Source organism: Symphalangus syndactylus, chromosome 2, assembly GCF_028878055.3.
Source record: "Symphalangus syndactylus isolate Jambi chromosome 2, NHGRI_mSymSyn1-v2.1_pri, whole genome shotgun sequence".
NCBI lineage: Eukaryota > Metazoa > Chordata > Mammalia > Primates > Hylobatidae > Symphalangus > Symphalangus syndactylus.
The window spans coordinates 141577094-141721272 of NC_072424.2; the positions used below are offsets into that span (position 1 = coordinate 141577094).

A 144179-nucleotide genomic window follows, 5' to 3' on the forward strand; every position below is an offset into this window, starting at 1 on the left:
GAAAGTTTAGAACTCTCAGATGCAATAAAACTGTTAAATGCAATTAGCAAAGTGTTAAACACTATGGAAAATGAGGGAGTTATACAACTAAATGTGAAACTAGTCAATGTATTTTTCACTGTGTGGTGATAACATTGTAAATAAAGGATGACTGGCTCTACATGCTAACCAAGAATGTGTTGCCATCATGGGGTGCGGTTGTTACAGCCTCGCAGAGGAAATCTTCATCATGACTTATGGCTTTGCCCTTATCTTTACTGTTGTTTAGTAAGAACAGCAAGATACCTGGCCCAGTGTACAACGAGTGATTTTAATTGTATTTCTTCCACTCTTAAGATACTGCAAAAAATTCTAGGCGAGACCAAATGTACCAAGAGGTTCGATTTAAAATTTTGTTAGTTTTACTTCAAATAAAATAGGAAATAAAAAGAATGTAAACATCTTTATGTTAATGTAAATATGACTTTATATTGCTTATTATCTGAAATCAAAATATACCCAGGTTATTTAATCTCAGAGGCTATTCCTGTATTTTTTTTTAAAATGTATTATGTGTGTACGTAATATCTACTTTTAGTATGTATTAAGTGTGTAGTGTAACAAGTAGTGCTTAGTAGTATAGGTGGGAAAAGGTGAATGTGGCACAATCCCACCCTCAAGGAGCTTACACTCTAGCAGGGCAGTAGACACATAAACCTAACTGTAATACAAAGATATGCATATGTGTATTTAAGGTCATTGATGATGCACAAAGGCAGCCATGGCTAATGTGGAACAATGGGGCGTGGCTGTGTTCCCATAACGTTTTATTTACAAACTGGATTTGGCCTGTGGGCTACCATTTACTGATCCTTTTTCTAGCTTGTTACCACACCAATTGGTACAAGTTTCAATCTAAGTAACCTTCAGGCGGGGAGGCAGCATCATTGTCAGTTAAAAAGAAATTGGGTTTGGATTCACACATTTGGATCTAATTTTAGTTCCTATTCTAGCTCCTATCTCATGGGAAAATAAATATGATAATGTATGTCAAAGCAGCATACATGTAGCAGGTATTCAGATAATGTACGATGTTTTCCCTTCATTCAGTGCCGTCAAGTTCACTTCTTTTTTAAAAAACAAGGTAAAAACAGTATTTTCTTCTTTCTCAGGAATATATAATGAGTCCTTGCTTACAGAATCAATTTTGTGTATTCAAAATCACGTTCAAGTGCCTTCACATTCAGGTTACCTCACTGGTTTTGTTTCCCTCTGTGGTCCATTTGCAACTTTAAGCCATCAGGCTGGGGTGTTCTTTGTCTTAATGACACTACACCTGTTAATAAAAACAACAGCAGTGGCAACAATAATAATGACTACTGATGGATTATTATGATCAGACATTGTGCTGAATTGTCCCTAAATCATCTGTGATATGGTTTGGGTCTGTGTCCCCAGCAAATCTCAGGTGTTCCTATAATCCCTAATGTTGGAGGTGGGGCTGGGTGGGAGGGGATTGGACCAGGGGCCCGGTTTCAGTTTCTGATGGATTAACACCCTCCGTCTTGGTATAATGACTGAATTCTCATGAGATCTTATTGTTTAAAAGCATTTAGCTCCTCCCCCTCCCTCTTGGTTCTGCTTTTGCCAGGTAAGACACCTGCTCCCACTTTACATTCCACCTTGAGTAAAAGCTCCCCGAGGCCCCATGCTTCCCATGAGTAGAAGCCGCCATGCTTCCCATACAGCCTGAGGAACCAGGAGCCAATGAAACCTCTTGTCTTTTTTTTTTTTTTTTTATACTTTAAGTTTTAGGGTACATGTGCACAACGTGCGGGTTTGTTACATATGTATACATGTGCCATGTTGGTGTGCTGCACCCATTAACTCGTCATTTAACATTAGGTATATCTCCTAATGCTATCCCTCCACCCTCCCCCCACCCCACAACAGTCCCCAGAGTGTGATGTTCCCCTTCCTGTGTCCATGAGTTCTCACTGTTCAATTCCCACCTATGAGCGAGAACATGCGGTGTTTGGTTTTTTGTCCTTGCAGTAGTTTGCTGAGAATGATGGTTTCCAGCTTCATCCGTGTCCTTACAAATGACATGAACTCATCATTTTTTATGGCTGCATAGCATTCCATGGTGTATATGTGCCACATTTTCTTAATCCAGTCTATCATTGTTGGACATTTGGGTTAGTTCCAAGTCTTTGCTATTGTGAATATTGCCACAATAAACATAAGTGTGCATGTGTCTTTATAGCAGCATGGTTTATAATCCTTTGGGTATATACCCAGTAATGGGATGGCTGGGTCAAATGGTATTTCTAGTTCTAGATCCCTGAGGAATTGCCACACTGACTTCCATAATGGTTGAACTAGTTTACAGTCCCACCAACAGTGTAAAAGTGTTCCTTTTTCTCCACATCCTCTCCAGCACCTGTTGTTTCCTGACTTTTTAATGATGGCCATTCTAACTGGTGTGAGATGGTATCTCATTGTGGTTTTGATTTGCATTTCTCTGATGGCCAGTGATGATGAGCATTTTTTCATGTGTCTTTTGGCTGCATAAATGTCTTCTTTTGAGAAGCGTCTGTTCATATCCTTCGCCCACTTGTTGATGGGGTTGTTTGTTTTTTTCTTGTAAATTCATTTGAGTTCATTGTAGATTCTGGATATTAGCTCTTTGTCAGATGAGTAGGTTGCAAAACTTTTCTCCCATTTTGTAGGTTGCCTGTTCACTCTGATGGTAGTTTCTTTTGCTGTGCAGAAGCTCTTGAGTTTAATTAGATCCCATTTGTCAATTTTGGCTTTTGTTGCCATTGCTTTTGGTGTTTTAGACATGAAGTCCTTGCCCATGCCTATGTCCTGAATGGTATTGCCTAGGTTTTCTTCTAGGGTTTTTATGGGTTTAGGTCTAACATTTAAGTCTTTAATCCATCTCGAGTTAATTTTTGTATAAGGTGTAAGGAAGGGATCCAGTTTCAGCTTTCTACATATGGCTAGCCAGTTTTCCCAGCACCATTTATTAAATAGGGAATCCTTTCCCCATTTCTTGTTTTTGTCAGGTTTGTCAAAGATCAGATAGTTGTAGATATGCAGCATTATTTCTGAGGGCCCTGTTCTGTTCCATTGGTCTATAACACTGATTTGGTACCAGTACCATGCTGTTTTGGTTACTGTAGCCTTGTAGTATAGTTTGAAGTCAGGTAGCGTTTTGCCTCCAGCTTTGTTCTTTTGGCTTAGGATTGACTTGGCGATGCGGGCTCTTTTTTGGTTCCATATGAACTTTAAAGTAGTTTTTTCCAATTCTGTGAAGAAAGTCATTGGTAGCTTGATGGGGATGGCATTGAATCTATAAATTACCTTGGGCAGTATGGCCATTTTCACGATATTGATTCTTCCAACCCATGAGCATGGAATGTTCTTCCATTTGTTTGTATCCTCTTTTATTTCATTGAGCAGTGGTTTGTAGTTCTCGTTGAAGAGGTCTTTCACGTCCCGTTTAAGTTGGATTCCTAGGTATTTTATTCTCCTTGAAGCAATTGTGAATGGGAGTTCACTCATGATTTGGCTCTCTGTTTGTCTGTGATTGGTGTACAAGAATGCTTGTGATTTTTGTACATTGATTTTGTATCCTGAGACTTTGCTGAAGTTGCTTATCAGCTTAAGGAGATTGTGGGCTGAGACAATGGGGTTTTCTAGATATACAATCATGTCATCTGCAAACAGGGGCAATTTGACTTCCTCTTTTCCTAATTGAATACCCTTTATGTCCTTCTCCTGCCTAATTGCCCTGGCCAGAACTTCCAACACTATGTTGAATAGGAGTGGTGAGAGAGGGCATCCCTGTCTTGTGCCAGTTTTCAAAGGGAATGCTTCCAGTTTTTGACCATTCCGTATGATACTGGCTGTGGGTTTGTCATAGATAGCTCTTATTATTTTGAGATACATCCCATCAATACCTAATTTATTGAGAGTTTTTAGCATGAAGCGTTGTTGAATTTTGTCAAAGGCCTTTTCTACATCTATTGAGATAATCATGTGGTTTTTGTTGTTAGTTCTGTTTATATGCTGATTACATTTATTGATTTGCGTATGTTGGACCAGCCTTGCATCCCAGGGATGAAGCCCACTTGATCATGGTGGATAAGCTTTTTGATGTGCTGCTGGATTCCGTTTTCTTTATAAATTACCTAGTCTCAAGTATTTCTTTATAGCAATATGAGAATAGACCAATATAATCTTATTAACTATTTGAAACTCCCCACAATAGAAGCATTGTTGTTTTTATTCAAGAGACAATGGAAACAAGGATAACAGAAGTTAGGTTTCCAAAGATAGATATCAAGTGAGCTGCAGAACTAGTTTTTAAACTCTTTTTGCTTCTCTGTAGCTTTTTAATTTCTGTTCCCTTGGTTTCCCTTATCTCCTTTTCACTCATCCAAATATGATCTAATGATCTTAAATCTATACTTAAAAAAACCATTCTAGAATTCTTCAGCTCCCTTTGATTTTCCCTTTCTCTGACAGCTTACATGATTTGGAGTTATCACTGTATCAATCTCTGTTTCTGGCATGAAAATGAGCATTTTCATCCTCATGGTAGATGGCTCATATAACCCCTCTTTGTGTGTCCTGCTGTTTGATGGACATTATGGTCATGCTCATTCCAAAGTTATTACTGTGCACGTGCCAGATGCCACATGATATCAACAAGGAGAAACCAGAAGAGATGAGTTTAAAATGAGAGTGAGAGTAGATTTCTTGGGCATCTAAAGGAGCATAAATCAAACTAGGAAAGAGTGAACTTAATCTCTTTTGGGAGCCGAGAAAAATGATTCCAGACTAAGAAGTAACCCAGATCCTTCAGAGATCCATGCTAAAGGCAAGAAGGAACCAATAGGGATTGTCCTCAAAGTCTAGACTCTTTTTCTTTTTTTTCTTCCTTCCTTCCTTCCTTCCTTCCTTCCTTCCTTCCTTCCTTCCTTCCTTCCTTCCTTCTCTCTCTCTTTCTTTTTATTTTTGAGACAGGATCTCACTGTGTTGCTCAGGCTGGAGGTCAGTGGTGCAATAACAGGTCACTGCAGCCTTGACCTCCCAGGTTCAGGAGATCCTCCCACATCAGCATCCCAGTATAGGGACTACAGATGTGCACCACCCTGTCCAGATAATAGCTAATTTTTAAAATTTTTTTGCAGAGATGGGGGAGCGGGGTCTTACTATATTGCCCAGGCTGGTCTTGAACTTCTGGTCTCAAGCTATCCTCCTGCCTCAGCCTCCCAAAGTGCTGGGTTGCTAAGTGTGAGCTACTAGGCCAGCTGGTTGTTCTTTATATAGGTCTAGTGTATGCAGGTCTAGTTACTTTAGGTAGGTCTAGTTTTTGAAATTGTAGCATGCTTACTCCTCCCCGAGCACAGCAACATAGTGGTAAAAAATAAGAATACTTATGGCCTGGAGCTCTGTTATGATGATTTACTGCACTTATGAGAATGGCCAGAAGAATTAAGGGCCAGGCCTAGAAAGGTGAGCTGGACTCCCAAAGCCACAGTGGTCAGGGTCAGGCATCTTCATCCCTCCACTTGCCCTGTGAGGAGCATTTTGTAATTACTTAGAACGCTGTGTGAGAACATGTAAGATACAAGTTCTTTTCATGTCATCAAAGGTGCCACTATTTTAGAGGTTACCAGGTATCCAAAAATATAGGGTGCACTTAATGCAATCTTTCCGTATGATGTAATCAGGGAGTCTGAGGAGTGTCTTGCTCTATTAAAGAACAATCAAGGGTGGTTCAAGACAGTCAAGCTGTTTTACTGCATCTAACTGTTCAGACTTCAGGAGGCCTTGGGAAACTGTGGTTGGATTTCATGAGTCACAGGTTTTATTACCTGTTCAACAGGTATTTTAAATAGCACTTGTTTTCCCTTTCATGTCAAACAGAAAATGAAATAAGCACCTTTGAAAATGGTTACTTGGAGAGACAAAGGGAAGAGTCATGATGTCATCCTTTAAATTGGCTCAAAGAGGTGCTGAGGACAAACAGAGCCACTTCTGGGAGTCACAGAGGAGCAATAGAGATGAGGCTGTCACACGAATGCTATCCCTTGTAGGACAGAATTCAGATTACAGGGCAAGTACTAGATAGGCTAAGTAGACTGCCATTCGATATCAGGCAGCTAAGCTCTGTGCTTTAACACACTGCCTCTTTTAATGGGGTCCCTGGAGAATGTCTTCATAGCTGACCAAAAGCTAGAGGTAGCACACACTCTCTGGAGGCCTTATTTAATCTCCCTGTGTGATGTAGAGAAATTCATAGGCATTGCCAAGGAAACTAAGATATTTGCAAGTTTCTACCAGACAGCAAGATGTCAGAGGAAACTATTATAATTGGCATTTCTGAATAATGCTGGGGAAGAGAACAATCACCAGGAATGTGGTGAATTTGTCAACGACTCCTATGATATCAAGGCCTGCAGAAAGCTGAGATTTCATTTTTAGTATTGATTAAAACCTCTACCCAGGCATTATTAAAAGGAAAGGAAATTCTGAGGGAAATCTCCATTTCTCATTGAGAAGTGTTTTAGGATACAGTATTAACATGAAAATGATGATGAGGACAGTAGTAATAATAACAGCTAGAGAATTTATATATATTCTTTCTTCAAAATTTGATTATGGAAACCACAGACAGGAAGTTGAATTCCTTTCTGGTAAGAATATATCAAATATATGTCAAATAGATTTGATGCCGATTACAACAAAAAAGGAGGGGAATGCATATTAATTAAGCACTTACTGTGTGCTCGGTGCAGACAGATGTTTGACCTGTGTTAATGTATTTGATCTCTTTCCTGAATTTGGGATTGTAAAGGGGTTGTGAGAGAGACAGTTATTAGTTAAGATGGACCTCAACATTGAAATATGCTTTTGCCTTTGTGGCTACCCCGGAACCAGTGAAAACAATGCATGTGTCTTCCCTAGCATTGGGTCAAATTCAGCTATTGCTTCTCATGCACCGGGCAGGATGCCATGTAGCCTTCTGGTCTACCTCCTTTGAGACCACCGAGCATGAGACAAGACTCAAAGGCAAGCAGAGGCCCGATCTGCAGGAAGGAAACCGCTGGTATTACAATAACCCCCTTCTGACCATGAACTGGCTTTTGATGAGTGTCGTTAGCCTTTGCTCGAAGGAAAAAAAAAAAAGGTTTTTTTTTTTTTTTTTTTTTTTTTTTTTTTTTAAAACATGGACAGAAACATTTTACAGAAGTCCACTTTTGGTAAATGATGTCCTGGATCAGCAAGTAATCTTGACATCTTTCATATCATTTGTATACAAGATAAAGCTGTTTGAAGAGTTTAAGATGAAAATTGGGTGAAGTTCTGCGTTAAGCTTAGTAATGACATATCCAGAGCCACTGCAGTCCCTAGATAATGAGGAAATAATAGGAGTGTGGAGGCAGTAAAGGATTCTAAGATTTGTTTCTTGTGTTCTAGAAAAGACTGAGAGCCTTTTAGGGAGATGGATCAGAGCTCACTGTGGGCTTATGGGCTGGCAGCAGCTGAGCCCTCAGAGGGAAGCAGCCTGGACTCCCTCCATGTGTGAACACAGAGACAGGCTTATTAGCACCAGGGCAGGTGGGTGCCACTGGAAGTTTATTTTTTAAATGAAACAGATTAAAATGTTTTCCCAGAAGAACAGACTTCTGACCTAGGTTTATGGGGAGTGGCTCTGGGTACAGCCAAAGGGGTTACAGACCCCCTTCCCCTGCCCACCACCATGTGTGCCAGGCTGGTTTCGGGGCTCTGGCTCCCAGGTAGAGGAGCTTCTATCGGTGGTTGCAGGCCTGGGAGAGGTGGGCAGGGATGGGCCTAAAGGTCTAAAGTGGAGGTGTAGAGAAAACCCTGGAAGGGGGGTCTGAAATGTTCTACTGGTGACCATGGACAGGCGGAGATCAGTGGAGCAGTGGGAGGACAGAGATGGGGGCCAGACTTACCTCCATTTCTGGAGAGGTATTCCAAGCATTGAAATTCCTTCCTAATGAAGCCGGTACACCATTACTGACGAGATACTTTATTTTTGGGGGGATAAATGGGGATCAAAAGAGCTCAACTAATATTAAGAAATTCAAAAAGCAAATTTCTTGGTCAAGTGGTGAGACCTCATCTCTACTAAAAATACAAAAATTAGTCGGGCGTGGTGGCAGGTGCCTGTAATCCCAGCCACTCGGGAGGCTGAGGGGAATTGCTTGAACCCTGGAGGTGGAGGTTGCACTGTGCTGAAATCGCGCCATCACACTCCAGCCTGGGTGACAGAGCGAGACTCCATCTAAAAAAAAAAAAGCAAATTTCTGTGGTAGGTCCAGCTATGTAAATTGTGGGGCCCAATAAAAAAACGAAAATACAGGGCTTGCCTGTTGTTCAAAAAGCAGAAGTAAAGTACCATTACAGGTACTAAAATATGCATTTTTCTGTTTAAAATATTTTATTACTTATAAACATAATAGTAACAGTGACACATGAGTAACAGCATGAACTTACAAATTGTGAAAAAAATACTTTTGTTTCATAGTTTTACAGAGCATGATAAGTAACAATACTTTGTTAATGTGCTGTTTTGATTGATCATATGATTTTTCTTGCTCTATTTTCTGGAACCTAATATTAGATCATTGAAATTTATACTTTTAGTAACCTCGTTTTCATTACATATGATTGAGAATGTTATCATTTGCTCTTGGAAAATGCAAGATCACACATAATTTTTTATTTTAATTTTGAGAAGGATCTTTCTGCTGATGCAATTATTATAGTAGCCGTTAAGAATATTTAGTAAGCTTTAACTCCATTGAGATAAATTTTTTGATAAATCATCCCAAAATACAAATTTTAGCATAGAGTTGATGACTATCTTTGAACAATTTTTCTAAAAAGATTTAACTCTTCATACAGATCAGGTTTTTGCAAATCTGAATTTAAGTGTAAATTTGTAAAATAACCATTTTAATGTCATTCTTCTGATATTTTCTGTAATTGGTGGCAGTTGTTTGAGAAATGGATAGTGGCTTCATGACTTGGATATAATTTAAAATGCCTGTTTGCAGTGGCTCACGCCTGTAATCCCAGCACTTTGGGAGGCTGAGGCGGGTGGATCATGAGGTCAGGAGATCGAGACCATCCTGGCTAACACGGTGAAAGCCCACCTCTACTAAAAAATAGAAAACATTTGCCAGGCGTGGTGGCGGGCGCCTGTATCCCAGCTACTCGGGAGGCTGAGGCAGGAGAATGGTGTGAACCTGGGAGGCGGAGCTTGCAGTGAGCCAAGATCGCGCCACTGCACTCCAGCCTGGGCGACAGAGCGAGACTCTGTCTCAAAATAAATAAATAAATAAAAATAAAGAAGAAAATATTTGTCTTCCTTATTCGTAACTGGTTTATCTGAAGCTGTATAGGAAAACAGTGTTCTTTTCCATCAAATGTAAACATATTTAAATTTAGTTTCTAAGAAAGATTATTCGTGCTGTATATCTGTAGACATTTGTTTTGTAATGTTGTGCCAGCTTTCAAAACCAGAGATTCAAGACTCTTTAAAGAGTTTTCAAGCTTCATGGTGATGCCCACGCATGCACTTTTACTTTGTAATAATCCACTGACAGGTCTTGCTGGCTGCGTGCTGGTAGTTCCCGTGGCGGAGCTCAGGCTGGAAAGCCAGTGGCAGAGGCTTTGCAAGGCCTTGCCAGGGAGTGATGGCAACCAGCCCCCTCCATGTGTCCTGGCTCTGCCCTCGCGCACAGCACCTCTCCTCTCCTGTGGCTGTGGCTGCCGCTATGGCTGCCATCTCTGCCACCAGCCCGGGTGCAGGTCACAGCTCCTCCGCCCGGTGGAGGCCCCGCAACACCCAGGCAGCACCAAGGATTGGGTTCTGCTGTCTGCGCATGCGCCTTCACAGGGCTGGTGGGCTTGATCCTGCGCACGCGCAGGCCTCTGCTAGGCTACGGCCACCTGGGTGCTTCCCAACACGTCTTGCAGGCGCCCAGCTCAGTTCTCCTTCACTTGCAAAATTCAAGTTAAAAGATAAGACTAGTTAAAGACAAGGCAGCAGAGCATTCAGCCAAGCATGGGGGCCTGCGCCACTGCGTTGATTGCACACCCAAGAAGCCAGCCCTATCAGGCAGGCAAGATCACCTGGGTGTCTGGAAGAATTTCCCTTTTTGGAGAAACATATTCTTTAAGATGCAGGTGGAAAGCATGGACAAGGACATCTGTGGAGGGCTTCCGAGTGGGGAATTATAAAAAGAGCGTCAGAGAGTAACTGAAATGAAGAGACTATGTTCAGATACATGGCCCAGAGCCACTGATTAGAGTTACACTTTTTTTTTTCCATAAACCACAATCACAATGCATTATCAACACTTTCTACTTTGAGTTTCTTAAAAGAGGAGTTAGAAGTTAAAGATATTTCTAATGCCTTAAAGAAATTGAGCTTTTCCTTCCCTAATATTTCATACTTGCCTTTTCCTTACCTTATTTTAAAGCGACTATTTTTAGTGACTCAGCTTTGTAGTAATTTCTAGAACAATCAATTTGGTTTCTGGTGAGTTGGTTAAATGGAAATTGGTTAAGAAAGATTCCTCCACTGTCTACAATGGGGGGGACACATATTTATCTCCCAATGTCTTTTTATGAAGGTCTGTGCCCAATAACATTCACAGATGATTATTTTTACTAAACTTAAAAGATGAACAATTGAGTTAAATAGTCCTCTTGTTCTATCTTTGATGATTCAGACATCTTTCCTCTTTCATTCTTTCTCATCCTACTTCGTTAACTTCCCGAATACTTAGAAGCTCATCTATGGGAGAGTGAGCTGCATATGAAACTGCTTTTCTATTGGAAGACTGCTCCACTAAGCCTGTGACATCATCCTGTGTGTGTTCCTGATCTGAGGACTTTATGTTAAAAGAATTTAGTTTGGTGATGGTATTACCTGGCATTTGTTTGAGCTGAGAGGATTACAGGCTCTTATTCTTCTAGCTAGTTTAAATTTTATTCTTGAACCAAACCAGCAGGTGAGTATTTAGATTGCATTGTTTTAGTTCATAGTTGACTTGTTCCTATCAAATGGTGCTTTGGTGTCATGTCATTGGTATAAATTGACTGACCTCAAAAGAAATACTAGCAAACTATTTTTGCATTTATTATAGAGATTTTTTGGGACATCGTTCAATAAATTCTAAGGTCTTTTTTATGAGGGTCCAAAATTTAAATCTCTTTATCATCCTAGTGTTAGAAAAAAAGCTGTATTTATTTCAAGCAACTATTTCTTTGTATCTTGTCTGCTAGGATACTCAGAGTCACATCTTCTACCATCTTCTTGTTTTTTGAGATGGAGTCTCACTCTGTTGCCCAGGCTGGAGTGCAGGGGCATGGTCTCGGCTCACTCCAACCTTCGCCTCCAAGGGTTAATCAATTCTTCTGCCTCAGCCTCTGAGTAGCTGGGATTACAGGCATGTGCCACCATGCCTGGTGAAGTCTACCGTCTTATAATGACTGCATAGAAATACAAGGAATGAATACATTGACTTCATTTCTTTTTTTCCCTACTTGCGTTTTTTCTTTACTCTGGTTTATGTTCATTTTTACAAACCTTGCTATTACTTGTGTAATGATAAAAATCAAGTCAAACCATTGTTGTAATAGAGTGGAATTGAAACACATGAGCACAAACCCTCTGAAGAACTCATAAACCCTTTCATCTACTTACTTCATCTTCATGTGCTTAGTTGGATGATCAAGCATTCCTAAGGAGAGAGGCCTGTTTCCCTGATGTTGGCAACTACAATTTCTTACAGCCAGATGGTACACATCTCAAAACATGGCCTTTCAAACATTCTTGTCATGAAGCTGAGGGAGAGGAAAGGAAAATTTATTGAGAGAGTCATAGCTTCAACCCACAGAGACAAGAGTATTGGCGTCATCAGATGCTGCACAGCCTACAACTCTCTGAGGGCCCACGAGTCTGGCCTGGTGCCACAATAAGCCAACCGTTATCGTAGGGGAAATTAAGTGTGTCTGACAACATTTCCCACTCTAGTTTATGTGCTCATGGTGTTATTGGGACGGCCATCCAGGCCTCAAGCCAAAATGAAGTTTCCCTACTGTGGCCACATCTCTTGATAGAATTCAGAGGTTCTGATAAGGTGCATATCTTCAGTCTGCAGACGTCCTCCCTGTGTCACTGTGGTCATGCAAAGTGCTATCAATGTATTATGGTTAACATTTTGTGAAGAAAACTTTTTTGGATCACCTGCTATTACAGGCCCAGCTAAGGCCTGGGCCCAATGGCTTTGTATTTCAGCATAGCCAGCTTGCTTTAATGCTCTATTTCCCAGCAGTTTCAAACTCATAAAGATGGCCAACAGTGGCAGATGGGACCTGACACTTGAACTTGGGGAGCTTTCCTCCAACAGGAGGAATCCATGGAAGATACCAGGCACATTCTCAAAAGAACAGATGTTTAGCCAGTGGAAATGAGAGTAGAGTGGATGTAAGTTAAAATTGTTGATAAGTAAGTACCCTGATTGGGTATTCCTGTCAGGTGCTGCTGTAAAAAATCTCTTAAAACACTCAGTGAAGTGGATAAATGGATTCCATTTAACAGAGCATTTACTGGGGTCTATTAGCTATTACCTTAATGATTATATTATAGGCAGCAATGGGGCTGTCATCATAAAAGGTGAAAATGATCAAGGAGAAAGAAGTATGAGCTCAGAAGAGGATGCAGCAATGTGATCAGACACTGTGCCTGTTGGCCTCCTTCAGTGAGAAGGCTGCATCTGAAATTATCACTGAAGCAGGAAAAACGGTGTCCTTACCCTTTTTGTTTATTCAAAAATGCAATAGTGCACTGATGTATATGGAACCTGGAGCTATGAGAATTGTCAAAATTGACCTGGGATAGTTGTGTTGGGTTATCAAACAGAATGCTGGTATTGGGAGAATCCTGGGACACATGGAGGTGTTAGATCAACTGGGGACTGTGGACTTCTTGTTTCCAGGTGAACCTTCTGAGGTGGGTGTGAGGGGTTGGTAAAACTTGAACTTGACCTTCCAGTAAGTCCAAATGGCTTTGACAAACGTGATGGACAAGGCCTAAGAACAGAGAGTGAAAAACTGGGGAGCCCCAGTGAAGCGGGAGAGTTAGACGTGCTCATGTCTTGGAAAGTAAGACATCAAGGAGGCTCTAAGCAGGTGGTCCATGGTCTCATGTGGCCAGAGACTCAGAGCAGGGGATGGCATCTTGAAGGAGCAGAGAAAAGCTGAATGGGTCACAGAGACACTGGCAGACACTGTGGATGTGCAAAGTTGCCAACACATGGTGATATGGTTTGTCTCTGTGTCCCCAACCAAATCTCATCATGTAGCTCCCACAATTCCCACATGTTGGGGGAGGGACCTGGTGGGAGATGATTGAATTATTAGGGTGGGTCTTTCCTGGGTTGTTTTTGTGATAGTGAATGGGTCTCACGAGATCTGATGGTTTTAAAAATGGGAGTTTCCCTGTACAAGCTTCTTCTCTCTTGCTGCCGCCATGTAAGAAGTGCCTTTCACCTTACAATGTTTTTGAGACAGAGTCTCACTCTGTTACCCAGACTATAGTGCAGTGGCACAATCATAGCTCACTGCAGCCTCAACCTCCTAGGCTCAAGTGATCCTCCCACCTTAGCCTCCCAAGTAGTTAGGACTACAGGTACAGCCACCACACCTGGCTAATTATTTTATTTTTTAGTTTTTTGTAGATGGGGTTCTCACTATGTTTGTAATGTTGTTCAGTTCATCCCTGAATGAAATCTTACAGATTGCCTTCTCTCTCTTTTTTTTTTTTGCTTTCCTAGAGACTTATACCTGTTTTTTACCAACCAAATTTTATAATTTTATGTTATAATAATTTTTATCTTTTCACTTGAATTCATTTGTAAAGAAAAAAGACTTGAAGGAAATACACTATACTGTGTTATTAGTGATTATCCCTGAAGGGTTAGCATGATGGTGGCCTCTCCAGTCTTCTATATTGTTTAAATTGTCACCATAGAACACTTACTACTTTTATGATCAGATCTAATTGATGAATGCTATTTTTAAATTTTGTCTAAAAGTGACTATTCCTCTAATATCTTTTTTAAAACCATTGAACTTTCAGCTTCCTTCGACACATGTACATACCCTTGTTGAAAAAAAAAAGCTACAAAAAATTAAAAGCCTTCAGAGATTTGTCATTTATCTATACATGGCATTAGTGTCCACATTATACCAGAGATCACATACTCTCAGAATCATTCTGTACAGTGCCTAGTTGACTACCTATATTCAAATACCAAGGAACAAAGTAAAATAAATTTCTATTCCTTTTTCGTTTCTGTTTTCCATAGACAGTTTTATAAAGGTATAAGCAGCTAAGAATATATGTATATTATGCAAATATATAACGTTTTTAGGATATGTTTTTGTGTAGTCACCTTACAAGTCTTTAAAGTATTTTTTTCCAGCAATCCTGAATCAATTCCATATGAGAACAAAAAGGAAGGAAAAATTTAGGTAAACTGCTTTAACTCTTCATATAGTGATGCCTGTAGCTCTGGCCTATTCTATAATCAGGCTGTGTACTACATGTATCTTAGATAGGACTATGGTGTTCCATTGTTGGGGTACAGTTGGCAATTTCAGCAGCTGTTCAAATGTCTTCATATTAGAAGCATCTCACATGGAGCTCATGAAGGTGGTCCTTTGCCTGGTGTATTAGTCCCTTCTCACATTGCTATAACAAACTATCTGAGACTGGGTAATTTATAAAGAATAGAGGTTTAACTGACTCACAGTTCCTCAGGCTGTACAGGAAGCATGGCTGGGGAGGCCTCAGGAAACTTACAATAGTGGAAGGCGGAGAGGAAGCAGGCATGTGCTACATCACTTGAGCAGGAGGAAGAAAGAGCGAAGGGGGAGGTGCTACACATTTTTGAACAACCAGATCTTGTGTGATCTCACTCACTATCATGAGAACAGCAAAGGGGAAATCCTCCCCATGATCCAGTCACATCCCACCAGGCCCCTCCTCCAACACTGGGGATTCCAATTCCACCTGAGATCTGGGCGAGGACACACATTCAAACCATATCACCTGGTAAGTAGGAAATATGCTGGTGTTTGACAGTGTGACTATAGTGTGCAGAGGGACTTTCAGTCATTAAAATCATGAAGGAGTCTATACCAGAAAGTGTAATTTAAATTTTTTATAATTTGCATTTTAAGAAATTAAATGCCTGGAGAAGAAAAAAAGCAGTTTTCTTCAATATATTAGAGTGATAGTATACTGGAGGTGAAGGGAAGTTAGTTAATATTTAGTCAAATCTCCTTATTTTATGATTTTAAGGAAAAGGTTGAGAGTTAAGCAAACGGAAAAAGATTGCCAAAATTAGCACATGAGATAAAACTGAAGAAATTTAGGAAAGTATTCAAAAATTAAAGAAAGTGTTTCTTGAGAAATTTTTTCAGAAAAAGAACAGAAAAAAACATTTTAATATCCTGGTTGGTGCTTTTGGGGTGTTATTTAATAAATCTTTTTATTTCCCAAGATCGTAATGATATTCTGTTTTCTTTTCTCTTAGAAACATTGTTTCAAGATTTTATATTTAGGTCCCTGATTTCTCTCAAATTATTACTCTGTTTTTGAGACAGAGTCTCACTCTGTTACCCAGACTATAGTACAATAGCACAATCATAGCTCACTGCAGCCTCAACCTCCTAGGCTCAAGCAATCCTCCCACTTTGGCCCCTCAAGTAGCTAGTACTACAGGTACAGGCACCACACCTGGCTAATTATTTTATTTTTCAATTGTTTGTAGATGGGGGTCTTACTATGTTATCCAGGCTGGTCTTGAGTTCCTGACCTCAAGTGGTCTTCCCACCTTGGCCTCCCAAAGTGCTGAGATTACAGGGTCAGCCACCACTCCCAGCCTTAAATTAATTTTTTATATGGTGTAAAGTAGGGGGATCGCCATTTTATTTTACATTGAATTAATGGATTTCTACTTATTGAAAAGATCATCTCTTCTGTAATGAATTGCAGTGGAGTCTGTTTCGTAAATCTTGTGATGTATAAATTTGAGACTGTTTTTGACTCCTTTTTGTCTATTACATTGGCCTATTTATCCAGTTTCACCCTAGCATAGCACTGTATTTTTACAAGGGCTATACGTCTCCAGCCTTATTCTTCATTAGCATTGGCTTGGCTATCCTAGTTCCTTCCAATTAATATATAAATTTTAAAATCAGCTTGCCAATTTCTATAAAATAAACATTGTGGAATTCTGATTAGGATTGCATTGAATCTTTGGATTCAAATATCCAAAGATTTCTATTTATTTTTTATTACTTGCTTTGCACTACAATTATTTATCTGCCATAGTTTGTATGTCATGTGTCTGGTATAACTGATAACATATGTGGGTGCATTAACCTGGCCATCCACTTGGACATGTTTAAATTATTTTTTACCGGCCGTATTGAGGTAGACTTGACAAAAATTATATATATTTAAGGTGTGCAACATAGTGTTTTGATATAGGTGTACATTGTGAAATGATTACCATAATTAAGCTAATTATGTATTTGTATATATCTGTATCTATATAACCTTATATAGTTACAACTTTTCAATTGTGTGGTAAGAATACTTAAGATCAACTCTCTTAGCAAATTTCAAGTACGTAGTACAGTATTATTAACTATAGTCACCATGCTGTATATTAGATCTCCAGAATTTATTCTTCCCACCTAACTGAATGTTTGTATTCTTTAAACAACATTGATTTGTTCAATCCATGAATGTGGTATGTCTTTTTCTCTTATTTAGATAATCTTTTCTTTCTCTTAGCTGTGTTTTTGAGGATTTAGTGTAGATGTCATGGACGTTTTTATTCAAATTAATTAATTTTTGATGCTATTGTAAATGGTATTTAAAATTTTACTTTCCACATGTTTATGGTTACTATATAGAAATATATACATTTTTGTATAATTGACCTTTTATTCAACAACATTCTATTCATATCATTTTTATTAAATTGTTCATAGATTCTTTTAACTTTCTACATGTGTAAGTTTGCTGCAGGGTGGGGCCCTCATGGAGAGCCTCTATTAGGGTATGGTGGAAGGGAAATGTGGGGTTGGCGCCCCTATCCACAGTCCCAATTGGGGCACTGCCTAGTGGAGCTGTGAGAAGAAGGCCACCATCCTCCAGACCCCAGAATGGTAGATCCACCAATAGCTTGCATCATGCTCCTAGAAAAGCTGCAGACACTCAACACCAGCCTGTGAAAGCAGCCAGGAGGGGGGCTATGCCCTGCAAAGCCACAGGGGCAGAGCCTCTCAAGGCTGTGAGAACCCGCCTCTTGCATCAGTGTGACCTGGACGTTAGACATGGAGTCAAAGGAGATCATTTTGGAGCTTTATGATTTGATTGCCCTGCTGGATTTTGGACTTGCACAGGGCTTGTAGCCCCTTTGTTTTAGGCAATTTCTCCCATTTGGAATGGCTGTATTTACCCAGTGCCCGTACCCCCATTGTATTTAGGAAGTAGTTAACTTTTTTTACAGGCTCATAGGCAGAAGGGATGTCTCAGAGGAGACTTTGGACTGTGGACTTTTGAGTCAATGCTGAAATGAGTTAAGACTTTTGGGGACTGTTGGGAAGGCATGACTGGTTTTGAAATATGAGGATATGATATTTGGGAGGGGCCAGGGGTGGAATGATATGGTTTGGTTGTGTCCCCACCCAAATCTCATCTTGAATTTTATGTGTTGTGGAAGGGACCTGGTGGGAGATAATTGAATCATGGGGGCGGATCTTTCCCGTGCTGTTCTCATGAGAGTGAATAAGTCTCATGACATCTGATGGCTTTAAGAATGGGAGTTTGCCTGCATAAGCTCTCTCTTTGCCTGATGCCATCCGGGTAAGATATGACTTGCTTCTCCTTGCTTTCTGCCATGATTGTGAGGCTTCCTCAGCCACGTGGAACTATGAGTTCTCTATTAAACTTCTTTCCTTTGTAAATTACTTAGACTTGGGTATGTCTCTATCAGCAGTATGCAAACTGACTAATACAAGTATTATGAAAGCTGTTGGGATTTTTTGTAGATAACCTTTATTAGATTACAGAAGTTTCCTTCTATTCCTAGTTTGCTGACTCAAAAAAAATAAGTAGGTTGTTGAATTTTATCAAGTACTTTGATAAGTTGGGCTTGATTTGAAATTAAGAACTTTTGTTGACCAAATGTATCATTAAGATTGTAAAAAGACAAGCCATTGGCAGGGATCATATATTTACAATGCATGTAGCTGACAAAGACTTATAAGAAAAGACATATAACCCAAACAAAATGGGAAAAAACAGTTTCAAAGAGCTTCCACTGGGCAAAACAGATAGAATTTGTGCAACAAAAGTTTTTAGAAAGACCCGGTTTTACCCAAAGAACAAAATAAATATCTATGAGCCCATACTGATATCAATAAATTATTAAATAAAAATTAGTGAGAAGGAACAAATATTTCTCACAGAAGAATTACAAATAATATTCTCCCCTCCAGGAGGTTGAGCTTGATTTCACTTCCCTTGAATGTGGATTGCACGTAGTGACTCACTCAAAGAAGAGATAATGCAAAAGGAAATTAGCAGTGTGGAACCATCTTAACCAAGTGATGAAAGTTTACTCACTAGTGATAAGTCACGTCAATATTAGTTATCCTCTGAAATGATGCAATGAGATGGGCATTTCACCTCTATGGTACTCTACTGAGAGAGTTACCTTAGAGATCAAGGTAGAGTTAGATCATACAGGGGCTTTGAGACACGGTAATGATTGTTGGTTTTGTTTGAAAATCAACAGAAAGGCATTCAGGAGACACCAATTGAGATGTTTGCAGGAGCGCAGGAAGCAAAGAGAGAGGGCAGGAAGCTCGGTGTTCGGGGCAGGGACCAGCATCAGGCTAGGACTGAGCAGAGGCAGCAGGGATGGTGTCACACAACCTTCCTCATGCAGGAAAGGTCTCATGCACCTGTACAGATGCCAAGTTTTGAAATCACAGAGGCTAGAAACAAATGCATAGTGAAGTAAAAAAGATCTAAATATCTTGTACAAAATTATTATTTTTTAAATGCCAATTACATATCAATGGAGGCAATATTACTTTAAGATCACGTTTTTCATATGACTGTAATATCCATTACCTCTTAAATAAGCAATGCTAATATAGAAAGTCATTTTCTCAGTACATACTCTATAATGAAGTGACTCTTAGATGGGATTGCCTAGTTGATTTATTACTGCAACTAGATGATGGGAAGACTTCCACTGGAAGGCTTTTACAATTCATCAAGTTCTGTTGGCCTAAGGAAAGGTAATTACTTTTCTGGGGTTGATGTGATGTGCGAACCAATACAAGCACTGGGAATATGAGCAATAACCAATCTTCTACTCAGGCAAAATTAAACTGCAATGCATTTACTATATGTAGAATAGACATACGCAGCAACAGTTCCAATGGCTAGTTCCTGAAACATCATAATCTTCAAATTCACAAATGCAATATGATGTATACATTTGTCCTTCCATGCATGTGATGGCCAGGGGCTAGGGGCACTCATTAGTCAAAGGATGTGCTTTCACAACTAGGCTCACATAAAGTTGTCCTCTAGAAATTATAAATCATTGCATGTCATGACTTTCAAAATGACTCATGAATAATAAAAATCACAAATGCTAACCTTTTAATTCCTAATGTATTTTAAAAATTTGTATGGCAGATCAGACTTCTAATCATCGGTCATAAATTTTTTATATCATTTTTTACTAATAAGACATGGGACTATTTAGCCTAAAAAACAGAGGACGATGAGGGCACAAGGTAACTGCCTTCAAATACTCAAAATGTCACCATGTGGAAGCTGAAATGGATTTATTGTATAATACTCCAGAAAGTAAAATACACAGCAATAGATAGTGACAATAAGAAAGCAAATTTAGGTCTATCATAAGAAGGACATCCCTAATAATTATAGTTCAACAATGGGATGGTTGTGTTTTAGGTTTAGGTTTTCTGCAAAGCAATGAACTTCCCATCAATGAGAGAATTCAAATAGAGGCTCAGTTCAACGTCAGAGAGAAGATGGAAGTGATTCCTACATTAGGTGCAGGTTGGACTATATTACCTAGGAAATGACTTAAGACTCTAAGCATGTGTGTTGGGTGATGTAGAATACTGATATATCAAAGTTCTAGGTAAGATTTCTGTTTCTGGCACTTATAAAATGTATTAAATGAGTGAATGTCTTTATACATTTTTAGTGATACATTTTGAAAAGTCTTATGTCAGAGAGCATTTCTTAGGGAAAATGAAAGATGTTTCTAAACCTCCTGAGCCCCATGAGCCTGAAAGAACTTGTTTTAATACTGTGTGTTTTCAAATCCCTTTTATCCCATCAACATTAAAAATCATGAGGCTGTTAAGAATTGAGATGGGGTTTAAGATGACAAAGCCAGTTGTAGTGAACAGTTGCTAGTTGATCTATCTGGGATCCCTCTCCTCTTTTTCTTTTCTGATAAGAGCCCCCTCTTTTCCTTTGTGGAAACTATTTTTCCTCTCATTTTATCTATGTGTTTCTATTCCAATCCTAATTGAAATAAATTGTCATACACAGAATTGAATTGAGAAATGCAATAAAATAGATTGCATTATGTTCCACTGAATGCAATCTATTTTACTGAAGCTCTATTATATGCCAGGAACTGTGAGTGGGAAAAACTAACAATACAATAGAACCCATGAGAGTCCCTTGTTTTAGTCAACTTATGGTTAGAGACAAAAAAGGCCAAGTAATGGCAATTGAGAGCATGAAAATGCAGGTTGGGGGTAGGTACTAGATGCTGAGGGAGCACACAGGGAAGCCCTTGGCCCCTCTTGGAGATTAGGGATTCATACAGTTTTGTGGCACAGTTCAGAAAGGCTTATATTCACATGTGTGTCTTGAAATCAAATGTTCCCTGAATAATAATGAACAGCTAGCCAGATAGACGAGAAGAAAGGATGTTCAAATTGCTTAGGGGCAACATGGCTAAAGCTAAGAGAACATATTTGGGAGGCTTCAGATGTTCTCATTTTCATCTCTCCTGTTGTCTTTGGGTTTCCCTGAGAACTCTTCCTGATTCACGGTCATTGCCTGAGCACTGTTGGAATGGGGGTGGAGTGGGTGGGAGGGGAAGTGTCCTGTCATCTCATGATTCCATCTAGGTCTCTAGCAGACATGTCCCCACCTCCAGGTAATATAGGGTGACTCACAGGACGAGTGTCTGGGAGATGCTCTTTCCCAAGGTTGATGAGGCTCAGGTAGACTTTTACCCTGGAGAGCAGGTCTTTGTTGTAGAGAATGCTCTGCTGTATTTCACAATGGTTACATTTCCCCTCCCAGTGCCAGAGCCAGGAGGGAACCTTCGGGACTCACCATGAGAACGTGGTGAGGCTCCTGAAGGCAAAATGTGAAAGTGTGGCCCTCCCCGAGGAACACGCTCTCCTGACTTTCTCATTCTCAGGCCACTCCAAACACAGTCTCTCGTAGCTCATCAAAATTACAATTTTTTTTTTTTTTTTTTTTTTTTTGAGACAGAGTCTCGCTCTGTCGCCCAGGCTGGAGTGCAGTGGCGCAATCTCGGCTCACTGCAAGCTTCGCCTCCTGGATTCAAGCAATTATCCTGCCTCAGCCTCCCGAGTAGCTGGGATTACAGGCGCATGCCACCACGCCTGGCTAATTTTTATATTTTTAGTAGAGACGGGGTTTCACCCTGTTGGCCAGGCTGGTCTTGAACTCCTGACCTCAGATGATCCACCTGCCTTGGCCTCCCAACAAAATTACAATTTAGATGTTCCTACCAGTTTAGGACAAAAGCAGCTTTTGTTCCATGTCAGCCGATCCTGGCTGGAACTCTCTGGATCTGTCTGTTCCTTCAAGTTCTAGGATGGTATAGTTTGCCCTGTGAACTCAGTTCTCTGATGTGTTCAAGAAAATTCACTGATTTTCAGTTTTTTTTTTTAATTGTGTAGATAGCAGTGATAACTTCCAACCTGTTTCCATGTCAGATCTGAAACTGAAAGTATCACAGTAGAATCAAACTAGAAATTTTATCAGGAAAATAACAATAACCTTTGTAAACACTTGGAACCTGAGTAACACATTTCTAAAAAATCTACAGGTCAAAGAGAGAATCTTGAGGAAAAATTTAAAAATATATCAAACTTAATAAAATAAATATAGAACATTTTTCTTCTCTCAGCCAAAGCATTGTTGACAGAAAAATTCACAGCGATTCAGTCATCTAATATCCTACCTCAATAATTGAAAATAAAAAGAAAAAATCCCCAATATAATCAATAGAAAATAAATACTAATGTTAACAGCATAAATCAATGATATTGAAAACAGAAATAATAGAGAAAATCAATGAAAAAAAGCTGGCCTTCATAAATATCAATATAATTGACAAACATCTAGTAAATCTGACAAAGGGAAAAAGAAAAGACACAAATTGCTTATATCTGAAATAAAATTGGGGATATCACTACCAACCCTGCAGAAATTAACAGACTAATAATAGAACACTATGAACAGCTTTACACACACATTTTAAAACTTAGATGAGATGAACCAAATCCTAGAAATAACACACACTACCACAACTCACCCAATATGAAATAGATACTCTGAATAGCACTATAATTATTAATACAATTGAATACATGATGGAAAAACTCTCCCCAAAAAGACAGCTGCAAGCTCAGTTGGTTCCACTGAAGAAGAGTTCTACACAGACTCTTCTAGAAAACAGATGAGGAAAGAATACTTTCTAACTAACTTTATAAACCTAAAATTACTCTGTGTGATGGTTAATATTGAGTGTCAACTTGACTGCATTGAAGGATGCAAAAAATTGTTCCTGGGTGTGTCTGTGAGGGTATTGCCAAAGGAGATTAACATTTAAGTCAGTGGACTGGGAAAGGCAGACTCACCCTCAATCTGGGTGGGCACCATCTAATCAGCTGCCAGTGTGGCCAGAATACAAAGCAGGCAGAAGAACATGGAAGGACTAGGCAGGCTTAGTCTTCTGGCCTCCATCTTTCTCCTGTGCTGGATGCTTTCTGCCCTGGAACATTAGACTCCAAGTTCTTCAGCTTTGGGACTCTTGGACCTTTGACCACAGACTGAAGGCTGCACTGTTGGCTTCCCTACTTTTGAGGTTTTGGGCCTCGGGCTGGCTTTCTTGCTCCTCAGCTTGCAGACACAACCTATTGTGGGACCTCACCTTGTAATTGTGTGAGTCAATACTCCTTAATAAACTCCCCTTTGTATATATATCTATCCTATTATTTCAGTCCCCCCCCGGAGAACCCTGACTAATGCACTCTGCACATTTGTTGAAAATCAATTGACTGTACATGTGTGGGTCTCATTCCATTTCTGTCTTGTTCCATGACCTGTTTGCTATCTTGTTCCCAATGGCACACTGTCCTGAAATCCAGTAGTTTCATTTCATTGATTAGACCCTGCAACCCCATGCTGAACAAAAATGGTGAGAAGCAAATATCCGTGACTTGCTCCTGATCTTCAACCTCTCACCCCTAGGTGTGATGCTGTTTATAGTTGTGGATTTTTGTTTTGTTTTGTAGATGCTGCTTATCTAGTTGAAGACATTTCCTTCAATTTCTAGTTTGCTGACATTTACTTCATCAGTAATGGTTGTTGGATTTTGTCAAGTGCTTGCTTTTTCTGCATTGATTGGGATGATCATATACTATTTTTCAGTTTATTAATGTAATAAATTACATTCATTGATTTTTTAAATATTACACCAATCTCATATTCCTCGGCTAAATCTAAAGTGGTCATAATGCATTATGCTTTTGATATATTGTTGGATTCAATTTTCTAAAATTGTTAACAATTATTTGTTCATGTATGTCTATGTGTTATATTGATCTGTAGTTTTCATTTGTTGTAAAGTCTTTTTAAACAGCTTTGTATTGATCTATATTTGATATATACAAAACTGTACATATTTAATGTATACAATTTGATGAGTTTGGATATACGTATACAACTGTGGAACCACCACAATCAAGGGAAGAGACATATCCAGCACCTCTAGAAACTTCCTCCTCTGCCTTTGTTTTGTTGGTTTTTTGTGGTAAAAACACTTAAAAACTTAAGTGCACAATACAGTGCTGTCAACTTACAGGCACTCTGTTGTAGAGCAGATCTCTAGAACTTATTCATGTCACGCAGCTGAAACTATGTCCATTGAACAACACTCCCCTGTCTGGTTTTAATATGAGGGTAATGGTGGCTTCACTGACTGGGTTGGGAAGTATTCGTTCCTCTGAAATTTTTCTGGAAGAGCTTAAATAAAATTGGTATTATTTCTTCTTTAAAAAATTGGTAGGATTTCACAGTGAGGCATTCTGGGCCTGGGGATTTCTTTGTGGAAAGGGTTTCAATTACGAATTCAATTTGTTTAGTAGATAGAGTGCTACTTAGGTTTTCTATTTCTCCTTGTGTGAAGTTTTGATAGTCGCATCTCAAAGAATTTGTCCATTTCATCTGAATTGTCAACTTACTGGAGTGTTTGGATATCCACAGGCAAAAAAACAAACAAACAAACAAAAAAGCCAAAATGCATCTTGACCTAAACCTTACACTATATACAAAAATTAACTCAAAATAGATCACAGACTTAAACATAAAATGAAAAAATTACAAAGTATTTAGAAAAAAACAGAATCTCCATGATCTAGGGCTAGGTAAAGTATTCTTAAACTTGACACCAAATGGGGTATCCATAAAGGGCAAAATTGGTAAATTTGACTCCATTAAACTAAAGAACTTTTGCTCTTCCAAAGACCTTATTAAGAGGATGAACTAAAGAATTTTGCTCTTCCAAAGACCTTATTAAGAGGATGAAACATTACAGAAAATATTTTCAGACTGAGAATCTAACAAAGGACTGATCTTAAGAATATATAAAGAACTATTAAAACTCCATAGGAAAGTAAAACAATACAATTAGGACCTATGCAAAGGACAGGAATAGACATGCCACTGAGGAGGAAATGCAGATAGCAAACACATGTAAAAATATGTTTAACATCACTAGCTATTAGGGAAATGTAAATTAAAACCACAATCAGGTATCTCTAAATGCCTATCAGAATAGCTGAAATTAAAAATAATGACACCACCAAATACTTGCAAGGATGCTGACAAATGGATCACTCCTACATTTCTGATGGTAATGTAAAATGTTTCAGCCACTTTGGAAAAGAATTTGGCAGTTTCTTAAATAACTAAACATACAAGCACCATGTGACCCAACAATTATCCAAAAAGAATGAAGGTTTATGTTCACATAAAATTTGTACACAAATCTTAATTGTAGCTTTATTCATAACAGCCTCAAATGGGAAACAAATAAGATATTTTTAAATTAGTGAATGTTTAAACAAGCCTTGCTATGTCCAAAACATGGAGTACTACTCAGCAATGAAAAGGAATGAACTGTTAATACATGCATGTTAGTATATTGATACATGCAACAACCTTGATGACTCTTCAGAAAATTATGTTGAGAAAATGAAATCAATCTCAAAAAGTTGTGTACTATCTAGTACCATTTATAAAACATTCTTGAAATAACAAAATTATCAAAACAGAGAGACACAACTGTGGTTGCCAGGAGCTAAGGACAGAGGAGAGAGAGAGGGAAGTGAGTGTGGCTTTAAAAGTTCAACATAAGGGATGTTTGTGGTGATGGAAATGTTCTGTATCTTGACTGTATCATTGTCAATATCTGTAAGGTATTACCACTGGGGGAATTGGGCAAAGGATATATATTGTTCCAGAGCAACAATAAGGCTTAGTCAGGTAAAATAACTTGTCAAGTCTGGGTCAGAATACATCACTGGCTTTGGGGTACTACTTTAGTTTGAAACTGTTATGAAATTGCCTTCTCCCCTACCCCTCCATAAGACACGCATTCTGGTGAAAATGTGCTTTCCATTTCTTCCTTAAGTTGCACTGAGATAAGCTTGAGGGAGGAGGTTGAAATATGACTGACCTGATTCATGGCATGAATAGTTTGAGACCCATAAGGTTTATTTTAAGGGCATCTCTATTCTTTCTCTTCCCCTGCTGAAAAACTGTCCAACATTAGCCACCCTGCAAATTCTATTTACTTGCTAACCAATGTCTCACTTTCTACAAGACAACTTCCTTCTGAGGTGTGGCCATATGCTAATGTATAAGAATTCATTTGAATTCATGGAAAATATTGCTTCTTATATGCCATTCAAAGTGTTAATATGATTAACATATAAGTGTTCCTTATAGACAACTAATAAAATGATGAATGCAGGTAAGCACTGATGGTATTAGAAGACAATATTTTAGCTTCTTCTCAAGGTGCTTCAAGTATCCTTGAGTTTTAGAGAGCATTTTACCAGGTAGCTTACTGAGGCCCTAATCACAGTATCCTCCAGAATAAAACAGGAATACTTAATTCCTCCTTTCCTGAAAATTGTGAAAATGTGTAATTTCAGAAAGGAAGAAATGCGTGAGGATTGAAATTGGCAACCAATCTTTGAAGGCCTAGTAGACACCCGATGCCTTCAACATGTCTTATATGACCCTTGCCTCCAGCCTGTGAGTTTTGTTTTCCCCACATAGCCTAAATGCACCTACTATAAATCAAAAGTAGAGTTTACATTCCCCCTTTTTTTTAGACCAAGCTTACTAATGTATAAAGTCCCACTGATTTCTTTTTCAGAAGGTAGTTCATAGGCACTCCACCACAAACTGTACCTTACATGTTCCTGAGAGTTCCAGGGAATAAGCAGTGCTCCCTCCCAATCACATTTTCAACAGTTTTGCTCAGCCCACCTTCAGCCACCTTGTCTTGATGTCAAGCTGTGGCCTTTGCTGTTGATGGTGGTCACTTTCTTGGGTGTGGAATCATGGCTGGCAAGCCTTGCTGATACTTCCACATGAGCCACGGGCTTGCCACTGACAGTCTATTTTCCAGAGCTCATCCTGCGTTTCTCATGCTCCCCCTGAACTTACCAGGCACCTTTACCTGGGATGCTGGTGGCCCCAGGAATGGGACCCTTCTTGTGCAACACCGTTGTTGCTTTCCTGTAGAGAGGATGATGCTTTGTTCTGCTGCCAGCTCGTGGCTTGTCATGTGATAGCCAAGGAAGTCCTCCTGCATGACAGAACCATCCCATGCCCTGCTGGCCTCAGGTTCAGCTTAAATACCCCTCCCTCCCTGCCTGCGTTATGGTAGGAGGCTGACTTTCTCCTGGCATGCCTGCTGATTTCCTGCCCCACATTAGATCGCTTCTGGGGCGCCTGACATTCAGAATACTCCTTACCTTCATCAGCCAGGTGATGTTGACCCATGGTTCTATGAGATAATCTCAAAATAATATAGATTTGGTACGTTCCAGAAATTTGGATTAGTTTGTTTGGTTTGTGGCTGCAGAACATACTTACTTGCCTATTTACCTTGGCACAGGCTTGGAGAGGAGATGCCAGAAGCACAAGCTCCTGAGATGACAAAGACTTTACTCTGATTTCACAGTTTAGAAAATCAAGCCATTTCCCTCTGTCTCTTGAGTCATTTTAGTCTGAGCAAGGATAACAAAGTTTAGTGAACCCGAACGCGTATTTAGGAAGCACTATATTGCTAGGTTGAAGCTGAAAATAAGATTGTTTTATTCAGGGTCAGATCTTATTTACTACAAACCTCATTAATTCTTTGCTTTAGAATAATAAGGAGCCTTGGGCAATGGTCCTAGACACATGGGTGTGATCATCGTTGAGGGTTAACAAGATGTCTGGGCTTATTTATTTATTTGTTGAGTAATAGCTTTTGTTTCCCCTTATCTAGTTCACCAATATTAAAAGATAATGGTGACAAATTTATATTTCACTGGATTTAATTTGCTAGATTACTGGTCCCTCAGGAAATGTTATAATTGTTATAATTATTATTTTCCAAATAATCGAAGGCAAACATCTCAAGATTGTTTAGTTGGGGGCATGGAATTGAAAGTGATCATTTCAAGAAAATCTATTTGTAATACAATTTGCAACTACATTATGCCACTTGCTCTAGGAGAACATGGGTAAATTGATTTGCAAGTAAAATATTTGGTAGAATTAATATTAGTGCCATTTTATGTGACTTGTAAAATTCCAGTGTTACTTTAGAGACTGCTTGTGAATGCTAAAATTACTTGTAACTTTTATTAATTAATAGTGAAGCAGAATTGTTGTAGTTGGCTAAAAAATGTAGACTTGTTAATTGTGCCCTTTAATTTTTTTTTTTTTTTTTCCTGGGATAGACTCTCACTCTGTTGCCCAGGCTGGAGTGCAGTGGTGTGATCTCAGCTCACTGAAACCTCCACCTCCCAGATTCAAGCAGTTCTCCTGCCTCAGCCTCCTGAGTAGCTGGGATTACAGGTACCCTCTATCATGCCCGGGTAATTTAAATACTTTATAGAGCACATATAACTTATAAGAGCAGCATTCTTGCATAAAGTAAATATTAAAATATATCTTCATTTTATGTATTTTATACATGCTTGCCCACGTTGTGTGTTCATGTTTTTATCTTTTTAACCTTTTTATATTGGCATTTGAGAATTAGTGTCCTGAATTTGCAAAACTGGAATTTTAATTGAAGTCTAGTTTGCGTAAATGAGATTTACACAGTAGCACCAGCTTCTTGTAATTAGCACGATAAGACTGACATTTTCCTTGGAAAACTGCTCATGTACCGTGTTCATCTCTAGTTGCCTATTTTGCTTCTGATAGGGTTTTTACAATTGGAATCCAACATTTGTTCTCATATCACATAAAACTTTGCTTTAGTAAATGCTACACAAAAATTACAAAAAGCCAAAGATGGACTCAATAGATACTTCCACTTGTATTTAATTTGTGGATGTGTGCAGAGATATGTTATCTCGGGTTTCTAAGGAAAGGCATAGAATCAAACAGAAACCCATGGGAAAATAAGCTTATTCCACGCTGCTGTGAGAAACAAAATGTGCACATAAGTAAATTATGTAGAGTTAAAACATTCCTTGTACTAAGTTAGCATTCAGTATATAAAATAGACCATTATTATTTTACTGATCCTTTTGTGTCCCTCTCTGACTGCATTCTCTATAGAGTTATCCATTTTCCTGAGTTTTACATTAATCATCCCTTTGTTTTTTTAATGGTATAATAATCTATGTATATAAAATGAACCACAATGCTCTAGTTAATTTATTAGTTAACTTATTTTCACTGCTCGTTAGCGTTTCACTGTAAAGATATTTTGCAATGGATTTGTCAGTGCTACTATGGATAGGTATTCCAAGTCATTACTTCTTTTTGTTATTATGAATGGTGCTACTCTAAACATCCTCGTACACCTCCTGGTATACATGAGCAATATTTTCTCTGGGGTTTGCTTAGTTATAGGTATTCCGATGTTCAGCTTTGCAAGGGAATACCAAAGTGTACTTCAATGCATTTGCACCAGTTTCCCCTGTCACTGGCATGTATTTGTTCTCATTGTTCTACTTCCTTACCAACATTGGATATCACCAGACTTAAATTTTTGCTAATTTGGTAGTAGTGAAGTAGATTTTAAATTGTGGATTTAATTTTCGTTTTTCTGATAAATACTGTTCTCATGTCATACAAAGCTTTGTTTTAGTAAATGCTACAAAAAATACAAAAAGGTAACAGGGGACTCAATAGATATTTCCATTTGTATTTAATTTGTGGATATGTGGAGAGATCAGTATGTTATCTTGGATTTCTTTCTTTTTTTTTCTTTTTATTATTATTATTATACTTTAAGTTTTAGGGTACATGTGCACAATGTGCAGGTTTGTTGCATATGTATCCATGTGCCATGTTGGTGTGCTGCACCCATTAACTCGTCATTTAACATTAGGTATATCTCCTAATGCTGTCCCTCCCCCCTCCCCCCACCCCACAACAGTCCCCGGAGCATGATGTTCCCCTTCCTGTGTCCATGAGTTCTCATTGTTCAATTCCCACCTATGAGGGAGAACATGTGGTGTTTGGTTTTTTGTCCTTGCGATAGTTTACTGAGAATTATGGTTTCCAGTTTCATCCATGTCCCTACAAAGGACATGAACTCATCATTTTTTATGGCTGCATAGTATTCCATGGTGTATATGTGCCACCTTTTCTTCATCCAGTCTATCGTTGTTGGACATTTGGCTTGGTTCCAAGTCTTTGCTATTGTGAATAGTGCCACAATAAACATACGTGTGCATGTGTCTTTATAGCAGCATGATTTAGAGTCCTTTGGGTATATACCCAGTAATGGGATGGCTGGGTCAAATGGTATTTCTAGTTCTAGATCCCCGAGGAATCGCCACACTGACTTCCACAATGGTTGAACTAGTTTACAGTCCCACCAACAGTGTCAAAGTGTTCCTATTTCTCCACATCCTCTCCAGCACCTGTTGTTTCCTGACTTTTGAATGATGGCCATTCTAACTGGTGTGAGATGGTATCTCATTGTGGTTTTGATTTGCATTTCTCTGATGGCCAGTGATGATGAGCATTTTTTCATGTGTTTTTTGGCTGCATAAATGTCTTCTTTTGAGAAGTGTCTGTTCATGTCCTTCGCCCACTTTTTGATGGGGTTGTTTGTTTTTTTCTTGTAAATTTGTTTGAGTTCATTGTAGATTCTGGATATTAGCCCTTTGTCAGATGAGTAGGTTGTGAAAATTTTCTCCCATTTTGTAGGTTGCCCGTTCACTCTGATGGTAGTTTCTTTTGCTGTGCAGAAGCTCTTTAGTTTAATTAGATGCCATTTGTCAATTTTGGCTTTTGTTGCCATTGCTTTTGATGTTTTAGACATGAAGTCCTTGCCCATGCCTATGTCCTGAATGGTATTGCCTAGGCTTTCTTCTAGGGTTTTTATGGTTTTAGGTCTAACATGTATCTTGGATTTCTAAGGAAAGGCATGGAATCAAACAGAAACCCATGGAAAATAAGTTTATTCCATGCTGTTGAGCCTCATTTCAGATTTTTGTGGGCCATTCCTGTGTCTATTTCTGTCTTTTTTTGTTTTCTGTCATTTAAGCCCTCTTTGGGGGCCAATTTTTCCATTGAGTTGTTTGTGTTTTCTGGTGATTAGTACACTATATCTATATACACACATGTGTGCATATACACACACACAGGCTTTGTATACTAATCCTTCATCCATTTTAAGTGGTGAAAATATTGTCTCTCAGTGTGTGGCTTGCCATTTCACTTTATGGTATTTTTTGAGAAGTAGAAACTTTTTCATTTTAATGTAGTTATAATTATCCATCTTGTATAATTATCCATTCTGTTTTTTGGGGTCTTATTTAAGAAATCCTTTCATTTAGAGGTCATAGGATTTTCTTACTTTTTTTCTGAAGAGGTTAATAGAAATGTCAATATTTTCCATATGAATACCACTTACTGTAGACTTCATTCTTTCCCCACTCATCTGCCATGCACGCTGTGTCATATATCATCTGCATATATGTGGATCTCTTTCTGGGCTGAATGTTCACCTCGGTCTTAATGTCACACTGTTTTAATTACTACCACTTACAATACACTTTGGTTACTATTACTTGCTTAAATATTTATAACTTTATTACCATTACTTTATAACAAGCTTTGATATCTACTAGGGCAATTACTTCTACCTTGTTATTCAAGAGAGCTTTGGCAATCCTTGGTCATTTATTTTTTATTCTAAATTTTAGAAATAGCTAAATGTTTCTAAACATTTTTATGTTTAGATGTTTGTGAAAAACAGCTGAGAAATATATTGGAATTAGATTGAATTGATAGAATAATTTCTGAAGAATTGATATATGTTCAAATTCAAAAATTTGATGTAACTCTCATTTTACTTAGATCTTCTTTAATATCTACTTTTAAATGTCTTACACATCTTTGCTGAGATATTATTTGAATAGAATGCTTAAAATATTCTAGGTTAATTCTAAGGTTATATATGTTTCTTTTCTATTTAAATGGTGTCTTTAATTATTTAAATAACTTATAGAATAGAAATGCAATTATACCTCTGTGTATCAATTTTGTATTCATAATTTTGCCAAATTCTCTTATTACTGAGATTGTAATATTTTATCTGTTGACTACTTAAGATTTCTTTATAGTTGATCATATTTTCTAAAATTAATGACAATTTCGTTTATTTTATTCCAGTTTTACATTGTAACATTTTGTTAGTGTACTTTACTACATTTGCTTATTTTGGTCCTGATCTTATGAAAGATACTTGTAACTTTTCACTCATTCAACACATGGTCAGACACGGCTCAGCATATGCCGGTAAACAACCAGCAAAACAAAAGCCAGCACAAATCTCGTACTTCATAAAGCTTACATTTTACAAAGGTAGGTGTGAAGAGAGAAAATAACCAATCAGTATAACATATAACTATATTATATAGCATTCTAGAAGGTGGTGCTTGTCATGCGGGGAGTAGTGCAGAGAAAGGTGGCTCAGGTCTTGGGAGATATTGCAAATTTTAAATTAGGTCATTAGGTAGAACAAGGCCACCAAACACAGACACAAAAAAGCCATCCAGGAAGCTCCAACCCTCTAAGTGAGACATGGTTGTGACCCTGAACATGTTGGTCTGGAGGGGCCCAGATCTTGATATTTTCTGAATACATAGTTAATGAGATTTCCTGACAGAATGTCAGATGTAAGAGGCAGAGAGGAGTTAAGAATTACTGAACAAAGGAAGGCTGAAGTTGCCAACTGGCCCACTGAGATGGCGAAGGTTTCAGGTTTGAATAGGAATAACAGGAATTTGGCTATGTACACACTGCTTTTGGATTTGTAGAGGGCTTTTTACAGGTTTAAGAAGTTCCTTTCTGTTCCTCATACTAACACATATATATAGAGCACTTCAGCTCTTCACGTTTAATGCTCAGAACAACTCTATGACTGCCGGCCTACATTGGTGTTTTAGATTCTGGTTGTGACCATTCTGTTTTGCTTCTCAGACATCCCAACTGAAGTCTCTTTCCTTTTGCCTCACATAAATCCTTGAGAATTTTCTTTAGTGAGAGAATTCTGGAACAAACTCAATTTTGACTTGTCTGAATATATCTTTATTTTGCCGTCATTCTTGAAAGATACGGAAGTCTCGATTGACTATTATTTTTCATCGGCACTTTGAAGATACTAATTACATTGCCTTATGGATTCTTTTTTACTGTTAAGAAGTCATCAAACTATTTCTTCCTGGTGATCTGTCTTTCTTCCTTGGTTCTTTACTATTCTGCAGTTTCACAACTGTGATTTTTATTTATGTTGATTGACATGAATGTTTATTGACATTGGGCTCCTTGGCTGTAAGAATTGGTACATTTCAGCAATTCTGGAAAATGTCCAGCCATTATCACTGTCTTTTGAACATTGATTCTTATCCTTTATATTTATTTTCTCCTTCTGGAACTCTAGTTAGACAAATGTTAAAATGTTCCACTTTCTTTCGGTGGCACAATCTCTCCATCGTATTTCTCCTCTCTTTTTCATCTGTGCTGCATTCTGGATGACTTCTTCAGCTCTGTTTGCCAATTCGCTAATTTTTTCCTTAACTTTCTCCAACCTGATGTTTAATTCATTAACATATTTTCATGTCATTTGTAGAAGATAAAATTATGATGTCATTCTTTTTCAAATTTTCATGTTTCTAAGTAAACTCATTCTGCTTTCTACTATTTCTAGGCTTTTCTTTCCTTAAACATATGAAATGTAATATATGTATATTCTGATCATTGCTGTTTTGTAACCCTTACGGACTTCCTTCTGCTATGTGCTGTTATGACGGCTCTCATACATGCTGTGTTTGTTTCCTTCTGTGTTTTATGCTTGTTTAATTGTCAACTACTCGTTTTCTTTGGGATTTCATGCAGGAATATTTTTACTTCTGGGTACCCTAAGCTGGGGACAATTCTGATCTGCTTCTGCTAGTTGCCTCGTGCTCTACCAGACTTTGGGCTACATATATTCCCTGCATGCAAACAGTGCCAAACCTGAGGCCATCAATTCTCATTTGAAGAGTGGCTTATTAATTCTCGATCCCAGCTTTATATGGGAACGCATCCTGTGAGATTCCTCACGTTGGGCAGGCCTAGGTTTTACCTCTGGTTTCACATCAAAGCAGAAGCTCAAGGCCTCCAAGGCTTGGATGAAATCCCCAGACAAAAGGCAACTTTCATTCTGGCAGTTCTTGCTTATTTCCCAGGTTCCCACTTTCATTTTCATTTGGACCTCTGAGATTCCTTCTGTGCCAACTCAGAAATGTGGTGCAATATTACCGTCTATCTCTCATCTATCTCTCTTCCAGCATTTTAGTTGTCTCGATAAAGAAGGCAGGGTCACCCACGGTCTCTTGTCTGCTAGAAATGCAGGTCCAACTTAACATTTTAATAAAAAATTTTAGAATATCGTAGGCATTTAAATATAAAATAGTCATAAGTGATATATGTTGAATATTGGCTTGAAATTTTTCATTGAGGTATTTATTTTCATTCTTATACTCACTGTAATATTTTATTACTTAAGGACTAGAAACTATAGCCTATAAAGTTCCCAGTTATCGTGTTTTATATTTCTGATATATATTTTGTTTCTTTTAAAATTATTGAAGAGTCTTAAACTCTAGATTCCAAGAAAAGTTGTTCTATGCTAATATTTCCTAAGGGGTTGAGTTTATGTGTGGGAGAAGGTAAAAACAACTGTTATTTCAATTATTTCTTTTTGGATTTTGTTCTATAAATGTACACAAATTATGCTTTTTAAACATCCATGTATACACTGTAATTTTCATAACTGAAGGATTTTTCTAACAGTATCCACTAAGCACTTAATGATGCTGTTTGGTGAGAAGAAATATTCTAAGCAAATAGGCTTCACAGAAGTAGAAAAAACACTCCTAAAATTTGTATGAAACTACAAAAGACCCTGAATAGCCAAAGCCATCCTGAAAAATAAGAACAAAGCTGTAGGCACTGCACCACCATGTTTAAAAATATACTACAAAGCACAAAGGAGCGAAGAACATGCAATGAGAAAAGGATAGTCTCTTCAATAAATGGTGTTGAGAAAAATGGATATCCATAATAGAAGAATGAAATGAAACCCTTATCACATACCATATGCAAAAATCAACTCAAAATGTATGAAAACCTTAAACGTAAGACCTAAAGCTATGAAGCTCCCAGAAGAAAACTTGGGAGAGACACTCTCTGACATTAGTCTAGGCAATAGTCTTTTGGATATGACCCCAAAAACACAGGCAACAAAAGCAAAAATGGACAAGTGGAATTATATCAAACTAAAAATCTTCTGCATAGCAAGGGAAACAATTAACAGACCAAAGAGACAGCCCATGCATGGGATGGGAGAAAATATTTTTAAACTCTACATCTGACAAAGCGTTAAGATCCAAAACATAGAAGGAACTCAATTCAAAAGGCAGAAAAAGCCCAACAAAAACGTGAGCAAAGGACCTGAATAGACATTTCTCCAAAAAGGACATGCAAATGGCTGACAGGTATATGAAAACGTGGTCAGCATCACTAATCATCAGGGAAACACAAATTTAAGCAACTCAGTGAGATATCACTTTACACCTGTTAGGATGGCTATTATCAAGAAGACAAAAGATAACAAGTGTAGGTGAGAACATGAGAAAAGGGAACCCTTGTACATTGTTGGTGGGAATGCAAATTAACACAGCCATTATGGACAACAGAACCACCTGTGATCCAGCAATGACACTACTGGGTGTAGAGCCGAAGGAGATGAAGTCAGTATGTGGAAGAGATGTCCGCATTCCCATGTTCATTGCAGCACTAGTCACAATAGCCAAGATATGAAATCAACCTAAAGTGTCCATCAATAGAGAAATGGATAAAAAAAGTGCTATACTTTCTTACATATATTCATATATTCTTACGTATATTTTTGCTTAAATATAGAAAAATGTATTTTCTATATTTTCTTATATATGCACAAGGAACTACTATTCAGCCTTGAAAGAGAAGGAAATTCTGTCATTTGTGACAACATAAATAAACCTGGCAGATGTAAAGTGAAATAAGTCAAGCACAGAAAGATAAATGCCATATGACCTCATTCATATGTGAAACCCGAAAAGGTTGAATTTATAGAAGCAGAGAGTATAATGCTGGTTACCAGAGGTTGGGGTGATTTGTAGGGGATGTCACAGAGATGTTGGTCAGAGGGTACAAAAGCTTAGTTAGACAGAAGGAATCAGTTCAGGAGATCTATACAACATGGTGACTATAGTTAATAGTAATATATTGCGTTCTCGAACAATGCTAAGAGAGTAGACATAAAATGTTCTTATCACAAAAGTCATAATTATGTGAGGTAACAGATGTTAATTATGTAGATTTAGTCACTCCACAATGTATACATTTCAAAACATCATGTTTTACATGACATATATGATACAAAGGTACACGATACATATGATATAAAGCCAATAGGTATAATGGAAAAAGTAGTAGGAAGTTTATTTGTTTTATAGGAGAAAAAGTTTTCTTGGTGGAAAACCAGGTGAAGAGAGAGTTTTTAATCCTTCTTTTCAAAGTAAGAAAGATTTAGAAGATAAAAGGAAACTGTTCTTTTAGCTTGGTTGGGGCCAGGGGTACCTCCATGACCCTCTCTGAGTTTTCTCCTTACACACTTCCTTAGGAGATTCAACAGCATGTCCCATATCCAAGGATAAAGGTAGAATAAGAGAGAACTGAGAAGTCCAGAAACATGAAAGCCAATGTCCCTGTGTATTTTTACCACAGATTGGGATAATATGTCTTTTTATTACTTCCCTCTCCTTTAAAGAAAGCAAATTGAAGGAGGTTGGCTTCCCTAAAAAAATGGTTTATATTGAAGGAAATACTGTAGATTTATGGTGCTTGCTGGTGCTTCACTGTTAAAAGGGTAAACACCTACAAACTCCAAATTCCTGCTTAAGTCAAGGCAGAGACGTTCAGCTCTTCTTCTTTCCCCAGACAAAATTCCAAGTTATTAAAAGTTTGGAGTGAGGATGATATCAGGTTTGAGAGAGAGGGTAGGCCAAGGAGAGGGCTGTGAGAGGTGAAAAATTTCCCAAGGGAGGCATCGTGCAAATGTTAAAGGTAAAGGTGGCCCTCTAAGGCCGCACGTCTTGGCGGATATCCCAAATCGAGTGTTATTAGGCATCTCCAGAATGTCTAGCTTTATCTGGAATATGTTAAAAAGTGAGAGAAATAGGAATTTTATATGACAGCTTTTCTGTTTTTTATTTTGTTTGTTTTTCTGAAAATAGGTACTATGGAAAGAGATTATTATTAAGTGGTTCTTAGTATTAATTAAGTGGTTCTGTTCCTTATATTAAAGTAAATGGGGTAAAAGCCAAGTGTTATCAAAGTTTGGGATGATGTTCCGAATGAAATTCCCAAAACTTGATTAGGTATGCATGCTTTTCAAATTATATAGAAAAGGCAGACTTGAGCTATTCACATAAAGCAAGTTTTGATACAGAGAGGGGCTGAGGGCTACTGGTAGTGTTTCAGAGACAGGTTCAGGAAGGTTCACATATTCACCTAAGTTAACTCAGTCACTGGTGTGCTTCCAATTCCTGATTTTCATCTCACCAATCCATCCCTGTTCATTAACATTGAGTGCAGGAGAAAGCAGAGGTTTGGCCTCTCTGCAGCTGGATGCATAAATCAACAGGGTTTGTTAACTCAGCCTGCCCTTGGGGTCACAGGAGCAGGGGAAGGGGTTCAGTTGGGCAGTTTTAAACCTCTGAGGGTTACTTTATAACACAGATTACCTTTCTCACTAGGCTGTGTTGGTAAATTTCTTTTTTATTTATGCTATTTCGATAATCATGTTGAAGAGTAATTTATAAAAGGAGTAATTTATATAATTCACCTATAGGCTCCTAAATGTATCATGAAAGCAACATATCCTTTCAAGAAGATATTTCTCCCTAGGGTGCAGGACTGCCCAATTAGGTGTATGAATGCCATCTTTCCAGGCTTTCAACCCCTTAGGGCAGACACTGTTACTGATTGGGCACAGCTTTATTTATCACACTTCTCTGTATATGTTGATGGTGCCGAATACATGTTAAATAATAATTATGGAGATTTTAATGTCTTTCCCAGAAGCATCCTCCATGGTCCACAGTGGAAGATGGACTAGTTGCCATTTCATTTTACCACAGTTCTTCGTATTTTGTGCAGACTGGAGATTGTCTAGGTTGGTAATAATCTCGATGTGTTTTGCTTATGCCAACATACATTTTCAAAATTGGTAGAATGCCATTTATAAGACCCAGTGAGTTATTCATAATTTTTTAAGCATGTGGGTCACATGATATGAATTTCTTTTTGTGTTGATTTGTGGCCCTTAGGTTGATGCACACACATGCATGCATGTGCATGCACACACACTTTGTGTGGATATGTATATATGTGCACATATGTAATTTATTTTTAAAAATCTAACGCACAAAGATACTATACATTTATTTCAGCACCTTATGCGAATTTGAGCACCAAGATCACAAGAGCAATCCAGTAATAGATAAATAAGTGGGTAAACAAATAAACACATAAGGGAGAAGGGCTAGGTCTTCCTCACAGCAGCATGCCATGTGGGAAATGTGGAGACAGTGCTGCAGTTTTGCATGTGTTAGAATAAAAGTTGGATCAGACAAGAATCATCAATGGATGGCAAATTTAAGAGGAAATTTTGACGAGGAGCATCAAAATATCTCCTCACAATCTGCTTGTTCAGTTCAAAAAATAATGAGGTGGACAAATTGGACAACATCTTGGTTGAGCGATCAAAATTAACATCATAGATGAGGAAGAGAGGAGCACTGCGTGCTTCCAGATGTGACTCCCTGGACGCACCGTGGCCTCTGCAGTGTTTCAGCTAAGAATGCACTTCCTGAATCCAATCACGATGAAGCAGCAGACAAACCCAACGTGAGGACCCGCCTACTAACAAAAGGGGAGGGGCACGATATTCTTCAATGGTGTCAACGTTGTAAAAGAAAAAGGCTGAAGAAATGTTCTAGATAAAAGGAGACTGAAGATGTGTGACAACTAAATGCAGTATCTTACTCTAGGCTGGATCCTGTCCTGGAGGGAACAGAGGTTATAAAGGACATTATCGGGCAACTGCAAAATTGGAATACAGATGTGGATTAGATACTGTGCTGTATCAACGTGAAAGTGACTCAAGTGGGGAACTCCACTGTGGTTATGGAAAAAGGTTTTCCTATTGTTGCATAATACACACTGGAGTATTGAAGGGTAAAATTATACTCTTTGCAAAATTAATCTACTTTTTGTTTCCATATATATATGTATGTATGTACATCCTTATTTGCTTCATTATTAATCCACTTTTGGTCTTATTCCATATAGATATGAATATTCCATATATATTTCATATTCATATATTTGTATATTCTTATTTTCTTCATTATTAGGCAATCTGTTTCCAGTTTATAAAACCTGAGTTAAGTAAATATTTGCCTTTTGAGGAGTATAGAAAATATTTCCAGGAGTATAATAAGGATTGTGAGAAAAATAACATTTCTTTTTTAAAAAAGTGCCGCTGCTAAAACTGTAAATTGTTTTGACAAAATAAGAGTTTTAAAATATATGTGTATCATGCTCCCTTCTTCCATTCTTTCTTTTTTGTATCCTGACATGGAGAAAAATGAGCTGTAACTGGCAAATATCCCAGTGATGGCGCCTATGGGTTTCTGCTCCGTCGAGGTTCCTGGGTCCCAGAGCCCGTGGGTAGGTGGAGGGAAGGCAGCAAGTGAAGCAGATGTTATTTTCAAATCCAGAATGCCAGACCACTGACAACAAATACAGACTCCTCTCTGCCCTTCTTTTCAACCTTCCTGTCTCCCATGCCTTTGCCAAGGATTTCTTTATTCTTACCCCTGGCTTTCTCTGTTCCCTAGCATTCTGGTGACTTCATCCGGTGTGTGTAACACAGGCCTTCAATGGTCATGCGAACACAATGAAATGATGTCATTCCCCGGCATCCCTGGCCCAGGGCTCACGGTTTCCGATGATGCCCCAGCCATTCCTGACCGCACAGGATGGGGCGAGCCTTGGCCTCTCGCTGAATGGTTTAATTGAAAGACAGTGGATGCCAGCGCATCAGAAGCTTCTTTCCTTTTTGTTCATCCGAATGAAATCTCCCAATTATCTGCAAAAGGAATGTTGAGAGGTTTTGTTGGGGTATGGCCCTGGAGAGGGAACAAGATGACTAGTAGGTTAAAAAGGAGACAGATGAAACTTTTGTGTCTAGAATGAAAAAATTCTGAGCACATTCACAGACGGCTTGTGCACCAAGGAAGTCCCAGTGGCTAGTTACAGCAATTCATGCACTAATGTGAACAGAGCTTTTGATTTCATGGTTTAAAATAAAATGACCCAAATATAATTACTAAAGCTTATTAATGTATTTGTTCTGGGTCAGTAACCCTTTACTGGCTGCAGGAGCTTTTTACATAAGGGGCATGAGAATTAGAGCTTTCTATTTGGAATACTTTGATTCTTCCATGGAAGCAGGAAGAAATAATCAACAAATCGCTTGTTTTAATAATTGTACCCTATTATGAACCACTTGATATTTAATTTTTAAAGAATTAGCTTAATTTTGCGGAAGAAGTAGTGTCAAAGCAATACCGCACAACTTATCAGCACTCAACACCGGTCAGTTGATATTTTAAAAAGTGACACCGTGGGGCTAACCTAGTTGTAGTAGAAAGGCAAGCAGTTTCAGAAAGAACTTCTTTGTTGGCAAAAGTACAAAAGACAAAAATAAAAAGCAAGAGTGAAAAGTTGAAAAGAAACATGCCTACGATTTTATTCTTGTACAGAGAAAACAGTCTTTCTTTAATACCTTTCTTTAGAAATTTGTATGAATTTTTAAAATATTTTGAGAACTCAGGTACTAAAAGTAAGGTTTCTTTTCATAGAATAAAATTTTAATGTAAGAAGTTTAGAGAATGTGAAGTATTGAGGAAATGTGTTTTTTTAATGTAAGATCCTAAAAACCCATATCTTACATTAAAAACCTATGCATTAGTTATTAATAGACTTTAATTTCTTTTTCTTGCTGCCTTTTTCAGGTGTACCCATTACAATATACAAATGGAGAGGGACTCGCTATTGAATTTAGACCCATAACTGTTGCAGATGAGGTTGTAAAATGCCATGTCCATTGTCATTTTCCTCTTCCAATTCCTATCACACAATTTGAAATCAATTCTTTGAGACCATGTTTACTTAAAGGCCTATTTAAGATTGCTTGAAAACCTATGTGAAAAATGAAATAACATTTAAGCATATGAGTATGACTGTTTTCATGCTACTATAATGAACAGAATATTTTTGACCCAAAATATGAATTTTTTTGGGATAGAAACCTGAATATGTTTTGTTAGGGGAGAGTCTTAGGAGTGTTTCTGCTGTAGGGACAGTAAATGAGGTCACATTGACAAATATGCTTCTGCTTACTGCATGGATAAAGAGTAAGTCACTTGTCTTCCCCTTATGAGTGGCTCTCTGGGCATATACTCAGAATTGCTATTCCACACGTACTCCAACTGGTGTATTCATTTGTACTCATTTAAAAGCAACATTGAGCATCTACCTGGGATCCTGGGTACTGGGATGGAGAGAGGAACCCCAGCAGTCTCTCCCTTCAAGGGGCTCCCATCCAGGGGAAGAGGAGAGACAACACACAAATGGTTAAGCGGCAAGGCTCCTCTTGAGCCATGTGGGCTGGGTCAGGAGTCCAGGCTGTGCCGTGCTGCTGAGAAAAGCTCTTTCTGCCCTGTGGGGAATCTGTCCATGACCTTGCCTCATTAGCTTGTGCTTCCACCAAAAGACGTAACCTGTTCCACAAGGGTGCTGAACCTGATGACGTATAGCATGCAGATGTCTTGAACATCGTAACAGTTTCTACATAGTATGGATTTTAGTGGACGAGTGAAAGCATAGTTCCTAAAGTATAAATCTCACGCAGTGTTTCCAAAGACAGACTTTCCTCCCAAAGTCCAGGGTACCAGTAGATGAGGGGTGATTGGTAACTTTCAGCCTGGAATAGAACTCAAGAAAATATACTGAAACTTTTTGCCATATACCATAATATACCACAGCGATAAGTCTGTGAAATAGTGTTGTTTCTAAGGTTCTAATGCGAAAAAGCCTCTCAGTTAACTAAAGGACTGCTTTTCTCCTTTACTGGGTCTGGGCTATTAGACATAGTGCCAACACTTTCCTTTTATTAGAATGAAGTCGATATGCTTCTTTATGAGGTAAAAATGACCTAGTGAAGAATTCTTATGTCATAACACGTAGATTCAGCATCCTGGTCAAGTTTAACAGCCCTGCCAGAAAGTCTAAAGTGAAGAAGTAGGAGAGCCTCCAGCAATGCTCTCGGGACTTGCCTTGCCATCAGAATCCCCCAGAGTGCTTGTTAACTATACAGAGTACTGGGCTCCCTCCCCTCCAGACCTATTAAATTTGACTTCCAGCAAGGGGCCAGTGAATTTGTATTTATTACACTTTTATCTTGGAGATAATTGTAAATTCACATTCAGTTGCAAGAAAGTACAGAGTGGTCCTTTATTCCCTTTACCTGTTTCTCCAGTGGTAACATCTTACATAACTACAGTACAGTATCACAACAAGGAAACTGACCTTGGTGCAACACACTGCCCTTTTCTGGATTTCACCAGTTTCATACGCACACCGTGTGTGTGTGTGTGCATTTAGTTCTATGCAATTTTATCACATTTTGAGATCTGTGTATCTATCACCACAGGCAAGATACAGAACTGTTCTATTACCACAGGGCTCTCTCCTGGGACCTTTTTATAGCCACTTTCACCTTTCCCTCCCTCCTCTGTCCATAATCTTGCCAATTGCTAACCCAATTCCTCTCTCTGTTATTTCATCATTTCAAGAATGTGCTGTGTTGTAATAACACCCTATGTAACTTTTTGGGATTGGCTAATTTCACTTAGCATAATTCTCTGGAGGTTCACCCAAGTCACTGCATGTATTAATAGTTCATTCCTGTATTAGTTCATTCTTACTTTGCTATGAAGACATACCCAAGACTGGGCAATTTATAGAGGAGAGAGGTTTGATTGACTCACACACAGTTCCACATGGCTTGGAAGGCCCAGGAAGCTTATAGTCATGGTCTAAAGGGAAGCAAACATGTCCTTCTTCACATGGCAGGAGGAGAGAGGAGAGTGAGAGCTGAGGGAAGAGGGAAGCCGCTTATAAAACCATCAGATCTTGTGAGAACTTACCGTCAGGGAGAAACTGCCCCTATGATTCAATTACCTCCCACCAGATCCCTCCCACCACATGTGGGAATTATGGGAACCACAATTCAAGATGAGCTTTGGGTGGGGACACAGCCAAAACCTATTAATTCCTTTTTATTACTAAGTGATATTCCATGGTATGGATGTACCACAGGCGGTTTAATTATTCACCTTGAGAAGGATATCTCCAGTGTTTGCAAGTTAGGGCTATGGATGAACATAAGTTGCCATTTATCCAAGATAATTGCACAATGCTGTTGCTGGGTCATATGTTAGTTGCATGTTCACCCTTTTAAGAAACTGCCAATCTGATTTCTGGAATGGCTGTGGCATTTTACATTCCCACCAGCAATGTATGTATGAGTTATCTAGTTTCTCTGCCTCCTTGCCAACATTTGGTGTTTTTTCTATTTCTTAATTCTGATAGGTGTCTAGTGATACCTCGTTTTGGTTTTAATTTGCATTTCCTGAATGGCTAGTAATATTGAACATCTTTTCAAGTGCATATTTGCCATGTGTATTTTCTCTTCTCTAAAATATCTGTTTAGTGAAATATCTTTTGCCAGTGGTCTAATTGCATTGTTTCTTTATTTTTACTGTTAAGGCTTGAGGGGTCTTTATGTTCTAGATAATAGTTCTATGTCAGATATGCAGTTTGTAAATATTTTTACCAGTCTGTAGCATGTCTGGTAATCCTCTTAATGAAGCCTTTCACAGAGCAAGAGTTTTGGTAATCAGGTCCAGTTTATTAACATTTTCTTTTAGAATGCATGCTTTTGGTGTTAGCTGAGTAACTCTTTTTCTTAGTCTTCGGTCCAGGAGATTTTCTCATATTTTTTCAAAGTTTTATAGTTTTTTATCTTATATTTAAAGCTCATCATCTATTTTGAGTTACATTTTGTATAAAGTGTGAACTTTAGGTTTAATTTTTTTTTTTGTCTATAATATTTAATTGTTATAGTGTCAGTTACTGAAAAGACTATCCTTCTTCTACTGGTTTTTATCCTTCTTCTATTGACTTCCTATGTTTTCTGCTGCTGTAACAGAATACCACAGACTGGGGAGTTTATAAAGAAAAGAAGTTTATTTCGCTAGCAAATAAACTTTTAGGGGGCTGGGAAGTCCAAGAGCATGTTGCCAGCATCTGGCATGGGCCTTCTTGCTGCATTATCTCAAGCAGGACAGGAGAGTAAAGAGACAGAGAAGGAAATGGGCTGAGTTCATCCTTTTTATTAGGAATCCCTCCCATGATAACGAACTCATTCCTGAGGTAAAGGTAATAATCCCTTCTTGAGGGCAGAGCTCTCATGACCTAACCACCTTTTAAAGATGATGCCTCTTAATACTGTTAAAATGGCAATTAAATTTCAACATGAGTCTTGGTGGGGACATGCAAATCATAGCAACCGGATTGCTTTCTCTTCTTTTGCCAAAATCAGTTGGTTGTCAAAATCAGTTGGACATATTTGTGTGTGTCTATTTCTGGGGTCTCTATTCTGTTTCATGGATCCATGTGTCTGGCCCCTGCCAACCCCCACACTGTCTTGATTACTACAGCTATACAGTAAGCCCTAAAGTCTGGTAGAATGATTCCTCCTACTTCATTTTTGTTTGCAAATTTTGCCTTTGCCTTTCCATATAAATTTTAGAATTAGCTTGTCTAGGGTCTGCAAAAAGTCCTTCAAGGGAAATTGACAAAAATGGCATTAAAACTATAGGTCAATTTGGAAAGAACTGACATGTTTACTATTTTATCTTTCAGTCCACACCATAATTTGTGCTTTTATTTATTTATGCCTTCTTTGATTTCTTTTATTAGCATAACTTTCAGCATACAGATCCTGCATGTTTTTTAAAGTTTATACCTAAGAATTTAATTTTGTTTGGAGAAAATAGTATTGTATTTTTAATATGGTTTCTACATATTTGTTGTTAGTATATAGAGATGCAACTGATTTTTATGGGTTGATCTTGCATTGTGCAACCCTACTGAACTCACTGATAATTTATAATTTCTGACAATTGGTAGATTCATTTACATTTTCTATATAAACAATTTTTATCTGCAAATAGGGACAACTTAGTTTTTTTTCCTTTAAATGTGTATGCTCTTTATTTCTTTTCCTTTAATTATTATATTGGCTAGAACTTCGAATCCTAAGTTTAATAAGTGTGGTGAGAACAAAGGTCTTCCTCTTCTCTTGATCATAGGAGGAAATTGTTCAGTCATTTGCCATTAAGTATGATCTCAACTATAGATTTTTTTGTAAATGCTCTTTATCCAATTAAGAAAGTTTCCCTCTGTTAGTTTTCTGAGATTTTTTTTTCATTGTGAATGGGTGTTAGATTTTGTCAGATGCTTTTTTCTGTGTCCATATAATTATGAGAGTTTTCTTCTTTATCCTTTTGATGCGATTATATTTCCTGATTTTTGAATGTTGAACCAGCATTGTATACCTGGAATTACACTTGGTCATGGTATATAATTCTTTTTCTATATTGCTGAATTTGATTTGCTGAATCTGTATTTTTCACACACTTTTTTTTTTTTTTTTTTTGGTAATTTTTATGATCAGGCCAGGTTGGGAAACATTAGGGTAAGAAGTACCAATCTATATTTTACATTAGAATAAGCTTATTTGTTAACAAAAGGAGGTTTTCTACTTTTCAAAATAGAAGATTTTGCTAACTCAGGTCTTCCTTTTATAACAATATTTCTCACAACTATTAGGCGTCAGACTTATTCAGGTGGTTTATCAATGGACTTCTACTTGTGTCTAATAAATTCACAGAACAGTCTGCCGCCAATGGATTAGAGAGAATATTTTCCATTCTGAGGTATTCAGGACTTTATTATTGACCAAGCTTACCATCCAGAGGTCACAACAGAGAAGCAATAAATTAATTGGAAAATTCTAAATTAAACTTTTGGCCTTGATTTGCATAAGTATATTTCTATTAAAGAATTTATACATTCAAAAATTATTGATTTGTTGGATCTCAAGTAAAAAACAATCACTCTATTGTTTCCTGGGAGGATTGTAAAGCTGAAGTAAATGTATATCAATCCTCCTTTATTCTTTCATTAAATTGTTTATTCACACAATCAAAAACATGCTTGAGCCCCTAGTGTGCCAAGAACTATCATGGACAATGGGATACAGCAGTAAAGGAAATCAGCAAGGCCCAAGCTCTCATGGGACTTTCCTGGCAGAATAGCATGTGTGCTGGGGTGCATGGTGGCACTGGGAGCTCTTAGTATGTAGCTATGAAATGGTGTAGATGTGACCATTTATAGCATAAAGCAGAATTTTAAGCATGATCAGAGGGGTGGTGTTTAGGGAGTTTGGGGGAGGAGACAGTTACTTTCAGTTTAGAGTTGAGCTTCATGAGGAAGTTGCCTTTTGAGTTAATCCTTAAAAGATGAGGCACATTTAGATATGCAAAGAGGGAATGGGTGATAGGAGGACACAAGTACAGCATTCCCGCCTGAAGGGCAACATCAAAGCAAGGTGGAGAATGCGAAAGGTGGGAAAGTATAACTAGTTTCACTGAACTTAATTCACTAAAGTTTAACTAGTTATGCTAGTTAAGTATAACTAGTTTAGTGAAACGAGTTATGCTAGTTAAGTATAACTTTTAGTGAAACAAGTTATGCTAGTTAAGTATAATTAGTTTAGTGAAATGAGTTATGCTAGTTAACTAGTTTAGTGAAACGAGTTATGCTAGTTAAGTATAACTAGTTTAGTGAAACGAGTTATGCTAGTTAAGTATAACTAGTTTAGTGAAACGAGTTATGCTACCTAAGTATAACTAGTTTAGTGAAACGAGTTATACTTTCCCATTTGCCTTCACTAGTTATGACACCATAACTTATGACACCATAACTAGTGAAGGCATTTCCAGGCTTTGTGTGTACTCAAAGAAGAGGCGGCTCAGAAGGAGACAGTTAATGCTTCTGATTTTGAATATGCACATATGAAAATGCTCATATACGTAACACACATATGTACACACACATATCCACATAACAATTGAAACCAATAACACTAAAGTGAATCAAGGTTGTAAATAAATAAAAATTATGGTTTAGGAAGGAATGGAAATGTAGGTAGTTGTAGGTCTCATATAACAAGAACATCTAGAGCAACACTGAACATGTTTACAATGTCCTTTTCTGAACATATGGGAAAAAATGACCCTGGTTTCTTCCTGGTCTCAGGGTTTTTGTGGGTGTAGGTGGACAGGGCAGCTGCACCTGATGGAACTGGTGGCTTTCTTGGGAGCTGATCAGGCAAGCCTGCCTAATATGTGAGCACGCCTCCACAAAAATAAAACAAACATACACAAATAAGTAAACAAGCAAATAAATAAATGTACATTTTAAAATTTGACCATCCTGAAATGTCACATTCTACTTTGATCCCATTATCTCCTACAAAATGAAGTCCAAAGCTTGAGGGACTCCTGATTCCCTTCCACTTCCTTTTCTGGCTTGACACTCCAGTGTCCTCACGCAGGAACCCCTCACTCCACGGAAACTGATGGGCTTCGTGTCCTAAAGCATGCTTTCTCCTCTTCTGCTGGCCTTAGCTCAGTCCCTGCCTGGATTCAGGAACCGAGTCCTTTCTTATTTCTCTATCAAATTCCTACTGTTTAGTGAAGGCTCAATTCAAATCCTCCGTTTGGCATATCTTCAGGTCCAAGTGGGAGATGCCTTCCTCTTTGGGATTCTGATTTTAAGCCTCTGTCTTGTACATTTGTAGCATCTTGAATCTGCTTGTATCATGCATCCCTGACAAGGTAATAAGCTGGGGAGGCCAGGCTTGTTCCCCACCCACTTCCTGGAATCCTCTAGACCTGTGTCTTTGCACATCAACATTTGTTCTTCATAACAGCGATCACAATGACAATAATAAGCCCTTCGTCCTTCTCTGCATTATCATTTATGGTTGTGGTTTCCTGGCCTTCCCTTGAGTCTCTAGAGAGTTTTCGTGGGTTTGCAAGTGGTATTTTTACCATCATGGTTTCCAAGCTGGAAGTGAGAAAATAGCACGTTCTTCTTAAACACACAAGAGTCTTCCTCTGTGAGATTTAGAAGACCAGAGAGGGGAAAGGAAATCCTGTTTTACTACAATTTTTATCAAGTAGAGTAACATCTCACCAGAAAATAATACTAGAAAGTTGACTGTGGACATTTCTGTGTCAATTAAGTTCGCCTGTCTCAGGGGAAGGCTGCTGGCTGCCACTCAAAAGTTTGGATCATTTTAAAAATGCAAACTGAATGCTAGCACTCACTTTTTGTTTGCTTTAACTTTCCCGAACTAATACACACTATGCTAAGATAATCAGGACCCTAGAAGGCTGTGCCCACAGTTGCTGAGGACTCTCTTGTGTCAGCCCCAGTTGGAAGTTGTCTGATTACATTGTGGCGTCTGGCTAATAGTCTGAACTAATCAAGACAACTCAGAAGGAGGGAGAAGCTCATTAATCTGGTTGTGCTCATTTCTTAATGTACTGAGCCCTGGAGTGTTTGCTATTTTTGTGTATTCTTGAGCGAGTAAATGAAGAGAGAAGAGAAGAGCTGTCTCTATGATGCTTACAAGGTATTTGATGGGAGGCTGACAGAGGGATGCTTCTGTGATGTATCTGAGGACAGCGACGTTCCCCCATATCAGTTCTGGTCTTCAAGCAGCATTGCATCAGCGGGAGAGTTCTAGGGTGGGGGGAGTCTGTGAAGGATGAAGGGGAAGCAGCCAGGCAAGGCTGGCATCTGTCAGAGGAGAGAGACGGGGTACTGGGTGGAAGAGCTCAGGTGGCAGCACCACCGAAGAAAGTCTTAGCCGGGCACAGGCGCACCCCCAAGCCAAGGTCCAGCGGTAGAGGATGCCTGTGCTTGGCAGAAGTGGCCTGGTCCCAGTGCCCAGCTGTGCTCATTCAGTGCCTGGGGACAGCCCAGGGGATGCATGGTCTTGGCAAGATGGCTGCAGTGGGAGCCATCTGTCACCTGGGTCCCCATGACAGATGCCCTCCATGGCCACACAGAACCCCTCCTGCGTGTGTGTGTGAGGACACCACTCCCAGTGCTCGAGAGCCTCTTTCAGAAGGGAAACACAGAAGAGACAGGATGATGGGACAACCACTGCCCACTGCACATTGGCCTTGGGGACCACCTGAGCCCACCACCCCCTATGGAGCTGCCACTTATGCAGGTCTCAGTGGCTGCACCAGTTTGCTGTGGCTGCCATAACAATGCCCCACAAGCTGGTGGCTTAAAACAGCAGTGACTCCCTCGCAGTCCTGGAGGCCAGAAGCCTGCAGCCACGCTGTGAGCAGGGCCAGGCTCCCTCAGATGCCTTTGTGGGAGGATCCTCCTTTGGTGGCAGCATCACTCCAGCCTCTTCTGTCTTCTGTCTATGGCTTTGTCTCTCCTCCTCTTATGAGGACACCAGTCATCTTAAGATCAGGGCTCATCCTCGAGGCCTCATCTCAACTTCATTCCATCTGTAAAGACCCTGTTCCAAGTCAGATCACATCCTCAGGTGTCAGGGGTTAGGACACGAATGCATCTTGTTGGGGACACACTTCAACCCATCACAGGGGCACAGCTGGTGGTGTGGGCGGTGTGGGCCCTCAGCTATCGTCCCTTCTCAGGCCACGGCTGCTGCATATTTCTAGCTGCAGTTGTTTGGGACAGCAGAGGGGCTGCCTGACTCCCATGTGCATTCTTCCCTGTCCCATTGTGGAAAAGCAGCTCTTCTGCTGGCAGGGCTATGCCTTCACCAAGACGGTGGCTCCAGTTCTCACGGCTGGTCCCTGGACACGAGCAGTATGCAGCATCAAGACAGGAGCCACCACTGTGGCAGAGGGGCTTGGCCCTCCCATCCTGCAGATCCCAGAGCTGCGGGGGCGGGAGGTAGGATCTCCTTCAGTTGGCCAAGAGGAGTCATGTGAGGGGGTCCATGCCTGCTTCCACCCCTTGCTCGCTCCCCAACCCAGGTATTCCCCCTACCCAGGACTCACTGGCATAAGGAGGGCTCTGACTGAGTGCACACACTGTGTCCTTGCAGGCTGTTGTCTCCAAGCTGCTCTGTGACAGTGCCCAAAGCAGGCCATTCCAGAGCTCTGGGGGGCCACTGTCGCTGGGTAATATGTGATGTAACGTAGCCAATGGATTCCATGGTCATGGGGCTGCCTTCCACCTCCATAGCTGTGAGGAGAGCCCTGTGGTCAGGTGTAAGTCAGTGTCTCTCGGTGCTGGGTGATGCTATGCCAACAAGAAAGGCAAACCTGTGCCCACAGATCCTCAACAGCCAGCTCCTGCCTGAGGGTCCCATGTGGCTCATCCAGGCTGCAGCATTTCAAGACAAGTTTTGCTGTTATCAACTCAGCAGTCAGAGCAGGTGTGGGGGGCAGCTCCTCTGGGACCAGCACTCCTTGCTTTGCAGGGAGAGACCTCTGCAGTGAGTTCCCACTGGCAGCATGCCAGCTCTTACTAGGGAGGGCAGCTTTGAGACTGCAGGGGTTCAGCAGAGCTCAGCTGCTCAGGGCCATCCACCCAGACATCCCAATCCTAAGTTTTAAGATTCTCTAGGTTTTCCCAACCAAGACATCCACCTTAGCATAACCCCTGACTTGACTGAGCATGTAAACATCTCTGGAGCTCTGCAACTCTAGCCTTCAAGCCTTGAGATGCATCTTCTGTTCCACTACAGAAGCTCTTGGCAAGCTACCCAAGAGGTCTCCTGGCTCTCACACACATCCTCTAATTGCCCATCTGCAGGTCGTCCTTACAGAATAAAAGCCAGCCAACTCCACTGGCCCCTGCACATCTTTCAAATGTTGGTGTCATCACAAAAGCAAAGATCTTCCCTTCCCCAAGTCAGTTCCTCAGGTCCCTGTCAGTGAGACACTCAGTCGGGGGTGCCACCTGGTGCCAGGCACTACACACGCCCCCCACCTTCCACTCAGCATGTGGTCTTCCTTGTCAGGCATGGACTGAGCCGGTTCCCGGACCTCAGCTTCCCACTTGCCTTGTCAGGTCACTCTTGGCACCATCTGTGTCAGTCCAGGTCCTCCAAGCAGCAGATTTCCAGAGAAGAAGGCATGTGCATTAGTTCTCTGCAGCTGCCATAACAGAACACTCAGTCCAGGAAATGCATTGCCTCACAGCTCTGAAGACTGGACGCCTGGGATGAAGTCATCAGTGCGGCTGCTTCCTGCTGGGGGAGGTGAGGCAGGCCCTGCGGCAGGCTGTCCTCCCTGGCTTGTGGATGGCCCTCTCCTCCCTGTGTCTTTTCTTTTCATCTTCTCTCCGTGAATCTGTCTCCAAGTTTCTCATTTGTCTCAGGTTGGTGCAAAAGTAATTGTGGATTTTGCAATTACTTTTAAAGCCTAAAATTGACTTTATGACAAAAAAAACAAAACAAAACTGGGGGGGTTTGAATTTGTTGGTTCATGTTTCTGAAAAGCCCAAGGGTGGATCAGGCACAGGTTGATTCAGGGACTGAAAAGCTCCTCTGGGCCCGCCTCTTTCCTCTCTGTTTGTGTCCTTGTGGGCTTTCTTCTCACCCCAGGTGGAGGGTGCGATGCTGCCAGTACACTCCACATTGACGTCCACTAGCCCCAGTGACGACAATACCACAACAGGGTCTGTCCCCAGGGGCTCTCCTGCAAGCCCAGAGAGCCACTAGGTCTGGACCAACTGGGTCCACATGATGGCTGCTCCTGGGCCTGTTATGTATTTAGGGAGCTTTAGGGAGCCCTTTACTTTTAATGGCAAAAATCGCAACAACCTCATGATTCAGGGACTGAAAAGTTCTTCTGGGTCTGCCCCCTCTCCTCTCTGTTTGTGTTCTTGTGGGCTTTCTTCTGGCCCCAGGTGGAGGGTGACATGCTGCCAGTACATCCACCAGCCCCAGTGCTGACAACAACATAATAGGGCCTGTCCCCAGGAGCTCTCATGGAAGCCCAGAAAGCCACCCACACCAGACCAAGTGGGTCCACATGACGGCTGCTCCTGGGCCCGTTATGTATTTAGGGAGCCTGCTGACCACTTTGGATTACATGGGCAAGCCTGGAGGCTGGAACCCTCAACCGAACCCCATAGATTGAGGTGGAAGGAGGCACGGTTCCCCAAAGGAAAATCCGGATACTGTCTCAAGAAGGAAAGGTAATGGGTAGACGAAAAAAAAAAAAAAAAACAGCCACCTGAGGCAGGAGAATCAGTTGAACCCAGGAGGTGGAGGTTGCGGTGAGCCGAGATCGTGCCATTGCACTCCAGCCTGGGCAATAAGAGCAAAACTCCATCTCAAAAAAACAAATACAAAAACAAAAACAAAACAAAGCAAAAAAAAAAAAAAACAGAAACAAACAAACAAAAAAACCCAGCCACCATAGGGAGGGAGAAAGTTGAGCTGATTATTAGGAAAAGAAAATGGTTCACATGGAATGAACTGGGGTATGGGTTAAGACATCTTCTATATGTGGTTAACAACTGATGTGATCCTAGAGAAACCACACTTTAAGTGGAAGTCTTGTGTTTCAGAATTTCAGCTGAAGCCCTAGAGCTGAAAACAACAGACAATAAAAACTCCCACATTCTAAAGAGGGGAGCCTGTCACAAATGGAGCAGGGAAAGGAAGGTTCCATGAGCATCATTCTGAATACCCTCCCTAAGGAAAATTGGATGTGTGGAGGGGGAATCTCAGCCAGGGAATCTGAAGGTGTGAATGTGAGCTGAGCGTTTTCTCTTTTTTCCTATAAGGTATGGAGTCAGGATGTTCTTTCTTTCCAATTCTGTCCAAGCTGAATGCAAGAGGGGAGGGTGGGAAGAGACAGCAAGAGAACATAACCATACAGTGTGGGAATGGCGTCAAGAAGAGGCTGGTCCCTCACAATACACCGGAGAGCTTGCTCAACTACAGAATCCTTAGGCCCCTCTAGGGTCCTCCAGAGCAGAGGCACCGTGGCAGAGTGCATGTGTGAGTCTAAAGCAGTGCCCCAGAGAGCGGGATGCACGGAATTAGGCATTGGTTCCTCAGTCTCACCTCAAGAATGCTTAAGAGGGAGGCTGGCTTATGCAGACAGAGAGGGGGTGATGCGGGGGGCAGGGGGTGGCCTATTCTGATACCTTGTGGGGATGAGGTTGTGGGGCATCTCTTGGTCAAGTGCAGACTGCAGAAGATGTCTGGTGTGGAGGCCTCTTGAGAGACCGTGTCCAAGAGGACCACCTGCCAGAAGGAGGATCCCAGGCTGGGGGCTACAGTACCCCGCTGGGTAGAGGCAGCACTGGCGAGAGACGAGTCTGCTGAGAGTGCATTTCCTGGACTGGAGATCAGGTGGGATAGACACCCTTGAAGGGGTCTCCAAAAATCCCAGAGGGGCCTCTGAAAGAGCCCCTGTGTATGGCCACCTGACTGCCAAATCAGTGTGCCCCAACCACCAATGACACGACCTCTGGGCAAAACTCCGGGATAATGTGAACCGTTCGAGAGACTGAAATTTATGTCTAAACTGGAGTGGAAATTTTACCATATGAAAACTAAAGGCACCTGTAATCCTAGCACTTTGGGAGGCTGAGGTTGGTGGATCACTTGAGGTCAGGAGTTCGAGACCAGCCTGGTCAACATGGTGAAACCCTGTCTCTACTGAAAATACAAAATTAGCCAGGTATGGTGGCGTATGCCTGTAATCCCAGCCACTTGGGAGGCTGAGGCAAGAGAATCGCTTGAACCCAGGAGGCAGAAGTTGCAGTGAGCTGAGATCGTGCCATTGTACTCCAACCTGGGCAACAAGAGTGAAACTCCAACAAAAAAAGAAAGAAAGAGAGAGAAAGAGAGAGAGAAAGAAAACTAAATAAAGAGTCCTAACATTTAATGACTGGAAAGTAATGGCATCTGCCCCATCCAAGGACCAGGAGTGGGGATCCCACAGCTCATGTACGGGAGAAGCACCAAGCCTTTTCTGGATAGTGCGACAGTCAGTGAGTCCAGCCCGCTCAACACCCAGTCACCCTGCACCTGAGCGTGGGACATTCCCATTACTCCGTGCCCATGAACAATCTCCAGACCTGCCTCGGAGTCCACGTCCTCTCGGGAGCCTGCCTTCGCCTTCCTCTTTGTCTCTTCTTTCCAACTCCTTGGCCTCAGCCATTGCTGCTGGTAGAAATAACATTGCCATTCCCTTCTTGAGGACTGTGTCTTCTGTGATTAGTGTCTAAGTTTTTCAAGGACTCCTGGCCTCGTGCATTTGTGTGTAACCACACGGAGAACATGGAGCTTGGACCATGGCTGATAACACTTTTGGGAAGGAGGTCAAGGACAGGATTAGAAGGCCCAGGGCCCAGGAACTAGATGGGGCTCACATCCATCAGATGCTGATGCTAACAAGAAAAGCCCTGGGCAGCAGGAGACCGCGATCCATGCCTGCACGCCCAAGTCACCTCACCTGCTGGCCCGGGCTTTCATGGGGGCAGTTTTCTGCATTTTTCAGGAGCCGCTTTCTCAGACTGTTTGCAATCTGCTTTTTGATAGAATGGACACAAAACATATCGGAGACATGACATTCATTTTCTTTCAGGAGTTCAAGGTAATGTTATATTCTCTAGGGGAAGAAGGTACAGTAATGAATGTCTCTTTCTGTTTGTCATCGATTATTTGGAGTTGATTTGACACAGCTGACACCTTCGAGTTTCCACTGAGGCTGTTTAACAATAGGGAGCTCAAGGACCTTGGGCATTCCAGGAAATGTGTCAGCGTGTTTTCTGCTCTCTTTCTATACAGGTCAAAAGTCCTTTTGAGACTTTTCACTCCTTTCTTCTTCTTCTTCTTTTTGTCTTTCTTTTTGAGAGGCTAGACAGATTTTTGAAAGCTTCCTCTAAACTATGCAATTGGGTACATGTTCAAAAGCGAGACCTTATTTCTTGTGAGAACTTTGTTGCCCTCCCTCTCTTGTCATCCGTCAGAAGCGCGGAGCTTTTTCGGAAGCTTTGACTGTGAAGGATCACAAATTTGTTTCTCAAAGGCCCCTCCGCTGGCTCCTCCGGCCTCACGAGTCCCGTTCCCCGTGTGCTTCTGTCCTTGCCCAGCAGACACCAGCCCCGCGCAGGCCAAACTGGCTCCGTTCCCCCTTTCATTCTTGTCCCTCTTTTCAATCTTTCTCTACTTTTTATGCAAAAAAATAAAGTGTACCAGGCCCGGCGTTGCCATGGCAGTCATGGGGCTGCGTGCAGGCCTTCAGTGGATTTGAGCTCTAAACTTGGAAAAAAGTCATAATGCCCTCAAAGAAGCTGGGAGGAGAGAAAGAAAGAGGAGAAAAATAAAACAGGGAAACAGCCTGAGAGGGAGAGATCAGGAGAAAGCAGGGCAAAGCCCCGAAAATACATTCGAGGTGACATCACCGCCTTTCCCACAGAGGCCATTGACTTGGGAGGCCGCCCAGCCAGTGGCTGCCCTAAAGCCGGCTCTCCAGGGCCGCGGAGCCTTCGCTCCCTTCCTGAATGCCTTTTTTGTTGGGAAACAGTGGACTGTTTCTGAAGGCCTGCATAAATGACTGAGTAATTCACTGCAGTTGCCAGGAAGTCGGAGCCACTTGTGAGCTAACAATAGTGAACTTTATCTCCCGCCCCATGCTGGAAGTTCCAGCTGTAGGTCCCGAATTCTAATAAGGGCTTTGCTCATGCCTCTGAGGTTATGGTAATATTTTATCCATCTTTTTTCATGAAGACGCAGTCGTTGCTGCTATTGACAACCGGAGACCAGCATTGAGGATTGAGGTGGGCAGGGGGCCAGGGGTGAGGGTGCCTGTGTCGCGGAAGATGGTGAATAAAATTCAGAGGAAGGAGGAAAGAAAGCAGTTTTCCTATGAGCGCGACATGTTTTCTGTTTAATAGGAGACTCTAAACTGACGTAGAGGAGAGAAGAGAAAGATTTCACTCTGACCCATAAGTGCCTGGAGCGGAAAGATGGCTTCGGACATTTCCCGTGTTTCAGACGCTGCTCCTCCTTCTCCTCCTCAGCAGACGAACAGGCAGCCGAGGCTGATCACGTGCTCAGAATTAGTGTGAGGCTATGAGGTTCGTCTTCGCTCCCCCGTTTGTGGGCAAAGCCGACGTGTATTATTAGGTGATTCTGTATCCAGGTATCAGAGAGCCCAATACCTTCTTTACATGATAGTTCTTAGCTAAGGGAACACTAAGAATTTGCTCACTTCCTGCCTTGTGGGTTCTAAGGACACACCCCAACAAGTCCCTGTGAAGGGGGGCTGGGTCACTGACCCCCTGAGCAACCCCGGAAGGACAATTTCTAGGGCCTGGTTACAGAGATGACAGGTGGCTTAAGAACCCACTGTGTGCCACAGGCTTTCATGATTATTGTTTCAGTTAATCTTCCTGACAACCCTGAGAGATAGTCATATTTTCCCATTTTGGATGTGCCCGGCTAATGTTCATGGTGCCCTGTTGCCTCTGCAGCAGAGCGCTGCATCCTCAGTTACTCAAGTCCCCGTTCAGGTTTCTCACAACCTTGGCTTCTTGTTGAGGGAGAAGTAGAAAAAAATGAGTAAAAAGGGATTGGGGAATCTCGTGGGTGTGGGGGAGGATGGTGCGGGCCTGACTTCTCATCTTCCTGCACACCCTCCCACCCTTCCCACGAAAATAAACCAGTGAAACCACCTGTGAGCCACACGTGCAGTTCACTAGATGACAGAGGACACCACAATCTGCAAGATTACTTCAACACAGAGAAAGAGACCAAATTTCAGCTGAGCCCCTGTCACCACCACTGGAGCTTCTGGGCAAGGGGTCGGCAAGGTTTGTGTGACTTTGTGGAAAAAAAAAAAAAAAGACAGGATGGGGGTGCCTTAGATGAGGCAAAGATGATCTGGCCTCAAAAAGAAAAATCCATTCCTGGATGCTGAAGGACTGGTGACGGATGGCTCAGGGCTTGGTAGTTCAGAGCAACAGCCACCTGGAAGGGACTTTGAACATGAGTCAGGCGGGAAGAGGCAGCCCCAGAGGTTGGCTCCTCCTGGAGAAGATGCGCAAAGAAGGAATGACCAGGGACATGTCGCGAAAGAGAAGGGAGGAACCGAGGGGACCTACAGAGATGAGAGATGACAGCATAGCAGACACAGCAAACAATCTCTTCCCTCCATCATCACCACCACCATCCACTAAGGAAACCAAACCAAAGAAGACAGATGTACCAAAAAGTGCACTCTCATGTTAGAAATCACACCCATGAAATGAACAGGAAGAGAAAATGCGGACCACATTCACGGGAAACTATAATAAGAAAATAGAAAATGGGAATCAACAGATAGAAGCTGTGAAAAAAAATCAAGCATGAAACAGAAGAAAATTGTCACAGAAGTATCAAAACTGAATTAAATAGACACAAAAAAGAATTTGAAGATAAGGAAATACTTTAGATCGAAAATGTAAAAATAGAAATAGAGGCAGGAAACAGAACAAAAAAATAAAAGAAGAGTTAAGGAAATGCAAGGACAGAAAAGAGAGTAAAATGTTAGAATCTTAAAGGAAATGAAGGCTAAATTACCAAAGATGACCAAAGAAGAATAGACTCAAATAAAAGCTTACTAAGGGTCATGGAAAAATTAAGAAACACATTCGAGAGGATAACATAAAGATATAAAGAAAATCAATAAAAAGAGTGAAAGAGAAAATGGTTGAAATGTCGGAGAAGAAAGATGCAACATGTGTGCTGGTTACTTTTATGTTTTGACTTGGTGAGGCTGTAGAAACCAGTCACTTAAACACTAACCCAGGTTTTGCTGTGAAGGTGTTTTTGTAGATGTAAGTTAACATCTATAATCAATTGACTTTCTACAGAATGGGAGAAAATTTTTGCAACCTACTCATCTGACAAAGGGCTAATATTCAGAATCTACAATGAACTCAAACAAATTTACAAGAAAAAAACAAACAACCCCATCAAAAAGTGGGCAAAGGACATGAACAGACACTTCTCAAAAGAAGACATTTATGCAGCCAAAAAACACATGAAGAAATGCTCATCATCACTGGCCATCAGAGAAATGCAAATCAAAACCACAGTGAGATACCATCTCACACCAGTTAGAATGGCCATCATTAAAAAATCAGGAAACAACAGGTGCTGGAGAGGATGTGGAGAAATAGGAACACTTTTACACTGTTGGTGGGACTGTAAACTAGTTCAACCGTCGTGGAAGTCAGTGTGGCGATTCCTCAGGGATCTAGAACTAGAAATACCATTTGACCCAGCCATCCCATTACTGGGTATATACCCAAAGGACTATAAATCATGCTGCTATAAAGACACATGCACACGTATGTTTATTGCGGCACTATTCACAATAGCAAAGAGTTGGAACCAACCCAAATGTCCAACAACGATAGACTGGATTAAGAAAATGTGGCACATATACACCATGGAATACTATGCAGCCATAAAAAATGATGAGTTCATGTCCTTTGTAGGGACATGGATGAAACTGGAAAACATCATTCTCAGTAAACTATCGCAAGGACAAAAAACCAAACACCGCATGTTCTCACTCATAGGTGGGAATTGAACAATGAGAACTCATGGACACAGGAAGGGGAACATCACACTCTGGGGACTGTTGTGGGTTGGGGGGAGGGGGAGGGACAGCATTAGGAGATATACCTAATGCTAAATGACGAGTTAATGGGTGCAGGAAATCAACATGACACATGGATACATATGTAACAAACCTGCACATTGTGCACATGTACCCTAAAACCTAAAGTATAATAATAAAAAAAAGAAATAATTATCATAGTTACTAAATACATTAATTATATAATAAATACACTTAATATATAATGTATAATATGTAATATAAAATATATAATAAAATTATGATTAAGAAATTGAAAAAAAAAGAAAATAACTCTGGATAAGGTGGTGAGCCTCACCTAATCAGTTGAGGAAGTAAGAGAAAAACCTGAGGTTTCCCAGAAAAGAATAAATTGTGCCTCAAGTTTGCAGCATCAGCTCTTGGTGAGTTCCCACCTGTTGGTCCGCTTTGCACATTTTTCTCATGTCAGCGTCACAATCGTGCAATCTACTTCCTTCAAACAAATTTCCATGTGTCCTATTGTTTTTCTTTTCTCTGGAGAATCCTAATACAATATGTGTATGAGTGTGTGTGTGTGTGTGTGTGTGTGATTGAAATCTCTGAAGAAAAAAATGTAGTAGAGCTAATATTTAAAATTATAATTCAAGAAATAAAAAATAATAATAAAAACACTGTAATAAAAAAATCTATGAGTTACATTTAAAGCAGCAATAATAGAAAATCTATGCCCTAGCATCCATGTCAATAAAAATAAAAGAATGAGAAAAAAATGAGTTGTAATCCCAAGTAAAAAAAAGGAAGAAAACAACAAAGAAAAACAAAAGATTTAATAATAGAGAAATGTGATAAAAACAGAAACAGACTGCATTAAATAACTTTTGAAATAATAATGAACAAAAAACTCTAGGTAATTTAATAAAAAAAAGGGGGCAAAACTTTAAAAAATAAAATATAACAAGGAGTAAATGACTATCCACACAGGAAAAAAACCTTTTAAAATTTTAGACTACTTTTATGCCAATACATTTATAAAGACTGATGAAGTGGGTAATTTCTGCAGTCAGATGTCTTACCTCTGAGCTATACTGCAAGCTGTGAAGTGGGTAATTTATTAATAAAATATAGTTTACCAAAATTCACCTTAGTAAACTGAAAGCTTGATCAGTTTCCATAGAAGGCATAGAAAAATATATTAAGCACTGCTCTTTAATAAAACACCATACCAAACAGTCTGTAGAGGCTCGCGGGCCCCACTACATACCTTGTTTTAAAATATAGAAAACGAAGAGGAACTTTCCAGTTCCTTTTATGAAGAATGGATGAGATTGATAGCTGAGCTTAATAAAAACAGCACAACAAAGGAAGTTAGAGATCAATTTCACTATTAATACTGATTTAAAACTCCAAAATAATTCACCATGACCATGAGTAATTTTATATCAGAATTCAAAAACAGTTCAATATTACAAAATCTTATTAGTATATTTTACCACACAATTAAATCTAAGGAGAAAAATGATATAACTATCTCCAGATATGCAAAAAATAGCCTTTGACAAAATTTAACTTCATTTTTAATAGAATCTCTAGAAAAAAGTCAAAATGCAAATCCCTAATATGACAAAACGTATTATTTTCATAAAAGATTAAGAAAGAAATTAAAGTACGAAATTAAGATTCTGAAATTAGGATTGAGATATGCACATATATATTCCTATATATAATATAATATTTTATATATATATATATATATATATATATATATATATATATATATCCCAGTCCTAATTCCAGAATCATTCCAATTAGGAAACACTAGACATATTCCAGTTAAGGTTAGAAACAAGGCAAGGATTCCTATTATCATCATGTAACTAGATTACAGAATCGAAGGCAAAATAATTGGTGAAAATAAATAAACTATCTTTTGCAAGTGACATGATAGTATACCTGGCGAATTCCAGAGAATTAATGATAAGACAAACTTAAGTGAAAACATTAATCAACTAGCAGAATATAAAATTAGCATGCAATAATCAATAGCCTTTATATACATAACCAACTAAAAGATATAATAAATGATAAAGTCACAATTACAATAGTAATAAAGGATAAACTACATAGAAGTATAAAAGTATTATTTAGAATCTATCTCAGGAAAACCGTAAAACACCCCAGAAAGCCCCAATAGGAGTTGATGATGTTTCAGTATTATAAACACAACAATCCTTCGCATGTTAATTTCCAAATATTATGCATTCTCAGTTACACACACACCCACACACTCACCAGGCTAAACAAGTTGATACTCAGGTTCACAAAAAAGACCTTGAAAAGGAAGAGGTAGCATGTATTAAGATTGTAAGGTGGAAGGAGTGTGAAAATTGAAAAATTACCTATCAGGTACCGTGGCTCATTACCTGGGTGCTGAAATAATCTGTACACTAAACATGCAATTTAACTCTGTAACACGCTTGTGCACATGCCCCCTGAGCCTAAAAGTTGGAAATTAAAAAAAGAGATACTCTAAACCTTCTATAATTAAAGCAGCATGGACATATTTCCAAAAGGACGAGCAAATGGTGTAGAACAAATGGTGCGTATGAGTGTAATATAGAGGCACATAATCCAATCACTGGGACAAAAATGGACTTTCTGATAAATAAAATAAGTGATATCAGAGTAACTGGACAGTTATTGAGAAAAGATAAAATTAGATTCATTTCTATCCTTCATGTAAGAAAAGATTTCTAACAATTCAAAATCCAGGTGTCATAAATGAAAAGATTGATGTTTGCTTACATTAAAACAAACTATTTGCATGGAAAAAAGCACCATATACTAGGTCAACAGGCAAATGACGAACTGGGAAAGAGCACAGATGAAGGGCTATGTACCTATTATACAAAGAACTTGGGTATATTGGGGAAAAAGGACAAAAAATCGTATAGAAAAGTGGAACAAGTCATTCATGAATGGAAAATCCACAGAATAGATATTAAAATGGCACTTCCATGTTAAAGAGGTCTAACTTCGCTCATAATAGGAGAAATGTTGATTAAAACTGTGCAGAAGGGTCAGGCCAGGTGGCTCACGCGTGTAATCCCAGCACTTTGGGAGGCGGAGGCGGGTGGACCACGAGGTCAGGAGATCCAGACCATCCTGGCTTACATGGTGAAACCCTGTCTCTACTAAAATACAAAAAAAAATTAGCCGGGCGTGGTGGCGGGCGTCTGTAGTCCCAGCTACTCGGGAGGCTGAGGCAGGAGAATGGCGTGAACCCAGGAGGCGGAGCTTGCGGTGAGCCGAGATTGCGCCACTGCACTCCAGCCTGGGTGACAGAGCGAGACTCTGTCTCAAAAACCACAACCACCACCACCACCACCACCACCGCCAACAACAAAAACTGTACAGAAGGACCATTTCTTACCCATCCGTTGGGAGAAAATATGAAAGCTTGACAATTCACGCTGCTGACAAAACTGTCTGATAACATGCATTGCTAGCAGGAATTTAAAATGGTTGGTGCAAAAGTAATTGCGGTTTTTGCCTTTTAACGTAAAACGGTAATTGCAGTTTTGCCATTACTTTTTTTTTTTTTTTTTTTTGAGACGGAGTCTTGCTCTGTCGCCCAGGCTGGAGTGCAGTGGCGCGATCTTGGCTCACTGCAAGCTCCACCTCCCGGGTTCACGCCATTCTCCTGCCTCAGCCTCCCGAGTAGCCGGGACTACAGGTGCCTGCCACCACGCCCGGTTGTTGTCATTACGTTTAATGGCAAAAACCACAATTACTTTTGCATCGATCTAATATAATTCCTATGGAGGGGAATTTGGCAATTCTAAAAACAGCTACATATACATTTGTTCTTCAACCCAGAAATCACACTTCCAGAAATTTACTCTGAAAATATATTTCAAATAATACAAAAAGAAGGCATATGATTATTCACTGCAGCCATATTCACATTATAAAATTTAGCAACTACCTAAATGTCTATACAGTACTCCCTTCTTATGGATGGTTTCATTGTCTGCATTTTCAGTTATCCGTGGTCAATAGTGATCCAAAGATATTAAATGGAAAATTCCAGAAATAATCCTTACGTTTTATTTGTGCTCCATTTTGAGTTGCTGATGAAATCATGCACTCTCCTGCTTTGTCCTACCCGGCAGGTGAATCATCCCTTTGTCCAGTGTCTGCACACTGTTTAAGCTACCTGCTAGCCACTTAGTAGCCATCTCTGTTATCAGAACGACTGTCGTGGTGTCACAGTGCTTGTGTTTTAGTAACCCCTATTTTACTTAATAACGGTCCCAAAGCACAAGAGTAGTGATGCTTGTCAATTCAGACTAGAATGAATCTTCTATCCAGGAAATTATTAATTGTTATAATTGTTCTGTTTTATAATTATTGTTAATCTCTTCTTGCGCTTAATTTATAAATTAAAGTTTGTCATAGGTATGCATGTATAGGAAAAAACATAGTGCATATATAATTGGGTACTATCCACGGTTTCAGGCATCCACTGGCGGTCTTGAAATGAATCCCCTGAGGATAAGGGGAGGTACTATACATAAGAGATGGATTTTATAAACTATGCTGTATCTACACAATGGAGTGATGTGAACTGGGAAAAAAATGATAGACCTCTAAGAATAGAGAAGGGATGATTTCCTTTTGTTTTGTTAGTGAAAACACAAAGTGTAAGAAAGAAGAGGAGATAATAAGTGACATCAATCTGATTATCTGTTCGAGCATTAAAATGTCATGGATAAGCCAGAGAACAATGAAGTTTGTTACCTATATTGAGAGGGACAAGTAGGGCTGAAGAGATACAGGAAGAGACTACCTTTTTGTATAGCTGAGATTTGAAGGTATGTTAATATTCTTCATATTCAAAAAATTAAAATGGAAACAAGAATAATGAGGAAATAGAATTGAAACGGAAGCAAATTAATGCAACTGCTTTTAAGATGAATAACACAATGGTTGGGGAGGAGATAGTCAAGTAACTTATGAATAGAATGTTGACTATATACCTAAACTCTTTTCAATAGTTTACTTTTTATGGTGGTATAGGCAAATCAAGTCTAAAACTGTTTTAGATCTGTTATGGGATTGACCAAATAAGTAATTGGATTGATGTTAAACCATGGCTGTTACAGTGAAAAAATCAATAATATATATATTCTGTAATATTATGTATGATATGAAGAATGTATATATTATCTATCTATCTATATCTATCTATTGATCTATCACCAACTGTATGATGGCCTTGCTACCAAAGAATCCAGCAGAATTATTAATTCATTATAGTCTACATCACTTATGATCCTGAACAGTGGAGAAGTTTCAACCTAGACAAATACTTTCTTTACATTTGGTGCAGGGCTACAACTCTACAGCAGGACAAAAGACAGAATTAACATAACCATGCTTTAAGAGAAGTACTTTCAGGATAACTGCAAACTAATCAAGAAGTGATCCTTTAACAGTTAAATCAACTTCAGAAATCCAGGCGAATGAGAAACTATGAATACACAGCTCTCCAAACTCCCTATTGAATTTCAGTGGAGATGGTCAATGTGTGAAACTAAAGAAGGGTTAAACTTTGAAATCCCTTCAGATTGAAATAGTAACTGATTCATTTCCCTCTCATAAAAATAGAAAGATCAATGAATAATGACCACACCAAGGGGGAATCCTTTTTCTTTTTCCTTCATCAATTATCTTTCAATGCCCACTCTAGCTCATCATATTTTGAGGCTTTTACTGGTGTGTGTTTGTGTGTGTGAAATGGCACATGGGTGTTCATGGCATGTGGTCAACAGCACAGAAAGGACAGGTGGCTGACGCTCCAGCCACAGTATCGTCAGACTCAAGGTCAAATTCTACTCTATCCTTAGCGTTTTCTGCAGAATTTCTTTTTCTAAATTGGAGCACTTACCTAACAGAGAGATCCAAATAATTTTTAATTTGGAAATCCCAGCCATGCTTATACATTAACATATATGATACTTCATACAATGTATGCCCATAACTACATTAGTACATGTACCAAAATTTTTCAGAATATGCTGGCTTTTTGTTACTGCTAATTTTTCTTTTAAATTTGATGCAGATCATCACATTTGTCTTGGAGACTCCTTACACCAATATAAATGAACCTATTTATGTTCACTTATTTAACAGCAAGGGATAAAGGTCTTCAGAGAAGAATGGGAAAAAAAATTAAAATTTACAAACTCTACCAAGAAGCACATCTTGCTTTGTGTCTCTTGTGGGAGGGATTATTAACAAGAAAATGCTATTAAAATTGGTTGGTTTTACCCACAAGGTAATATTATAATAGCTTTTGTTGTTTTGGTGCTATATCTATGTTTTTTTCTTCTTGGATAGTCTAGAGTTTTGCCTCCTATTATCAATGGTTTTTTTTTTTTTTTTTTTTACTTTCTCCATCTGCTTTCAAGATTTCGTATCTTTTTAGTCTTCTTTCTTGGTTTTAAAGAGCTTGGCTGATTTTCTCTTTTGTTTATCTTTCTGCCTTTGAATTCAGTCATAGAAACCAACTGAGCTTCTATGAGTTCTTAATAATAGTTATGCTACTCATAAAAAATGTTCAGCATTTTCAATTCTGCTTTCTTCCTCAGGAAAATCTTTTTCTAGAATTACTGATACTATGAAGTTGCAAAAATAGCAGCCTTGGAATAGATATGTGTGTATGTGTGTTTGTGCATACACACACAATTTATATACATTTAATCTCTTGGTCTTGGCCTATTTCAGATGATAATGGACTTAGTACTAAAATGGCCAACAGATAGTCCTTGAAGAAGAAAGAACAGAATTGAGGAAGAGACTCAGAGTGTCATAAACTGGAAATTTGGTTGTTGGCAGTTGATGGAGGCAAGCTCTACAAAGTGGGTTTATCAAATGGAAAAAGGATGAAATGAAGAATAGAGAAAAACCATATGTTATTCTGACTGACTTAAATTTACATGAATGTAGATTCAAAATATTTGTAATTTGTGATCATCCATAAGTTAGGATACATTCAGAGCCTCAGCAGAGTTTCAGCACAGGAGAAAATATGTTCTCATCTGTTCTGAAAGTGGTTTTGTGTGTGCCCAAGACCATGTGGAGACCGGAACTGAATCACTTGGCCATGGCCTCAGGGTGCAGGACTGTGTGACCTCATTGTGCATTGAGCTGGAATTCTTGACCTGTTGGGGTCTGATCTTAGTCATGTGTTCATCCATTTCTCAAATAAGATTACTCAATAGTCATCAATTCCATGCCTTTTATGTACCACGCACTTCCTGATTGCAGGCTTGGAAAAGGTGACGGATCTTAGAGATAATTCAAAAAGTAGAAAAGACAGTGCTTGATAGTTTATTGGATGTGGGAGTGAAGGAGGAGGAAGGCTTGAGGATGACTCTGGCTCACCAGGAGATAAATAGGTGGGTGATGATGCCAAGCAGGGAGATGGACGCAGCAGAGTGGAGGACATCATGAGTTTGGTTTGCAGCCTGCCAAGTGTGAGATGCTGGTGGTATTTCTAATGGGGAATTCTAGTAGGCGTTTAGATATACTGAGCTGAAGCTCTGCATAGAAAAATAGCAGCCACGAGCAAATAAAGAGTAATTAAAGCCAAAAGTGTGTATACATCTCCAAAAGCAAGAAAAGAAAAGGTTCAGATGAAACCCTCCAGGAAAGCAAAAAAAAAAAATAAAATGTTCTACCTCCTCCCCAGAAAGAAATAAATAGATGGTGAAAGCAAATCCTGTTGATGAAGGTGAGAAAAAAGTAGGAGGACAACCAGGAGATCATGGTGTTCAGGAAAACCAGGGAAGAAGGCGTCCAAAGAATAAAAGAGTGGGCAACAGTGCAAAATGTTCTAGGGGGACCAAATAAGTGGAGGCCTGGAAAGCATCACTTGAAGGCCTTGGCTGTCATTGGTGATCTTGTCACAAAGGCAGATCCTGAGGGTCAGGTTCAGAGAGGCAGGAAGTTGACAAACGGCAATAACTAGACCCAGAAAGTGTAAATGACTCTTTTGAGAAGTGTTCCTTCTCAAAAGCAACACTTTTGAGAAGAGTAGCTGTATTAGTCTGTTCTCATGCTGCTAATAAAGACATACCCAAGACTGGGTAATTTATAAAGAAAAGAGGTTTAATTGACTCACAGTTCAGCCCGGCTGAGGAAGCCTCAGGAAACTTATGATCATGGTGGAAGGGGAAGCACACACATCCTTCTTCACGTGGTGGCAGGGAGGAGAAGAATGAGAGCCCAGCAAAGGGGGAAGCCCCTTATCAAACCGTCAGCTCTTGTGATAGCTGACTCACTATCATGAGAACAGGATGGGGGAACTGCCCCATGGTTCAATTGTCTCCACCTGGTCCCTCCCACGATATATGGGAATTATGGGAACTACAATTCAGGATGAGATTTGTGTGGGGAAACAGCCAAACCATATCAGTAGCCAAGCAATATCATATTAATTAGAGGGGATTATGGAATCCAGGGAGGCTGGAGTTTCTGTTGTTGCAGTTTTTTTTTTTTTTGTCCCCACAGTCATGGAGGCTAGAACTGAAGAAATCAAGGTGTCAGCGGGGTTGTGAAGAAGGACTGGCTCCAGGCCCCTCTCTTTGACTTGCAGATGACTATCTTCAGGCTCAGGTGGCATTCTCCAACTCTCTCCTTTTTTTTTTTTTTTTTTTTCTTGAGATGGAGTCTCACTCTGTCACCCAGGCTGGAGTGCAGTGGTGTGATCTTGGCTCACTGCAAACTCTGCCTCCTGGGTTCACGCCATTCTCCTGCCTCGGCCTCCCGAGTAGCTGGGACTACAGGCGCCCGCCACCACGCCCAGCTAATTTTTTGTATTTTTAGTAGAGTCGGGGTTTCACCATGTTAGCCAGGATGGTCTCGATCTCCTGACCTTGTGATCCACCCGCCTCGGCCTCCCAAAGTGCTGGGATTACAGGCGTGAGCCACTGCACCCAGCCTGTTGCTGCTGTTTTGTTTTAGATTTTAGAAAGTGTGCTTAAATCCTTCTGCAGGATGGTCAGCTCCAGAAGCCATGTGTTTTATTCACCAACACATCCTCATCAACCTCAGTGCCTGGCACAGAGCTGGTGGTCAATGCATATTTGTTGCGTGTGTGGATATGCAAATGAGCACAAGCAAAGCAGGGCAGATGCATAGGAGAAAGGGGTCACTGATGAACGCTCTAGTGTGGTGGGTCCTCGTCTGCTCTACTCTGAGTTAGTCTGTGCTGGTCAGTATGGAAACATCCAGTTACGTTCTAGTCAAGGAGGCCCTGAGGGAATGTCTTCCAGCCCAGTATTCATTAGGCAGGCATTCACGAGGCTGATCTTTGAATAACCGACACTTACCGTTCACTCACTAACACAGATTCCTGCAAGTTGGATTTTAGCTTCCTTTATAGATCTCTTGCTGTTTCATATCCTGCATAAACTTTTATTTTCTACTTTACTTGCGTAATGTCCTATATCATTCTGCCCTACCTCTCTTTCTCTAATCAAACTGACATCTGGTCCCTTGTTCTCAATTACTTTACTGTAAAGAGAAAAGTCTCATGGGCAACACTCCGGGAGTCTAGAAACAGTGGTGAGTTCCTTTGACTCACTCTTGCCCCCTTCTGCTGGTTTCTCTGTACCTGCTATGGGCTGGCCTTGTGCTGTTGCATGGTATGGTTAGGCTCTGAGGCTTTTATAAGCACAGGTTCTTCTAGAATTCAGCCTGTCGTATATTTGCAGTCTCTGTTGATAGAATTGCAGGAAGGGAAACTTGGAAGTTTAGGCATCTATTTCCTATGGGCTTCTAAGCTCAGCTTTGGACTCCACGCTGGGCCTGATGGTTCCCCACTTTCAACTCTAGGAATCTCTTTCTGGCAGACTTCCTCACAACTCCTGCACACTTCCTGCTCCCTCAACAGGAAGCACTGCAAATGAGCTGTCCTCGCGTTCTTTCCGAGCTTCTGCTTCCCTCTAGAATAAGGAAATGCTATTACACATAGCAGTTGGAAATTGAACAAAAGGAAATGAGCCTAACCAAACAATAATTATCCATCACATCCTCACACACACCACACACGGGGAGGTGGGACTGGGGGTTGCAAACACACGCAGCTTTAATAACCATAAAATAGAACCAGGACTACTTGGACTAAAGTGAGTCCAACTTTTCCAGAAGAGAGTATGATGTGAGAATATAGGCTGTGTGTGAGTCATGCTTTGATAATTCAGCTGAGTGACTTTGGACAAGTTATTTGAACTTTCTGAGTCTCAGATGCCTCATATATTTAATGGAGATACCATAATGCTCATTGAAGGGATTAAGTGAGCTAACTCCTTAAAAGCTTAGCTCAGTAGCTGGCATGCCAGCAAAATGCTTATCATTCAGAATAGTAATTATTAATTACCCTACTTTGCCTATAGGAAATGGTGACGCTTTAAGTTTATAGAAAATTTATCCTGAGAATATGAAAGGTCATGCTATTTGAAGCAACACTATAGAGAAGACCATGAAGAACAGAATCTGTGTTGAGTTATTGATCTACACATTATACTGGGGAGTGCAATGGATCGTATCAATAACCGTTTGATTCAACTCAGCATATTTTCAGCATCTTCAAGTATACCATTCTGATAGAATTGAGGGCAAAGTTTTTCTCTCTCTCTAATTTATCCAAATATAAAAAACTCCGGGCTTTTTCCTTGCAACACAAACACTGGGGTTTTAAATTACATTTTTCAACTCTGATCTAGATATTTGGCGCTGTGTAGACAGAGCCTGGAAACTCCTCAAAGGAGTGCAAAACAAGACAAACAGCTTAGCATGAGGATGGATGTTGTGTTTGTCTAGCGCCTGTGACAATGACACTAATCCAAAGTCCACACCCAAGGGAATGTGCATCAACACACTTGAAAATGTAGCTGCGAGCTGCATCGGTCCTATGTGGAGCTGCTGAGCCAGGGGACGTACTGTAAGCGAGCTCGGCATGACAGGAACGGCAGTCACAAACCCTTATCTTCAGCCGAGTTCACACCCTTGAGAGCACCGTGAGCAAGGACAGCTGATGTGAAGCAAGAACGCTGATGTCACTGTTGAGTGTGGAGCACAAGATACATATAGAATAAAAATAACTACTTGCTGGCCTGTTTATTTATGCACCCAAAAGCCCTTCAGACTTGGTTGACATTTAATACTAAATGATGGTAATAATGAATGGAAGTTCTGCCATTTTCCTGTCATTTTTGTTTTGTTCTCCCTCTTTCCCTCTCATTTCCCCTTCCCCATTTTTAAAGGTCTGAACAACAGCCAGGCATAAAAAGCCAACTTGAGGCTCATTGGAGTGATCTGCGTCAGTCATCCGCCACCCCTGGACTGTGTGAATGCAGAGGCCGACTCTCGGAGTGAGGCTTCCAGGTGCTGCAAAACGCTCCATTCATAGGGACACGGAGTGTAAAAAGAAAGCTGCCCATGGGTAAAAGGAACACAAAACAGAATGAGAGAGTGATCGTTCTCAGAGTGACACTGGGGCCTCTGCAGGAAAGCTAGGCAACATAGTGCAGATGAAAGAAAGGCAGAAAAAACATTTTGGCCAGAGCAGATGCAAAACCATTAGAGTGAAAAGAACAGGCTCGCTCCTGACTCGCTGGGGCAGATCTGGCCGCAGGGCAGCAGGCGGTGCTGGTCCAGATACTCTGGGGAGTCTGTGCGGTGTGCCCAGAGCCCCTGGGCAAACACGGGGCACTTTGATGAGAAGCAGTATTTTGGGTCTCATTCATTCCCAGTTAATCTCTTAAGTTTTCTTCAGCAACAGAACTTATTTGCAATGCCATGTGCTCTATTGTCTCTTGGGGATAAATAACTAATTTCTTCTAGGCTATACTGTGGCTTTAAAATAATTCGTGAACATCTCAAGGGAAATCATCAGTTTAGAGAGGAAATCAAAATTGGGCAACTTGATTAACCTTATTTCAGGGAGTGTGGGATCATATGAACAAAGGGCATAATTTTTTGTAACTTTTGAAACTCTCTTTTTCTATATTCCTTCATTGCTATCTAAGCATGCTGCGTACATATTTTTATCTCTAATATACTTACATTTCTATGTGTGTATTAATTTCACAGATTTGATTCATATGTTGATGTCTATTATTTACACACGTATACATTCATACTCTAAGTTTGCTAGACTTAAAAAATAAGCCCAGTATGCTTTAACTAGAACATGAGATGGTCAACAAACAAGTCCTATATTCATTCCAATTCCTTCCTTCTCCTGTGGTCCCAGACCCCCTTCACCCCCAGCCTGGACCACTGCAACGGCCTCCTACGGGCTCCTGCTCAGTCCACCTGTCCCCTGCTCCCTGGTCTCCACACAGAGCTACAGTGGTGTTTAAAAAAGTGTCACAAATCATGATATTCCCTTACTTTAAACCTCCAATGAAAGGAAACCTATGGATCAAAAGAGACTTATGCCAAATACCCACTAGTTTTAATATATGAAATTTATTAAGATCCTGATTCAAACAAACTGAAACAAAAATTATACACACATCAACCTTTAAACACTGATACAATATTGGATCACGTTAATTTGTTGTTCTTAAAATATTCTTCAATGTTCCCACCTGATACATGCAGAATTATTTATGGGTGAAATGAAACCATATTTGGAGTTTGCATTAAAATCTGGGTGGGCTGGGGAGGACTGGGTGGGATGTGGATGAAAGGGGAGGTTCAGGAGTGTGGGAGCTTGGCAATGCCTCTTGGTTACTTGTGGTGCCATTCGCTGCACCTTTGAGTGTGTTTAGCATCAATTGTGTTTTTAAAACCAGAAATATATGACTAAATAGAGCCCTCCGCAGGCTTCCAACTGGACTTTGGCTCATCCCAGGCGTGTGGACTGGACTCTCTCCTCCACCTGCAGGCCCCCTCCTCCACCTGCAGGCTCCTCTCCTCCACCTGCAGGCCCCCCTCCTCCACCTGCAGGCCCCCCTCCTCCACCTGCAGGCCCCCTCCTCCACTTGCAGGCCCCCTCCTCCACCTGCAGGCTCCTCTCCTCCACCTGCAGGCCCCCCTCCTCCACCTGCCGGCCCCCCTCCTCCACCTGCCGGCCCCCCTCCTCCACCCGCAGGCCCCCCTCCTCCACCCTCAGGCCCCCCTCCTCCACCCGCAGGCCCCCCTCCTCCACCCTCAGGCCCCCTCCTCCACCCGCAGGTCCCTCTCCTCCACCTGCAGGCCCCCTCCTCCACCTGCAGGCTCCTCTCCTCCACCTGCAGGCTCCTCTCCTCCACCTGCAGGCTCCTCTCCTCCACCTGCAGGCCCCCCTCCTCCACCCGCAGGCCCTCTCCTCCACCTGCAGGCTCCTCTCCTCCACCTGCAGGCCCCCCTCCTCCACCTGCAGGCTCTCCTGCACCACAGGTCACTACCTTGGTTTCCTTGGGTTCCTCCAGCACTTGCTGCACATCCTGGCCGGGAGTCTCAGTATTTGCTCTTCTCTCAGCCGGGTCCTTCACATCACTGGGGCCTCAAGTCAAAGGCCATCTCCCAAGATGCTTTCCCTGGGCAGTCACCAGGTTTTGTCTCTAGCTGCCCTGCTTTGTCCCCTTCCTAGGCATTGTTTTTTTTTCTGGTTTATGACAGCCTTCCTGCAGAGGACAATGGTTCCTGGGCAGCTGCGACCTGCCCTGAATTTCCGTTCCTTTACCCCAGAATCTATTATAAAATAGAGCCTGGTGCATTCAATAAATATTTGTTGAATGAATAAATAAATGTTAGAATCCCCAGTGGCAAAGCAAAATCCATTATTATGGGTGTTAAATCTTTCCTTTTCTATGTTTTCAGAATTAGATTGATAGGAACAGAAAGGGTTGCTTGTTTTCTTATTCTCCTTCTCTCTCCCTCTCTCTCTCTCTCTCTGAAAATTACAATGGGAGAAAAAAATAAGAGGAAACTAAATATGCACTGTTTGTTCTAAGAACAGACTCCAATTAGTGGCAATACTGTGAAAAGTAGGCAAATGGAGAAAAATTCTTTCCTCCCCCTAAACAATCTTCCACTTTTCCCACTTTTCTCTCTCCTTGATTCTCTGTATAAGGAGCTGGTATAACCATGATTCAGAAAACTCCAACCCAGCTGCAAATGAACTAATCATTTGTTAGGAAATAGACCTTAAATAATGAAAATAGACTTTTCCCCTTCCAACTTCAAAAGTATTTCACTGTTTTTCTCTTCTTCTTCCAACTCCATAATCCTCTGCTCCAGCCATGGCCCCTCCCCCTCCTCCCCAGGTGGTCTCTTTGTATTAATGCAGGGTCATAGAGAAGCAGTTGCTTCTGATGTTCTACCAAATTCCATTAAAAATGAAACATATATGTTACTCCGATTTTATGTCTTGTCACTCAGAAGCATGGGACACATTTTGCCAAAGGGGAAAGAGACATGGAAGCCAGGGGGTTAAACTCATTTTTAATTTGCCCACAGATGGATGCACCCAGCTTTTCCTTTATCTGAGAAGCCTACATCCATAGGACTGCAATAACAAATATCCAGGAAGCTGCATCCACTGTGAAATTTAACAAAGGGAATTAGCCACAGTATGTGAACAGTAACTTTAAATAGCAGAAGCGACAAAAAGAACTGTGGCTGATAAATGAAAACTAGTAATTACATTAGTACCCTTTCCACATTAAGTTTCTAAGCCACATGAAAAGGTTGCTCACAATTCCCCTTTTCCTTTCTCTCATCAAAATAGAGCAAAATAAAATATAATACAAATTGCCAGCATAAAATATTCTTATACATGATGCAATTCTAACTATAACAATTAATTTTAAAATATTTTTTAAAAACTTAAAAATATTTTTATAAAGATTATTTTACCAGGCCAGCCCCAAGGGAAGAAGCGGAACAAACCTCATTTTTCTCAGCCTTCATCCAGGAGGAATGGACTGTAGCCTTTCTCTTTAATATTTAATCTAAACTTTATTAATTTTTTTAAAAATAAAAAGATTCTTTGTCTAATTTATGTTCACCTCCAGGACTGCTCTAAAGCATGGCTCATGTGATGTAAGGCCTACATAAAAGGCCGTATTATCTGGAGCTTTCTTTATTATCATTTTAGTTTAGCCATATTTTTCTTCCTTAGCTTTAAAAAGCATTGATCTGAAACAAGCCCTCGCACTGAAACTGTCTACACTGCAAGAACGCTATGGAAAGGAAAGCAGAAAAATAGCAGGGCTTCTATTCTCTGAAGACCCATCACCAGGAGCCTCAGGCTACCATCATTCCACTTCCCACCATTCAGCTGATGAGAAAGTAAAAAGGGTGCCCCAAGAATGGTTTTCTATATCAACAGCCTTCAGAATGAAATGCACTGGGCCTCTCTTCATCTAGTCCTCTGTAGTTGATTCTTCTCACCTGATGAACTGTTTTCATTCTTGGCTAAACATTTTAAGAAGGCCAAGAATAGTCACATGGGTATCCTAGCATAAGAAGTGAAATGAAAATCAATAGGAAGCTGCAGATGCTTAGAAAATTAATCACTTAAGGGACACATGGGGGACCTTTAATCCTTTGAAGGCCTGTCAAGGAGATGAAGTAGACTTATTCTGTGTGATTCTAGAAGGGTAGAACTAAGATCAACAGGTGGAAGTTGCATGATGAAATATTATAACCCAACATAAGAATTTTCTCACAATTAGACTCGTTTAAAAGATAAATTGATTTCCTTGCAAAGTAGGCAACTCCTGATCCCTGGCAGGGCCCCAGAGTCATGGACTGATGCCACATCCGGTGTACTACTGACTACTGAAAAGTTTGGTGCCTTACCTTACCACGTGGCAGAGATTGCTATTTGTCCACGGAAATTCAGCCTTTCCCAACCACAGAAAACACTTGTCCCTAAGAAATGGCTGCTGAGCTGGGGACCCCACTTCTCAGCCTGGTTTCCATACAGTTGGGGTCTTGTGAGACGTTCTCACCATGAGAATGTGAGCAGAAGCCATATCGTCATATCTGAGCCATAGTTGTTAGGGAGCCGGTGGCCATCTTCACCCTCTCCTCCTCCGTCTGCGGTTTGGATGCTGAGGACTTGGAGTCACAGGAAGGAAGGAGGCTCAGGCCTTGAAAGCTGCGCACAGACCAAGAACACGTGCACTAGATGGATATATAAGCCAGAGTTAAGCCAGTGTAATCTGGGGATTTATTTATTTTTTACAGCAGCCACCATTATCCTAATAATGTCTTCTTCCAAATGTAAAGGGAGTGTTGATTCTCAGTAAATATGTGTTATTTCTGAAATTTATGAATTACATAGGAATTCTAGAAATTTCTCTTTTCAGGCATTGCCACTAGGACAAATGGTCAGGAATCTGACTTGTTTCAGCCCTAGTTAAGAGCCCCTGTCGTGGATAGTTTAAGCCAAACCTTCCCAAACAGCTAAAATGGAAGCTGTAATTCAGCAGGCACAGAGCTCCTTACTTCACACGCTCTCTGAGTCATTTTTAGACCTTGGGCACCATATAGACCTTGGGCAGCTTGGGGGACACTGGATCTTGAATTGTTTCCTAATCAATTTTTATTGAAAAAAAATGGGGCCACAGGCAACAAAAGGGATCCTAATTGGGACGAGGATGGTAATTTCGCTATTGGGCGAGAGACAAGTATATTAACCAGAAACCAAGACTTTTCCTGAAGGACGACTGAGAACATTTGCCTCCTCAGACTTGCCAAGGCATGACAGGTGTGGTCTGTGAAACTGGGTTTCTTCCATGCACACATCATTCTTTTTTTCCTTTTTAAAGGACACTTAATTTCCATGTAACTGTGGAGGCTGGAGGCACACTTAGCACCAAAACAGCACGGGTGGTGAAAGTGCCACCTCAATTAAACATTCATCTCTTTATACTATGCTCTGTGGCCGTTAGGAATTATGTATTGAAATTGTTTGGGTTGAAGATATGGGTCATCTTTTGTAGAGCAGGGGCCTGAGGCAACAAGAGGTTAATCCTTTGTCAGGGGCTGTGTCAACCCACGGCAAAACCTGCTTCAGAAGCCAACGTGTTTATTTCCCTTTGCCGCACTCAGTTGGACTCAGAGAATGTTATTGCTAAAAGATCAAACCTTTATCTCAAGCCAAATTCCTGCAGCGGGAGGGGAGGGGATGAACAACCAGCTTGTTTTTCTGTTGTGTGCTTAGTCTAATCTATACATTCACACAGATCCGTATTTAGAACATGTCTGGTAATATATTTTTGCGTCCGGAATAGCATATGCAGTTCTTTCTGAAGATACCGAGAAGGAGCAGGGATATTTTTCCTCCGAGTTATTATCAGGGGCTCTAGTTCTCGCTGGTCCTCTGGATCAGGTGGGGAAGAACCTGCGTGCTGTGGAAATTGATGCTGTCTGTCAGGGATGCAAAGTGTTGGAGTCTTTCTCATGGTTGCGGGGCGGGGTGGGGGGGCGTCTGTCATCGGCAGGCAGAAGTAGAACTCATTTGGGGCCGTGGTGAGTCGATGATGTTGATTTGGTTTTGAGTTGAGCTTTAGTTTTTCTTTGACTACATAGATAGCTATCCTGGATCATGAAGGCTTCAGAAGTGGAGTCGGCACTTTTCCCTTATGGGAAGCGTGAGTGGTGCAGGGGCTGAGGAGCTGAACTCTGTGACCCTTGGGGTCCTTCTTGTGCTAACATTCCGCGGGCTAGGACTCCAAACTGCACTCATGCTGCCCCGGCCAGAGGCACTGCTAATTTCGATGAGTGTAATTAAAAGATTCCCTCCATTGAGAGCTGCCTGCTTCTTGGAGAAGCCCAGCAGCTGGGACTTTGTGATTCTCCAGTGGCCAGCCCAGGTGTGGCAAAATTATTAAGCCAACGTCACCAACTACCCTGCTGCCACCACGTTGGTCTCTCACCTAAATGCCTACCTCCACTTCTATGAGAACGGCCCTGCTGGGTCTGGCGGCCCGTGGGGCCCCTCCCTGGGTGCTCTGCCACGTGTGGTTCTGTGTGGCTGCCCTGCATCGAGGCTGCAGGTTCCAGGAGGAGTCAGTGCCTCCGGACGTGTCCCTCTCCGCTGTGTCTGAGGATGCTGCAGGGGTGGCTGTGCTGTGTGTGAACGTGCAAACGTGTGACTACAGCTGTTGTGGGGGCTCCTCAGTCCTTCCTCGGATCTGGGGGCCCTAAGACATGTGGACACCCATGCCCCTGGCTCCCTCTAGTGGTGCGTGGACCCCATCCTGAATTTTGCTTCCTAAGCCCTAGTGTGGCTGAGGTCTGGAGTCTCTCTTAAGCTCCAGGGGCCCTGGGAGCATCCTGACAGGTACCAGTGTCTCATCTCAAAGGCACCGTGCACCAGGGAGGCCTGCAAGCCCTGGAGAAGGGGTTTTGTTCTTCTCTGCCTTCAGGTTCAATTTCCTGCCGGTGCCCTGACCCCAGGCTTTTGCCTTGAAGACTGCATTTGGGGTTTCTTGGCTTTGCTGCCTGCCTGGCAGCCCAAGGTAAAGGGGCAGACAACTGCACTGGGGCTGGAGCCGCACCAGAGCACCCCCACCCCCAGCTCTTGTCTTTCGTGTCCCAGAAATTGTTTTGCACATTTTAATCCCTATAATTCTCAAACGACCCTGAGAAACACCACCACCACCACCAATGAAATAAACCAAAACAGCAACCACAGTCTCAAAACTGAAGAAGGCATATCGGGGCATTTGATCAACCTGACTTTTGCTGAGAATTAGGAATTCCTTCATTTTACGTTTTCGCTTAAATTCTATTTTTGTAATCAAAGAAATAGGGATTTTCTGATATTTCTAAGACAGCACTTACGGGCTGTTTGTTAGGTTAAGTGGACTCGTACCCGGGAAAGAGCACAGTGGGGTGGCTGAGAGCGTGAGCTGTTGATCCAGTCTACCTGCGCTCAGGGGCTGGCCCTGCTGTTGACTTGCCATGTGGTTCTCAGCAAGTTATTAAACATGTGCTCCTCAGTGTCTTCATCTGAAAAATGTACCTGCCTGAGATCTCCTGGGAGGGTTAACTGAGATATTACCTAGAACTGCCATTACCTGACATTCAATAAATGTTAGCTGTTATTATTAGAATGAAGAGAGCACCCAAAAACGTACACTTCCGTGAACTCTTGCTTCAACACGTTTGTGCTTAAAGATCTCGCCAAAGTCAAACTAATTTGGTTTTAGAGATTTAGAAAAAGGTGGTGCGGTCTTGCTGGGACCTGATTCACCAAGCACCAACTCACCGTGTGTTTGCGGCTGATGCAATGGCTGGAAATAAGAGGCTGTGGAGAACCAAATGCCTGCAGAGTGGAGTCATGGGATGGACTTTATTTGTAGATGGCTGATTAAATTCTGACCCAAGTTATCTTGGGATGGCTTTTAAGTGGCCTGTGTGAGATGCATTTTGGGCTCAAGCCCAGCTCTTAGAGAACAGGTGTCCACCGAGAATGTTGGCACTGGTCTTGGAAGCTTTTGTGGGAGACAAAGCCTGGGATTAATCCAAGGGTCCTTAGATCCCCCACCTCGGGGAAAGGCCCAGTGGGCAGTGGTCTCAGACCTAAAAGTAGGTACACTGGCTATAAATGGTGGGGTGGAAAAAAACACACAATGATGGTTTCGAAAGCTTGTTAGTTGTCAATGTTTTAGAAAAGTAAAATATATTAGTGAGGAGCTGGCGAATCAATGGACCAATAGTAGCGGTGACGCTGAATTTGGTGCTTGTGATGACATGTTGAATATTCAGCTCACCCGTCAAACCAAGTCTCTTGAAGCCTGAAGTCCCAGGGATCAGAGCTGATAAGTCTGGGCAGCTCTCCTGAGTCACTCAGTCCTGAGACTCAGCAGCGAGCACTTGTTTCCCGTTGCCTGTCCTGACCCTCACTTTTGTTGGGACCTATACCTGCTTTATCGCTGAATGCTGAGATGACATATTTTTCCCATGTTGTAAACACACCAACATGTATTTTTCCAGGAGCCTAATTGTAAAGAGTAGTCAGACTTGGAGGAAATGGTTACTAAATTTGTCTGAATCGGAAATGCATCTCCTTTGGTGGATATGAGATGGAACGTCGCAGTTGCTTCCTAAAGGTCTCCTTTTTTATCATCCTCCTGACCTTTTATAAAAGAAAGAAACAAAGAGAAGAATGAAAAATGCACCATTCACTGTTTTACTCCTTTCAACTCCCATCGCTGATGTTGACATGGACCAACAGAGATTTAAAATAAAGCCAGTGTAGCGGGAGGAGTGGTGAACTCCAGAATTTCGAGACTAATCCCCCCACCATCAAAGGCTGGGCTGTGTGGTGCAAGAAAAGCAGGGTGTCAGTGAGAATCCAGCATTGATCTCCCCCCTCTACAAACGCGAATCAAGACGAAGCTTGCCCCTGCACCCCACCTCACCCTCCCTCTCAACAGCGCCATGCACTTGCTTCTCCTTCCAGAGGGGGGTGTCCCCCGTACTGCTGGAAGAGGCACTTGGAAGACTTTCTCTTTTGCTTCTCTTTTTTTGGGAAGTTGTTGTTATTGTGATTGCCTTTGGCTTCGAGTACGGCTGGGGGTGAGTTGCCCAATAGGTGTGGTATGTCTCAGGCACTCTGTCACCCAAATATGGAACTGTGGCAGCAGAAACACCTTATGAAAATAGCATGAAAGTGTGTAATGTGCCATAAATAAACAGAAAGAGACCGCCAGGAAGCTGTGCTAATCACTGCTTTGATGTCGCCTGAATTACTGTATTTTTTAAGGGCCTCGTGTTTCTGCTTGTTTGTTGTGACTCAGCTGCCACTGCTCTATGAAAGGTTGGATCCAGTTTTCCAGCTCTTCTCCCCTTTGCGGTGACAGCTGTTGTCCCTTGACTCATAGGAAAGCGATTTCTCCACCCTTCCCCGACTCCCAGCTCTTTCCTGGCAGGACTCCTGCAAACCTTACTCTTCGTCCCTGCCCTGAGGTGGCCGAGGGTGAGGACGGCCGCTTGGCCTGAGTCCATGCGCTCCCAAAGTTCCTGTGTCATTTGCCAGCCGGTCCCAGGACTCTGCAGCAACGTCCTATTTTTAATCTCTGGTAACCTGGCCTTCTCTTACTTGGCCATGCCATGTGAGGAAATGGAAGTTTGGCTTGACTTATGTAGCAAAGAGCTTGTAGGAGCACAAGCCCCTCGCTGAGCAGAGCTTGCAGGAAGAAAGCCCCAGATCCTTCAGTTTTGGGTCACCAGGGCTTTCTGGCTTTGCCTACACCTGGCAGTCACTCAAAAAAAGTCCCAATCCTGAATTGCTTCTCGTAAGTCTACATGTTCTTAGGTTTGATAAGCGCTCAAGGCTGCCCTCATTGATTTTAAGATTCTATGATGTCACAAAGCACAGGTGAATGCCAGACACTGTTTCCTTTCTGTAACTACCCAGGTAACCACTTGCACAGGTGACCTCTGGGCAGCCCTGGTGCAAATTCCGTCCATGCCCGGGGCAATCCCGGTTCCACTGCTGGGTCCAGGAACGCCCTCTTGTGGTTGGAAGAGCTTTGACCGACTTTATTTAATTTTTTTTAAAAGAATTACATTATTAAACATTTTCTCAATTTTTGTGTTTTATGTAATCTTGGGAGTGAAAAATGCTAGTTTTTAGTTGAGGATAAGTAGGGGGGAGAGAGAGAAATTAGAGGTAGTTTTATCATCATCATCATTGCTGTATTCAAGCCCCAGTCAGCCGAGCTTGTCCTTCCAGCCTGGACATTGAAGATGTCTCTTTAATGGTCTCTTTGCCTTCTGGATTCTGTGATCTCACTTGTGTCAAAATTAAACTAAATTTTCTTGAAACGCTTTGTTTGTTTTTGTCCCTGCTTTGTTCAGAAAGTGTGAAAAGCTGCCCTCTGGATAATTTAAAGGCTGAACCCTTCGTAGGCTCTAGGTTCTTCCAGAGTCTTCATAAACCTAGTTCGTCCTCTCCCAGGAGCGACTCTGTCCATCATATCATGAGGTCCTCATTGTGGCCCTTTGTTGAGGCTTCCACTTTAATCCCTTGGAGTTTGCAATTCATGTGATTTTGCATCTTTTATCTTATAAAAACAACGATCTATCGCCGTATCTAGATGATCTCTCATGGGAAGGGGCCAACTCTTCACTTTTTCTTCCTCTTTGGTTCATATCAACGGCAGCAGCAATGGTGATAATGACACATGTGGCTCTTTCACTACTCACCAGGCACTGGCGAAGCTCTGTGTGAGCATCAGTTTACTGAACCTCACAGAACACTGTGGCATCCATATTATTAGTCCCGTGAGACAGCTGGAGCAGCAGAGGTGTAGACAGGGCATGGAGGTTGTCCTGGTTGCAAGTGAGTAGGAGAGCAGCCCAGCATGGCATGCAGGACTGCGCTCCTGACAGTGTTGTCTGTCTTACAAAAGATCCTGTGATATGAGTTTGTTTCAACAGTCATAATTGCAAACATAATGATGAAATGTTAAAGTTGTCTGCTTTCAGACATGAATATAGAAAAAGATTTGGAAAAATAAAGCTTATTTAAAAATATTATACATTATTGGATATACAAGAAAATATATGACAAATACAAACTAAGATCTATCTCTCTGATGCACTCTTGTTGATAGATAAATGATCACTATGTCTTAGGAAGCTGCTGCCTCTGAATCACAGAGAGCCCCACCAAAGGGGCTTCAACAGCAAGGAAACTGGCCACCTTCACTTTGTGGGCTTTGGGGTTTACTCAACTGATGGCTCCAGCTCCAACAGCATGCAGCGCTCGGGCCCATCTTCTTTCCACTGGTGGCTGCTGGCGAACCAAGATGTAGGCTTATGAGACCCATGTTTGGACAGACAATGTTGAGAGGAGGAGCAGACAGTGGCTTGCAGAAGCTCTTCCAGAGCAGCTGGAAAGGACCTTCTCAGTGGAGCTCACCCTTGTCCCCACCTATCCTCAAGAACCCCGCAAAGTCGGGCTTAAATAGGAATGCTTAAAGAGGGCTCCCTCAATGGCAGCAACAACTGGGATGCTGCTAAAAAGGAGGAAGGGAGGTTTGCGGTGCAGGGATGACACTCCTGGCATGGCATGTTAGAACTCAGGGTATGCTTTTGTTTCTTCACTTGTGTTTCTCACTTGGCCTTCTTCACTTGGGATGAATGTACTGTGGGATGGCAAGTTCACATTTCTCTCTCTGTAAAGAGAAAGAGTTGGTATCTCACTTCTGAGGGACTACCAGTGTGTAAGAAGTGAGCCGGAAGCCATGCACAGGGCCCAGCCAGCATCAGCTCCTTTCTGCCGGTTTCTGACTCCTGACTGCACCCCTCTCCTTCGTCGTGGAGCTGGCCCGTGCCTGTTGAGCACTTGCCCTGTGTCTCTGTTCTAGGTGTGGGGACACAGTGGCAAGCCAGGCTGGCCAGGTGCTCACTCTCAGCTCAACTGTGGAGCTGGGGAGCTCACGGCTCAGAGAGGGAAAAGGGCAGCGGACTAAAGAACAAAAGGGCCACTATGAATGGTGGTGTTCAGACTTATGAATTTCAAGATGGCCCCAGGAGAGCATTAAACCAAGCTCAGGGCCCTTCTGAGTGTGGGCCCCATGCAACTGTGTTGACTTTGCACCCATGGCAACAGCTCTGGTCAGGACACCTGTCCAAGGAGGTGACATTTGGATTAGATCATTGTGAGAGCTGCGATAGAACATTCCAGCAAAGTCCTAGTGGGGTAAGCATCCTGGCTTGTGAAGGACCCTGTGAGAAGGGGCAGCTAGGGCAGGTGGTGCAAGTAAGAGCAGAAGAGGAGGCAGGTGCCTGGGATGGTTGGGGCTTTGGGGTGCTTCCCCAGGTTCAACACCACATGGTTCAGGATGACAGCTGCATGGATTGTATTCTCTGCTGATGGGGAGGCTGATATGGTTTCCCATGTCCCCACCCAAATCTCATCTTGAATTGTAGTTCCCATAATCCCCATGTGTCATGGGAGGGACCTTGTGGAAGGTCATTGAATCATGGGGGCTGTTACCCTCATGCTGCTGTTCTCGTGATAGTAAGTCAGTTCTCACGAGATCTGATGGTTTTATAAGGGGCTTTCCTCCCCTTTGCTCAGCACTTCTCCTTCCTGCCACCATATGAAGAAAGTTGTGTTCGTCTCCCCTTCAGCCATGATTGTGAGGCCTCCCAGCCATGTGGAACCATGAATCTTTTAAATCTCTTTTTCTTTATAAATTACCCAGTCTGGGGTATGTCTTTATTAGCAGCATGAGAACTGACTAATACAGGGACTTAAGCAGAGGTGTGTCCTGATCCAACTTATGCCCTAAGAAGATCCCTTAAAGCAAAAATGCTTTCTGGGTAGGATGATGGCGATTGGTTCAGAGGCTGGTCCAGTTGCTCAGAAAAAGAATTACTAGCATAAAACTGACCAAGAGTTTTTATATATACTGAAGAATGTTTCTATACGTGGGCTGATATTTATCATATTTATTAAAATATAGATTATTCCATGGCACTTGCATGGACTTTGCACACCTACATGAGGTTGATATGGTTTGACTGTCCCCACCCAAATCTCATCTTGTACCTCCCATAATTCCTAGGTGTTGTAGGAGGGACCCAGTGGGAGATGATTGAATCATGGGGGCGGGTCTTTCCTGTGCTGTTCTCGTGATAGTGAATGGGTCTCATGAGATCTGATGGTTTTAAAAATGGGAGTTTCTCTGCAGAAGATCTCCCTTTTTTGCCTGACTCCATCCACCTAAGATGTGACTTGCTCCTCCTTGCCTTCCACCATTATTGTGAGGCCTCCCCAGCCATGTGGAGCTGTAGGTCCAATTAAACCTCTTTCTTTTGTAAATTGCCCAGTCTCGGGTATGTCTTTATCAGCAGCATGAAAACAGACTAACACAAAGGTTCTATACTGACAAGTGTGTGAAACATGATATTACACAGCTAATGCTTATTTAAAATCTGAAAACCAATGGAAATATTCTATCTCAAGATAACTCAACTTCATCGAGGTATATCCACCCTGCCTCCTCCAGTTTGATCCTGCAGGGACTTGGTTGAATGCCACGTCTGGGTCTGCTTCTCGCCAACTCAGACACTGGACCCCAGCTTGTGGATCCTCCCCAGCGCCATCAATGCCTCCCTCCAGGCACTGCTGTGTTGGTCCTTGTTTCTGGGAAGACCTCTCACCACAAAAGCACTAAAGCTCCACCCAAGACTGGAGCTATTTTTGTGTGTTTTTCTTCCCCCAAGCGGTGTGCCTGTGGGGTGCCAGGGACTGTGCATGCGTGCTTAGGTGTCTAGGGAGGGTGCTTGCCATTCCCTGGGCCCTCCCCTCTGCACATTTTGGCCAATGAAATAACAAAGAACAGCAGCAAGTTACTGGAAGGAATGTGGATCTTGAAGCCCTGATCCTAGGGTCAGGTCCCGCTTCTGCAGACTTCTTGCTGTTTGATCTTAATCTCTCTACATCTCAGGCTCACCATTTGTAAATGGGGAGATAACAGTGGCTCCTCTGCATATTAATCTGCCAAGGCTGTCATGACAAGTTCCACAGCCTAGGTGGCTTAAACAACAGAAATTAATTTTCTCACAGTCCTGGAGGCTGGAAGTCCAAGACCCAAGTGTCAGCAGGCCTGGTTTCTTCCGAGGCCTCTCTGTTTGCCTGCAGATGGCTTCACGTGGTCCTTCCTCTGTCTATGTCTGTGTCCTGATTTCCTCTTCTTGAGTTTCATCCACACTGCCCCTCCACTGGGCAACTTTGTGCCATGAATGAGCATGCAGGCCCCCTACTTATTTTTGCCAAATGTAGAAATGAGAAACTGGACGAGTCCTTGGAGTCCTGGGGAAAAACAGAGGGTTTTTCTGTTCTGACAACACTGCTTTCTCCCACCGTGGAGGACATGTTGGGATGGTTTAGGTGATAAAAGAACTAGTAACGGAAGAACTGGTTATACCTTCAAGTAGAATTGAAATTTAACCTTTATAAAGAGTATTTGTGAGGCAGGAGGATTGCTTGAGCCTGGGAGTTTGAGGTTGCAGTGAGCCATGACCATGCCACCATACTCTATTGTGGGCAATAGAGTGAGACTCTGTCTGTAAGAAATAAAAAATAAAATGAAAAAGACGAGTATTTGAAATTGATCACCTTCTTTAGAAATGAAGAGTGATTCTTCAGTTGACAGAGATTTATTAAGCCCTAATATTCAAGGCACTGGAGAGCCCAAAACAAAACAGAAAACAAAATCCCTGCCTTCATGGAGCTTTGACTGGGGGAGAGAGATCGTCAATAAATAAAAAACTCAGTGTGCCGAATGGTGGTGAGTGCTAGGCAGGAGGATGAGGTGGAAGGATGCGGATGGGGTGGTGGCTTTCTTGAATAGGATGGTCCTGGGGGCCTTTCCAGGGTCTCCATGGAGACTGGGGGTTGGGGCAAGCTACGTGGATATTTCCAGTGAGAGATTCTGGGCAGCCTGAAGGGGCAGCGGTGGCCACAGACACAGCTCAGTCAGATGTAAATTGCTTCTGCTTCTGGATTAAACCTTACATGTTTATTTATATCTGTGACAAGTAACAAAGAAGTAAATTTCTTTTACAGGGTTAGTATCCCTTGTCTGAAATGCTGGGGATGAGAAGTGTTTCAGGTTTTGATTTATTTTTGATCTTGGAATATCTGCCTTATTCTTACCAGTTGAGCATTCCTAATCTGAAAATATGAAATCCAAAGTGCCCTTTTGAGCATGACCTTTGAGTGTCATGTTGATGCTCAAAAAGTTTGGGATTTTGGAGCATTTCAGATTTCAGATTTTTTGATTAGGGACGCTCAACCTGTATCTGCAGGTCAGCAAGTTTTCAGGCCACATTGTGAATTGTTCTCTGAGCCTTTTTCATCTGAGCTTCTAACTTTGAAATGTGACTTTTGTTTATCAGTATTGTGCCTGACCAGGAGAATTTCTATCTTCTAGGGTTTACCCCTCTTTGATTAAACTACTTGTTATTGGGGCTAAATATCTCATTGTGATGAGAATATGTGAATTCAGAATCTGTTACTAGAGCTATGGGTATGAGAAGTATAAAATACGCCAGTCTTGCAGAAAAATATCAAGACACAGAATTTCCTTAATTTTGATTGCCTCTCTCCACATCATGCAATAACAAGTGTATTTGCAAAATGCAAAAGGAAGATCAGGAGTTTCTCTCTCTCTTTTTCGTCTGTCTCTGTGCTTCCCCTCTTTCCCTATTATTTTCTGGAACCAATTTTTAATGTGCAAAAAACTCAAGTGAATATTTTTTTTTTCTGAAAGGAATTCTAAAATGTCTATTGGCATCCTTATATCCTCCTAAAATATGTAGAGTATATTTATTAGTTTTATTGAGGTAAAATTGATATTAAAAAGTTATATATCTTTAATGTATATATCCTGATGAGTTTGGACATAAGCACGTTCCTGTGATACCATCACCACAATCAAGACACTAAACATACCCATCACCTCCAAAAGTTTCCTTGTGCTCTTTTGTGCGTGTGGCTTTTTTTACATTTTTGTGTACGATAAGAACAGTTAAGATTCATCCTTTCGAAGTTCATAATACTATATTTTTAATTACAGTGTTGTTCTGTACAATAGATCTCTAGAAATTATTCATTTTGCATAACATAAACCTTGTATGCATCGAGCAAAAAGTCCCTGTTTCCCCCTAGTCCCAGCCTTTGACAGCCACAATTCTATTCTCTGCTTCTATGTGTTTGACTATTTTAGATACCTCATATAAAACATAATACTGTGTAAGTGAAATTATACAGTATTTGTCGTTTGTAGAGTTTGTTTTTTGAAAAGTTATAGCAATGAGACATCTTGCTAAATTTCCCCACTCCACTTCAATTATCATGTGATTCTCTGGCTTACGTCTGCTCACAGATGCATCCATGCCCTCAAGATGAGAGATACTCTTTGCTCTTTTTCTTATCTACTAAAGATCTTTGCTTCACACGTTGTATATTGTAAACCCTCAGTAGGTATTTGTGAATTGTATTTGAACTTACTCTCAAATCCAGGTACTAGAAAACAGTGCTCAAGTCACTGTGAGGGCAGAACCTCAACTTCCCCAGTACTTACGATAGGGCTTTGTGTACAGCAGGTAATCTTAGCCACCAGTAAAATTGCGTTATCTCAGCTTAGAGTTAAATCTCTTTTTAAGATGTCTAAAGGCTACTTGAGGGTCTGTAATTACCTGGAAGTGCTGAAGGGCTCAAGAGCTCAATTTTCTTCTCAATCTTCATTTTGAAATTTTGAGACCCTTTTAAATCTTGGTATTTTGTGAGCTATCACTGAGGGGCCTGTCTAGATAACATGATGAGTTCTCCCACGGCTGATCCGGTGGCAGTATTTTCCTAGGCACTGATTAAAAGCCCTCATTATGGATGAACTTAAAGTTACAATGTTTTGTGGGCCAGAGAAAGATAAATTGTTAGACAGAATTTGTTGAAGAAAAAAAACATCAACTTGTAGGGATGAATACAATTTAGAAAAAAAGGAGTCAGTGACAAGATATTTTATATCTGGTTGGAAGTTGAAAGGAGAATTTAAAATCCGATGAAGTCCCCAAGGTACCCATTAATAGCCAATTTCATGTATTTGATTCTTGCAAAGTGTAGATATTATGCTACAGAGTCTCCTAAAATTAAGGAGATATGGCTGAAACATATCACAGTTGATTTATACATTCTTCAGTTTTTCTGGATTTTAAGCCTTGAAGCTTTTCTGTTATTTATTTATTTTTTTGCTTGCATTGGTATCGGGAGAGAGATTTGCCTACATTTTAACTTGTGAGAATGTTATTTTTTCCCTAGGCCAGGAAACAAACAAAATAGTAGGATATTCTTATTTTTCTACCTCCAAAAATCCTTGGTTGAATTCTCTTTCTGTCTTTATTCACAATTCATTTTATCAAAGAAAGATAAACCTGGGGATAATGCTCCCAGGAGACCTCTCTTACCTACGTCTGCGTAAAGAATCTGAGCTCAGGACCTGAAAAAGCTTCTCGTGAGGCCAGATGGCCATTTACCTTTAGTTCTCTCTTGAATCTCCTCTCTTTTAAGTCCTCTCTCTTTTTTTTGTTGGGTTCCCGTTTCTGTGTTGAGAATTTCCCCTCTTCTCCAGTGCTTTTTCCCCTCAGGCACCTTCTCAGGGGAAAATATCAAATGGAAGACAGGCCCCAAGTCCATTTGCCAATTTCACTCTTTCATGTATCTCAGCAGATCAACTTTTCTCAGGAATTCCACATCTTTTCCATCCTGGAAACTGGAACATGTATGATTCATTTTATTTGAATATAGGGAATAATAATTTCCAAAACCCTTATCCAAGTTGAGACCCTACATTTTTTATTGATTCCTTAAGTTTTGGTCAAAGTTCCCTTTTCTGTTCAGAACGTCCCTCCTTCTATGACTGATTCAAAATGCTCAGAATAGATGACCTCAGAAGCAAGCATCACAGAAGCTGAAGCTGTCAGACTAAACGATAGGGAAAACATACTCTTAAAAAAAAATTCAAATTGGAAATTGAGGAGGCTCTGGTAGTGCCTATTCTATTTTGTTTATGTTTTTGGTATGTAAAGATGCAAATTCAAGTCTAGGCTCTGCCACTTAATAGCCACGAGGCCATGAAGAGCTGGTTATTCACGCTGAGCCCCTGTGCCTCAGCTGTGCATTGGAATAATAATGCCTGCTCTCCTGGATAGGATCTGGGTCAAGGAGTGGATGCATGTGAGAGCAGCTACGAAGTGCAACAGATATTCTGTGTGCGAACACTATTATTGGCATTGCTATTACCGTTGAATTGTAGAAATGTTTATTCCACCAATATGCTAAAAATACAGATTTCTTTGTTAAAAATTACTTTTCCCCTGGTCATCATTATTCCTTTGTGTTTTTGAACAAATTTTGTTTGTGTATGTATGGACCTACTTTATGCCAGGTACTGTGATGGGTGTTAGAGACAAAAAAAAAAAAAAAAATCCTGACAAAAAAACACAAACACAAAAAACCTACAAATGTTTGACCTGCCTGGGTGAACAACATGACCTAGTACAAGAGACAGATGTGTAAACAGATGGTTATTACAAAGTATGATAAGTCTAAGAGCAAAAAGTGGAAGACTATATATTTACTCTGGTGTCTCACCATCACCTGGAAGAAACAGGATTTCCTTCCACAAATGTAAAGGCCCATGGTCATTATAGGATGCATAATTTAAAGTGTCATAGTTGTGACATGGGGATGCCTTTGAGTATGTGGATAACTTTGGAGTTCTAAACTATTCTACTTTAACCTGAATTTTTCATTTTTAAGAAACATTTATTGAGCACTATATATGTGCCCAACACTGCAGCAGCTGCTTGGAAAACAAGTACAGAACTTTCTTCCTTTAATTAATTATGCTCTTCTAGAGGAATTGAACTCATGAAACAACTAACAGGTTTGGGACAGTATTAGGTAAAATAGTAGTTCTAGCTTGTTTTCTAGACCTAGTGCTGGACAGGAAAAGAGCTGGACAAACGGGGGTAAAGAGTGTGTAGAAAGCTCAGAACCAAACAACCAACATGGGCTGATCTTTTGGAATATTACTGTTTAATAAAATAACAACAACTACTACTCCTCCTACTACCACCACCATGACCATTGAAATTTAATGGCAACCTCTGCATTGGGCTCTTTAGACAAACATTCTCCAGCCCTCATGATGATCCTTCAGGCTTTATCCTCATTTTACGTGGGAGGAAACAGACTCAGAGAGTTAGGTGCGCACACAGCTCACCCAGCTAACATGCTGCACAGCTGAAAGGAATTTGAACCAGGATACTTCCAGCTTCACAGCTTCCTTCAGTCCAGTGCACATGAGTGCAGTTGAAGTCTACGGAGAGCAGATGAACACTCATAGCTGAGTGTGTTGGGACAGGGGATGTGGGGTGGGGGAGGCAGTGGGGAGAAAGTGAAGGGAGTGAAGCGGAGCCACAGATGAGAACTCCGAAGCCAGCAGAGGAGGAGGAGGTGATATCTTTAAACATTGTTTTCCTGGGATTTAGAGGCATTGACAGGGATTTCCCTTGTGACTTCATAACAGATTTAAAGTGTCCAATCACTTGGATGAAGACTTAGAAGATGTGTTTATCAAAAGTACAGAGACACTGCAATTTCAGCATAAGAGTTAGGATGTCCAAAGAGCTCAAAAATGTGGAAAATGTGCTGACCCTAACAAGATGAATTTAATAGAATGGATGTAAAAGCATGTGCTTGTGTTAAAATAAATCCAACTGCAAAAACACAGGAGAGACATAGCTAAATAGTAAGGTGTGTAAAAGAGTTTGAAAGATCTTGCCAGCCCCAACCCTAATATAAACTGTGAGTGTGATGCGGTAGCACACAGCAATGCTGCATTCGCTCACATTGATAGACAGAGGAGGCATGGGACAGGGTTGCATGGGATATTCCAAGGTCAAGTATATGCAGAAGTAAGTTCTGGGATGAAAGAGTATGGCACATAGGAAAGGTAATAGCTGCGGCCTTGAGTCTGAACAAGAGAAGACTAAGTGCGGAGATGAGAGCTGCCCTGAAATACTTACAGGACCACCATAGGGGAGAGGGAGGGAAATCGTTGAGAGAGCTCTAGAGGGCATAACTACTTTCAGTGGAGGGAAATGATGGAGAATTGATTTCAGTTCATTCCAGGGAAGAAGAATGTTCTCACAATTACAGCTGTCCAGTGACTGAATGGGCTGCCTCACAGTGTAGTAATGAGAACCATGGCCTACCTGAGAAAATTTAATTACCAGGAAGTGCTCAAGTGCTCAATTTTAGTTCTAATCCCCTTTTAAGAACTTAAAAATAGCATTGAGCCATGTTGTCTGCTATATTATTAGATAACAGTGCCTTTCTTACATTATATGATTGGTTTTCATATTACTTTTTATTTTCTTTCTTAAAGGCAGAAACAATGTTCCTTCTGTTGATTTATGCATAATTGTATTGAATATTTCCCCTGGAGGGACGTGAGCATTTATGTGTGTTTACATCTTGTAAAAAGTAGGGTCATTGCTAAATGCTTCTTTCTTGTGATGAAAGTTGACACTGAGATTGGAGATGACGAGATTCTCTAACATGTATCTTTGCTGCTGCACTGTGGTTGTCTGTTGACTTGCATGTCTCCATCACCTGACGGTAATTTTTGTGCGGATGGACAGTTAGCTTTGTCTTAACATCCTTTATAGTCCCAAATACTGGGCCATAGTAATTATTCAATTAATGAATAAATTATTTACTAGAGACATTCAGGTAGAATATAAATAAATAAGTAAATAAATGAACAAACCTGGGATGTGGTAAACTGATTTCTATCCTAGGCCAAAGTTTAGTCTCAGACCATAAGGCATTCTCACCTCTAAGATTGTGTGGTTATGTCCTCAGCTCCATTCTAGATGCTTGCGTGTGGCGGGGATTCCAAGGAAAATAGAGATGTTTGTGGAAAGGCCAACAGAGCAAACAGAGAGTGGGGCAGCCCTAGAGAGGATTCTGTGGAAGATGTGAGCAATGAGCTGGGCAAAACAAGTGTAGAATTTGGGCTGGCAGAGAGTACTGGGGAAGCCAAAATAGCTTAAGTGGATTGCATGGAATTAGAAAGGAGCGGGTTACATGTCCATAAAAGGCTGTGGTTTCTAGAGCAATCCACTTAGGACCAGCACTGAAAGATCTGGATTACAGTGGGGCCAGGGAGGGAGTGGGATTGAAGCTGAAGGAGAAAATCCAATGGATGATGTCAGGGCTCCCAAGAGTACTAGAAACTGACATATCCATTTTGAAAAATGAGAAACTGGTTTTCATGCACACTGCACTATCCATATGAAGAAAGTAGCGTGGTTTGCAGAATGAAGAAATACACAATTAAAATAGGTAAATATATGAGGCTGTCTGTTCTGATTTAGAATTGTGCTTTGAGCACTAAATCATAAACAAATCTCCCTTCCTACTTGACCCTCACCCAACTTTGGCTGTACCTGAGGACAAGAATGAGTGCAAGCTTTCTAAATATTTAGCATCCGAGCATGCCAACGATAGCAGACGATTTGAGAATGTCCACTCCACTTCCGTCAGGAAACAAAGGCTGAGTGTCTGTGGTTAGTTAGAAGTGGAGGGAGGACTCAAATCGAAGCCTCTCTGCTGCTCTGTCTGGGTCTTTTCCACACCCATCAATAAAACTGCTACCCTTAAACCCCCGAAGCTGGCTGAGTCAAATGTAAGTGAACCCCAGCTGTACTAGTCCATTTTCACACTGCTGATAAAGACATAGCTGAGACTGGGTAATTTATAAAGAAAAGGAAGTTTAATGGGCTCACAGTTCCATGGGGTTGGGGAGGCCTCACCATCATGGCAGAAGGCAAAAGGCACGTCTTACATGGCAGCAGGCAAGAGAGAATGAGAGCCAAGCAAAAGGAGAAACCCTTATAAAACTGTCAGATCTTGTGAGACTCATTCGCTACCATGAGAACAGTATGGGGGAAACAGTCCCCAGGATTCAATTATCCCCCACCGGGTGCCTCCCACAACACGTGAGAATTATGGGAGCTGCAATTCAACATGAGATTTGGGTGGGGACACAGCCAAACCATATCACCAGCCTTCCAGTAATCTGTGTGATGTACATGTAGGAGACAGAACTGCAAAAAGACAGAGTCATGGCTGTATAGCATGTGCAGCACAGGGTGGCAGAGAAGGGCCTGCTGAGAAAGGCAGGAGGCTGCTGGAGGGAGCCCAGGGAGCTGCTGACCGGCCAGGATCATGCTTGGCACCACATAGGCCTTAGCTCGCTTCAGCCTTAGATCAGCCTCTGAGGTGGAGCTGACCCCGCTTAAAAGTATGGAAATGCAGGTCAAAGAAGTGGAGTCACTTGGCCAGGGCCACACAGCTACGAAGTGGCAGAGCTGCATCCCCAGCCAGGAGCAGTGGTGAGGGCCACACCATGTGCTGTGTCCCCGTGAGCTTCTCGGTGGTGATGTGGGGTGTGGGTGTGGACGTTTGTGTGCTGTGGTGGTTATTCGAGTCTGGATGGTGTCCCCTCAAATCTGCATGCTAAGCCCCTAACTCTCAGTACCTCAGAACGAGTCCTTATTTGGAGAAGGGATCTCTGCAGAGGAAAGCAAGTTCAAATGAAGTCAGTGGGGTGGGCCCTAATCAAATAGGACTGGGGTTCTCATAAAAAGGAGAAAGTTGTCCGGGCGCGGTGGCTCACACCTGTAATCCCAGCACTTTGAGAGGCCGAGGCAGGTGGATCATGAGGTCAGGAGATCGAGACCATCCTGGCTAACATGGTGAAAACCCATCTCTACTAAAAATACAAAAAAAAAAAAAAAAAATTAGCCGGGCATGGTGGCAGGCACATGTAGTCCCAGCTACTCGAGAGAATGAGGCAGGAGAATGGCATGAACCCGGGAGGTGGAGCTTGCAGTGAGCTGAGATCCTGCCATTGCACTCCAGCCTGGGTGACAGAGTGAGACTCCGTCTCAGGAGAAAAAAAAAAAAAAAAAAAAAAAGAAAGTTGGAGAATGCCACGTGAGCCTGAAGACAGTCATCTGCAAGCCAAAAAAGAGGGGCGTGGAGCCAGTCCTTCTTCACAACCCCGCTGACACCTTGATTTCTTCAGTTCTAGCCTCCCTGACTGTGAGACAATTAGTTTCTGTCATTTAAGCCACCCAGCCTGTGGTAATTTGTAACGGCAAACTAATACTGTGGTGTTATGGTGTTATTAGTTTTTATTGGCCTTCTTTATTGAGAAACGTTTTTCTAAGTTCCACATAAAGCTAAGTAATGTGAAGCTTTCTTTTTCTTATGGTGGTAAAATATATATGTAACATAAAATTTGGCATCTTAACCATTTTTAAGTGTACATTCTGTGGCATTAAGTGCATTTGCAATGGTGTTCAACCATCGCCACTATACATTTCCCAAACTTTTCATCACCCCAAACAGAAACTCTAGGGCAGAGCTTTCTAAACCCATCTGCAAAGTTTGTTTATGCTTAAGGTACCTATTTCTGCACATCTCTGATGGTGCCTGTAAGAAATAGGTTTATGCCTATCCCAAGTATCACTATTGTTAGCTGGCAACCAAAATCAACAGCACATAAAGAATGCTGCTAGCTATTAATTCCCTGAACAGGTTCCTGTATGGTCTCATCCACTATCCTCTCCCTGTCCCCAAGCTCAAGCCCTCGCACTCGCTCCAGACAGCTCCTCCCCTCCCGGCAGCCTCCTGTAGCAGGTCCTCTGCTCTGGCTGCAGCGGTCTCCTTGGATTGCACACAGTGTGTCCTCAGTTCATCACGGTTTCAGTTCACACATCACTCCTCAGACACCTTTCCTGATGACCCACCTCAAATGCCGTGTGCCCACTCATATTCTGCTTCTTTTTCTTTTTTCTTTTTTTTTTGTGTGGCAGAGTCTCCATTGCCCAGGCTGTACTGCAGTTATGTGATCTTGACTCACTGTAGCCTCGACCTCCCCAGGCTCAGATGATCCTCCCACCTCCGTCTCCCAAGTAGCTGGGACCACAGGTGTGTGCCATCAAGCCTGGCCAATTTTTCTTTGTTTTTTTTTTTGTAGCAAAGAGGTTTTGCTATGTGGCCCAGGCTGGTCTCGAACTCCTGAGCTCAAGCGATCCATCTTCCTTGGCCTCCCAAAGTGCTGGGATTAAAAGCATGAGCCACCATGACTGCTTTCTAAAAATAACAATGACCACCACCTGACACCATAGTCTGTCTCCATTTGCCACGTCTTCCTCACTAGAATAAGACAGGGACTTTGCTGGCTGCTATCTGTTCTCCTTCAGAAGAGCACTTGGCCCCTCATAGGCATTCCATAGATATTTGTTGAATGAATGTGCTTTTTGCACATTGATTCCTACATTTGATACATTCTCAGGAGGGACATTTGGCCTATGCTTGGGAGAGGGGAGCCTCAGCTGACTTTTCATAATCACGATTCCAGCTCCCTGCCAGACTCCACCTTTCAGCATCCGCACTACATGGACTTTGTCCTTTGGGAGCCACTCACCCTATGGATGGCCCGCTGGGTGGTGTTTGTCAAGACAACTCAAGCCTTGGGTGGCCCATTCCTTGCTCTGGGTGAAGGGCGCCCTCCCCTCTCCCCGCATGCTCTTTCTTAGTTGGGGCTCCAGAGTGCTCCTCACCCCAGATGTGGTCAATCCCAGGGTGCCCAAGTGTGAGGTTCACTCAGGGCTTCCCAGGGACCCTTCACTGGGTGTAAGGAGGTGAGAGGAGCGGAGCATAATTCTCTCTAAAGGAGTTCTCACTTTCCCATCTGCCTTGACCAAACTTTGATCCTTGGAATGAGGGGTGGTTGTCAGGTCTTTGAAGTAGTTTATGTTGGGAGAGAGGATCACTCCTTAAAACATTCTTGAAACATGGTCTACCCCTTTCTTTAGAATGTGTCGACACTTGACGCTCTTTTTCTAAACCTTGGGACCTCAGAGGACACTATGACCCCAGGAAAATTTCCTTTCACCACCCCAATGTACTTTCCCTATCTTCACTCAGCCTTTTTTTCTTCACTGTTTACATCTATCCCTCTGTATCTACACCACAGCTACAGCACTGATCCACTTGGTGCAGCATCCTCAGTGAGTCACTTCCTTGTCATGCCCACCTTGCAAACATAAATGAGGCTCGAATCAGTCCAGCTGTCCACCTTATCCAATCTTCCATGGTGCTGGGCACAGCTGGAGACCATTGCATCGTCTCAGAGGCTAGTACTGCTACACTTTATGTGGAATCCACAACCTGGTCAACTTTGTATATAATTTCTCATGGTGACTTTTTAATGTTGTACTATTTTATTATTTCCAGAAGCTATTTTGTTTTTATTGATACACAATAGTTGTACATATTTATGGGGTACAAGTGATATTTTGATATACATATTTAATGTGTAATGATCAAATCAGAGTAATTGGGATCTCCATCACTTCAAACCTTTATCTTTTCTTTATGTTGGAAACATTCTAATTTTTCTCTTCTACCTATTTTGAACTGTTATTGTTAACTGTAGTCACCCTGTTATACTATCTAACTCTGTTTTTCTTCCCACTAATCAATGTCTTTTCATTCCCCACCCTCTTCCCTTGGCTCTTCTCTTCCCTTTTCAGTCTCTGGTAACCACCAATCAACTCTCTACCTCCATGAGAATGACTTTTTTAGCTCCCACATATGAGTGAGTACATGCAATATATGTCTCTCTGTGCCTGTCTTATTTCACTTAAGGTAACGACAAATGACAAGATTTTGTTATTTTTATGGCTGAATAATATTCCATCGTGTATATTTACTGCATCTTTTTTATCCATTCATCTGTTGATGGACACTTAGGTTAATCTATATTTTGGTTATTGTGAACAGTGCTGCAAAAACATAGGCGTGTAGATATATTTTTGATGGACTGATTTCCAAATAGGCTTTTGCTCCGTCTCCCAGGCACAGTGGTTCAATCACAGCTCACTGTAGCCTTGAACTCCTGGGTTCAAGTGATCCTCCTCCTTTAGCCTCCTGAATACGTAGCACTACAGGTGAGTGCCACCACACTGGGCTATTTTATCTTATTATTATTATTTGTAGAGACGGTGTCTTGCTATGTTGCCCAGCTTTGTTGCCTTGCTTTGATCTAATTGCCTATCACAGCTCCACCTCCTAATATCATCTTTGTTGCAATATGCATCTTGGTTGCAACATATGAATTTTAGGAGGACACAAACATTCAGTCTACGGTCTCAAACTCCTTGCCTCAAATGATCCTCCTCCTCAGCTTTTTGTTGCTTTTATGCCACTGCCATGCTATTTTGGTGATGATGGCTTGGCTATTGAAGGCCTTTGGTAATTCCATACACATATTAGGATTTCTTTCTCTATTTCTATAAACAATGTCTTTGGTATTTTTATAGGAATTGCACTGAATCTATATATCACTTTGAGTAGTATTGACATTTTAACAATATTAAATCTTCCAATCCATGAACATGGGATATTTTTCCATTTTTAATGTCCTCTTACATTTATTTCATCAATGTTTTATAGTTTTTCCTATAGAGATTTTTTTACTTCTTTGGTCAAATTTATTTATAGGTATTTTATATATTTTCATAGCTATTATTAATGGAATTGCTTTCTTGATTTCTTTTTCAGTTTGTTTGCTATTGGTGTATATAGATGTTACTCATTTTTGTATGCTGATTTTGTATCCTGCAACTTTACTGATTTTATTAGTTCTAATAGTTTTTTGTGTAGTCCTTAGGTTTTTCTAAATATAAAATTATGCCATCTGTGAACTAGCATAATTTGACTGTTTTCTTTCCAATTTGAATGCCCTTTATTTCTTTCTCTTACCTAATTGCTCTGGCTAGGACTTCCAGTACTACATTAAATAAAAGTGGCGAAAGTGGGCACTCTTATCTTGTTGTAGATCTTAAAAGAAGGGCATTCAGTTTTTCTCCATTCGGTATGCTAGCTGTGAGTTTGTCATATACGGCTTTTATTGTTTTGAAGTATGTTCCTTCTATATCCAGTTTGTTGAGTTTCTATCGTAAAGGGATGTTAAATTTTGTTAATGCTTTTTCCACATCTACTGAAATGATCATATAGTGTTTGTATGTGATTCTGTTAATGTAATGTATCACTTTTATTGAATTGGATATGTCGAACTATTCTAACATCCCTGGATGAATTCCACTTAATTATGGTGAATGATTTTTTAAAATGTGCTGTGTTCATTTTGCCAGCAGCTATTTTAAATCTTCAGTGCCTTCTTTAAAGCATCATCACACATTGACACCCCAGCCCTGCCTCTGCCTCTGCAACTGATCAATGCTCTGACCAGGACCATTCGGATCATTTATGGAGCCCACTGCAAAATGAAAACTGATTCCCTTGTTTAAAAATCAGAAAAAAGTGCCAGGGAAAGTAATAAAACAGAAAGCCTGTTTCTTTTCTTTTTGTAGTCTCTCAACTTGTTATGATTTTAAAAATTTAATGATACTCTGAGAAACTAAATACAATTTTTAATTATTCATGTGAATTTTCCTGTTCATCTTTATATTGTGCAACCACATGTTAAATATAAGAGGACTTAACTTCTATGCAGAATCACAGAAATTACATGTCTTATTCTGTTCAGGGCTTTTACAACAAAATGCCAAAAACGGAGTGGCTTATAAACAACGGAAATTTATTTCTCATGGTTCTGGAGGCTGGAAGTCTAAGACCAAGGTGCTGGCGGAATTGGGGTCTGGTGGAATTGGGGTCTGGTGACGGTTGTTTCCTGGTTCATAAACGATGCCTTCTCAATCTAACCTCACATGGTGGAAGTGGTGACAGGTCTCTCTTGGGCCTCTGTAGTAAGATGCCAATCCCATCCATATGGGCTCTGCCTCTGTGATCTAATTGCCTTTCAAAGCCCCCACCTCCTAATATCATCTTTGTTTCAATATGCCTCTTGGTTGCAACATAGGAATTTTAGTAGGACAAAAACATTCAGTCTATAGCACCACATATTTGTATTTCATAGCTCACACATACATATTTCGTAGCGTATTCATACATATGTATTTCATAGCTCACACATACATATGCATTTCATAGCTCACTCATACCTATGCATTTCAGAGCTCACACATACATTTGTATTTTAGAGCTCACACATACATATTTATTTTGTAGCTCACACATACATATGTATTTCATAGCTCACTCATACATATGTATCATAGTTCACACATACATATGTATCTCATAGCTCACACATAAATATGTATCTCATAGCTCACACATACATATGTATTTCATTCTTAGCAGAGCAGGGGAAACACTGCACCGACTACTCAGTTGATTTGACCTCACTTCTTGACACCCATGCATTCTACCAACACTCTCTACGTTTGGTTTACTGATGAGAAAGAAAGACCTGAAAGGAAAACGGACTGCGGATTCCTCTGTCTTTCCTATCCTTCTTTGTCATCACTTTCAGCACATGTAGTCGTGCAATACGGGGAAGTAACTTGAGTCAGTAGAGCTCTGATAGGGCTCTTGGTTGTCCTTTTTCTTATAAGGACATCATCTTCTTTCTGTGTTTGAAGCATGTTCTGGAAGGAAAGAAGAGCGTGGCCTCTGGGGGCTGTCCGTGTGTAGATGTTGTAACCTTAACTCACACATGGTGGGTGCGTTGGAACTCTCTGTTCATCGGGCATCAAGAACGCCCTGTGTTCATAAAGCAGCAGGGAGCCCCCGTGGTGGGACACGCGTATTGCACGTATCTCCTCTGTTCACCGACATGCTTCCTCATTTCATTATACTCCATGTACAGACCACAAGGTTGTAGATAAAACTATCAAGGATTTCAAGCTGGGGAAGGCAGAGCAGTAAACAACATGCCGGTTCCTTCTGGGCTCCTGGACTCATGTGGCTACAAAGGTGATGGACCCGTGATGCTCTCCTGGACCCTAACAAACACAATTGTATATGGGCTTCCACGTTCTTGCATGGGTTTCATCTGGGTTTTTAACTGGCATCATCACCACACTCTATAAGCTTGCTCAAATCTTCCCCAGCCAATGGCAATAACAATCACCACAAGTAAATCTGTGGCTTCTTATCTCTGCTTCACCCCACAGCCAGGCACCTTACAAGATGCTCCTCAGTCACTCTGCTCAATCCTGTAACTCTTACATTCTCTCTTGAAAATATCTGACATACTTCGAGGATAGAGGAAAACAGGCAAAGTCTCTGCTCTTTTTTGGGTCACTGTCTCATTCCTGCAAAGTCACACCAGCCGGTTCTAGCACTCACCATGATGTTCACAGTAGGCAGGAGCACCAGGGAGCCAGTGTGGAAATGTTTTCAATGAGAGGTGAGATATTCTTTTATTCTGAGGGTGTCACTCAAGTTCTCAAACTTGAAATGTCTGCAGCACATCGAGGACAGGCACTGGCTGCATTTACAGAACGGGAGATGCAGGTTAAAAAGTAAAACAATGACAGCTTGTAGGTATCTGGATTTTAGAACATAATAAAAATCATGAGCCTACTTGGCATCTGAAAGGGATAATTAGTTACCCTCTTATCTGTCTATTTTTCAACTGTTAAACTGATATTTTGAATCCACTGCCCTTGCACTGGAGCCCCTTGGAGTCACGCACCTCCAAATCAAAGAGTCCCTCAAACTTCGTGCCCCAGGGAAGTGGAGCTTTAGCCCTCAGGGAATCCAGTTTCACAGCTCAGCCTCCACAGACTCCCAGGTAAATTAGAAAGTGTCCTTTGGGGAGAAGGCGAAGGTGCCTGTGGATCTGCAGGGGCTCCGGTCAGGTTTTCTTGGTGCTGTGCCAGCCCAGCTGAAAGGAATTGGAGCCAAATCTCGGGTGAGTGTCTGTAGGGCCACTGGGTCCTGATGGAGCGTCCAGGCAAACAGAGTCTGAGTCCAGCAGCTTTGACCTCACCTGCCCACATACCCAGGGAGCAGCCACAGGCAGATCAGGAAACTCCTGGAGGGCCAGAGGGGCCAGAGGCAGCACCAGGCCTCCTGTGGGCCTGAGCGTCATCTTCCCTGTCAGGCCCGCACTCTTCTTCCCCAGGCTTCTCTCTCCTTCTTGGAAAGGAGGTGGGGGTAGAGTCTGACTTTGGAGGAGATGCAGTGGCACCTTAACCGGGGCACTGGATAAATTCATTGGAGAGGCGGCTGCATGGGGATGCTAAGAACTTTCATGACAAAGAGCATCAGTGGGTGCCAAGCCAAGCCCTGCAGACTGTGATCTGCCAGTCACATGGGCATATCGTGCCACCCACACCGAGCAGCTGAGCCAGCTGGCCCTCTGTTGCCATGGCAGGAACTTCCTACCACCACTGCCCACACTTTCCCCAGGGCTCCTCATCTCTCTTCACCTGAGGACACTCTCCACACTCCCAGCTCAGCACACACATGCGCCCTTGACAAGCCGATCTCTTGGTGACTCCAAAGGTGGAAGGGAAATTCGTAGCACTGCCCTTGGTTGGGACCAGACAGCTAGAAAATCCACAACTCTCAGAAAAACAAATTGAACTCACGTAGATTTTCTATTTCAAAAATTTCTCATTGTCCCAAGAGCGTATTATAGGATGGGCTTTCTGTTTGACTCTTCACAGCCCCAATCCTAGGTCCGACCAGCACTCCATTTTCTCCTCTGCCAGGCTATTCCCACTCAAGTTAGCATTCACTTTGTTTGAGAATACTTGATCCAATTGCATTGCACAATAATTGAAAAGAATATACATTTTTCTAACATTTTCTCATTAACTCACTTCTTTGCAATGCTAAGGGTTGAGATAACTGAATTTCCATCTTGCTCATGTTTAGATTTTAATCCATATCTTTTGTTTAATTCTGTGGATTCATGGGTATCTGACATGGGGGTTCTATAGGCCTCAAATTCTTGGTATTTAGATAATTTGCTTGTTTGAGTGTGTGTGTTCTGTTCAACCAGTCTATGATGCTTAATCATATCGGAATTCTTCTGCCTCCAACTCAAAGGATCGTATTAGCAAAAAACAAAAATTTCTTCCTTTTTGTAGCCACTGGCAAACTAGTTTCTGTAAAAATTTTAGTAAGTCGTCCCTCTCCACTTGCTTTTAAAATCTAAAATAATGTTAATACCAAAGATTGTCATAGGAGATAGGGTATTAAAGGAATATAAAACTAAATGCTATAGCCACAGGCAGCTCACATATTTCTGTTAAGATGGCCACATTGTTTTGTGTTCATTGTGTGGCTAATTCTAAGATAATTAATGTATTTCCAAATTTGGTGATTGTGATGGTTAATACTGAGTGTCAACTTGATTGGATTGAAGGATACAAAGAATTGATTCTAGGTGTGTCTGTGAGGGTGTTGCCAAAGGAAATTAACATTTGAGTCAGTAGGCTGGGAAAGGCAGATCCACCCTTAACTGGGGTGGGCACAATCTAATCGGCTGCCAGTGAGGCTAGAATATAAGCAGGCAGAAAAATGTGAACAGAGAGACTGGCCTAGTCTCCCAGCCTACATCTTTCTCCCATGCTGGAAGCTTCCTACCCTTGAATGTCAGTTTTGGAACTTGGACTGACTCTCCTTGCCCCTCAGCCAGCAGATGGCCTATTGTGGGACCTTGTGATCATGTGAGTTAATACTTAATAAACTCCTTTGTGTATATACATATCTATTCCATTAGTTCTGTCCCTCTAGAGAACCTTGACTAATACAATGATTTACATATATTTCATAGTACCAAAGGCAAAAGATGATTTATTAATTATACCTTAAGTCTTTTCCTCTTGAACCTTTGTGACCCTTCACCTAATAAACAGAGGAATCCTTGCCTAAGATGGGAAGTGAGGTGTGGACAATGAGTTGAAGGAGGTCTAACCAGGAGTCTCTGCTCTTCCTTCATTCATGGCTCATAGATCTGTGGCTTTGGGCAATGCTTTTGATCACCTTGGCTTTCCCTAATCTGCCAGAACAATGGGCTTTGATCTTTAGGGCCTCTTCCCATTAGAAGTGACTCTGAGAGTCTTAGCCAGGGAGTGTAGATCATTACACTTTAACGTTTGATGTCATGGGAAATATTAGGCCTCTATGCATCTATACTGGGGAATGCTCTAAATGCTCTAATAGCTTGGTGTCTATATGTTGATTCCACAGGGCATAGACTTCTTCTTCTTCTTCTTTTTTTTTTTGTTTGTACATAATGAGTTTAATTCTCCATTGAAGTCAACCATTTCTAAGATATGTTTAGAACTTTAGACACAGCTTAACTGAACATTCTGGAGGTAGATTGGGGCGGCTTCATGAGTGTCCAATATGTGTGATAACACAAACTCCCCACTTCCCCCCACTTCTCAAATGGGGGCCACACTTGGTTTAATGCTCAGTTGTTGCTGAAATTCTTAATAATTTTAGCTTTGAACTTGCATTTTGTGCATGGGCAGAGGAGGTGCAGGCAATGTGAGGTCCTCCATGCCTGGCTGCCCATGTGCATACAGCATTTGTGATGTGTCATAAGAATTCCCTTGGACCCATGATGTGTGTGAAGTTTAAGGTAGGCCTGTTGAGTCTATGAATGTATTAAGGGCACTGGCATCCCCAGAGGCCAAGCCTTCCTTTTGAACTAGAACTTGCTTTGAACACAGAGGCGGCAATGGCATCCTAAGGGACACAACAGCCATGGGACCCCCTCATACCCTTTCTTACTCCTGTCCCCATCATATCCTTTCTTACTCATGTTTATTCCTGTATTAACCAACCCGTTAAGCTCCAAATGATGACATAGACGGACTGGGTGTTCCATGGTTCCTTTTTCTTTCTGCCCTTTCTTATTCACCAGTGAGACACTGTTTGTAGAATGTGCACTTATCAAGACCTGAAATAAAAGCAATTGAGTTAGTTTTGTGTACTGTTGCCACAGCTCCAGTAAAAACAAAATACATGGTCATGTTCATGACACTGAATGCCAGTGTGTAATTTCAGTGATTCTGCCTACAAACTAGATGCTTTTAGAGTTTCATTTAAAACTGGCACGGTGTGATATAGAGATGAATGGTGAAATTTATGCTAATAATTAAAACATATGAATATGTATTTACTTATCATGTCGTTGAAAACAAGTACAGTAAACAACCATGCCTATTCAAAAGACAGACAAGAGAGGAAAGGAAAAAGGTTTATGTCTTGGTACCTTTCACAGCTCTTTTGTTCTTTTCACCTTGCATTGGGTCTTACGAGTTCTGTAGCCAGTTCCCTGGGAAATATTGGCTGCTCTCTGGGAAGCCAAGTTATGACTCATCAATGTTGACCACGGTTAAGTCCACACTTGCTCCATGTTTAACTCTCAGCGTATAACACAGAGAGAAGGCAGATATTAGACAGGAGGGCTGTATAAACACAAGCAGGGCCACTGGAGAGGCTCCTAAGACAGAGCAGGAAACCCGGAGTTGAGACCCAGGTCTGCTAGTCTAGTTGGCTTAAGGGTTGGAACCTTGGCCTTTTCCTTGGTGAATTTTCCTACCTGTAAATTGAGATTGGATCATGAAGGTCATTGTCAATTCTAAGAGAGCCAACGTTAGAACTCAGTGGGTGGCGAGACCATGAAACACTGGGAAGTATCTCCCCACCCCCAAGCCACCCTAATCAAACAGAGGACCTTGGTAAACATGGTGTACTCATTATGCAGATGTATGACAAGGAGGGTTCCCTTTTGTATCCTTAGGACTAGATTGCACCTCTAGACTCCCTCCTGTGTAGAATTTCTCAAGTCTTCACTTGTCCGTCACTGTCTTTCTGGTTTGGACACAGGAGGGTGGAGACTACACACAAATATTTTACTTTATACATTGATTATCTAATTACTGGGTCCAGAAGTCTCTAACTGAAAACTCACATGCACACACCATGCCTTGGACATTAGTAAGGTTCAGTCTTCTTGTCCTGGGACAGATGCCTGCCACACACAGCTCTGCTATTGTTTTTCTCTTTCAAGAGATCTACACTTTGGGGAGAAAGATGGGCTTTTGGTACAACCCCACGCTTTTGAAAGAAGAGTATTCTGCCCCGTGGAGGACTATGAGCAACTGTGCCCCTGCACAGCCTTCCTCCCCAAGCTCAACTGTGTTTGCTGCCTTTGAAACCCAGAGGTCAATATTTATGCTTTACACAAGTGTCCATTTAGCAGTTTCTAGCATACCCATGAATTAGTAGATAAACTTGTGAAGAACTTAAGAAAAAAGGAATTAGTTTGTTGATGTAAATTGTTACTCAGCTGGAAGTCCAGACAAAATAATCACACAGTTTTACTTGTTGACAGCTGCATTTCCTTAAATCAATCATTTCCATAATTTTTCTACAGTAGACTGTGACAATTGGTTTGTTAGAGCCCCAGCTAATTCTATCTTATTACTAATATTACTGGGTCCTTTTTTAAAAAATGGTATAATCTCCTGAAATAGGAACATTAACTGACCTCCAATAGAAAAGAAACCCTCCTCCATGGTAGCATCTTAATTGAAAAGTGCTTTTTTAATGCAACGAAAGAAATAAAAGAAACACTGTCTTCTATTCATTTAGCCTCACATAAAGATCTAGCACAAATGAGGTGTTTTCCTTAAGTCTGAGATTCTCAAGGTAAGGGCTGAGAAAACATGGAGGAGGAAGCTCACTGATATAAAAATTGACCCAGGCAAGTAAGGACGTTGCAGCTATTGGATAGGAAAGGTATGTAAGTGTGGCTTCGCCTGGGTCCTGTCTGCAGAGTCACTGAAGCGGGAGCCAGGGGAAGCAGCCCCTCACTGACTCCCATGGTGACGTGGTTTGGAATCCTTGAGACCTCAGGTCCACAGAGGGAAGAGTACCCTCATTTATTTCCTGGGAAAACTACATCCCAATAAACTCTGTCACATCGTCATTTTTTTTTTTTTTTTTTTTTTTTCCGACTGAGTCTTGCTCTGTCACCAGGCTGGAGTGCAGTGGTGCAATCTTGGTTCACTGCAACCTCCGCCTCTGGGATTCAAGTGATTCTCCTGCCTCAGCCTCCCGAGTAGCTGGGACTACAGGTGCCCGCCACCACGCCCGCCTAATTTTTGCATTTTAGCAGAGATGGGGTTTCATCATGTTGGCCAGGCTGGTCTTGATCTCTTGAGCTCGTGATCTGCCTGCCTCAGCATCCCAAAGTGCTGGGATTACAGGCGTGAGCCACCGTGACCAGCCGTTTTCTTAAGATTAATCTGCGATCTTCTTTCTTCTATGTCCTGGGAGGCTCCTCCTCTGTGTTTTGAGCTCCGATGACCATTCTCCCTCTGCATGCTGTGCAGTGCTCCTGCCTGGCCTGGCTTTTGCTCCCATTCTGGCACATGCACACTTTCCCTCTCCTGTTTGCAAGAAGCATCGATGGGTGCACAGTTGCTTTGTCTCTTTCTCCTTCTTTGGCATGAGTTTAGGATTAATATCTGTTTTATTAGAGCAAGTCAGGGCTTCTGTTGGAGAGATGAGCCCCCACCCCACCCCTTGCTTGACGTGGTGAATGTAGGCACGTTTACACTTATGCCACAAGGAAATATGGCCACCTTTATGATTTTGAGGAGTGGATGCACACGGTAATGTGACTTTGCTGCTGTGGAACAAATGGTAACCTTTCCGGGGAGAAGGGGAGAGGATGCTCCTATAACAGGGTCCTCCGCCCACAGCTCACTGCCTTTCACCCTCTGTCTCCGATGTGCATCTTCTGTAGGCTCGGCCGCTATTTATTCTTGTCTGATGCTCATCCTGTCTCCCTCTGATGAATGTTCATAATGAGGAGACTTTACACAGGAATAATTTATTTAGTAAGTTGTTACTGGAAAACATTGTTTGATGCTGAAAGACCTAAAATGCAGGAAATTATCTGCTTGATTTATGAAAACTGTGAATACTGTGATTTAATCATGCGGCAGAGTAACTGTCCATTGTATTTGAATACCAGTAGATAGATGCCCAAAGAACTCAGGGCTTACTCAGTCCTTAATACACCGTAAATGTAAGGCTGACATCCTCTTCTCATCTCTTCCCCGATTTTCAAAAATATTTTTGTAGATATTTTTTCAGGATAGAAGATATTGAAGAATATACTCTGTCTAAGGTGAGGTGAGAGAAAATAACTGGAACATTTGTTGCTAACTTTTAAAAAGGAAACATGACTAGTTTCTACTCAGGTCTCCCTGAAGACGTTGAAAAGATGCTTGCCAACTGAACAATTTTCAAAGGTAGTTTATATACATGCAACTCTATTCCTGTGCGTAAGAGTGAAGGCAATGGATATCAACACTTCTTTTTTTACACTTCTCTCTTTCTTTTTCCTTTCCTGTAATTTTTCAACCACCTAATAAAAAACCGATAACAGGTGCTTTTATTGAGAAGTACCACTGCTTTACTAGAATGTATTTTAGCCAGGAAATAAATTTTAAATAAGAGCGAAACACGGACAAATTTAGAAAGTAAGACTAGCTAGAATTAATTGAGACTACCAAGAGCTTCCGGGGGCATCACGATTGTGTTAGGGCTCTGGTGAAGAACATGCTTCAAGATCTGTAATGGCAAGAGACCAGGTGAGGTCTAGACCCCTACCAGACCGCTGTAATTGGCATAGTATTATGATGCTGTGATTGTATAATATTGCTTGGGCAAATTTGCTTCACTCCTTCATTCAGCACATTTGAATTCTCCATACTTTCTGCTGTGAGAATTCATGTAGTCAGTTTGCAAAATGAGTAAAATATATGAATTCTTTCTTTTGAAGCTTTCCTAATTTTCATATTTTAAGGTATTAATCTAAATAAAAATGTTCTGGTGTTTTACCTTGTGCCTTAATAAGAGGTATTTTTTCATGACGATAAAACACACACTAAGCTTTATTGCTTGGAATCCAGTAAAAGATTTGTAACATTTAAAAATGTGTAATTCAAAATAGTTTCTTTGAAACAAGATCTTTCAAAAATTTTATAGTTATAAATAAATGCTAATTCATGCCCCTCCCTTTCTAGAACTGTTATTTAAAAATTTATGTGTATTATTTACATTCATATTTCTATCATTTTATTATTTATTAACAATTATAGCATTATATATTTAAAAATGTACATAGCTTCATGTATTAAACATAACACTCAGAAAATGAACATGCTTGTTGAAACTATAACAAATTGAATAATTTATTAATTTGTTAATTGTATCTCCTGGCTATAAACATTAGCTATTGTTTCAAAGGCTGCCGCCTATAGACATCTACAATTCTTAAGAGAAATGTTTGTGGCTTTACATATGTGCTGCCCAATATAGTAGATATAGATTAACTATCTCAAATCCAAACATTTGAAACCCAAAATGCTTCAAAATCCAAAAGCTTTTTCAATGCTGACAGGATGCTCAAAACAAAAAATGCTACTTGGAGATTTCGAATTTCAGATTTTTGAATTTGGGATGCTCAATCAGTAAGTATATAATGCAAATATTCCAAAAATCTAAAAAAATCCCAAATCTGAAACACTTTTGGTCTCAAGCATTTTGGGTAAGGGATACTCAACCCAGATCAGCCACATGTGGCTATGAAACTCTTGAGACGTGAGTAGTCCAAATTGAGATGTTTTGTAAGTGTAAAATACACACTGATTTTTAAAACTTGGTATAGATAAATAATGTAAAAGACATCAACAATTTTTACATTGATTATGTGTTGAAATGATAACCTTTGGATATATTGGGTTAAATAAGATATATTATTACTATTAATTTGATTTTTTACGAACTTTTTAACGTGGCTACTTAAAATTTAAAATTACGTTTGTTCCCCACTTTGCATCTCAATGGGACAGTGCTTCTTCAGCTCCTGCTAGGACCTTGAGCCCACCTGCTTCTCCGTATTCCTCCCTGATGAGCTTCTGCATATCGTTCCTTCCAGGGGAGTTTCTGACACCCGCATGATTGGCTGCTACTGTGTTGTAAATTCAGAGATTTCACAATGCTGTTGGCATTCCAGAGGTTGGAAGGTCTCCAGCTCTCAATCATCTCAGAAAATGGACCATCTGTGATTGGTAGCCATAGCCAGGTTGAATAATCCTGATTGTGAAGCCACCCTGTGTAACTTTATATTGGGTTTGTGATTAGTGAGTGTTTGAATTTATTAAAAGTAGGCACGCTTAGGGAATTCATGGGGTTTAATTCCAATAATATTTCAACTCACATTTATTACGAACAGTAGTTTTAATTAAAAGTCTCCGGCACTTGTGTGTAGGCCTCCTTATCATGAGAGATTGCCTGTGCGGGAACAAAATAAAGTTCTGCTATTGTTTACAAATGGAATGTGCCTGGTGGAGCTAGAGCTTCTAACTAGCATTCTGGAAATTAGTCACATGTTGCTGTGAATTATGTTTATTACTTAGGATCTTTATGGGTGTTCTTAAAAGAGACAGCTTCTTGTATCCAGTTTCTTATAGTCTGGGTAGTAGCTTGGGGAAAAAACTGAATTTTATGTATAGTGGTATCTTCCTCAAAATTTCTGTCCCTCAGTGTTTATTCTAAAAAGTATTTAGTTTTGACTAATTGATATGCTGGTGAAGGCTGGGCATGTTGGCTCATGCCTGTAATCTCAGCACTTTGGGAGTCCAAGGCAGGAAGATCACTTGAGGTCAAGAGTTTGAGACCAGCCCAGACAACAGAGTGAAACCCCATCTCTACTAAAAGTACGAAAATTAGCTGAGTGTGGTGGCCAGCGCCTGTAATCTAGCTACTTAGGAGGCTAAGGCAAGAGAATTGCTTGAACCGGGGAGGTAGAGGTTGCAGTGAGCTGAGATCGTACCACTGCATTCCAGCCTGGGTGACAGAGCAACACTCCACCTAAAAAAATAATAATAATAAAAACAAAAAATAAAAAATAAAAAAATATATTTTTTTCTTTCTCTCAATTTATTTAACACTTGTTGATTCTTGCAACTTTATCTTTGAGGTTTTATGCTCATTTAACCCTCTTTTGGGAGCTTTGTTGCTTTGTTCAGCATTATGTATTTTTATTTCATGAAAGCAATGCACTTTGTGAAATGAATTGCAAACTGTAAAATAAATGTAGCTTAATAAATAAAACTATATGTACTATTTATGTGGAGGAAAAAAGATTGACTGTAAGAGACAAGCACTCTAATACCACTCATTCTTTATGCCTTTTTAGTCTAGCATTACAAGAAACTTTCAAAAAGATAAAACAGTGGCTAAATACAAAAGGATATTTTTTAATTAAAATGTATTTCCAATTGCTAATATTCTCATGAGGGAGAATACTTTCTCTTTGGGGCCTTGTTTCATCTTATAAGTGCAAAAATTTAAAAAAAAGAATGGATTGGGGGCTTCTGCTTCTGCTACAGACGTAAGGGTTATGGTATTCCACAATTTCCACTGACAAGTAGAAAAACCAGATAAAATACCAAACCATTTGTTCGAAGGTTTGAGATGATGTCAACATACAAAAATCAATTATATATATATATGTATATGCATATATATGTGTATGTGTGTGTGTGTGTGTGTATGTGTATCAGTAACACTGAAAAGTGTTAAATGATACTATGTAAGGTGCATCCAAAAAATCAAAGGGCTGGATTTAAATCTAGAGAAATGTATGTAAGAGCTCTACACTGAAAGTCACAAAACATTATTCAGAGAAATTAACTACCTAAATAAATGAAAAAATATGCCATTCTCATGGATTTGAAGATCCCATATCATTAAGCTGTCAGTTCTGTAGACATCTGTAGATTCTGGCTTTGTCTGATAAAAAGCATGTGAGTCAGATGGAAGCATGCAGCTCCCTACACCTAGAGGCTGGTGGTGAGGACCCTGTAAGTAGGACCAGCATTTTATTCAGAACATAAATTTGCCTCTACTACAATGTCTTATGAGAATTGTAGTTCTGTGCCATGAAACACACGACAAAGAACCAAAGTACAGGGTTACCCACTTTCTGAGTGTGAATAATATGGCTGCCTGATTGAGGGGCTTTAATGAGTCCCTACTCATCTTAATAAATTCAAAGGTAAGATTCTTTTAATGCTAACATTAGTCTGTGGCATAATAAACTCTTTCAAGCAATAATATGGCTAATACTTAATGCAGTACTTATTATGTTCCGGGCACTATCCCAGGTACCTTCACTATATCAACTCATCTAATCCTCTCTGGAACCTACAAGGTTGGTAACAACACTAATGCCATTTCATAGGAGAAGAAACCGAGGCATAGGGAGGTAGTCACTTGTATAAGATCACCCACTGGTAATCTGGGCAGTTTGGTTCTAAATTCTGTATTCTTTACCCCTATACCCTGGTGCCTCTTCTTGATTGGAATTTTTAATAGCCTTTATTTTCAATAAAAACAAAAACAAAGCCTTCTGTTTTCAAGGATTTTTGTCCCAGTATGTTGGCTTAAAAAGTTTTCTTGAGCGTTAAGTGTCTTGTAAACTAGATGACTACTCAAAACCTTTCACATTCCATTATTGTAAAAACTGTGTCTGTAATATATGCAGAATCTTACTAAGGAGGATGGGCAAAGTAAAATCAAATCAAACTGAATGAAATTGTCCAGACTCAAGTTAAATACAGTCTCCCATTATGACACTTGAAACTGGACTTTTTCTGACAAGACTGTTCTGTCTGGACCTGCATGAAGGCTGGGTTTTGAGGACGTCCCACTGGCCACGATGGACCTGGAGCCTCATCACTGAGCCTGGAGAGTCCATCCTTTTGCATCTTAGAAGTCTGATGAATGGGTCGGGCATGGTGGCTCACACCTGTAATCCCAGCACTTTGGGAGGCCGAGGCAGTTGGATCACCTGAGGTCAGGAGTTCGAGACCAGCCTGACTGACATGGTGAAACCTTGTCTATACTAAAAATACAAAAATTAGCTGGGCGTGGTGGTGGGCGCGTGTAATCCAGCTACTTGGGAGGCTGAGGCAGGAGAATCACTTGAACCCAGCAGGCAGAGGTTGTAATGAGTCAAGAGCACGCCATTGCACTCCAGCCTGGGTGACAAAGAGACTCAAAAAAAAAAGAAAAGAAATCTGGTGAATGCTACAAAGATATCTTGGCTGTTATTTATTTAAAGAGATTGAAAACAATAAAACTTTTAGGAAATTTCTAATTGAATCTACATAGAATTTGAAATTTTCAGGCTTTTACATTTGTTTTTTCCATGTGCTAGAGAAGATCAAGGGTGGCAGCCCTGGGTCTGACAGAGGCACCAACAGAAGGAGGACAAAAGTTGACACTTTACTATGTTAGTGTTAAAGCCAGCCTACAAAGTTTATCTTTGCCTAAATTCCATTTTACTCCATGTCATTATGAGATTAAGAAGGAGAGAATCCTCCCATCTCTTGGCATTGGATTATATAATATGTGTAGTAGCAGTAGCACTAATGATGATATAGGTAACAGTGAAGTTTTAAGGGCTTGCTATATCCAGGTTAAGAGTTTTACATGTATTGCTTACATAATTTTTCCAAAAACTCGAGAGGGTAAATAGCATTATGTTGTTCATTTTACACATAAGAATCCTGAAGTGGCCAGAGGCTAAGATAAAAGTAGCAGGGCTGGTAAGTTGTTTAGTTAAATATCAGAAGCAGGTTTAATATCGGAAGCAGGGTGTTTAGCTTGGATCAGCGATTGCAGCAGACAGGAGTCGCTCCCTTTAGATTCCTCATATATCTGATGAACTCAGTGATGAGAAAGACAAGAGCGTTTGATGTGTGGGTGGTTTGGAGACAAATTGCAGAAGTCTTCATCACACATAGGAGCAGACATTGCCATAATAGGTTCAGGCTTCCTAGAGGTTTCAGATAAGAAAAAAGCAATTTTACTTAAATCAAAACTATTTTCTGACAGATGCTCAGAAAGCATATTAAGTGTTACAAAACCAGCTGCTTTTATTGAGATTGGTATTTAAGGATATTTTGGAAAATGCCTTTTGAATCATATATTTTAAGTCTTGGTATGATTGGAAGTGAGTCATAAGAGTCAAATTTAAACAATAAAGAATTAATTTTCTTTGGATATTCAGATGCAAACGAGAAGGCTGGCACTGGGTTCATGCCACCAAAGATAAAAGTTTGTCACCTGGTGGTGACCTAGAGCCAGCGTAAGCACATGACAACCAGAGCAAAGAATAATGGCTCCGTCTGTTTAGAGTAAGGGGTGTGAAACCGCAGATGGAATCACAGTGGGACACAACTTGCTTAATGGGAGAAAGTTGGAAAACGTTATTGTCACTAATAATAGTGCTGCCTGATAGTGATGTTATGAGGATAAACGAGAATGTCCTTAAGAATTTTGCACAGTGCCTGGTCTATTTTGTGCTTGCACATTGTAAGAAGGTATTTGTGTTTAGCCTACACTTGTTTGAAAGAAAAATTTAAAAGCCTGGGAGAGAAAGTAGTTTGTGTTAGGATCAGGGTTAGGGTTAGACCCTGCAGATTGAGTGTCCTGCAGACTGAGCAGTTTCTGTAGCTTTTTCCAAGGATGCCTAGCATGCTTAGAGCATGAGGTTGAAGGGCAGGAGCCAGCTAGCCACAGATTAGTGCAGGATCTCTACCACGCCAGCTGAGGGAGGGTCTGGAGGAAGGAAGGGACTTTTCTCTTGCTAGACTTTTCATCTCAGCAAAGGCCTTTAAACCCAGTCATGTGTCTTTCCTTTCATATAAATCAGTTAATTAAACTTTTTTTTTAAAAGAAAGCCTAGAACTTGCTTTCATTTAAAAACATTTCAAAATTAACTTTATACCCTAGCTCAGTGGTCCCCCTGTTTCTATACTTGCTATTTCACAGCCTGCCCAAATTTGTGCCTATTTCCCAGCTTTTTCTAACACAACATTTTGAAAAGATATATTAACATATAATAATGTTGAACATAAGAAAAACTGGAAAAATAAAATCAGGTAAATACTTCTTCATTTCCAAATGTAAACTGTCAACATAGATGCTCAAAATAGCTATTTTTCTTTACACTGATAGCCCTAATTGAGAAGAATTTCACAAAGGGCTTTCATTTGGAAAACTCTTAACTCTGTGACCTTGAACAGTGCAGAATTATCCATGGTGCCCTTGAATTCAGCAACTTTGCCTGGGTCATTCTTAATTAGTAAGTCCTTTAGAGGGCATGTTAGGAAATGAAAATGAAACATTTATATTCTGTACCCACATTCTAAGAATAATTTTTAAACAATATACTTAAACACTCAAACCTAGTTTAATTATACATTTTTCTAATATAACAGTTCTTAAAAATCATGAATGAATAATTTCACTCAATTATGAGTTGAGTAACACTTCTAAGGGCTCACAATTATTAAAAAGACACATTTTAAATAACCTATTCCGAGGACATATGATACTAATTATTGTGAAATTAATGTTTTGAGGAAAATTATATCACATAAAATCTGATGTTAAAATACCAGATTTCATAAAGGTCACTAATGTTATAACATCATTGAATAGCATTTCATGTGTACTTACATGACTTATTTTTTATTTCAAAGCAAAAGTAGTCCAAATGTATAATACACTTAGTTGGAGAGAATTCTAACATGAATGATAGATTTAGGAGGTTTTAGAATATCTAAAATTTACTTGTTTGCAGTTGATCCACACGATTCTATTTAAATTGGCCCATCCTTTTCTGATATTTATTTTATTCTCCTGACTTTTTTTTTATAATGTATTTTAACTTCAAATGTTGCACTGTTTGGCATTTGCTTATGAAAAATGCGATTCCATTTTGCTCCGCTGATGTTTTACAAAATGTCATCAAGATAATATTCTCAAGGATTCCATGTTGAATAGTAATATTTTGATTTTCCTTGCATTATCACTTGAAGGCAATTTTCACAATTGATGGGTTCCTGCCTTGGTGGTCTGTGTTTCCATGTACATGCTTTTCCTCATGATTCTACCTTGTTTCCTGCTATTTTGTTTTGAGATTTCAGTTTTGAATGGTTTAAAACGGTGTTGGGTGACCAGAAACTGACGCAGCTCTTGACATACCTGTGAAAATATCCATGAAAACACGGGGGGAATTCACAATAGTGCTGAAACTGAGGCACACAGTCCATCTGCAGCTAGGATCTGGTTGCATGCCACCAGCTGCAGGGCTGGGGGCGCTCGGCTGCGGTCTGTTATCCGGGGCTGACCTGTATATGCCTTTTGAAGCGGACTGGGGGATGGTCTTTCCTCCCAGCACGCATCCTGCCGAAAAGATGGGTCAGCTTCAATCAGCAGATGGATGAATGACAGCTACTCTACAAAAAGCCAGCGAGGCGTTTTAAACATACTAGCTTAGGTAAGGCTTCTAACTGCCATATAGGTGCTAAGCTTGTTCCTATTTCGTGGATGAAACTGAGGCTTGGAATGGTGAAGTGACTTTTCCGAGGTCCTGGAAGTTGGAGGGGCAGGGCTGGCCTTTAAACTGCGCATGTCGAGGACACTTCAACCCTCTTCCTGTTACCCTCTTCTCCCAGCCCGCTCAGGAGGGCAGCTTTGGGAGGCAGCCAGAGTCCTCTTCTCATTCTCCATCTGACATCTCCTCCTCCTTCTATCAAGAGGCCCTACCTCCAGGAAACTACTGCACACACCGTAGGGATGGACACGCGAGGCTGAACCTTACCCCTGGAGTTAGAGACCCCACAAGTGCAGTTTGCAGGTAGAAACGGAGCCGGTGAGATTCTCAGTAGCCGCATGTGCTGAGAATGCTACCTAAGATGAAAAGAGAAATAGGAGAGATAAGAAAACAAAAAAGTGTGAATTATAGCCCCCAATCAAAGTCAGTGAAAAGTAAAACAGACTTTGGAAAGCCCAGGCGATGTCAAACGGGGGCTTGTAAAGCTCTCTCACAGCTTAGGAAAAAAGAGAAAAGTCAGTGTGGCGATTCCTCAGGGATCTAGAACTAGAAATACCATTTGACCCAGCCATCCCATTACTGGGTATATACACAAAGGACTATAAATCATGCTGCTATAAAGACACATGCACACGTATGTTTATTGCGGCACTATTCACAATAGCAAAGAGTTGGAACCAACCCAAATGTCCAACAACGATAGACTGGATTAAGAAAATGTGGCACATATACAGCACGGAATACTATGCAGCCATAAAAAATGATGAGTTCGTGTCCTTTGTAGGGACATGGATGAAACTGGAAAACATCATTCTCAGTAAACTATCTCAAGGACAAAAAACCAAACACCGCATGTTCTCACTCATAGGTGGGAATTGAACAATGAGAACTCATGGACACAGGAAGGGGAACATCACGCTCCGGGGACTGTTGTGGGGTGGGGGGAGGGGGGAGGGACAGCATTAGGAGATACACCTAATGCTAAATGACGAGTTAATGGGTGCAGGAAATCAACATGGCACATGGATACATATGTAACAAACCTGCACATTGTGCACATGTACCCTAAAACCCTAAAGAAGTATAATAAAAAAAAAAAAAAAAAAAAAAAAAAAGAGAAAAGAGATTGGAGGTGTTCCCAAGGATGCAGGGCAACTTGAACAAAAGCAATGATCACGTGAAGTGCTGAAGAAAACGCTTCAGAGATGAAAAAGATGCCTGAGAAATGGAGATAGAGTTCCATCTTTATCTGAATTGAAAAGACAGCTGTACTTCCCTCCCTTCCAGCATGTTTTATGAGTTACAATGATGAAGAAAAAGTGTTACAAATACCCAAGGAAAAACAATAAGCTTTTCTCCAAATGGGGGGAAAAACAGACTGGCATCATACTTCCTTACAACATGAAATACAAGAGATTTTAAGGCATGCCATACAGATATTTGTGAAGAAAAGTTCGTGAAGTAGGAATAGTTTTTACCTTCCTAAGAGAAGGTGACAGAAGCTTCTTCTTATACACATGGCGTCAGAAATATTCAATAAATATGCAATTTCCAAACAATCTGTTTGGAAGATAAACTCCAGGTAACCAAAGGAAAATATAAAAATTGAAGGCCGGGTGCGGTGGCTCACTCCTGTAATCCCAGCACTTTGGGAGGCTGAGGCAGGCGGATCACAGGGTCAGGAGATCGAGACCATCCTGGCTAACATGATGAAACCCCGTCTCTACTAAAAATACAAAAAAAAGAAAAAAGTTAGCCGGGCTTGGTGGTGGGCGCCTGTAGTCCCAGATACTCGGGAGGCTGAGGTAGGAGAATGGCATGAACCCGGGAGATGGAGCTTGCAGTGAGCCAAGATCGTGCCATTGCACTCCAGCCTAGGTGACAGAGCAAGACTCCATCTCAAAAAAAAAAAAAAAAAAAAAAAATTGAAGATACACAAAAAAGGAAAGACAATGGGTTAAAAAAGTGGTGGACATATTTTTAGAAGTATTAATGCACAGGGCTGGGCATGGTGGCTCAGACCTGTAATCCCAGCACTTTGGGAGGCCCCGGCGGGTGTATCATGAGGTCAGGAGTTGAAGACCAGCCTGACCAACGTGGTGAAACCCTGTCTCTACTAAAAATACAAAAATTAGCTGGGCATGGTGGCGTGCTTCTGTAGTCCCAGCTACTCAGGAGGCTGGGGCAGGAGAATTGCTTGAACCCAGGAGGTGGAGGTTGCAGTGAGCCGAGATCGCACCACTGCACTCCAGCCTAGGCGACAGATTGAGACTCCATCTAAAAAAAAAAAAAACAAAAAAACAAAAAAGAAGTATTAATGCACAATGAGCAAATGATTATGATCATCCAGGGTAGAATTCTCCTCAACAAACCAGGAAATACTGCAAGCAATTTTTATTGTTTTAACATGTGGATAGACATAGAGTGCAGATAAATTGATTTTTATCCTTGAATTACATTGTATTAATTTGAGTTCAAATGAATACAATTAAATATGGTTATAACTGTGGTAAAAACTCTGAAAAACATAAGGTTCATTACTAATGCTGTGATTCAGTTACTTTTTTTCTTTCTACTTTACTGTGTTTCCTAACGGGCATATGTCACTTTAAAAAAGCATCATATATACAAAGTGCACATACCAGCAGATTTCCATAAATTAAACACACCTGTGTAACTAGCACCCAGGTAAGCAAATGGACCATTAACTGCGTATGACAGATTTCTCTCCTCCAAACCAGGCTCTACCCACCCTCCCACCAAGGGCCCTAATCCTTGTTTTCTTACTTCTATCAGCATAGATTAGTTGTCTTGATTTATTATTTTATATAGTATATATTCTTTTGTGTTTAGCTTCTTTCTCTAACATTCTGTTTTGTTCAATAGTTGCTATAGCTTAATACTTATTTTCAATCTTGCATAATGTCCCAAAAGTGCATGAACCACCATTTATTTGCCTATTCTATGTTTGATGACTATTTGGATAGTTGAAAGTTTTTGGCTGTTATGAGCAATGTTGCTATGAACATTCTAGTTCATGACTTTTGGTGGATGAATGTGTGCATTTCTGTGGGACATAGAGACCTAGGAGTAAAAGTGCTGGATTATGGTGTAGTCTCATGTCGCTTTCAGATGAAAGTGCTAGATGATTTTCCAAAATGGTTGTGACAGTTTACTCACTTACAAGCAGTATGTGAGAGATCCCTTCATTCCACATCCCTTTGATACTAGTATTTACATCTTTTTCATTTTAGTCATTCTGGGGGTATGCAGTCTTATGGCATTGTGACTTTAATTTGCATCTCCATGCTGGCTGAAAAAGCTGAGTAGCTTTTCATTTGCTCATTGGTTTTTCAGGTATTCTTTTTTTGAGAAGAGTTTGTTCATCGCTTTTATTTAGTTCTTCATTGGGTTGCTGGTACAGTAGGCCCTCTGTATGTGTAGGTTCAAACAAGCACAGATAAAAATTATTTGGAAAAAGTAACAATACAAAATAATACTCATATGGTTTGGTTCTGTCCCCACCCAAATCTCATCTTGAATTGTAGCTCTCATTATCCCCACGTGTGGTGGGAGGGACCCCCTGAGAGGTAATGGAATCATGGGGGTGAGTTTTCCTGTGCTGTTCTCATGATAGTGAATAAGTCTCACAAAATCTGATGGTTTTATACATGGTGATTCCCCTGCATATGCTCTCTTGCCTGCCACCATGTAAGACATGCCTTTGCTCCTCCTTCCCCTTCTGCCATGATTGTGAGGCCTCCCCAGCCATGTGAAACTGTGAGTTCATTAAACCTCTTTTTTTAATAAATTTCCCAGTCTCAGGTATTTCTTTGTAGCAGTATGAAAGTGGACTAATACAAATACAAAAAATACAGTATGACAATTGCATAGCATTTACATTGTATTCGGTATTGTAAGTAATCTGGAGATGATTTAATGTATAAGGGAGGATAATCTAGAGATGATTTAAAGTGTACAGGAGGATTGTGTAGTTATATGTAAATACCACTCCATTTTATACCAGGGACTTGAGCATCTGCCAATTTTGGTATCTACTGGAAGTCCTAGAGCCAATCACTTTCTGATACCGAGTGACAACTGTATATTTTTTCTATTGATTTGTAGGAGTTCTTTATATATTGTGGATATGAAGTCTTTTGTCAAATATATGTATTTTTGAATCTCTTCTCGCACTGTCTGCCTGGCCTTTTCACTATCTGAATGATGTCTTTTGACCTTCTTAACTTTAACATAGAACAATGTATCAGTTTTCTTTATTGTTAGAACCTAACTACTTATTGTTTAAGAAATCTTTTCCTACTCCAAGATCACGAAAATTTCCTTTATATTTTCCTCTAAAAGCTTTATTGTTTGCTTTTCCCAGTTGGATCTGAAATCTATCAGAAATTGATTCTTCTGTATGATGTTCAAATACATTTTGTTTCCCACTGGGACAGCCTATCAACCCAGCCTTTAGAGGCCAATCCTTTCCTTGCCACACCAGAAAGGTGGCTTTGCTTTAAAATAAGACACCTGCGTGTGAGGTCTGTTTCTAGACTCTGTTTTGTTCCAGTGGTCACTTTGTCTATCCTGATGTTTCCAAATTAAAAATGGCTTTCTCTTTCTTATCCTTCCATTCATTGCACATGTATTAGGCGGTGGAGAGAGAGGGATTTTCTTTGGAATTGAGAAGAAATGGAATTGAATTTCAGCTTAGTGGGTGGTGCTTTGTATATTCCAAGAAAATGCAGATATTTTGGGTTTGACGGATGTTGCTAATTTTAACTCCTAAGTATCTGGTGACAAGGTCAGAACTGACTAAAAGGAAGAGGGTAGAGGGCTGTATCTGTCGGCCTGCATATTTATGCACAGATGCATGTGCGTAAGTCTATTTCGGGAAGATGACTTGTATCAGCATGGGAGGGATTCATGACTACACCTCCAATGACATCAGTTTCTTTTATAGCCTCAGGCAATTAGATGTTGTTGTTATTCATCTAACTAATGGAGAGCAATGACCAAAAGGACATATGTTAAAGTTAAATTTTAGCAAATGTGTACCAATGTTGATTACAGCAGGAGGGTCAAAAAAACAGAGAACAGCCCAGGCCTATGGTTGTTACGAGGAAAACAAAAGTCTGTAAAATCAAAAGACTTGGGTTGATTTCTTAATCTTATATCATTTGGGGCACTCTAAGTGTGAATAAACATTTTTTACAGACTGCTAAAAATGTCCTCCAAAACGTTCATCTTAATAACACAAGTAAGAGTGTTGCTTGTCATCTACTTTGAATAAATCAATGCAGACCTCACCCAGGAAAAAGTTTAGAACTCTCTCCACAAGGTTAAAAACAGTACTCATGGCCGGGCACAGTGGCTCAAGCCTGTAATCCCAGCACTTTGAGAGGCCGAGGTGGGCGAATCACCTGAGGTCAGGAGTTTGAGACGAGCCTGACCAACATGATGAAACCCCGTCTCTACTAAAAATACAAAAATTAGCCGGACATGGTGGCAGGCACCTGTAATCCCAGCTACTCGGGAGGCTGAAGCAGTAGAATAGCTTGAACCCGGGAGGCAGAGGTTGTAGTGAGATGAGTTTGTGCCACTGCACTCCAGCCTGGGTGACAGAGTGAGACTGTCTCAAAAAAAACGAAAACAAAAACAAGAAAAACATAGTATTCATGCAAGGTAGATAAAAATCTGTTGCATACACTTTACATGGCTTCACAATGGCATTTTAGTACTTTGAGATGTAATTTTAAAAGCTTAAAACCATAGAATTCTTATTCTACAGTCTGTTGGTCTGTTGTTTAGATTTAATTTATATTTAATTAGATATAGGGTCTATGATCGTTTGGTAAAAACAATGACCATTTGGTAAAATAGAAAGGTTAAGCTATTAGGCTATGACCATGATGTTAATAGAAATATGTGCCATGTCAGTGGGTTCTGTCTGTCTCTCAGTCTCTCTACCTCTCTTTCTATCTTTCTCTGTCTTCATAGCTGGGTATATTGCATTTTTTCCCCCAATAGAGTTAGAAAAATGGAAGAAGATTGAACGAAGGAGAATCTTAGTGTTCCTGGTTGAGACTCAGACACAGATGCAAGGGCAGCTGAATGAGGATCACAGGAATCTGGGGAAGGGGAAGGCTTGAAATCCTACTTTTGAATTCGGCAGAGTGCAGAATGGAGAGCTTGTTTTCCTTAAGAAAGTCCTGCTGCGGGGTGACAGCAGTGGCAGAGGAGGGCTTGCCACAATCAGCAGCTTCATAGGAACTGGTAAATGGGGAGAGGTCTTAATTGGGGTTCTTAGCAGCGTTTGACAATCAGCAGTGTCCGGCTTCCCAGGATAAAGAAGATCTGGTGGCAAAAAGGACTTTGGAAAAGCGCGCCTCCAGTGCTAATCAGCAGTGAGTGCATTTGTTGAAACATGCTTTGTGAAATGGAAATGTCCACATGCTCCTTTTGTGAAGACATTTTATAGACCTTTCTCTCTCTTTCCCTTTTGCTTAGGAGCGGGGCAATCAAGAAACCCAGACCCGCACATTTCCAGGCCCTCTTTCTAGGGTGGCAGAGCCTGGCTGGTCGGGGGGCTGTCAGCTGTCTCTGTGGGAAGACCATCCACCCTGTCCACCAGGGTATGAGGGGCTTTCCAGGCTTCTTTTAACACAGAAGGAAGGAATTGAATACAATTCACACGTAAAGACAGAGATGATCTGGAAAGTTTGAGGTCATCCAGTCATCTCACCAGTTTTTTCATTTCATATTTTAGGGAATGTGTAAAAACTGCAGAGATTTCATATAACCATGATATGTGCAATGGCTTTGTGTGAGGTTAAATCCAATTGGTACTAGCTGTACTCACTATTAGCTCCTTTCACCCCCGGGCACCTTCTCTATACACACAGCCCAGTTATGAGTGATCCATGCTGGTGTCTGGCCCTTTGCTCTGTGAGGGCAGAGCATGGAGGTGGTCTTGCCACGGCTCGGTATTCCTCCTTGCGGTGGACAGGGAAGGCTGTTTCACTAGAGCAGTCGGATAATATGATCAGGAAAGCACTATGTTGAAAAAGAAGGCTTTGATGGAGGGGAGGGTGGGGGCTGAAAGAGCACTTCCTGCCTGGGGTGCCCAGGCAAGCCCAGGGGCTGTGGACAAAGGGATTGTTTGCTCTCTCTTTACAAGGCAGGATGGCTGCTGGAGCCAAATTGCCCGCCACAGTTTGCAGATGGCTGCCAAAGTCCTGTCCCCTTCTTAATAGGGATGTTTGTCTTTGGGAAACACTTGAAGTTCTACTTCTGGGGTTTCTAGGGCATGAGAATTTTCAGTCCTGGAAAAAGAATTTTTAAAAAGTCCTTTTCTTTGCTAGCAAATACAGAGGCTGACTGCCCCCCAGCCTGGGGCTAGCTTTGTTTTTAGCTCAGAGGTTGTCTTTAATCCAAGCCAATGGAACAAAAGCTGATTATCTCACCTTTAAATAGAGGGATTTCAGCAGAAACAGTGAAGCGTTCTGGGGAGGAGAAGTGGGAGGCAGTCAGGATGTCCCTCCACAGTCCCCGGGCACCCTGCCACCAAGGAAGCACATGAGAAAGAACACACGCGCACACAGAAGCCACCACGGCAGACACTGGACACATTCTTCATAGCTGCTTGTATTTGTAGAACAAGGAGACGAATTAAACAGCTATATTAATTCATTTGTTAGAAGCAACTCTGGTTTCTCAACTAACAGTTTATCTGTTTATGCATACAGAATGTCATCCAGATAGTTAGGTTTGCTAAAGGTAATTTTCCTCCTCTGTCTTCACAATCTGGCGCCAAATGCTGCGGCTGTTTTTCAGGAAGGCGCTATCCTTGACTGTTTCTGAATCTTTGCAAATCCGAAGCAATGCCTGTCTTCAAAAGAGGAGGCCGACCCTTTCAGCGAAGCAGGGACTGAACTAGCGGCAGGTCGAACCCTGTGTGTCTGCTTTGGTTGTGATATAACTTATTACGTTCTTTAACTTCAACCTGGGACCTCATTTTATTATTAAAAACACTAACAGAAAATTTTCTTTTGCGATATCAGGAAATTCACTTTTTGTGCTTCAGGTTCTCCATCTGTAAAACGGACTGGACAAGCACCTCCTACTTGAAAGATTGATAATATCTATCAAAATTTATTATGATCTCTGAATTATGAAAGATTTCTTGTTAAAATATGTTTTATATACAAGCACACACTTGGCTTCCACGTTATTATTGAAAATATGCAAATTTATCTTGGGTGCATTTTAGTAATAAAAATTGATCATCATGTATTGAGAATCATATAATAATCACAGTGCTAGCTACTTTAAATACATCATTTTCTTTCATCTATATAGCCCTCCTATATGTAGGTATATAATCCTCATTTTATAGGTAAGAAAATTAAAATTCTGAAAGTGATAGACCTATCCACATGCATGTAGTAAGTGGTGGCCCTGAGATTCAAATCCAAAGATTCCAAAGCCTGCCCACTTAATCATGACCCTGTACTCACAGTGAAAAATCTCCTATACCTCAATAATACCCAGCGTTTGCATGGCTTGCCTCTGTGAGACATAGATAGAGCTCATTAATGGCGGGCACAGTTTTTTAGGTCCACAGGCTTTATTTCCTGTTAAGATTGCAACAAAAAGCAAAATGCACCCGTAGCGTGGCCCAAGAGCAAAATTCCTGCACAGTAATTAAGTGAAACCACAAGGCATGTGGCTCACCCCACCCACAGAAGGATGATGAGTTTTTCTGTTCAAATGATGGTACCAGACCTGTTCTTCAGGAATCTCTGCCTTGGATAATAAAGCCACTTCTTTTAAAATACCAAACTTTGTGCCAAGAGAAGATAGATCCCTCTTAAACATGGAAGTGTTGACTTTGACGCATGGATACTTGGTAAAATGGTTTAAAAACTGATGAGAAAGAGCAATCAGGACTAGCTCAGCAAGTTGAGAGAAATCCCGTGTTGTGATCATACACGGAAATATCATAATGAGCTCAGCTCTTCTGACAATATGTCACAGTAAATAGAGAGACGCTTTTGTTGGGAATAAACATTTTTTTGTCACTTTCTGTGTTTTCCTGATTCACTCTGTACCATTAAACTTTTTACAATGCTTTGTTTATTTTAGGGACAAGACATTACATTCAAATTACATCTTGAATGAGATTTACTCAGTTCGCATCTCATTGGGGGAATATCTCATTATCCAAGCTCTTCTTTCTAATGCAGATGAATGAACCAGATCATAATGGCAGGTTAGAAAATGTTAGGTTGGTTCTGTTGTCCAGAAATATCCTTGTGTCAAAGTTATTTTTTGATCTTATGTATTTCTCATTGCTGGACATTTTTTTGGAAAAGGGCCTGAGAAATATTAATGTGTGTGTATGTACATTTCCCAAAGTAATAAAATTGATAAAGAGTCCCTGTTCAGCCCCAAGCCGTAATTTAATATTTCACTGTTGATTACTGACACTGCATTTTCAGTGAAACTTATACTTGTGTCACACCGGGTATAAATGGTGTTTCAAGCTCTGCCAGAAAATCTTGCAAACTCTGACTTGCACCGAGTCTCAAATTGGGCTGTCTATAACTCCCCGCCTCCTTGTCTCCCTGCTGTTGGCTACATATTTTCAAGGAGAAGTCAAATCTGTATAGAAACAGAAAGCTTTTACTTGCCATTAATTTGAAGAAAATTATATCACTCAATTGTCTTCATCTGCAGATAAGCAATGTGCAGCATTTTTTTAAAGTGCAAAGGGTATCTTCTCAGTGGAAGGTCTTGTGCAGTTCTTCCTGGCTTCCCACACAGGAGCAGAGGGTTTTATTATTAGTTTTTAAATTGTCATCTCCTTGTGCTCCTCTTTACTTGAGGTTAGGGTTCACTATTTTGTAAGAGTATAGTGTACCACTAAAGAAAACTGAAAGGCAGTATTTTTTAAAGTGATAAATAGGATTTTCAATCTAAATGAATTAAACGATTTGGGTTTAAAAAGAAAGTCAAAAAATTTTAACTTAAGACTGATATTTTCATATCGGTAGAGTGTTAGAGAACCTATACATTTGTTTACTACGTATGTTCTTTAGAGAAGGCGACACAATTAAATTCCTTTCATCATATAATTTGAAGTCAGTTAATATAATACCTGATGCTTTTATTCTTTTTGCTTAGAATTGCTTTGGCTGTTGAGGCTCTGGTTTTTTTTGATTCCATATGAATTTTAGTATTGTTTTCTCTAATTCTGTGAAGAATGATATTGGTAATTTGATAGGAGTTACACTGAATCTGTAGATTACTTTTGTCAGTATGGCCATTTTAATGATGTCAATTCTTCTGATCCATGAGCATGGGATATTTTTCCATTTGTTTATGTTATCTATTATGTCTTTCACCAGTGTTTTGTAGTTCACTTTGTAGAGATCTTTAGTGTCCTTAGTTAAATGTATTCCTAGGTATTTTATCTTATTTTTGTTGCCATTGTAAATAGGATTGAGTTCTTGATTTGGTTCTCAGCTTGAACATTATTATTGTATAGAAATGCTGCTGAATTTTACACATTGATTTTGAATCCTGAAACTTTACTGAAGTCTTTATTCAAATAGAGGAGTCTTCTGGAGGAGTGTGTAGGGTTTCCTAAAGTATAAGATCAGGTAGTCAGTGAACAAAGACAAAAATAGCATGGCATGGTATAAAAATAGACACATAGACCAATGGAACAGAATGGAGAGCCCAGAAATAAAGTGACATGCCTACAACCAACTGATTTTTCACAATGTCAACAAAAATATACACTAGGGAAAGGATACTCTAGTCAATAAATGGTGCTGGGAAAATTGGAAAGCCATATGCAGAAGAATGAAATTGGACCTCCCTCTCTCTCAACATACACAAAAATTAACTCTAGGTGGATTAGTTAAAGACTTAAATGTAAGGCCCGAAACTATAAAAATACTAGAAGAAAACCTATGAGAAACTTTTTCAGTCATTAGGCAAAGAATTTAGGTCCAAGTCCTCAAAAAAAGTAACAAAACCAAAAATAAACAAGTGGAACTTAATTATACTAAGAAGCTTCTGCATAGCCAAAGAAATAAGTGAAAAACTAAACAGACAACCTACAGAATGGGAGAAAATATTTGCAAACAATGCATCTGACAGAAGGTTAATATCCAGAATCTACAGGGAACTCAAACAACTCAACAACCCACTCCCCCACAAATAACCCCATTACAAAGTGGACAGAGGACATGAACAAAAATTTTTCAAAAGAAGACATACAAGCAACCAACAAACAGATGAAAAATGTTCAACATCACTGATCATCAGAGAAATGTGAATTAAAACCACAGTGAGTTACCATCTTATACCAGTCAGAATAGCTATTATTAAAAAGTCAAAAAGTAACAGATGTTGATGAGGGTGCAGAAAAAAGGGAACACTTATGCGCTGTTGGTGGGAATGTAAAGTAGTATAACTTCTATGGAAAACAGTATGGAGATTTTTTAAGGATCTAGAAATAGAACTGCCTTTTGACCCAGCAATCTCATTACTGGGTATTTCAAAGAAAAATACGTAATTATATCAAAAAGATACCTGCACTCATATGTTTATTGCAGCACTATTCACAATAGTAAAGTTATGAAGTCAACCTAAGTGCCCATCAGTGGATGACTGGATAAAACCATCCATTTATCCATTTATGATGGGATGTACTATATATGTACCATGGAATACTACTCAGCCACAAAAAAGAATGACATCATGTCCTTTGCAGAAACATGGGTGGAACTGGAGGTGAAATGACTCAGAAAGAGGAAGTAGAAAACCACGTGTTCTTACTTTTAGGTAGGAGCTAAACATTGGGTACACAGAGACATACAGAGTGGAATAATAGACATCGGAGACTCCAAAAGCTGGAAGGGATGGGTGCAGGACAAAATACGACCGATTGGGTACAGTGTACACTGTCTGGGTGATGGGTACACTAAAAGCCCAGACATCGCCCCTATGAAATACATCCAAATAACACAACTGCACTTGTGCCCCTAAATCTATAAAAATAAAAAATAATTTAAAACTTGTTAGGTCTATTCTACTCCACATTTAGCACATGCCAGTAATTTTATACTTGAAACTTCTCACTCCAAAAGTTATTCGTAACAACATGGCATCTTAAAAAATGCAGTTTTTAGTTTCATATATCAAATTTTCACAGAGGACTATATTCTGGAATAGATCACACAAGGGCGAATGTTAGTTTTTGTTTTACAACTCCTGCAAGTCCATTAGAAGTGAGAATCAATGAAACGAGGGAGAAAATGTGCTGAATGGAGGATGAACTTAGCAGTCGTTATCTTGAGTGATTCCCAACGTAAACTTGGGTTATAGTTTTGTATTCAGCCACTCATTTATTCATCCAACATTTATTTATTGATGCCAAGTACAGGTCTTAGTGCTGTACCCAGAGTTAGTAAAAATGTGAAGTTAGGAGCACAGTCTCTAGATGGCCAGGTGAACCCAAGACTTCTCACCCCAACTGCAAGGAGTTAGGGTCCAACTGCATGAGTTAGATGGAAGAGCACACAGAAGGCCATCCTCACTCCTGACACCAACTGCAAGCTTAGGGTTTTCCTGCAAATACTCATGGTTTTGATAAGCACTAGAATGACTCACAGAACTCATGGGAACCTATTATACCCATGGTTGTATTTTTACAGAAAACAGATACATTAAAATCAACCAAGGAAAGAGATTTATAGGACAGAGTCTGGGAAGGTTCCAATAGTGAAGAAAGTCTCCGTTGTTCTCAAGACTTGTGACCCTCCCAGATCAATGTGTGATGATATGCATGGAGTATTGCCTACTGGGAAGGTCACCCAATCTTTGGTCTCCAGAGTCTTTAATGTGCTTCATTATGTAGGCATGATTGATTGATTAATTTTCCACATGATTGAACTCTTGGAGATGAAGCAGATATCATGTGCCTGAGAGGCCCACCTCTCAGGTAACAAGAGTCACCTTGTTAGCTTGAACTATTAGATGTGATCCACGGGGCCTCTCATGAATACTAAAAACACTACCATCACTTGAGAAATCAGAAGGGTTCAGAGATTACGCTCAAGGAGCTGGGGCTTAAGGCCAGACCTCTCTTTGGGCCAAATCCCTTTACTACACAGATGGGGAAACAGCTGTAAACAAATTAAAGTTCCAGCCTACGTGTGGTTCATATTCTAGGGTGGAGATGCACAGTGACTAAGTGAAACAGGTAAAAATGGATTGCACACCTGGATACATTAGAGAATAGGAGAAAAACAAGGAGAGGAGACAGAGGTGGTGAATGGTAATATTTTAGATCTGGTGACCAAGACAGGATTCAGTGAGAAGAAGGGATTTGGCAAACATTTGAAGGAGGTGAGGAAGAGAGGCAGGTGGACATCAGGCATCAGGGAAAAACTTTCCAGGAGACAGAAATGTTCCTGCAGTGTTCCAGGAGCAGCATGGCACAAGGACAATGGGGGAAGGAAAACGAGCTGGGGAAGCAGCACTGTGCATGAGGAAAGCAGACCTTGTGGGGCCCCATGTGTCACTGTCATTTGGTTTTGGTCTCAGAGACATGAGAAGCCATGAGAGGACATCCTCCAAACGACAGTGGATCATAAGCCCCTAAGAACTCTGCTGGAAACAGACCTAGAGGGAGCCTAGATAGTCACAGGACCCTTGGGGACCCTGCAGTCTGCAGCAAGGAATGCTGAGGGCTTGGACTAAAGAGGAGGACTTAGAGGGGGGTGAGAATCGGCTAGATTCCAAATGTATTTTTGAAAGTAAACCTGGGAGGATTTTTTGATGGATAAGATGTGGGACCCAAGACAAAGAGAGGAGTCAGATGTAATATTTTCAGCCTGAGAACTAAAAGAAAAGAACGACCATTTGTAGGGATGCTGAGGGCTGTCAGAGAAGGAGGTTTAGAGGGGACAGTGAAGAGTTTCATTCAGGATTGTTGAGTTTGATGGAGATGGAGGATAGAGGATGAAGGCAGGTGGATTTCAGAAGGTTGGAAGGAGGTTCAGACTGAAGAGATCAGCTGAGGAGGTGCACTGGGTCAATGATATTTAAAGCCACGAGATTGGGAGAGATTGCCCAGGGGGTGAGGGTAGACAGAAGAAAGCCCAGGAATGGAGTCCAGGGGCTCCCTTATTTTGAGTTTAAGAAAATGAGGAAGAATTAGAAAATATGTTCAAGAAAGAGTAACTGCAATGAGAGGAGAAGATGAAAGAGTTTGGGGTGTCCTAAAATCCAAGTGAGGAAAATATTTTAAAGAACATGGTGCTCTTGACAAGGCAGTTTGGGTGGTGTGGTGTATTAGTTCATTCTGACACTGCTATTAAAGACATATCTGAGACTGGGTAATTTATAAAGGAAAGAGGTTTAACTGACTCACAGTTCTGCAGGGCTGGGGAGGCCTCAGGAAACTTACAATCATGGCAGGAGGGGAAGCAAACATGTCCTTCTTCACATGGTGGCAGCAAGGAGAAGAGCAGAGCGAAAGGGGGAAAAGCCCCTTATAAAACCATCAGATCTCAAGCGAACTCACTCACTATCATAAGAACAGCATGGGGAAACTGCCCCCATGATTCAATTACCTCCCACTCGTTTCCTCCCATGACATGTAAGGATTATGGGAACTATAATTCGAGATGAGATTTGGGAGGGGACACAAAGCCAAGCTATATCATTCCACCCCTGGCCCCTCCCAAATCTCATGTCCTCACATTTCAAAACACAATCATGCCCTTCCAGCAGTCCCACAAAATCTTAACTGATTCCAGCATTAACTGAAAAGTCCAAGTCCAAAGTTTCATCTGAGACAAGGCAAGTCCCTTCTGCCTGAGCCCATAAAATCAAAAGCATGTTAGTTATTTCCTAGATACAATAGGGATACAGTCATTGCGTAAACACACCCATTCCAAATGACAGAAATTGGCCAAAACAAAGGGTCCACAGGGCCATGCAAGTCCAAAATCAATAGGGCAGTCATTCAACCTTAAATTTCTAAAATGATCTCCTTTGACTCCATGTCTCACATCCAGGTCACAGTGATGCAAGATGTGGGCTCCCACAGCCCTGGGCAGCTTTACCCCTATGGCTTTGCAGGGTACAGCTCCTCTCCTGGCTGCTTGTCACAGGCTGGCATTGAGTGTCTGCAGCTTTTCTAGGTGCATGAGGTAAGCTGTCTGTGGATCTACAATTCTGGGGTCTGGAGGATGGTGGACCTCTTCACACAGCTCCACTAGGCAGTGCCCCAGTGAGGACCCTGTGTGGGAGCTCCAACTCCACATTTCCCTTCTGCACTGCCCCAACAGTTCTCCATAAGGGCTCTGCCCATGGAACACACCTCTGCCTGGACATCCAGGCGTTCCCATACATCCTCTGACATCTAGGCAAAGGTTCCCAAACCTCATTTCTTGTCTTCTGTGCACTCGCAGGACCAACACCATGTGGAAGCTGCCAAGGTTTGGGGGTTGCACCCTCTGAAGCCACCACCTGAGCTGTACCTTAGCCCCTTTTAGCCATGGCTAGTGTGGTTGGGATGTAGGACACCAAGTCCTGAGGCTGCACACAGTAGGGAGGCCCTGAACCCAGCCCATGAAGCCATTCTTCCCTCCTAGGACTCAGGGCCTGTGATGGGAGGGCCTGCTGTGAAGTTCTCTGACATGCCCGGGAGACATTTTCCCCATTGTCTTGGTGATTAACATTAGGCTCCCTGTTACTAATGAAAATTTCTGCAGCAGGCTTGGATTTCTCCCCAGAAAATGGGTTTTTCTTCTCCATTGCATCATCAGGCTGCAAATTTTCTAAACTTTCATGCTCTGCTTTCTCTTGAACACTTTGCCACTTAGAAACTTTTTCTGTCAGGTACCCCATATCATCTCTCTCAAGTTCAAAGTTCCACAGATCTCTAGGGCAGGGGCAAATTGCTGCCAGTCTCTTTGCCAAAGCATAACGAGTCACTTTTGCTCCAGTTCCCAACAAGTTCCTCATCTACATCTGAGACTGCCTCAGCCTGGACTTCATTGTCCATACCACTATTCAGCATTTTGGTCAAAGCCATTCAACAAGTCTCTAGGAAGTTCCAAACTTTCCCACATTTTCCTGTCTTCTTCTGAGCCCTTCAAACTGTTCCAACCTCTGCCTGTTACCCAGTTCCAAAGTTGCTTTCACATTTTCAGGTATCTTTACAGCAACACCACACTCTACTGGTACCAATTTACTGTATTAATCCGTCCTCACACTGCTAATGAAGACATACCCAAGACTGGGTAATTTATAAAGAAAAGAGGTTTAATTGACTCACAGTTCTGCAGGGCCAGGGAGGCCTCAGGAAACTTACAATCATAGCAGAAGAGGAAGCAAACATATCTTTCTTCACATGGTGGCAGCAAGGAGAGATGCAGAGTGAAAGGGGGAAAAGCCTCTTGTAAAACCATCGGATCTTACCTGAGAACTCACTCACTATTATGAGAATAGCATGAGGGTAACTGCCCCCGTGATTCAGTTACCTCCCACTGGTTCTCTCCTATGACGTGCGGATTATAGGAACTACAATTCAAGTTGAGATTTGGGTGGGGACACACCCAAACCATATCATGTGGCAAGGGCCAAAATCTGCTTGGAGAGGGGAAAGAGGGGATATTGGAGAAGACAAATTGAAGATAGGAGGTGGGCAGCTCTTTTAGGTAGTCTGACCATAAACAGAAGAGAAAATAGTGCAAGCTGGATATGTGGGCATCAAGAGAGTTTTTCTGAGATTAAAAAAATAACAGCATATTGTATACTTTTGGGAAAAATCCATCAGAAAGGAGTGATGTCCTTGCTTAGGCAAGAAGGGATAAGAGCTGGTGCTTGGGTGGCAAGGTTGCCCTTTGCTAGAGGTGAGGGAGTGGATCTATAGGAACAGGAGAGGAGGCAGAGTCTGCAGCACAGAAGGCATAACTGCAGGAAATACATATGGGGTACATTGTGCGCCAGGCTATTTATATGCTTTGCATGTATTACTCTTTTTTCATTCTCAACAACTACTCAACAAGGTAGACAATATCATTGTCTATACCTGTTTTACAAATGACAAATTAAGCACAGCATGACCTGCAAATGGAGTAAGACTCCCTGTCTAGCAGAAGCAGATTTACATAGGCAGTTTAGCTGAAGTCTGGGCCCTAAGCCACGGTAGCATGGTGCCTGTGAAGGAGGCTGGGGTGCTGTGAGAGTGAGAGTGGGGCCACCTGGAGGGCCTCCTCTAGTGAGTTCTGTTTTTCACTGAAATAAGAATTAAGGTTATTGAATAAGAGAGCTAATGGTAGAGGAGGTGAATGAGGTTTGAGGAGAGACAGGAAGCTATGAGATATTAGTCTGGAAGACTGGGAGTTGGAATGGACTCTAGTAACTTCTATTTTTCACTGAAATATGAATTAAGGTTATTGAATAAGAGAGATAATGGAAGAGCAGGTGAATGTAGTTTGAGGAGAGAGAGGAAACTATGAGATATTAATCTGGAAGAGTTGGAGGTAGAATGGATAAGATAATATAATGTTATTCTCAGTCATTACTAAGGGCCCATGAGGTTACTGATGTATTTTTTTTAATCCATGTTCAACTGCAGATGTGCAGGTGCAGTGTAGGTATCCAACTGGGCTTGGCCATGGTTTTGATTTAGTCTAGAAATAAAGGAAATTGAGGAACTGATTCAAGGGAGTGATTATAACAATTGCCTATGAAATTAAAGCTGTGTAAGAAAAAAAGTAAGGACACTAGGGGAGTGAAAGATAGAATAAAGATAGGCCTGAAAGTTGTTGTTAGTAAAAACTAACAGATCAGCCAGTGTGCCCTCCAATGTAGAGATTGATTTGGAAAACTTGGAGGTAGGGAAGGGAGGGTAGAATCCTTGAAATTTAGATTGTAGAAGGGTTGCTCTTGCTGTCATGAAAATATCTGGGGTTTGTCAATTGGAGTGAATTGGCTGAAGTGTAGTAACGATCATTGGAGAATGGGTCAAAAAACAAAGAGACTGGGCTATAGGAAGGACTGTCTAGGTGGATACCAGTGTCACTGGAAATCATAGTGGGAACAGTACTGGAGGGTGTGAATGAGTCAGGAGCTAGGAAGGAGGAGTGTCCCTGGGTATGACAGATGATGGCCCCAAAGAGAAGTGATGGGCAGTGTTGTCTGATGGCTCAAGACCCAAAGGCTGAAACATGGGGCTCAGCTGTCACCTTTTGGTCTACTTGTTACAGCTCCTCTGTAGCATTTATCTGGTAAAGCACAACTTGGCTGAGAAAGAAACAACTATTTAGCTGGGTTTGTGGACCTCTTGGGACATTACAGTTTTTCAGGACTCTACTAAATGCAATTTGACCCTGTTTTACAAATTGATCAGAAATGGAGCCATATTTGATGGATCTTCCTAATTCTACCACTGCTTTTGTCACCAGACCCAGAGAGAGCTCTTCTTTTTCAAAATTCTTTTATGATGTTGTTCTAGAATACCTTCTAGGAATGCAGTTTCCAAACTTGGGTTGCCAGATCCTTGAGGAATTATGAAAAAATTACTAGAAGAATTTTTTCAAGTCATTATCAATTTTCAAAAACCTTGATGGAAATTATACATTTACCCCAAATAACATCACATAAGTCTCTTTTGCCTTAACTCTTAGGATTATACCAATTCAAAGGGGTTTTCTTATGTCTGAATAAATGAATCCCATATGAAAACACAACTACTTGGGGAATTTGAGGCATGTTTCATTACCTTGTTAATCCAGTCACTGGCCATCAGTGCAAAAGTAGTCCTCAAAGGACAGATAACAAACTATAAAAAATTAGCAGAAGTTAATTCTCTAATATTAACCGTAGGAATAAATTAAATTATTTGAGAACTTGAACTCATTTAATCAAGGTGTCATAGGCATTTGAACCAGAGTGACTCCATCTTGAATAGGAGCTGGGTAAAATAAGGCTGAGACCTACTGGGCTGCATTTCCAGGAGGTTAGGCATTCTTAGTCACAGGTTGAGATAGGAGGCTGGCACAGGATACAGTTCACAAAGACCTTGCTGATAGAACAGGATACAGTTAAGAAGCCAGCCAAAAGCTGCCAAAACAAAGATGACAATGAAAGTGAGCTCTGGTTATTCTCATTGTCATTATATGCTAATTGTAATGTATTAGCGTGCTAAAAGACACTCCGACCAGTGCCATGACAGTTTACAAATGTCAGGGCAACATCAGGAAGTTACTCTATATGGTCTAAAAGGAAGAGGAACCCTCAGTTTCAGGAATTGCCCACCCCTTTCCCAGAAAACTCATGAATTATCCACCTCTTGTTTGCATATAACCAAGAAATAACTGTAAGTATACTCAGTCGAGCAGCCCATGCAGCTGCTTGGCATATGGAGTAGCCAAACTTTTATTCCTTTACTTTCTCAATAAAGTTGCTTCCACTTTATGGAATCGTCCTAAATTCTTTCTTGTGTGAGGTCCAAGAACCCTCTCTTGGGGTCTGGATAGGGACCCTTTTCTGGTAACAAAGGGATAGCAAATAGGTTTTATTTTGCATGATAGCTTATTGATAGGATCTGTCGACATCTCTGTTGAGAAAGCTTCTAGATTCAAGCCTGATCTCAACAGGATGGTGCTGCGATGGATTAGCTGTGTGTCAAGGGCAGACCATACCTAAACTAATCTAAGCCTTCATTTATTTATTCATCTGATTAATTTAAAGGACTTGGTGATATAAATAGGAAGTTGATGAGAAAAGTTTTTCCAGAGACATGAAGAAAATTGCCAAAGTCACGCCGTAAGTTAGTGATAGAGGAAGGACATCAGATCTGTTCAGGACTTCATGAGAATCATAGAATCACGTTCTCAAAGCCATGTCCTAGGGGAGTCAGTGAGCAGAAAAAGCTAGAGTAGAAATAACATTACATGAGAATCAGAAAATCCTGGACTTCATTTCATGTTTTGCCACTATCTGAGATGTGTGACTACTCACGATTAACTCATAAAGCTTAAGTTTTCAGATGGTAAAATGAGACATTCATTCTAGATGACATCTATGACAGTTGCAGCTCCGAAAAGTCACAACGAACAACCGAGAAAACCAGCCAAAGAAAAACAAGCATGGAAACAAAGAAACATGAAGCTCTCCAAAACAGTCTTATCCGGCTTTTGTCTCTCATTCTTCATTGTTTACATCATATGGCAGAGATAATTTTTTTTTCTCATGCCTTTTTTGTCTCTAGACTAATTTGATTGCTTCTTCATTATTCTGCCTCACCTTCCTGTTCTTCAGAGTTAACAATGATTATGGAGAGGTTCACAAGAGCAAAGGGAACTTCTCTGAGACGACATGGTTTAAGAAACTTTTATAGCTCATTTAATCCTCTCAGCAAAATAGATATTATAAATACTATTATGACCATTGTACACTTGAAGCTACAGAGGCTCAGCGATGTCAAATGACTTTCTGACAAAATGCTGGAAAATGACTGAGCATAGAATAACTTTAAACTCTGATCTCTGATTCCAAACAAATGCTCTTTTATCACATTGTACTGCTCTTCTCACCAAAACATAATGAGCTGTTAGCCTGTAAGACCTGAGTTCTAGACTTGGCATGGTTAATTTAGAAAGCTGTTTTATTTCCTCCTTAAACTCCAGCTAGGCCTTGTGTTAGGAAGCTAAGTGTTTTCCCATGACTGCATTGTATTTTGCATAATAAAATCCAAGAATTGGGAACACCAATCACTAGATGCATTTTCTAGGAAAATGCCTATTGCTCTAACTATCACATTTGAGACTTTTCCAAGAGGTAGGCTGTGAGCTTTTGCAAGTCATTGTAGGAAAAACATTTTTGAGCAAAGACTCCTGAGGAGAGCAGTCATTAGCTCCTGCGCCATGCAAACATCTTTTGAAGCTCTCCAGCAGGAAACTTGATAGTGACGCAGTGAGCAAATGGAAATGGTATTTGCTACGAAAGTACAGAATTCCTCTAAGGGAATCTTGGGCTAGCACAAAACAAGTTTGAATTTAGGCAATGTATATTATGAAAGAAAAGCTGTTTATCACCCCACACTCTGGTTTGCTACAGCAGGAGAGAGCTTTTTCTTCCCCATTAAGAAAATAATTGAGGCTAATATCATTCTTGCATATATACTATGTGGCTGTTTAGTTCTCTTGTTGAGTTCTTGGACACAGGTTGTTCTAGGAGCTTGTGGGGCAGTAAACAAGTTGTTCTCTGACACTTCTTGGTGGCATTTGAATCAGTGAAAGTCTCTTACAATAGGTTAGCAGAACCAAGGAGGAAAATGGTAACAAGCTCTACCCTAAAGTTGCAGCTTCAGGGAGAACTAATTTTGGTTGTTTCTGAATTTCATTTTTAAGAGTTGGCTTCTGATTTAAGAGGTTTAACACACATGCTTGAACATACATGCATTTTTTTTTTTAGAGGAAGGTCACCATAACCTCTCAAGCTACCCAGACCTGTTAGAAATGTAAATTTTGTCTTTTCCCAGACAGTAGAGTTTCTTCAAATTCTGGAAACACCACTGTTCTTTATGCCCTTGGCTTCTAAGAAGATGTGATGCTCATATAGCCAAACAAACATCTAAAGGACACTTTGTAGAGCAGCAACTGAGGCAAATCCTCTCGTACGGATGTCAAGGAAGCAAGAGCCATGTTTGGAAATCTCTTTCATTCCTGTCTGCAAAGCCCATGCCATCCTCCACACTCTCTTCTAGCTGAAAAAAATTTTTGCAGGAGATTTCATAATGAGCCCTGACTATTCAGTTAAAAACCCCTAGGAAGAATGGCTGTTGCCTCTATATTCATCTTTTTCTTTTCCCCTGGACATTGCCTATGAAGCATTTTAGTACAGCACCTGGCACAAAGTACACAATGTTCACTGCTCTTTTTTCCATTTGGTAAACACATTTTAATCCCATTGTGCTCCAGAGCGTATACTACACACCGGGGAAACAGAGTGAGGCTATGAGGTCATCTTTGAGGAGCTCACGTCTTTCTTTCTTTCTCAGCATTTAGCACAACATCCAACATCTCACACCTGGAAGATGCTTAATAATATGGCATAAAAATGAGTTAATTGCCATCTCCCACTTCACTAAGCTCTGTCTACGGAGTCTGCAGATTTTTGATGCATCTCTTGAGATCCCCTCCCAACGGCTTGAATAACTTGATTGTAGCTGAAATGGCTCATTCCAGACTTGAACACCACATTCTTTCACCAGCAGGGGCCACAGTCATGCAATCATGCACGGGGAATAACTTGGGAAGCAAGAGGCCCTCCACCTGGTGTTGAGGCTTCTCAGCGTTTCCCATTTGCTCCTGCTTCTGTTTCTCCCATTTTCTGTTCTTTCAATACAAAACTGGCTTGCCTGCTCCTGCAGAATGCCGTCCCAGGAAAGCCCTGGCTGAGGCTCTCACCATGCAGTGTGCGCTGCCTTCTCACATGGGGTCCTGGTGGCTGCCGTTGCCCGAGTCCCTCTCCTCTCCTCATGGGCCTGTGAACACCTGCACCTCCTCTGCACATGCTGGGGTCTCCCTGGCCCCAGAGCCCTGCTCAGCTGCCTCTGGGTTCTCTGAATGATGATGCTGTCCCTGAAGCTGACTCCAGCACCACTGCACCCCTGGCTCCCTTTGCTTTTGCTTCTCAATTGTCTCTAAAGTCAGGAGACTTGGCTTTCGGGCTTAACAGCAAATTCCAACTTTGCCTTCTGTTTGGAGTGAGGCGAAATGACCAATGCAGAATACCGGGGTGTGGAGCCCTTTGTTTCTGGACAACTTTGTTTCTCATGAGTTCACTTCTCTGGTGGCAGCCTCTTGCTGTGCCAAGCGGCGAGCTATCCCGGAGAAGTTCTGCTCTAATTACGCCTGATCATGAACCGTCAGGAATTCTGGCCAGCACAACATCCATACAGCATGCTGGCTGGGAAAAATCCCTCAGACTTGGGACTTGAAGGGCACAAATAACCTTCTGGCATTAGCCACTGGAAGTGTGGTCCTCTGACCTACAGCACAGGTGGCACCTTGGCGCTTATTAGAAATGCAGAATCTGAGGCCTTCTCCCAGACAGAGTGAGAGCCTGCACATTACCCAGAGCCTACGTGTGCTGCTTTTGACAAGCATTGTGTTCTCTTTCACTAGTTCCTGGGTAGGAACCCGGCTACCTTTGAAGGTGTCAGAATATTTTCTAAAATATATGTGTACTTTGTGTGTGTGTCACAAACCATTGCTGGCATTGTAGACACGTTTTGAAAAACTACAAGGTTTGCTACAAAATTCACCAAATGCCATGGAGGAAAGGCCACACCTCCATACAGTAAATATCAAGTACAATTCCCATTTAAAAATTAGCGTTGCTCATAACTGCCCTGAGGGAATTCACTTCTAATAGACTCAAACTATATAAAGTACATTAATTATCTGCCTTTACAACAAAGCAAGATGGACGGGATGGCCAATACTTCTCCAGCACTGCATGGGGCATCGGTGGGACTCGCAGTGAACAGCCAGGCGCAGCAGAGCATCTCCTGATGCTATCTGAATGGGCAACTTTAAGAAGAACAGCAAACACTTTCAAAGTTGCAGCTGAAGGGCACCTGAGTGAGGCAGCTGTGGGCCAATGTGCTTTACAAGGGTTTACACAAAAACAAACTGGTTCCTGTTGTTTGGTTCTATAGGAAAGTGCCAGTGTTGACTTTGCAGAGCAGGACTCTGGAATGCAGACCGCCTGGGTCCTGATGGATATGTGAGCATCAGAAGGCCAGTGGCTTGTGTCGTCCAGGCTAAGGGTCAGAGGCCGGCGCTGCGTTGCTGGTGAGACTCAGGGACACAATGAGGCCCTGGCTGTAGCTTGATCGGTTTCCCTCCAGAAGTCAAAGAGGCTGCCCGTTGCTCCCTCGGGCAACACTGCCATCTGGATGCCAGGTTCATTAACCTCAGACCTCCACCGACCAGGCAGCACTGAGCTTGTCACCAGGGGCAGAAAATGTCCTTTGCTTACCTAATATTCCCTATGGCTTTGCAAACAAGCCATTCTTCATGGTTGCTCTTAAACCTTAGCATAATTTTATCCTGATTTATACCCAAGTCCCCACGTTTCCGCTTGGGGAGACTGTACACTTTGGTGCTGTGTGAAGTGATCCCTACCTATGCTGTTTCTAATCCATTTGTAAAACCATTTACAAGCTGATTGGGGAGGTAAGGTGGTCTATAAATGCCTGGTAATGATGATTGGGATGCTCCCGAGTGATGAAAGATAACTCGCCTCGCAGCAGGGCAGAGATGCCTTTCCCTTTCCTCAAGTGCTCTCTGACTAATTGGTATGAAAGAAAGGAAACCTCCCTCTGGAAAGCTTGATGTCTAATTTGCTGGGACTAATCAGCACAGAAAAACCCCGAACCACTCAGAGGGATTATGGTTGTGAACGGTGAGCTCTGTGTGTTTTGAGTTGGTAGTGCTTTTAGGTCTGGGGAAGTGCCTGGCAGTGCACTGACGCCTTCCTGGATGCCACACGCAGTTCTGAGCAGATGCCCAGGAATGAAGGCCATTGTGCACGTGGCTCTCACAGAGAACAGCTATGCCAGCATAGGACTTTGAAGCTTTTTGCTTCATTTTATTTTATTTATTTATTTTTTTGAGATGGAGTTTCATTCTGTCGGCTGGAGTGCAGTGGTGCAATCCCGGCTCATTGCAATCTCTGCCTCCTGGGTTCAAGCGATTCTCCTGCCTCAGCCTGCCGAGGAGCTGGGATTTCAGGCCCCGCACCACTGCACCCGGTATTTTTAGTAGAGATGAGGTTTCACCATGTTGGCTAGGCTGGTCTTGAACTCCTGACCTCAGGCGATCCTCCTGCGTTGGCCTCCCAAAGTGCTGGCTCACAGGCGTGAGCCACCGTGACTGGAAGCTTCATTTTAAAAATATGACTCTTCTCTGTTATTCACATTGCTTCCCTTGACAGCTACGGTCGAGGACAGGCTGAGGGGGAACCTTGGGAGCAGATGGAGTGCATTGCAGGGGGTCCTCGTGATCTCTAGTGATGTTGCCCACTGTGAATTCACATCTGTGGCAAAGCTCTTCTCTTTCTCAGATCTATCCTTCCTTCTTTCTAGTGCAGTCTTTGGTGTTTGTCTGCCCTATTATTTCCCTTTGAATATAATTCTATGCCAGTTGTAAGAGGTGGGAGCACTACAGGAAAAGGCGGAGGAGGACTGGCACTTGTGCACGAAGGTCCTGTTGCTGAAATTCCACTGGAGTAACTCGGAGGAAGTGACTTGAAACAGTGGATGTGTTTCCCGTGCTGTCAGTGTGTAGGAGGGCAGAGCTGAGTTTTCTCTGCCTACAGGCTCTAATATATGACTTTTATTCCTACAACCGGCTAACCAAAAATATGTCTTGTTCAAGGCAATGAGCTTTTTTAAGTTTCATTTTTTTACCAGAATGTCTTATATTTGTGTGTGAATATTTTACAAAATTTATAATCTGCCATAAATATTTTTTGCTGGAATACATTAAACCAGATTGCATATCTTCCTCAGGGTGACTTCAGAGGAAACTCTTTTTATACTTATAAATTAAACAAAAACGTATTCCTAAGGCTCTAATGTACAGACATACACTCATATTACATATACACACCTATTATCTTAAACTTTTTAGTTATAAATAAAGCAGAATTCAGCTTTTGAGTTATTTATTTATTTACTTGAGATGGAGTCTCACAGCGTTGCCCAGGCTGGAGTGCAGTGGCGTGATCTCGGCTCACTGCAACCTCTGCCTTCCAGGTTCAAGCGATTCTCCTGCCTCAGCCTCCCAAGTAGCTGGGACTACAGGCGTGTGCCACCACGCCTGGCTAATTTTTGTATTTTTAATAGAGATGGGGTTTCACCATGCTGGCCAGGCTGGTCTTGAACTCCTGACCTCAGGTGATCCACCCGCCTCAGCCTCCCAAAGTGCTGGGATTACAGGGGTGAGCCACCGCACCCTGCCAAGCTTTTGAGATTTTTATACCATTACAGGTATTTCAAATTTTCTGATGGTGTGAGTGTATACTCCCCCTTTTCCAGTAACTTATGTTTCTTTAACATAAGTAAAATGTAGAAGGCCAACAGCCATAGGAAATATTTCCTTTTACCCTGCACTCTTTGTATACTTTTGAGATTCTCCTTTTTTTTTTTTTTTTTTGCTTCAAGAACAAACTATTGAATATCTCTGTCTTTACTTTCTACTCCAACAACTAAACTCATATCCAACAATGCTCTTCCTTTAGATGTGTCATTGGCTCTCAGACTGACTGTCACAGATGAGCACCTCCTCATTGCCTGGCCTGTGCTATTCATCGTGTCCATAGCATGGCTCATGGAGCCATGGAGGCACGAAGCATGGGATGACCCTGCATAGGCGGCAAGGCAGGGACAGAAAGGAAGCTGAGGCGTACTGAGCACCATTGATGCTCAGGAGACTATGCCTGGAGATTTCAGTGTTATTTCACTTTAAAAATGTCACTATCATTATTTTAAAAATTAATACAAGTGCATGAAACAAACAGTACGAAAGACAGACAATGCAGTACCATCCTCACCATCATTCCCAGGTCTCGTCCCTCGAGGAGAGGAAACAGGTTCTACGTCCTTGAGCGATAGCCTGGAATGAGCACGCACACGACAGATTCCTGGTCAGTGTATGCATGTGCATTTTTTCACTTCTTTATTACCCAGAAAGTAGCACACCATGTACATTTTTCTAAACCTCATTTTTTTCACTTATTATAACCTTGTGCATTGCTTTATGTCCATGTATAAATCTACCTCATTATTTTTTATGGCTATATAATCCTTATGATTTATTTAATTAATTTAATCTATTGGGGTTTGATCAGGCAAGTGGGCCCACTCTGAGTGATCTGGAAGAATGAGACCTCACACAGTCGAATTCTGCCCTGGGCATTGGAGCCAGCAGCCCGTGTAAGTCTTGACTCCACACCTGGTGCTCAGTCTGAAGTCAGCAGGGTAGGCTGTTGACCACAAAGCAGGGGTGGGGGTGCAGCAAGGAAAAACTAGAACCTGCGAGGATAAGGGAAAGCCATGGCTTTCTCTCACCACATTTATTTTTGACCACTCAGGGCACCTGCCAGCTAAGCTGGTGCCCTTTTCCATGGAGCCAGACTCACACCTGACTGAGATTCGGAGACAAATGCAGTAGGAGCTGCACAACCGGCTGCTGCCCTCTCTGCAAGTCAGTGAGCAGCGTGCTGGGAGGGGCACGAACACCTGCCATGCACCAGCTTTCAAGCTCAACACATGCTGCAGTACTGTCTTCCAGCTCTTGCACATGTCTCTTGTGATGAGCTGCAATCCAGAAACTTATAAGGAAGGGGATTCTGGGAAACCAGCTTTAATATTGAGTGTCAACTTGATTGGATTGAAGGATGCAAAGTATTGTTCCTGGGTGTGTCTGTGAGGGTGTTGCCAAACTTTTGAGTCAGTTGCCTGGGAGAGGCAGACCCACACTCAGTCTGGGTGGGCACCATCTAATCAGCTGCCAGCATGGATAGAGTAAAAGCAAGCAGAAGAACATGGAAGGACTAGACTGGCTGAGTCTTCTGGCGTTCATCTTTCTCCCGTGCTGGATGCTTTCTGCCCTCTTACATTGGACTCCAAGTTCTTCAGCTTTTGAACTCTTGGGCTTACAGCAGTGGTTTGTCAGGGGCTCTTGGGCTTTCCGCCACAGACTGAAGGCGGCACTATCAGCTTCCCTACTTTTGAGGTTTTGGGACTCAGATAGGCTTCCTTCTCCTCAGCTTGCAGACAGCTTATTGTGGGACTTCACCTTCTGACTGTGTGAATCAACACTCCTTCACAAATTCCCTTTCATATATATGTCTAGCCTATTAGTCCTGTCCCTCTAGAGGACCCCGACTAATACAGCTGGTTCCAGCTGAGCCGAGCCGGAGGAGACAAAGCCTCTATATGCGTCCAACACTGGTGGAGACTTAGACTGGCCCCATCTTTGGCATCTGCAGACAGTGCTGTGATGAATAGCTTGGTACGTGTGTCTTTTTTCACTTGTGTATGTATAGCTAGAAACTTAATTTCTGGAAGTAGAATTGCTGGGCCAGAGGATATGCGCATTTTTTATTCATTAGATATTGTTAAGTTTCGCTCCAAAGAGGTTGTACCAATTCATACTCCTGTCAATGATGTGTGAGAGTTCAGATTACCTGACATACTCATCAACAGGATATATTATCCTACTTTTCAATCTTTTTGGTTTCAACAGGTAAAAACAACAAAAACTAACATATTTCAATGCGGTTTTAATTTGCATTTTTTACAAAGTATGTGGTTGAGCATCTTTTAAACATGTTAAATCCACTTGTTTGTTTTTCTCTTACTACCTTTAGCTATTTTCCTATTGCATTCATTTTCTGGTTCTTTATATTGATTAATAAGAGTGTATTATATATTATAAATTTTATTTATTGTGTATATGGCAAGAATGTTTCCCAGTGTGTATTCTGTCTTTTGGGCTGGTCTAATGGTAGTGGGTTATCAGAACTTATTAACATTAGTGTATTTTGTCTTTCCCATTTTGTTTATGTAGAAATTTAGTTTAATAACATTACACTTATCCTATTTTTGTTATAGAGAGTTGAGCTTTCTGCTTTTAGAAGGGATTGTTTTGTTTTTCACAAAAGCTCTGAAAGATAAGTAATATAATTCCCATTCTACCAATGAAAAATATCTTCCTAGAAGTTAACTAAGTGACATAAAGTCACACGCTGTAACTCCATGTGGCTAGGGAGGCCTCACGATCATGGTGGAAGGTGAAAGGCACTTCTTACATGGTGGTGGCAAGACAG

At 41.1% G+C, this 144179-nt stretch overlaps 1 long non-coding RNA gene across 1 annotated transcript; it reads right to left on the reverse strand.

The window, feature by feature from the left end:
• Positions 1-8052: 8052 nt before the first annotated feature.
• On the reverse strand, positions 8053-67660 carry LOC129476383 (uncharacterized). The gene is made up of 4 exons (XR_008654918.2): positions 67394-67660; positions 21958-22172; positions 11744-11883; positions 8053-8308 (listed from the first exon to the last, which is right to left on the reverse strand). It is a non-coding gene; the product is annotated as an uncharacterized lncRNA (long non-coding RNA).
• Between the last annotated feature and the right edge of the window lie 76519 nt (positions 67661-144179).